Below are 134,423 nucleotides of genomic sequence, written 5' to 3'. Positions count from 1 at the left end.
TTTTTTTGAGAATGTTTACTAGCCATTTTGGACCATATCTAGTTGATGTGACATCACATCGCTTTCTGCGGGACATTTTGAAAATAGTTTCATCAGAATTTTGAAAATAAAATTTCTGCAGAATCATCTCTTATCATAAACTGTGAAAAGTGTGCCCTGAAAAAGCCACCTTAGAATATAATTGTTCCATTTCTTGATGAGAAAAAAATCAAAAAAAAAAAAAAATACTAATTCGAATTTCTGGACCCAGTTCTCCATTACATTTCATGTGAGGAACACATTACTTTTTACTTGTACACTTTAATGGCTGCCTTGGAGCACAGCTATAGTGTAATAATGCTAAATGCTGTGTTAATTCACAATCAATCATTCATTCATTCCTTAATATGAAAAAAATTCTATTAGGGGGCCCCCGTGGCTAGTGTGGCGCTATGACCCAGAAGCCTCTCTCCAATGCGGTCGATGTGAGTTGTGCTGATTTCCTCTTATACGTGGGAAAGTCTGCCAGTAACCTGTGGATGGCCTTGGGTTTTCCCAAGGCTCTGCCAGGTATCCTCCCACCAGTATGCTGGCCACTGTCATATAAGTGAAACACTCTTGAGTAGAGTGTAAAGCACCAATCAGATAAACCATTAAATAATCCTGTTTTTAAGAGATAAATTTTACATATCGTGATTTCAGTATTGATTGATTGATTATATTGTATCATGTGTTTCAGACATATTCACTGTGTGGAATCCAAGGCTTTACCATGTGATTCTTCAGACATACTCAGCAAAGCACTAGACGCAACATTTGTCGGGAAGCAGTTTTGGTTTGGCTTTAGTAAGGGAGTTGGCAGTTCCCAGGCTCCACGCCAGGTTGTTGCACCATGCCTGGCTACTTTGACTAGCAAGCTTGCATTGGCAGACGGAACCAATAAGCCAGACTCGACCATGGTTGCTTCCCAGATGATTAGAGCTGGCAATGGACCTTTTTCTACAGTTATGGACAACTTCAACTCATTGTTTGAATCAGAGAATGGTGTCAAAAACCTGGATGTTTCATTAGAGCAAGAAGTCTCCACAATGTCCTTTCATGATGGGAAGCAAGATTTCCGACTGAGTAACACTTCAGTATTTTTTAAGTGTACAGGGAATACATCAGTGTCTCTGTGCATGTCATCAAACACATGTTACAACAGCTGCCTCTTAAGCTGTGACAGAGAACAAGGTCTCACAGAACGGTTAAGTGAGGCATGTGCATCGTACAACTCATATGTTCCAGACAATAGTGTCTCAGAAAGTCAAAGTGTTCTTGGTATTATGAACCCATCAGAGAATACAGGCAATGATCCTCTGTTGAGAAAATCTCTTTATAGCACTAATGCACCCATGAGAAGTTATAGGATTGTAGATTGTGAAAAATCAGAAAAAGTTATTCTGTCAAAAGGAACTGATCATATTCTACCATTGTATATGTGTCATGGTGAAGCACTATTTCCTTGTGATGACCAAGATCAAACTTTACCCCCAACTGGTGATGAAAATGAAAGCCTATCTCCACACCTTGATCACAATCAAACTTTACCTACTACTGATGATGGGAACACAAGGTTAGCTGTAGGTGGTGATCGTGAAGAAACTTTACCTTCAGGTGAAAATGTGACAAAAGCTGCAGTCGATGTTCATTGTAAAACATCCCCCCAGTGTGGTGATGAAGATGATGCACCATCCCTCCTCCATTCACCTGACCATACCTGTTCATCTGACAATATGGCGTTGGACATTGAAATGGTTCGAAACAGATCTACAAGTACCACACGTGAGAGTAGGTCATCGACTTTTGATGACAGTTCTTTTCTTCTTGAATGTGACAGGATGGAAACGACTACGGACAGTTATCCAGTTCCCTCCCAGAAAGAGAACAAAGTCACCCAACAAAGAAAAGGAAACAAAATCAGCACCACTCAGCAATGTCCCATAACAGTAGATAAAGCTTTGTTAAAGTTGTCACATGCGAGTCTTGTACCAGAGCTTCTGGAGCTGACAGCTTGCGAATCTCCGCCACAAGGTGAAATGGCTAAAGATGTGAGGACTAGAACAAATTCGCGTTCAGACATATGTAAGTCTTCAACATTGAGTAAAGGAGCACATTTCAAAAGGGACAATGAACAGATGTGCAGGAGTGGTAACGAGCCAGTTGTTAACTGTGTTAGTGATTGTGTGGACGAACTGCCTAAAGATCTTGAACAGGTGCTCGGCTTTGAAGATGACCTTTGGGAAGATTGGTCAACAGATAGAGATGTTGACGACGTCACTACACAGAGTCAGCCTTGTGAAGTTTACCAAAAAACTGGTATATGTACAACCAGTTTTCTTGGTAAGCCGGGAGGCACAATGACAGAAGACCCTTTTGAAATATGTAAGTCAGATGGAAATATTTTTGTTGGAAGAGGCACCCACGAGAACGTCCTTGCCAATGTATGGGAAGAGTTGCCGGAATCGGAGGATTTGGCAGCCTTTCTGGGTGATTACTCCACGTCAATGAACTTTGATAACGGCTTTGCTGAAACAAATTCTGAAAGCAGTAGTGATGTACACCGCAGTCCTCAGCGTACTTCTAGCGTAGACCATAACTCTAGGAGTTCTGTCATGAAAGATCTAAACGGCTCCAGTGATTTGGAAGATGAAGGGTTGCCGGTTACCAGTGTGAGGTGCCTTTCTCATGGCAGTGTAGTATTTTGTCAAAGACAAGACGTCCAGTCTAATGCAGACAACCAGGAGTATTGGGGATCGGCTTGTAGTGAAAATAAAGCTGTGGGTACCGACAGCAAACACATATCCAAAATCTCTGTTCCAGTTTGTGAAACCAGTGTTTCCCGAACTGACTGGGAGAACTCTCCACACCATGAGTTGCACTATTTGTCAGGGGAAGAAAGCTCTTTCGATCTGTTTGATTCCTTCCAGTCATTGCCCCGTGTTATGGAATCTGACGTCCAATTTGAAGGTGAGAAATCTTCACAACATATCATTTTGGAAAGTCAAATTTCCTCCTCACCGATAAATGGAAACCAAATTAAGTCTCCTGATGCCTTGCAAGAGCACTGTAAAGACATACCAAAATCAGTGAAGTTTTCCCGGAGACTGAGTGCCGTGAGCAATGTAAGGTTGATGGACATCCGAATGAAGGTTACTCCAAACCCAGCGATTCGAGAACGCAAAATTCCACGGTCCTGTCTGAAAAGGCAAAGTGATCTTTCTATTAACAAGGAAAACTTGCACCCTAAGGGACGTAGCCTCAAACCACTTTACAATGACTTCGCTGAACTCCCAAGGCAAAGCCTCACTGTTTTACCACAGTCTGAAGACTTGTTCACTCCGAGTCCCATCACTTTTCGAGAAGCACAGCATTCACTTAAAAGACAGATAGCTGCATGCGGGTCAGTGAGGGGTGCACAGTCCGGAACCTCAGGCTTTACGCAGAGTACTCCGCTGTTGTTCTCCCAGTGCAATGGTTCTCTCAGAAAAAGTATCACCACTTACTACCTCAAAGGACAGCTGTCAAACGTTGATCTTTCCATGGACTTGTTTGCATCACCTGACTTGTTTTCCCAAACTGAAATGCATCACCCAAGGCCTAGCACTACTGCGTCCCTCCTGTCCGCAAATCTTCATGCATCACAGTTAGGCCATAAGAGTGTTCCCAGACGGAAGAATGCCACCGGCCATGAGGTTATAAAAACTAGTCACAACAAACATGATGTCCTTGAAAAAATCTGTTCGAGTCATCTCGATGACAGTGCACACTCTTCGACATCGTATGTGCGCAGCAATATTTCCACCTGCTCCACGGACTTATTTAGCCCAGATGTCCTAGGTAGTTCACTTCTGTCTCAAGAATGGAAAGAACCGTTAAGGAAAAATTTATTTTTCTGAAATCCCTTGTAATGTATAAGAATTTTAATTATTGATAATATCAAATTATGCCAGCGTATTTTTATAATTGTTTCTTAATGGTATGGAATCTGACCTGAATTCGTGCCAGTTGATGAGACAATTTGTAACTAAGTGTGGCTGGAATTATTTGTTAACTCAACACTTAAAAACTATTTTATGGAATAAATAAATGATGGTTAAGTTTCATTGTGCGCTTTCCATGTTTCTGTCATTTATTCAATCTCCTGGACCCCGTTTTGCGTACTAACCATTACAAACTTATGTCTACTTATTACAGGCTGCCATGTTGGTTACGTGTTTGTTTATTTATTTGATTGGTGTTTTACGCCGTACTCAAGAATATTTCACTTATACGACGCCGGCCAGCAGTATGATGGGAGGAAACTTAACAGAGCCAGAGGGAAACCTATGAGCATCCGCGCGTGGCTGGAAGACCTTCACACGTACGGCCGGAGAGGAAGTGGCCGGCGAGGAAACCAGCGTGAGCTGGACTTGAACTCACAGCGACCGCATTGTTGGGCGGCTCCAATTTTGCGCCGTGCTGGCGAGTTGATGATATGCCAGATGTGAGGTCCTGGTTCAGTCTCTGCCTTGTGCAGGATTCTTCTACCCACACTATTCATATAGCCCTGGCATTGGTGACAATAAGAGAATTAGCTATATTCAGCTGTCTGTAAAATCGGTCATAATCGCTTCTAAAATTGCTTTTAGACAGTGACATGTAATGGCACAATCTCTACACGTCGATGACGCCCGTGTAATTGCAAAGAAAGTGCCGTTAGATTACGTTTAGCAATTCATAATGTCAAACTCCATAAGCTCGGTTTCGACACCAAGAATTCGGGTAGTATGCTGGACAGTTGGCGTGGTGGATAATTTGTCTTACAAAACCGCTGCACCAACATCGGCTAAAACAAACTCCAGGCACTAACACAGCTACTGTCTCCACAAACAGACTACAGTTTATTTATAACCAAATTTTCCTAAGAACTCTAAAACCATACTGCCGTGAGATCGAAAACAGGGTTTAGAGTAAAGTTAAACATAATGAACTCCGACGATGCAATATCCAGACTATCACTTATTCCTGAATAATTATGACGTTATGCACTCGAGGGAATGGTGTATTGTTGCCGAGCTTATGTTTAATGTTAAGAAGTGTTCTAACTTCATTTTGCAAGGATATGAACTTTAAACATATTCATGAGCACAAGTTCTAGTTTTCTATTTTCTGTGTGTGATGTTTTATTGTAACTAGTAATGACACGCCTCAGCTTCTACAGAACATACCAATACAAATACGGAAACTTGTCAAGACGTGACCTTGACCAAGATATCACCAAGGTCAAGATTGTTACTAAGAATTTGACTAAGGTTTCTGGCAGTTTATTTATTTTTTTTTTGAGTTTCACGCCGCACTCTACAATATTTCACTTATATGACGGCGGCCAACGTTATGGTGGAAGGAAACCTTGCCCGGGGAACACTAACGAACATCTGCAGGTTGCTGACAGACCTTCCTAAGTGCGATCGTAAAAGAAAGACAGTATGGTTGGACTGGACTTGAACTAACACTGGTCAGAGGCTCCTGGGTCATTGCGCTGCATTTGCACGCTAACCACTGGGACACAGAAGCCCTCAGGAACAAAAGTGTCTGCACACTTAAGGCCATGGAGATGTATTTGATGGATAATTTTTCTCTCGAACTGCACGACAAACTGCCGCGGTAAATTTAAAAGGTTTTTAAATTGAAGGCTCATTTGTCTTCCACTGGTACGGTGTGGATATCTGTACATGTATCGTTCAGATATGTACATGCACCATACTATATTGTTCTTCGGAGTGCACAAACGGCCACAGACGCAGAGAGAACCGGAAATGTACAGATTGTGCTAAACCAGTGTTGAACCTAGTGATTAAAACTGAAGCACCTTTCGCTACAAGACCACGGCTCGTTCCCTCTGTTATACTGGAGTAATTTAAGAACAGGTGGTGATATCACATTAAATCTTCACAAGGAGATGTGGTAAACAGGGCACTAAGAGTAACAAACGTACAAAAGATACATTAAATCTTCACAATGAGATGTGGTATACAGGGCACTAAGAGTAACAAACGTACAAAAGATACCACATTAAATCTTCACAAGGAGATGTGGTATACATGGCACTAAGACTAACAAACGTACAAAAGATACCACATTAAATCTTCACAGTGAGATGTGATATACAGGGCACTAAGAGTAACAAACGTACAAAACATACATTAAATCTTCACAAGGAGATGTGGCATGCAGGGCACTAAGAGTAACAAACGTACAAAAGATACATTAAATCTTCACAATGAGATGTGGTATACAGGGCACTAAGAGTAACAAACGTACAAAAGATACCACATTAAATCTTCACAAGGAGATGTGGTATACATGGCACTAAGACTAACAAACGTACAAAAGATACCACATTAAATCTTCACAGTGAGATGTGATATACAGGGCACTAAGAGTAACAAACGTACAAAACATACATTAAATCTTCACTAGGAGATGTGGTATGCAGGACATTAAGAGTGACAAATATGTATAAAAGATACCACATTAAATCTTCACAAGGAGATGTGGTAAACAGGGCACTAAGAGTAACAAACGTACAAAAGATACCACATTAAATCTTCACAAGGAGATGTGGTATACAGGGCACTAAGAGTAACAAACGTACAAAAGATACATTAAATCTTCACAATGAGATGTGGTATACGGGGCACTAAGAGTAACAAACGTACAAAAGATACCACATTAAATCTTCACAAGGAGATTTGGCATACAGGGCACTATGAGTAACAAATATGTCGAAAAGATACAACTCTCGGCCTACCACGAAGCCTGCTGTGGAACGCTAGTTATGTAAAATGTGTTCTAAAGTCAATTAACATTTCCTATGTGATAACAACGGTCTGTTTTGTAGCTTCCAGGCAGCCAAAATTAGGTTATAGTTGATTAAATGCAACAACGATTTTTTCGTTGAACCTGTCGTTACTTGTCACCAAAGTTTCCAATATTCCGATACGAATCCAACTATTCGGCGATCAAATTATGCACACGAATATGCCTTCGCATTTTTGGAAATCCTTGAAAATTGGGACCGAATTTAATTTCTCACACAATAATTTCAGTGATCTTCAACTCATTCACAACTAAGATGACAGATGCTATCTTTGTTTGCATTAGCATGTCAATATTGATGTTACTAAAAGTGTTCAAACTGAAATCTTTATTTCTATTCAAAAACGGGTAAACCAATGATCTAGTTTGGCTCCCATGGATGTGCGCAAACATTTAGGGCACTATACATGTAGCATGTATAATAAATACCACGGCGGGACATCCTCGGTAGCCTTAACTCGCCCAGCCTTGATTCGCGCAGCCTTCATACAAAATTTGAAACAAAATAATTTCTAAATGTAGCATGATCAGTTGCGGAAGTAACCAAAACCAACATATAAATATAACCAAGTTATCTCGGACTTGGGGAGGAAACAGGCTTAAATGGCCACATCCATTTCTTTCTGACGCACTTCCTGACTCTATACAATATAGTTCGGAGTTATTGGTTATTCTTTCTGACGCACTTCCTGACTCTATACAATATAGTTCGGAGTTATTGGTTATTAATTGGATATGCCTATTAGAGGAACTGGAAACATGATGTCTCGTATCTTACGCTCTTTCAGTCTGTTTTAGTCAAATGACACAACAGGCATAGTGCGATACGACATGGCTTCTCTAACGAATTTTGGGTGGGCAAAATGAAAGGAGGCTTATGGACGGTCAGACCCGCAACTATCTCAAGTATATAGTTATTCCCAGTGAAATCCAGTGGCCTCTGTGGTCGAGTGGTTAGCGTGCTAGCGCAGCTCCATGACCCAGGAGCCTCTCATCGATGCGATCGCCGTGAATTCAAATCGAGTTCATGCTGGCTTCCTGTTCGTTAGTACGTGTGAAGGTTATGAGTTTCACCCGGACTGTGTCCGATGTCCTCCCACTATAATGGTTGCCGCCGTTGTATGGGTGAAATATTCTTGAGGACGGCGTAAATCTCGAATCAAACAAATAAATAAACATTGATGAAATCCAGTGCAACTAATTACAACTGTCCCCGATCGGCATCGTATGTGGCAGGCGCTGGTTCAAGTCCACATGAGTTTGCGATTAACACATAAACTGACCATTTTCAGTTAGTGGGATATGAAATGGCTTCTCCGCCATGCCTTGTGTCTCAGGCATGGCCTTTCAGTGAGACAGCACGATAAATATGTCTATATTGTGGCGAAATAAAAGAGCATGAGGTCAATCTACAGCGACTATTTGGACTGAATGAACAGCAAACAGTGACAGCGAGTACATGTAGTGCATGCGGACTCGTATGTAAGGTGTGTATAATTCTCCCTACGCGAGGTGTTGAGACGGCAAGATAATTCCACTGAACTGTTACCCCATCATTGTTATGTATGTACATTTACAGCCTAGTGAAGTGACTTATGGGTTTACATGCACTTGTAAGTGGGTTACGGCTCTCAAAGTACCTGAGTTATCAGCTCTGTGCAGATAAGTAATGTTCACGCCACATTACCACACAGGTGGTTGATTCTGGCGTATTAAACGGATTTTAACAATAATACATATTAGTAAACAGTATGTAATCAGTTAGGTATACATTCACACACAGCCCATTGATAAAGGTTGCTGAGCCATGGAGGTTGAATATACATGTATTGTAAGGGCGTTTCGGTCAGTTAAAACTAATCTCCCACCCAGTGTATACCTCTAAAGTTAGACTTAATCCCGTTTAATACCTACACCGGACTGACCTCACCAATGGAACCTTTAGAAATAAATGTGTATAGAACTAAATCAGGCTGAACTTATGTTAGTGTTCGAGGTGACATTTCATTGCCTTTATTGACAGCGTTAGAGAGTTGTATGGACAATGTCCTTTGTGCTTTGGTTCTAGAAAGCCGGCCCGTTATAATGTGTGACAGGAATATGGAATGTCCCCGAGAGACGACCGTTACAGCGCGGTAAGTGTTACAATGTAGCCATCTGGTGGGTTTCGGTTCTTGACCCTTGTCTATGTGGGGGAGAAGTAACCCTGCGTGAGCCATGTAGGTTTACTTTATTCAAGCCCCGCATATCACAATGTGTCAAAAGGTTTGTCTCTTCTCGGGGGTCTGGTGATCAACTGTACTTCACAACCGCACACAATACAGCCTGTTTATGATCGGCTAGAGTCGTTATCAATATACAATTATCGATTAACTGTTTTCGTGGCTGCCTCCTGTTGTATATGTACTCACTCACGTTTATGAGGTACGTGGATGGATTTCGTTTCAGGTCCGCTTGGAGGAAGTTATTTTCGACAAGAACTGAAATCCTGTGGATGTAACGATTCCAACCCATATGCTGATGCTACCAGGCCACAAGACTGCCACATTACAAGAATACCAACCATTCAGATACGGACAGGCTTAGCAGGGTAGTTTTTGGATATTAGAATTTGCATGAACGCTAAGACATTTTCGTATTCTTCTCAAAACGATCCCAGTTCACGTGTATGCTTTTTGTATGATTTCAACATGAATGACCTCAAGCTGAAAGCTTCCATCGGGGCTAGGACCATAAAGACCTGCTGGGGATGTCGAAGATTAGCGCAGGGTTTGTCCAAATCTCTCTCTCCTGAGGCCATGATAGCGATGTCGCAGGCACTAGAAGAGTGCCCCGTTAAAGCACGACCGACTTCAGCTGCAGAGGACACCACGGGACCAGCTGTACTGAGAGACGCAGGAGATGACCAAAAGGTTTTGCTTGCCAACAGGCGTTCTGCTACAAAGCGAAAGGTCACGTTTGATGAAGCCTATGAAAGGTACGAATCCAACTATTCGGCGATCAAATTATGCACACGAATATGCCTTCGCATTTTTGGAAATCCTTGAAAATTGGGACCGAATTTAATTTCTCACACAATAATTTCAGTGATCTTCAACTCATTCACAACTAAGATGACAGATGCTATCTTTGTTTGCATTAGCATGTCAATATTGATGTTACTAAAAGTGTTCAAACTGAAATCTTTATTTCTATTCAAAAACGGGTAAACCAATGATCTAGTTTGGCTCCCATGGATGTGCGCAAACATTTAGGGCACTATACATGTAGCATGTATAATAAATACCACGGCGGGACATCCTCGGTAGCCTTAACTCGCCCAGCCTTGATTCGCGCAGCCTTCATACAAAATTTGAAACAAAATAATTTCTAAATGTAGCATGATCAGTTGCGGAAGTAACCAAAACCAACATATAAATATAACCAAGTTATCTCGGACTTGGGGAGGAAACAGGCTTAAATGGCCACATCCATTTCTTTCTGACGCACTTCCTGACTCTATACAATATAGTTCGGAGTTATTGGTTATTCTTTCTGACGCACTTCCTGACTCTATACAATATAGTTCGGAGTTATTGGTTATTAATTGGATATGCCTATTAGAGGAACTGGAAACATGATGTCTCGTATCTTACGCTCTTTCAGTCTGTTTTAGTCAAATGACACAACAGGCATAGTGCGATACGACATGGCTTCTCTAACGAATTTTGGGTGGGCAAAATGAAAGGAGGCTTATGGACGGTCAGACCCGCAACTATCTCAAGTATATAGTTATTCCCAGTGAAATCCAGTGGCCTCTGTGGTCGAGTGGTTAGCGTGCTAGCGCAGCTCCATGACCCAGGAGCCTCTCATCGATGCGATCGCCGTGAATTCAAATCGAGTTCATGCTGGCTTCCTGTTCGTTAGTACGTGTGAAGGTTATGAGTTTCACCCGGACTGTGTCCGATGTCCTCCCACTATAATGGTTGCCGCCGTTGTATGGGTGAAATATTCTTGAGGACGGCGTAAATCTCGAATCAAACAAATAAATAAACATTGATGAAATCCAGTGCAACTAATTACAACTGTCCCCGATCGGCATCGTATGTGGCAGGCGCTGGTTCAAGTCCACATGAGTTTGCGATTAACACATAAACTGACCATTTTCAGTTAGTGGGATATGAAATGGCTTCTCCGCCATGCCTTGTGTCTCAGGCATGGCCTTTCAGTGAGACAGCACGATAAATATGTCTATATTGTGGCGAAATAAAAGAGCATGAGGTCAATCTACAGCGACTATTTGGACTGAATGAACAGCAAACAGTGACAGCGAGTACATGTAGTGCATGCGGACTCGTATGTAAGGTGTGTATAATTCTCCCTACGCGAGGTGTTGAGACGGCAAGATAATTCCACTGAACTGTTACCCCATCATTGTTATGTATGTACATTTACAGCCTAGTGAAGTGACTTATGGGTTTACATGCACTTGTAAGTGGGTTACGGCTCTCAAAGTACCTGAGTTATCAGCTCTGTGCAGATAAGTAATGTTCACGCCACATTACCACACAGGTGGTTGATTCTGGCGTATTAAACGGATTTTAACAATAATACATATTAGTAAACAGTATGTAATCAGTTAGGTATACATTCACACACAGCCCATTGATAAAGGTTGCTGAGCCATGGAGGTTGAATATACATGTATTGTAAGGGCGTTTCGGTCAGTTAAAACTAATCTCCCACCCAGTGTATACCTCTAAAGTTAGACTTAATCCCGTTTAATACCTACACCGGACTGACCTCACCAATGGAACCTTTAGAAATAAATGTGTATAGAACTAAATCAGGCTGAACTTATGTTAGTGTTCGAGGTGACATTTCATTGCCTTTATTGACAGCGTTAGAGAGTTGTATGGACAATGTCCTTTGTGCTTTGGTTCTAGAAAGCCGGCCCGTTATAATGTGTGACAGGAATATGGAATGTCCCCGAGAGACGACCGTTACAGCGCGGTAAGTGTTACAATGTAGCCATCTGGTGGGTTTCGGTTCTTGACCCTTGTCTATGTGGGGGAGAAGTAACCCTGCGTGAGCCATGTAGGTTTACTTTATTCAAGCCCCGCATATCACAATGTGTCAAAAGGTTTGTCTCTTCTCGGGGGTCTGGTGATCAACTGTACTTCACAACCGCACACAATACAGCCTGTTTATGATCGGCTAGAGTCGTTATCAATATACAATTATCGATTAACTGTTTTCGTGGCTGCCTCCTGTTGTATATGTACTCACTCACGTTTATGAGGTACGTGGATGGATTTCGTTTCAGGTCCGCTTGGAGGAAGTTATTTTCGACAAGAACTGAAATCCTGTGGATGTAACGATTCCAACCCATATGCTGATGCTACCAGGCCACAAGACTGCCACATTACAAGAATACCAACCATTCAGATACGGACAGGCTTAGCAGGGTAGTTTTTGGATATTAGAATTTGCATGAACGCTAAGACATTTTCGTATTCTTCTCAAAACGATCCCAGTTCACGTGTATGCTTTTTGTATGATTTCAACATGAATGACCTCAAGCTGAAAGCTTCCATCGGGGCTAGGACCATAAAGACCTGCTGGGGATGTCGAAGATTAGCGCAGGGTTTGTCCAAATCTCTCTCTCCTGAGGCCATGATAGCGATGTCGCAGGCACTAGAAGAGTGCCCCGTTAAAGCACGACCGACTTCAGCTGCAGAGGACACCACGGGACCAGCTGTACTGAGAGACGCAGGAGATGACCAAAAGGTTTTGCTTGCCAACAGGCGTTCTGCTACAAAGCGAAAGGTCACGTTTGATGAAGCCTATGAAAGGTTGGACACCCTGCGGCTTGCGGGTGACATAACCCTGCCTATGACTGACAAGTATGCGAGTGGTACCTCAAAAAGGTCCATCGACGGAGGGAAGCTGATCAACGCAATGGAGCTCATTGAAACTGTGTATTCTGGACAAGGCGGCAGTGAAACTGATATTAACGAACATGCCGAGCTCGACAGAGCCAAACTGATTTCTTTTGAAAAGTGCATGGTATGGCTTGATGTACAACAGGACTCTGTGGACGTGGAAACCCCACCTGTTTGAAAAGCATTTAGCTAATTTGGTTGATAACAACTGATTTTAACGTAAAACTTTCACTAATCTCATGTTTGATATCATTTGATTTTTGCCGAAAATGTGATATCAGATCAAAATTTCAGTGTATCCTTGTGTTTGGGTTATCTTGATTAATCTTGTCATTGATGACGTTTAATGCTTGCCGAAAATTGTTGACCAGTTGGTAGCATTAGATTCACAACAACTGTGAAAGAATTAAGGTCTTGTTGATCCGAGCTGACTATTCTTGTGTATATAATTTTTTGTTTGTTCAAGAAAAAAAGGTGCTTAACATCACACATATTCAGCATGTGAGTAAATGTCGACGGGAGATGCAGCCTGTGTGTACAGTCTAGTCAATTCACAATATTCACATAAAACATATATGCTACTACACGAAAACGTTGCATTGTTCATGATGTTTCATGTAATTGTAGTTGTGTACTTTACCCTTGCAATAAAAAGGTAAACATTGTTAGTTATGTCAAAGTTTATCAGCTTATAAATCAATGATACGTTGTTTGATACTTCTAGAACAAACATCGGCTTATGCAAACGGCATGGGTTGCTTAATGATTGGGTTCACAAGACGAAAACAGCACGCTGGCAATCTGTGTGGGATGTTTGCAGTCACATTGTATAACATACGTGAGCGTTAGTAAATCCTTAAAGACAAATTGTTTTGTGTAATTGAGGTAGCTGTTCTGCATTTCACCAATGAATCTTTCCGTGACGTTATGATCCTGATGTCTAGCCAAGATTAAGGTAAAAAGATAACAGTCATTGAACATGGTCTTGCAATGAATTACAGCTGCAATTGTAGAAAATTATCGTAACTGTATTCAGTTGTCCCAAGACAGTATTAAATGTCATTGTGTTTCAGGCTGTAAATGGTGTGTTTGTGTTTTAATTATGTTATTGTGGCAATTTCAACACTTTGATCAAGAGTATTTCAAGTATGCGACCGGTGGGTCGCATACTTGGGTGGAGAAAAGCAATCGAAAAGCTTCAGCCCAAACAACGGGATTTGAACACGTTGATCCTCTGCGGCCTGAGTGATGGGTGGGCCCATTTTATGTACGTGTAGGCCTACATAGTAAATACTGATTCTGAGATTCATTCCAACAAAGAGCAGCCAGTTTCACAGCCTCATTACATGTATTTGCTTGTATATAACCGCAGGCATGTGTTATTATTTATCAGAGACATTGTTTACTTATCACACTGTTCAGTCTAAAATTTATAACAATGTGGAGTATTTGTCTATACGTATGTGTCTTATATATAATTACTCCACTTCCATGAAAGGAATCTTACTCAACCACAAAATGAGAAGGAACCGGGACCTTAGCCCTGATCGGGGCCAGTAGACCAATAAAACACACCAGATCGCTCACATACGTGAATAAACAATAAACTCGTTTGAACTCTCTTCGTGTTTTCGGTCAGCGGTTGCCAACAATACCCAGCGCGCCGAGGTGTAAGGAAATGCACACCCGCGACCTGCCCTGATAGATTAGGTGTCTCACCCACACCGTGTCAACCTTGTCCGTGGGGCCCAATGACAGAGGAATGGGGCCATGGCATTGTAATTAAAACAGCTCTATTGACAAACACTCACCGATTAAAAAACGGCTATTTAGAGTTTTGTACTCAAGTTGTTTATAGCAAATATAACTCCCCGGATATCCAAGCGACCCGCCCCTTGTCCTGAACTACACCTGGAAAATGCACAGAACAATGTTCACGCATTTAAATGTCAACAATACTAAACTTTTGGGAGACGCCGATAAGGCGAATGTCATGATACGAGAAGTCACAAGGGTAAACGTAACGGTAGAATCAAGTTCTAGGGCAAATGCCTTGATACAGGCATGTGCTCAGACAGATGTGGTAGTACACAGAGTCGCTAAGGTCAAAGTCTCGGCACTATTCTGCCACAAGACATATGTCATGGTACACGTATGCGCTGGGACAAATGTCATGGTACACGTATGCGCTAGGACAAATGTCATTGTACACGTAGGCGCTAAAACAAATGTCGTGGTAAAGACTCTAAGAGAAATGCCGTAGTACATGTAAGTGCTATGACAAATATCGTGGTACACGCACGCGTTAAGAGAAGGGTTATGGTACATATAAATGCTAAGGCAATTACCACCATACACACAAGCGCAAAGACAAGTGTTATAGTTGACGAAGTTGCTAAGACAAGTGTCAAGGTACACACTTGCGCTAAGACAAATGTCATGCTTCACGCAGGTGCAAGGATAAATGTCATGGAACACAAGGGCAAAGACAAATTTAACGGCACAGGCAGATGCTGTAACGTAACATCAATGATGGTGTTTATTTTACTGGTATTTGCATACATTTACAGCATTTAAGCTTCGAAAAGGCGATACCGCACCTATGGAGAACCTTGCTTGTGTAAATATATAAGCAAATGACTGTAAAGTAACAGTTAGAACAGAAAGCGGTTTATTTATAGAAAATGCTTTGTAGCCTACACTGTCAACAAAATTTACTGCTTAAGTACACTATCTGACATTACACTGTAAGCCACATGCATATTCAATTCATAGTTCAACATCTACAAATTTTCATCTATTAATCGAAAGTCAAAAAAATATAGAAATGGTCAGTTTTAGGTTGATTTATTCCTAGGTAATGAATGGTTAAATAGAGTAGTACTGAAGCCATTCTTTTACTGTTCTAAATACCACCTACATCTGACCAATTTGAATTGAATTTACTATTTCTTTCGATACCTCACCTTCACCTACTTAGTGTAAACAACTTATATGTGCTGAAGAACTTTTTGCCTATATTTGATCACATCTTAATATATCATATAGCCCAGTCTCAAATAGCAAGATTTCATAATGGGCATACTGGATCTATACATTGCATATTGTGCGAGTCGCTTGTAATAAAGGTTTATTAAATCTTGTGCGTCAGTTGGCCTTGGTAACACAAATGAACAACGATCTGAAAACACACGTCGCACATTGATAACTACTGTAAAGTAAATAATATGCCCTGGAAGCATTCAGAGTCAACAGAGAGTCGTGTTTAAAGACGAGACAGCCAGTATTTAAAGAGGCGTGACGCCTAAGATCTATCCCGTATATCTGATGACAATCATGTTCAGTCGGGTAGAGAGCTCAATATCAGTCTACTAGTAAAGCTATCGACTATTTACCTAGGTGAATATACTTAGCACACTCGCCAGTTTATCATCGACGCTTAGACAGGTAAGTCCGGCGCGTTATCCATTCTACATTTTACTATATGTGTATTCATAAACGGTGGAAATTATGCAATTTCATGTGCCAAGAAACGATGTCAAAAATCATTTTGTGAGCAGAAGTAAAAATATTGATATCTGATTTGACTGAATATTTTCGGACACACGGGTAATTATAACATCTGTGATAGGATAAATTGTCAGAAAATACTTTTCGATTACGTGAAACACAGCGTTTGGCTATTTTTCATCAGTCCTATAATTTTTCTTGATTTCTTTGAATTATGTTATGATGTTTTCTATGATTATCTAAACTTCTGCTACAGCTTGTGTCACAGGACATTGTATATATTCTTATATCACTTTTTTTCAGTGGCATGCAACATGGACGTCCCTCTCTGGAATGTATTTATCGAAAGAAAAGAATTTCTCTAACATTCCATCATAGATCTTGACTATACATGGTTTGCTCTGGAACACAAATGTAGGTAAGTTCAAGGGTAAACCGTTCTTCAGATTTGTGGTTGCTATATGCAGTTACAACAATAAGCGATGCATATTAATTCGATCTTCTCTGTTCTCCGTTTATCACACAAGAAAACCGCTCCTTTCGTTCTGTAAACTCTTCAATATTAGAAACTTATTACTCCGAACAGACAACAGTACCACCAATAACAACACATTTACGCTATGATAGATTATCCTTCTTGTGCTCGAGATTGATTCGCGCGTGCCGCGAAGGCGGATTACCTTTCATTATTACCAATTTATCTAAAGGCCCAAGATCAATTTCTGCCCAGGTAGTCACTGTTGGCACCGTTACCGTACCTTTATGCTTCCAAAGTGGTCGAAGATAATTCATCGATCAGGTTTATTTCCCCACAGAATAGCATCAGACTGAAACTAGTGCGTAGATTTACTTGGCTGCAATATTTGTACCATGTTTCTGTCCATTCCTTTGTAATGTCACCAATTCGTTCATTCGTTAATTCTGTAATTCATTCGTTTTTTGATCCCTTCACTATTTCTTCCTTCCGTTTATTTTCGTCACCCATCCCTCCTTCCGTTGATACCGTGACCTCTTCTTTCTTCCGTTTATTTCGTCACCCATTCCTCCTTCCGTTGATTCCCTCACAACTTCTTCTTTACGTTGATTCCGTCATCCCTTCTTCCTTCCGTTTATTTCGTCACCCCTTCCTCCTTCCCTTTTTTCGTCTCCTCTTCCTCTTCCCGTTTATTTCGTCGCCCTTCCCTCCTTTTGCCAAGTTGGTCTCCCATTCCTGCTTCCGTTGATTCCGTCACCCGTTCCTCCTTCCGTTCATTTCGTCACCCATTCTTCCTGTCGTTGATTCCTTTAACTCATTCCTCCATCCGTTAATTTCCTCACTCATTTGCCCTTCGTTCCCATAAATGATTCGTCACTTTGTCACGCACACCTCCCTCAGATATTTCCATCACCCATTCCTCCTTCTGTAAAATTCCGTTAATAATTTGTCTCTTTGTTCCATCACCCAGTCCTCCATCGGTTGATTCTGTTACTCATTTGTCCCTTCGTTGATTTCCCCATCCCCTCGTTTCGTCACCCATTCGTCCCTTATTTGTCTACTATCGGCAATTAGTGTCTTCCGTAATTCCCTCGCAAAAAACATCCCTTAGTTTATTCCCCTACAACGTATATCCGTTCGTCCACTCCAGCATCCATTCACTAATCCCGTCACCAAATTCACCCCTCTCATTCATCCCTTCGTTGATTCCGTCATCCATTCATTCCTTCGTTGATTCCGCCACTCATTCATGCCTTCGTTGATTCCGTCACTCATTCAACCCTTCGTTGATTCCGTCACCCATTCAACCCTTGCTTGATTCCGTCACTCATTCAACCCTTCGTTGATTTTGTCACTCATTCAACCCTTGCTTGATTCTGTCACCCATTCAACCCTTGCTTGATTCCGTCACTCATTCAACCCTTCATTGATTCCGTCATCCATTCATCCCTTCGTTGATTCCGTCATCCATTCATTCCTTCGTTAATTCCGTCACTCATTCATGCCTTCGTTGATTCCGTCACCCGTTTATTCCTTCGTTGATTCCGTCGCTCATTCAACCCTTCGTTGATTCCGCCACATTCAACCTTTCGTTGATTCCGTCACCCATTCATTCCTTCATTGATTCCGTCACTCATTCAACACTTCGTTGATTCCGTCACCCATTCAATCCTTGCTTGATTCAGTCACCCATTCATCCGTTTGTAGATTCCCTCATTTATTCGTCCCTTGGTAACTTTCATCACACATGCGTTCTTTCTTTATACTTCCGTTATGCCTTTGTACTTTTATTAATTTCGTCACTCGTACTCCTCTTCGAGTACGGTTGGCCGGGTGTCAGTATAATCTGACTGGGTTGTGTGTCATGTCTGAGATCTTCGGCATGATGCATCAATGGCGGTATGGACTTCCCCTGTCGCAAGGAGACATGGTATAAGTACACACACTTAATGACTCTTTTGTCCTCCCAAGAGAGGGGATTGTTAAGAGCGACTTAAAACCCCAAGCATATATGCATGTACATAGTTTAGCCTGGTGTCCAATTTGCATATTTACCCATTCCGTATATTGGTTACAATGGAAAACCAGTTTAGCACAATATATATCTACATAGTAAATAGCATAAAATGACACTTGCGATGACTATTGCCAGTAACTAGGAAAACTGTATTTTCTCACCGCATGCTTTGTATGTTTCAGATATGTCCTCCTTCACAGACTGAGCCAAGGCATCCACAATCTCTATAGTGATTTGACATTACCTCAATAAAGGCATACGATTTAGAAATGTGGACGGAAAAGCATTTTGAGCTGACTGATGACGAAATGGAGGAGATCCGGCGAAAGCGGGAGATGAAGAGAGCGCGGAGGAAATTTTCTGAAATGTTGTCGACAGAAGGTCAGGCGGCCATGAAGCTAGCTCGAGAAGACACGGTAGCTATGATTCAGAAACCCGCTGTTCAAGGGACAGCTAGTTTGGGAGGCGACAGTAAAGAGAATGATAAACAATCTGAGCGACGAAATCCCAAACTGAAAAAGAGGATATCGTTTGCCGACGCTTACCAAAGAACGACTGGGTTCCTGATGGAAGGGGACATAACTCATGTTGAATCGCAATTGTTGGAACCTAATATCGCGGGGCTTGGTGTTGTCAAAAAGGAAAGTGCTTTAGATATAGTGGAAATCCTTGACTCGGAAACTGATAATAACGGTGGTTTAGACGAAGTTGCTATTGAAGAGACCGCACAACGAAACTCAGTGCAAAAATGTTTAGTATGGATGGAGGTCACTGAAAATGAGACTGTTAGCAATAAAGGTGGGAGAACTTCCCAAGCTTAATAGATAATAAACCTGCATACATAAATACGTCATCTTACACAGACTTGTTGCTTACGTGTCCATGTACATAGTTTCAGTGGTGATTTCAGTCTTCCAACCTTATAGAATCACATCCATTATCTTGTGGTTTAGAATCAGCTGAAGGCGACCGTCTTCTTCAATATGACAATGGTTACACATAGTGTGATCCTCCATACTTTACAGGTGTATCGGTCAGCATGTCAGTCAGGTGGCTTTGTAAATATATACATACCTACGACGTTTCTACTTTGTGATGAGGGCGACCGTAAAAGTTTTCACGGTTATCTATTTTTTCCTGAAAAAGCCATGTTTCATGTTTGGCTGATCCACTGTGATTTAAAGATCATAACGAAACCAAAGAAATGGACAATTCTCAAATAAGGTTTTTGTACATTGCACCTTCTGCTTTTAATTCATTTTAAGGGACTTCATTTTCCTTCTTTGTTTGAAGAGATCTGATTCATATTACGTCTATTCATATTTCAGCGTGGGGTATAGTACCGTAAAATGTTCACATGCGTTCTTCTTTGATATTTTGATGTTTGTTTGAATGTTTGTTTGCTTACATTTTAGCGTCGTTCTGGACATTACTTCTGCATATTACGACAGAATAGGTTGATAGCAGGCCACTTCCATTGCACATATATTTATAACTTCATAACTTGACAGTATGATGACTCCAGTATAAGCCTTAGATAAGGCGCTGCTCGGGATTAAACCCAGGTTCCCCGGGAGCGAAACAAAAGCCAACTAGCTAAAGTTCTCATAGAGCCTCGCTCTGTACAAAAAGACCCCCCAAAAGCCCGCCCCCCACCCCACCCCAAAAAATCCCCCCAAAATAAAACAAAAAACCAACAACAACGACAACAACAATCAATTATTAAGCGACATAATCGTACGAGATAGAATTACTTTATTTCACCTTCCATTAAGCCTCAACCGTTCTCGGAGCCTTGGTGCCAATGGGAGACAATGATGAACCATTTAGGTGATGGTCTGCAATGTAATTCTGATCCCTTGCAGATCTCTTGCAGGTGGATGAAAATCAGTGCATCATATGTGGGTAAGTTCACCGTGTAATTGTCAAAGTCAGGCTGCTTAGTCTGGGCACTCCAGTTTCCTCTACCCGGTGGTTTGACCACCATCACATAATTAGGTGAGGTAGCCTTTAGTGTGATATGGCGCTAATCCCACAAGAAGACACAGAATATTTCCACACACCTAATGACACCTCGTCGTCATATGACTGGAAATTTGTTAAGAACGACGTAAAAACCCGAACATAAACACATAATACTGCATTTCACCTTATATTAGCCTCACTGTTCTCGGAGCCTTAACTAGTGACAATGAATGACAACGATGAACAATTTAGGGGATTTTCAGTGTAGGTCTACTTTCCTACAGATCACCAGCAATCCATCAATATGTGACGTATATAACGAGCATCCGCTCTATACAGATGAAAATCGGTGAGTTAAATGAGCGTAAGTTCGCCAGGTAATTGCCAACTTGCTTAGTCTGGGCACTCCCATTTCCTCTCACTATACTGTTAACCGCCGTCTTATAAGTGAAATATTCTTAAGTACGGCGTAAAACACCAATCAAATAAATGAAGGCACATAAACAAAATTTGCAAAACTCATGGCTCATTGACTTGGCAGAAGCTTGGACGTCCAGAAGCTTTTAGCGCATGTAAGAGAGTGTAAGCTGAAAGTAACATGCAGAATTATAAAAGCGAACTGGAACATTCGAAGCCTGTAAAGGAGTTTAGAACCTTAGTTGAGAGTTTTATACAAATATAACTAGTGTTTAAACACGTGTGGTTACTTTAGACAATGAAGGAAAAAGCATACATTGTATATACGTAATGGAATACATTTTCCGGCGACATGGCGAGTCAAGTGCGAGCTCTTTGGACCATTGTTCTCTCACAATGCAGGAGCAATATGTCAACAGTTTGCTCGCAAACCGCCGGAGCAATATGTCACCAGTTTGCTAACAAAACGTCATGGCAAAGGAAGTAAATGAACAACAGATTAGAGATTCATTAGAGTGACTCACTTTAGGCCGGCAAGGTTACTGATTGTCAGATGTGTCATTGGCTAAGTAGTTACCAAATAACAAAAATTAGCAGAGAAGTGTGTTTCCATGTGGTGTAGCCTTGTATTCTAATACAAGGTGAACAATTGACAGGAAGATGATAAAGAGACGTATCTGAAATGCGGACGTGCCTTGAAGAACAGCGCCGAAGACAGATTTGTGTTTTCCGTCTAAAAGCTACGGATGAACGATGTATAAAATCAAATGCATTCATAGATGAGCCTCATAAACCTAATAAATACAACCTCCACAGGTTTTATGTAGCCGCTTACAAGAAAGTTATGGTGATAACCCCGAACTAATATAACTGACGTAAAAACCTTTATAAGCGTAACTTTAAGTTGTTTAAATAACAACTCAAAGTTACGCTTATAAAGGTTAACAACCTGGCCCTCTGATCTACAGTCTGTATATCAACGTTGCCTGTCAACAGAAACCGTTATATTTAAGGCGTTAAATTTAACACAACACGAAATCAAATTCCAAGAGTCTCTGTTACTTGAACATAACGTTGTCACATTAATCGGAGCATTAAGTTACACATGCCACTGTCTGTTTAACAGACGAAAATGAGCTGTCCAAAAGCCATACGATGAAATAAATAAAAATAATTTACCGTTTTAATAGAATACCTACACTTTGAGTTAGACTTGCACGCGAAAAGAAATCACACCAAAGCCAAACTTACTGAAACTATACCTTAGTGTACATGTATTTACCAAATGCTAGACGAAATATTTGGGCTTGAACGGCTTATAGCCGGTAATTTTGAGGCCCTGTTCTGATCCTTGATGTATAAGTCGTGTCCCACAATTACACAAAGTTCGTCCCATTTTAAATTATTTTAATTTCCTTTTTAGAACTTTTTTTTACTCTACCATGCTAATGATTGAAAATGGGGTAAAATACCATGTGTTGTTCGGACCACATCTAATTGATGTGATGTTACATCACTTTCTTAATAACAATTTCCGATATTCGTGTATGTGTCTACAGGCTGTGTTGAAATGGAGTAAACCTTTCTGTGAAACCATCTCTGATGAACTACCTTAGGATAATTCTGTACTTAGTTTTAATTATTCTTGTGTCATTTCTCTCTGAGAAAAAAATGTAAAAAATAGTTGTTCTGGACAATGCTTTCTGTTGCTTTTCTTTGGAGGCACAAATTGTTTTCTTTTCACTTATGTACACTTTAAAATTGCCCCGCAAGACGACCTGACATAACTATATATTGAGATAGGTCGAATATAAATCTCGGTATAGAGATAGAAGTGTCTACGTTATGACCTGATGTCTCATCACCTTCTCTTACTCAACATCACTTGGAATAAAATGGTATATAACCGGATCTCCTCTGCACTTGAATCGTTGTAAACATGTTAGCTGTGTAAATTTATTTTTGCTGGTGGCCAAGTTTAGGAGTGACTCACCATAGCTGATAATTCTCTACATTCTACATGAAAGGTTCGGTGTGTAAAATAATCAATGTGTCCTCAAGCTCTCGCATGTAGCGGATTAGGACCAGAATTCGGTCATCGATGTTGCATTCACTCCTATATATATCTTAATACAAAACTCTAACACTGTGTTTTTAACGATTAAATTTATTATACATGTTAATTATACGTTATACTGATTCCGTAATGCAAAATTCATCTTTGATAACTTTAACCTTTGAGGCTGAGTTCAATGATGGTATAATTTCAACACACTCCAAATTTGACAGCAACAATTTCGTAACGGTCTGTAAAGCAACGCGAGCTTTTAGTTTACATAAAGGGGAAGGAACAGTCTTTCTCATCTGCATAAATGTGTGACATAACATTAATTAATGGTTAATTAATTCTTATCTAAGGTAAAATGAATATATCAGCTTTCGGGTTAGGCAGTCCGCTCGCTGTCATGGGACTCGGCCTTACAGCGGGAATATGCAGCCAGCACTGGTCTATATATAGTCTCGTCATTCTTACAATTAGCATTATAATGCAGTGAACAAGTCACAAGTGTCAAATACCAGCATTATAACAGTGTGTGATTTGTAGGTCAGGAGTAACATCAGAAAGTTTCTATACGGGTAATAACTTTTGATATGCCCCTCAAAGAACGTAGGTCAGGAGGTGAATACTGCCACATTAAGTGAGACGGACATGGCGGCTAAGAACGGTAAGCTAAGTTATCGGCATCTCCTTTACATCAACGTTTTTTTTAAATATTATGGAATAAGCTATATCTGAACATTATAACTGTGTAGAAATTATCATTAAAATTAATGGGGGAAAACCAGTTACACGGGTCACTAACTTACAGATTCGTCCACCACCCACCTTGTTTGATCGATACACTTGAAAACATAAGTCTTTGAGTTTTCCACTGCTATGACTATTATTACACTTGGGATTTCTTACAATTATTACATTACATTTGATTCGTCCAGACTTACTTAGGCCTAAACATTAGCCAAACATTCTTGTCCTTTTAAAGGTTTTACCTCTTCAATGCACAGTCTTTCATATAGAAAACTTGGAACGGAGATATTGTGTTATTTACAACACTATCTGATCAAATACAGCAATATACCACAGTGTGATCTGAATATTTTCCGTCTCTATCGTCTTGGTTATCTGAACCCTTCATAAATGTCTGGCGGTTAGTTCTGGTCGAAGGTATTTGATTGGAGAAAACTGAATCAGTATGTGCACAGGATTCTGATCCTCTCAGTCTCGCACTATTCGTTATAGCGACAGAGATCTGTAACCGGGTAGATGAGAACCAACATTTTATTACACATCGGAATGGGTGAATCCTTTATGGCGAGTTTAACAGGCGCCATTATGATAACTGGCAACTGTAAACGTTGTAGAGGTAATACGCCTACGATATAGTTGAGATTGTGACATAATACGTAACCTTAAAGCGTATACGGCATCAGTGGCCTAATGGTTAGAGCAACCCTCTCGAAGTCGGTTTATATATATATATATATAATGAAAAAATATATATATATATTATACATTATATATATATATATATATATATATATATATATATATATATATATATATATATATATATATATATATATATATATATATATATATATGATACAATAAGAAGTAAAAGAGCCTTAAAGCGTAATTCAAAAATAGCCGGTGTCGTTGTTTAGTTGATTTTGCAATAATAATAATTAAAAAAACCCTATATAGCTTAATGAAAAAATTTTGGAATATGGTGACAAGCTTACTGGCGATGACGTGTTTTACTTTACAATTTATAATAACGTTTAAATTGTAAATGTGTTATACACTATGACTTTAATGGAACTACCTGGGTTAAGATGCTGAGTTCATGCTCTTCAAAAGTCTTAAAACTTAATACAATGCAGATTTAAGTTTAAGTCAAGTCTTCAGTTTTGTACTTGGTCCAAAAATAACTGTGTAAAAGTATATTAATATGAACTAAATCTGCTGCTGTTCCATCGAGTCTCTGGAGTAGTATATTGGTTGCTGGGTTTTGTTAAAATCGTAAATATATAATCTGACTGAATAGCCTCGATTGTTCAAAAGTGTAATAAAAGTTAAAAGTTAAATACATATCGGTAAATTCATCTTGTTCATGATCACTAGCGACAGACATTGGCGACATAAAAATGTACACATCTCACTGTACAATACAGTTTGTATATTTTTCACATGATGTCTTATTTTAGGTCACAGAACACGACCACATTTACTCTCCCGCCTCCTTCTTGTCAAATACATCTTCGCAATCATCCTTGTTCTCGGAACATCTACGTGTGTCCTTCTAATCAACTATCAACACTCTACGGGAGCGGAGCGCATCTGGGATTGTGACGCATCACCTAGCAACAAGAGCAATTTTCGACCAGTGGGCTACGGCAATGACACCCACGTGTTTTCCGCCTACCACGACACAATAGATGGCCGCGGTTACATCAGAGTTATCGGCCTTTCGTTGACGGACCAGACAGCCGTACCTCCCATGTACTGTTTAATCGGAGACAAACTTAATAATAAGTGTTATAAAGCAAATTCCTCCGTCTCAGTTATACCAGAGACCCACGGATACAGGTTGGTATAAAGACTAAATACAGCTGCCGTATATATCAGCATATATTAAGGATTAACTCCCTTTGAAGGAACACCGCCTGATTTCATCACTGACCGTGGCGTGCATCATTCATTAGAATGGAAACGCCATTAAACAAACTACCACCACCACCATCCCTTTGAAGGCACCCCTACTTCATTATTATCCTGCTCAAGTAACTGCCATCAGGTATATTACTTTAAGACACAGGCATTTTCTTGGAGAGTACCTTTTAGCAATTTAAATAGCAAAGATTCCCGAGAAAATAATTACCAAGCGTAATCTAGGAGAGTTGTCAGAAAACTACATTAATCATAACTAATCGATGGTAATCTAGGAGAGTTGTAAGAAAGCCACAATCAGTCATAAACAAGCGATCGTAATCTAGTAAAATTATCATAAAATCACATTAGTCATGACCAAGCGATCGTAATCTAGGAGCCACAAAGCCACCATGGGCATGTACACGAAGAAGTGTGTTCTGTGTTCTTTATGTTATGTTTACTTCATTTTTGATGTAAATTAGAATTATAAAGAGATTCAGTTTGGCAGAGTCCGGATATCATATTAAACGGAGAGTTCTTCAAGGGTAATATGGTGAAACGCAATCCAGAGCCCGGTTGTTTAAAACTGGTTTAAAACTTAATACTAGTTTTAACTTTAAGCCAAGCCTTCAATTTTGTCTAAAAAAATTTCAGATATTCCGGTGCATTTATTCTGTGCCCAGTACCACCAGGTGGACATCCAGCGAGCGTTACCATCATAGCAGACAACGTCCCTACGGATTTCCCAGGGGATCGAGCAGATTCCAGGGGCATCACCATCTCTGCGGAGTTACCGGCTGAAGAGTTTCGTATTGTGGCTTGTGTACCGCCGTTACATAGGCGTTATGACAAAGTCAGTCAGCTGATAGAGTTTGTGGAGGTTCAGCGAATGCTTGGTGTTGATCTAATCGTGGTTTACAACCATTCTGTATCTGCCAGGGTAGGTAAAGTGCTGGACAGCATGTCACATCACGGTGTTGTCCACGTTATTCCCTGGGAGTTACCGTTCGATGCTTACCTAGGTGGAGGTTACACCAATATTCATTATTTCGGCCAGCTGGCCGCGGTGAACGACTGTCTGTATAGGTACCGCTCCAGAACTCAGTATATCATCAATGTCGACATGGACGAGTACATTGTGCCTTCACTTGAAGGGAACTTGTGGTTGTGGGTGAACAAGCAGCTTACACTAAACCCGGCAGCATCGGCTTTCATTCTAAAATCGTACCTCCTTTACTCCTACCTCCCGGATCACAAGGATTATTTCCCCACACAAGAGGCCGCCAAGAAGTACCAGCTGGTCACTTTATTGAAAACCAACAGGACAGAAGAAACGCTACCGTTCAGGATACGACCGAAGTATATTTACGATCCGAAGCGTGTGGTTTCAGCTGGAATTCATAACATATGGGGCCATCGCCGGAACTTCAAATCGCAGTACATCCCCTCGGACGACTGTACGGTCTATCATTACAGGAATGCAAAGGTAACCCCTAACCCTAACGGATCTGTAACAGATACGTATTTCCACAGTTTTCAATATGACATTGTGCAAAGGATAGAGTCACGTTGGCGAACGATACGGCGTGAAATGAACCTGACGTTTTCAGATCTTAATCATTGAGAAAAGGCTAAAACGAACAATTGTGCAAGTTTTCAAAGCAAGTGAAAAAAACAGTAATATCAGATTAAACACTGATGGTGGAAGGTTTGAACTGAAAAATTGTTTAATGCTGAAAATAACAACTTAAAAAGCTTTCAATGGAGCCAGTAAATCACTGATTACACACGAAAGCAGACATTGTTCAAGTGTTCCAAAAGCTGATAAAGGACGCAAATGACCACTGAGCAAGCTTTCAGGTGACAAAGGGAATCGCTGGAGAAGAAAACATATAAATGATGCCAAAATCAGATGAAAGAGCATGAAAACTTATTTACAATATGGTCTGTAATATATCGGACTAAAACACTGATGTTGCAAGCTTTGAATTGAATGAGTGAAAAACTATTTAATAATGAAAATAAAAGCAGGAATTGCAAAAGCTTACAATGGAGCCCATGAAATCACTGATTACACACTAAAGCAGTCAGTGTGCAAGTTTTCCAAAAGTTGAAAAAGGATGAAAATGACCATGCATTGGGCAGGCTCTCAAGTGAGAAACTGAATCACTGTTATTAAACATCACTATGCAAAATTATTCATATGAATCTGAGAAAGGATGGAAACAACCACCGTGCGAGTTTTCAAGTAAGTCAATGAATCATGAATAACAGATTTGAACATTGTTCGAGCTTTCAGTTTTGCCCGTGATCAGATTACGACAATAACTGGCCAATGAAAGCTCTCAAGGTTGACAAGGAATCACTGATGACAGATTAAAACAGCCATGGCGCCTACCTAGAGCCTGGCCATTGCTTGTAAATGGTAAAAACAACCAGCTTAGAATGAAATCAAATTCAAATTTTGTCCAAAAACATTCATTGTAAAAATAATATTGTCACTCTAAAAGGTGCTTGCCGGAAGGCGTAAATGTCATTGATCAAATGACAGAAGTGCCTCCAAACGATTAGGCCTCTCCCGTTAACCATCGGTACAGTAAAATATGGAAAGTCTGCCATAATGACTCCTGTTTCATATACGATGATTACGTCGATGTTGTCGCTTTTCTAATAGGAAAACAAAAATCTAATTTCTTAATTCAGCCATGTTTCCTGAAGAGAGGCCTTTTAGCTTGAATGTCTCTATACATTGTATGGACTGAAGGTAAAACAAGCTGCGTGGTCAGGGGAGATAATTTGGAAAGTGAGCTGACGTGTTTGGTAAAATAGATTGATTCGCCCTTTGACTATGAAACACACTATACCATTCTGCGGCTCTGTGGACCGTGCAAAAAGATGCATCTTGGTAGGGGAAATTTAAACATTCCACATTGATACAATCCAAGCTCCTTTAGAGTATTACCCTTTTCAAATGTAGTCATCTGTGACAAACTACATTTGAAAAGGGACAGTCCTATCCTCCACTCTGTTACCTGTGGTATCTAGATGGAATGCTCACGTTTACCTAACGCCAAGCGAGACCGTTCTACACAGCGAGTGGAACTTTAACTGCGGCTGTTACAGTTGTTATGGCATCTCATCCCTTCAGTATGCGTTACCACGACAATTACTCTTGCGAACATTTGGCACGTTTTGTAGAACGGGCCCCGGAATGTTGTTTTTTTTCAAAGGCGAATTCTATCCACCTCATTGTGTCTACATAACCTTGCCTTTATGATTTCAAACAGAACCCCGTTACACTAATCTTTTGTAGCTATTTAAACCTATTAAAATAAATATTATTAAAGTTGAGTATAACTGTCTGCCCTGTACGTCCGACTTCAGGTGAAGTCTATAAAAGATCCCCGCACAGATCATTGTAAAAATAATATTGTCACTCTAATAGGTGCTTGCCGGAAGGCGTAAATGCACCTTTTGCAAGACAGTTCTGTCTGTCTGTCCGTCCATATCCTGGCCCGGTCTAGAAGATGTTTTGCATGTGAAGTTTCAAATTTTTCCTGAACATAGATACATAGGTAACGATGTTTCGCGCCTTTCGGGTGTTTCCATGGTATCCAGAGTACCTACATTTTCGTTAGCGTTACCGTCTACTAGATCTACTATATAAAAACATTAGTAAGTTTGTTCAGGGGTGTACTGAGTTCACCTGAACTCCAGTTTATGTATGCCGCTTTTAGCTCTTCACAGCTATTCAAACTGAAGTTCTTTTAGCTTTGTACACCCGTTTAAAGACCTGAATGAAGCAAATTTTAAAAATTTTATCGCATATTGGAGGATTTAAAATTGACACTTATCCATGCTCTGTGAATTAAATCGGTGAAATTGTTGAAACCAATCTGAGGACATCTGGGGCATAGCTTACGTGTGACATTGGTTCATCACAAGGACATATACTACGTCACCATTAGACAATCTGGTCTAGTTAGATAACCCGATGCCCTGACGCCTTCTCGTGTTATTCCTGACCCCCTGTTGTTCCCTGCTTGGTCGTCAGGCCCGGTACCAGATAGATACCATCAGCGAGACCTACGGGCGAGCACCTTGTTCTGTCAACCAGAAAATCGTCCCTGTCCGTGCATGTGCAATTAACTTGAGCGAAACATATACTCACAGATGTTGTACCAGAAATACTTGGTAAGCTCGACAGGCTCACGGAACTCAACGATCCGCCAAAACACAATTATACATGCCACAGAGTATATATAAGACTGAACATAGGTGAATTAAAGTATTAATACTGCTAAATATATGTATAGTTAGGCCCCACTATTAATAAACGTTTCCTTATGGTGAAGATTTGATTGGACTGTTGTTTTAACAGAGTGCTAAAGAATATTCCACTACTATATGGCGGACGTAAAACTACCGGACTGACAAGCAATTTTTGACGGCTGTAAAACTACCGAACTGACAAGCAATATATGACGGCTGTAAAACTATCGGACTGACAAGCAACAGACGAACTTTTTGACAATCACATGTGACAGTGGGGAGGGCGAGAAGGTGGGGGGGGGGGGGGGGTATACCACAAATGTGGGAAGCAAGCCATCTCTCAATTTTTATTCATTTAACTTTGGAAGAAAAACGTATATATGGACGGGACACCAACACGCCGCGGCTGAGCCAGCTGGGCCTGAATTCTAACCTTTGACATCATTATTCAAGGGAAAATGAACTTGATATGTGAGCCACTGGTCTTTGAATAGTTAAAATATTGTTAACTCATACTTTATTCTTCAAAACCGTAAGTCGTGATTTTGTGAATTTGCCTTAATGCACTAAAGAAGTCTGCAACAAAAACGATATTTTGCCAAGGCATCCACGAGTTGGACTTGTAAAAACAAAAAAAAACAAAAAAAATACTGTACCGGTACCGATCTACGCTAAGATTATGTACATATTGGTTTAAATATATATCATATTTGATAAGACAAATGAAATATAGTAGAAAAGCAACGAACTGTTTTCAACTGTGTGTAAATTTCGAACATAAAAATGATTTAAATTAACAAATCGTATTTCGGAAGTAATGCTAAGCTTCTCCACCCTCTGGTTAAGCAATACCCTGGACGGCCAACTCCAAACTCCTCCATAAGTTTGCCATTCTTTATTTGCCTTGGGTGCAAATTTCAAAAAAAAAATCAAAACGCATCATAAATGTACCCCAGACAGGATATATGCTGGACAGAGTGCACAGTGCGGAATGTTGGAGCATAAGAGGAAACAATACAGAACCAAGAATAGCTTTGAACGAACGTGTCTGTTTGCCCACGCTCAAATACGGTATAAAGTGAATATCATGTAGTGGTTTATGATAAAACTTTTCTCCTTTATGTATACTCCGAAGTATTACTATACATAACCTTCGTGCGGTAAAAAACTTGAAACTGATTGAGCAATTCATCAGAATATATGCATTTTAAAGCCAGCAAGGTTAATATATAATGTAGCGAAGTATAAATGCAAAATAAGAACAAAGACTTTCTGAACGTAAATGGGTTTTTATTTTCAGTTTGTCAGAGATTGCGTCAGAGTTAGATGTTTATGGTGTAGGTAGCTAGATATATAGACAAAAACCCTATCAAAAATGTTTAATTTATATGATTGGTGTTGTACGCCATAATTAAGAATCACTTCACCAGTACGATGGTGCCCAGCATTAAGATGGGAGGAAAATGGGCAGAGCCCTGGGAAAACCATCGACAATTCCCAGGTTACTGACAGATCGAAGTAGTTGGTCCCACGACAGGAAACCGCCGACATGAAATATTGTTAAGAAGATTCAAGATTTGAACAATGTGATTTGCATAAGATATGAAGACAATGTCGTCCATATACGACTCTTGTGTATACATAGGCAGGGTTGTCATTTCCAGATCCTGACTTATTACTTATTCGACAAGGAGCCCCAAAAATGTTGTTTTTATAAACAGTATACAGGCGAGTGTTTTTTTAGTTCTCTTTTCTTCGACAACTGAGTTCACCAGTCACGTGACACATTATTTTAACCAACAAAACGATGGAATGACATACAACAAAACAATGAATCTGTCTTCTATAGGAATGTACATTAATCCAGTGTTAAATACGCCGGCAAATGGGAACTTAATTGGTTATTGTTTTTAATGACATACTGAAGATTTTATCAATTATTTCATGACGGTAATTTTTTCATGGCTGGAGAAAACCAAAGTACCCAGGCTAATCCACCAACACTTGGTAAGTTACTGACGAACTTTCTCAAACGTGACGTACAGACATTCTGGTGAAAGACAAGTGGTATTTAACGAACATAAGACAGCGCAAACGGCCTCACGAGCGTCGCCCACCACTTATTTTCACTCAGGCCCCACGGACAATGGGAGTAAATATACAAACTATGCAAGTCGGGTTTTGAACACGCACGTCGTGTGTCCTAGCGATTTACTCTTTACTAACATAGCCATGTTAAGCGCACGTAGTGCTAATGAGCCCAGCCTACGGAGTGTCCCAGTTCACCACAAGTCACTTGCCTTGGAATTTTACACCCAGAAGCTCATTCTGACCCGATAAATTATCCCTGCGCTAAAATATAACTCGTGGTATGTACATCTCCTCTCGATTGGTCGGTGTAATTTTCTAAACAAAGACCGCCACTGCTACCATAAATAATTTCTAACCCTCCCCGATGTTTAAATGTGAGTAAAGTACACACTATTATTAACGTTAAGGCTTTAAGTATAGCAATGTTGTTTAGTTATTCTGGCCATGTGTCAAGATATATAAACCCTGGTAAACCGAGAACCTTCTGATATACAGCCGATTTGTCAGCAAGGGGAGTTTGCTGGAACAGCCTCCCAGTGAGCTGACCAATCAGTAAGGGGTAATAAGGGCATAGACATGCCATAGCGGATGGCCACTTTCTTATTTACCTGACCCGTTCAGGTATGGGGCAGTCAGGCCCCCGGCGAAGTGACACGTAGAAGGATTTACGACCAGAACGTGTGGCTGCCAATAAGATTTGGAGCCCGTGTAAACAAGCAGAAGTCAGATCGTTATGTTTGTTATTGGCCCTTTACACGGCTCAAGTTTCACTTATCACTTCCACTAATCCGGTTATAGCATAACCCAGGACGGATCCTAGCTAGCTGGTGCGCACCTGTGGGGGCTTCAGGCTGATCAGTAGGTATACACGATATACCAAGGACTAGTCATACGGAAAACTTTATACTTTGTATGCTGGACCAGACAGTTCATTCCAGGATTCAAAGATAGACATTTATTCTGAAAGCTCTAGGAAAAATTTATACTGGAATAGAGCAAGCAGAAATATGTATGAATCTTGGAAATCCTAACAGTGTATTTCTAAACATGGGCATTGACAAAAACAGGTCGCTAATCTTCGAACTACTGACGGTGTAGTTTTAACTGAGGAAAAAAACCCCAACTTCCCGACTTCCATTGACCAACGGAGTTGAACTCTGAAAACGACATTTTTCAGCCAGCTCCTTCTGCAAATCAACATGTCCACTCGTCCTGTTGTTGAGAGTTCTACTGGCCACATCTTACCGAGGAAACCGTTACGCTTATCTTCTCGTCAACTTCCTCCAACACTTCGGTCACCACGCCATCGGTTTGACAGGCAGGATGACCGACGTCCCAACTACCATGGCCCCCGCCAAGCCACCCCTAAAAATGGCCGTCGTGTTGCCAGCGCTTGGACCATCTGCCCTCAGTCGGATTCTACCATTGACAAAACGTCGGAGGACACTGCTGGAGCATCAACAAAACTTAAAACCGCTGGACTTTTTGTGTTTTCCGTGAAGCACGAGGAGAGCTTGGAAATGAGACAGGCCATAGAAAAGTGTATGCGGTGGGTAGAAGGTTTACCAGACAAATTTTCGGGACTAAATGACTTATTACCGCCAGTGAATTACGATGTGAAGGCGGAGCATCAGAACTGAGAACAGATAATGTGTGTGGATGTGTGTCGTGGGAGTGGAGGCAATTCTAGTCACAGCAGCATAAAAAAAACAATTTTGAACGTAATTTTTGGATTGTTGGATTGTTGCCATTGGATTGTTGGTAGATGAGTTGTCGCTGACACGTGTTTATGGAGGAACCGCTGAAAAAGGCCTTTCCAATTTTATCGGATCGAGAAACTAAGAAAGCTATGATAGGATTTTTTTTGCAAAGACTGACAACTTGCTATCCGAAAATATTGTGAAGATAATTTGTGCGAATTTATACATTTCGTCAACTTCATCTGGTGTGAGTACCAATTAAAGATGAAACCCATATCCTCCGGAAGTCGTGCCTTTCCGAGTCGTAAATATTCTGAAACAGACTTGATATCTTGACAATTCCATATATACTGCAGGTAAATTGATGCATTTTATGCAGATAGTAAATATCAGTTGTTCCGGGGATAGAAGTGTAGTTTAATATGTGTCGAGCTCTCTAGTAATTTATGTATGTTATGTATTGTTAATCATTTTTACAACAAACATTATATTCTGTTCACAAAGTCAAGAGATGACAAGAGATGCCTATAAAACTTGCTAATATTGAATTTTTTTTCAATAAATATAGAAGGGAGTTTTTAATGGATTCTGATATAAAATGAGTATATATGAGTAGTTTGAGATTAGCATGATTGATTGGTGTTGGATTTCTCTCTGTTTAAAGTCGCTTTCAAACAATATTTCAACTCCAATCCGGCGGTGCTTTTTTTTTTTGTTGTTAAAGGGAAGAGCTAAGGGTAGCGATACCAACAACATAAGGGCACTGAAGCACAGCTGTGTGGTTGCATGTATGAAACAATGGCAATCCAACCGAACGCTCTATATCACTATGCCATCGCTCATGTCTGCTGAATATCCTATAAGCCTTACAGAGTTTACATACAAACTGGAGAATTGGTGGTAAGTTACACGCAAGTTTACACTGGATTAATATCGGGCTCTCCAGAAAACATGGTAAAAGGCGTAGCTCACGATAGGGTGTGGTTACACAGCAGCCTCCAGTACTTTTCATCTCAAACATCTGACACTGCCATTCGTTTGGTAATATGTTGACCTACTGCATTGTATTTATATGCACAACAACTTCACAATATTTTACCCCTCCACAGGAAGAACATTTGATACGTGTGCCTTGAATTGTTAACATTTAAGATTTTATAAAAAAAATTAGTGATCGAAATTTTTACTATAGGTGATTTAAATAACAGTGATTTATAACAGCACACATATTCACCGGGTTCATTTATTGTACGTGTATAAACCTGTATGTATTCTTGAAGATAACCTCATGAAACAAAACAGAAAATGTTTTTTATTTCTTCCGGTTTCTTTTGGCTAACAGTGCTGTTAGAGTTCAGTGTACCTGTAGCTGGCAGACTTCAACAGTTAGGCTTGTGGACAGCGCCATTCCGCCGATCAAAAAACGCGGTCAGCCCGTTGCGTGGTATTGCGCCCGGTCCCACAAATATTCCATGCTGAAAGTGTTAGGTCGCATTGTAACATGACAAGTTCCGTTTCTGTTGACACTTTTCTCTGTTCTATAGCATGTTCGGAATCAAAAGGCCTGTGTACAACACTCTGTCACCGTGCTGTTGGTAATCGAGCGTGGAAGCTTTGTTCGTGGGCGATAGGTTTAACTCGTTGCCTGATATTAACCATCATTTTATCAGCTTGGACAAAGAAAATGTTGGCCCCTCCAACGTATCAGAACAATGGTCCCAATGGCTATCAGTTGGCATTTTACAGAGTACACATGGACACGCTTCGTCTCATTATAACAACTAGATCGCTTCACAGCTTGAGTGGAATAATGACACGGCACTGCGAGACGTTTCTTGCTTGACTCTGTTTAATCTCTATCCATGGCATGACAAAGTATCTTCGACATGCCTACAGTCTGAAGACAACCGAATCAGCAAATCCCGATTGTTCACAAAGCCACAAAAAACATTCATTATAAGAAGAGCCGGTCAAAACTGTCCCGGAAACTCCATCCATTATTACTTTTCCCATTTAGATGTCTCGCCTGGTATCTTTCTTTTCTGAAAATAGTCAAACGTCTTCATATTGGAATGAGTAGACTATTACTAAAATCTTACCGGTCCAGTGCATAGCGTGGTAACTAAGATGACTCAAACGCCTGTCTAACGTCGTGGCTTTCCCCAAGCCCGGTTTCTTCCCGCCATAATGCTAGCAACCGTCGCATAAGTGAAATATTCTTGAGAAGGTAAAATACAAATCAAATAAACAAATTCATTGTCAGACTCAGTGAATATTCCTACAGAAAGAAACCATCTCTTGAGATTCTTGAGGATCAGAATAATAAATGATATCAGTAATTAATAGACTGATTGATGTTTAATGACATGGTTAAGACTTTGCCATTTATATGATGACTGCCAGTTTTATGAGTGAAGAAAACAGGAGTGCCTTCGGTCCAACGAAAACAACTAAGGTGAAAAAGGTGATTATGTATACAAGTAAATAGGATGAAAACATACGATAAAATTACGATATTTCCTTACAGTACACACGATTATTGCAATGGGCGTGTATTTGTCTCGTGCTTTAACATGCTTAACTCTGTCTACTGAAACTCCAGAGAAAGTATTAACAATACATATACTATGCATAGGCGGGATGTACACAGGGCTAAGCTTAAAAAATCGACTGTTTCAATTATTCAGATCAATGAATGTGTGGCTCACATTTAGTTTTAAGTAGGAATGACATCATTACACCTAGAATAATCTTATATGAACATGTGCCAACTATTGAAAAGAGGGCTATCTAGCTGCAAATATAACACGCCAAGCCTGTCTAGTAAAGGTTCTGTTTGACCCGACAGTAAACACAGATAACACTACGCTGATATGGAAGACGAACAGCGCTAATTTCTACTGGCATGGAACTCAACGGCCAACAGAGCTAACGTTTTGTTGACATGGAACCCGACAGTCACCACAGCTAACGTTTTGCTGACATGGAACCCGACAGTCACCACAGCTAACGTTCTGCTGAGATGGAACTCAACGGCCAACAGCGCTAATTTCTACTGGCATGGAACTCAACGGCCAAAAGAGCTAACGTTTTGTTGACTTGGAACCAGACACTTAACACAGCTAACGTTCTCATGACTTGAAACCCGACACTCAACACAGCTAACGTTCTCTTGACTTGGAACCCGACAGTCAACACAGCTAACGTTCTGCTGACATCGAACCCGACCGTCACCACAGCTAACGTTCTGATGACATGGAACTCAACAGCCAACACAGCTAACGTTCTGTTGATATGGAACCCCACAGTCACCACAGCTAACGTTCTGCTGACATGGAACTCAACAGCCAACACAGCTAACGTTCTGTTGATATGGAACCCGACAGTCACCACAGCTAACGTTCTGTGGACATGGAACCCAACAGTCACCACAGCTAACGTTCTGCTGAGATGGAACTCAACAGCCAACACAGCTAACGTTCTGTTGACATGGAACCCAACAGTCAACACAGCTAACGTTCTGCTGACATGGAACCCGACAATCAACGCAGCTGACGTTCTCTTAACTTTAAACCCGACAGTCAACACAGCTAACGTTCTGTGGACATGGAACCCGACACTCAACACAGCTAACGTTCTGCTGACATGGAACCCGACACTCAACACAGCTAACGTCCTGCTGACATGGAACTCGACACTCAACTCAGCTAACCGTCTCTTGACGTGCAACCCGACAGTCGACGCAGCTAATGTTCTCTTGACTTGAAACCCGACAGTCAACACAGCTAACGTTCTGCTGACAGGGAGCCTGACACTCAACACAGCCAACGTTCGGCCGTCATGGAATTTGACAGTCCTCACACCTAACGTTCTGCTGACATCGAACCCGGTATAGACACTAACATGGACCTTAACATGTAGGCTACATAAATATGATACATCTAATCTGTCGAACAGCTCACGTTCTGATGACATGGAACTCAACAGCCAACACAGCTAACGTTCTGTTGATATGGAACCCGACAGTCACCACAGCTAACGTTCTGATGACATGGAACTCAACAGCCAACACAGCTAACGTTCTGTTGATATGGAACCCCACAGTCACCACAGCTAACGTTCTGCTGACATGGAACTCAACAGCCAACACAGCTAACGTTCTGCTGACATGGAGCCCCACACTAACCACAGCTAATGTTCTGCTGAAGTGCAACCCGACAGTCAACGCAGCTAACGTTCTCTTGACTTGAAACCCGACAGTCAACACAGCTAACGTCCTGCTGAAATGGAACTCGACACTCAACTCAGCTAACGTTCTCTTGACGTGCAACCTGACAGTCAACGCAGCTAACGTTCTCTTGACTTGAAACCCGGCAGTCAACACAGCCAACGCTTGGCTGTCATGGAATTTGACAGTCCTCACACCTAACGTTCTGCTGACATGGAACCCGGTATAGACACTAACATGGCCCTTAACATGTACATAAGTATGATACATCTAATCTGTCGAACAGCTCATCTAGTCCCACACAGAACCAGCTCCTAAAAGGCCAGAGGGACCAACTGGCCATACTGTTAAATGTTTGTCAAGAAAAATGTTGTAGCAAAGAAACTATGCTGAGCAGGAACATCATGGACCACTACTCAGATGACAACAAAAATTGCCCACAAAAATCTTAAGATGTACGGAAATATTTGAAACTTACTAAGTAACGGCTGGTGAAAATCTGCCCGTGTTACATGCTGGGTGGGGCATACTTAGCATATTTGTGATTGATTCTACACCTAGAATGCTCTGTTCAGTTTTATGACTATGTAGTATATTTAAAATGATCCTTCATAAACCTTACGTGTGTCAAAATGCCAAAACACATTTAATTATTTGGGTATGCCTTTGGGGAAATGATTGCCTTTCACTAGGATGTATGAAGAGACTTATCAATAAACCATCATTCAGATCACAACTTTGAAACCAGATTAAATTTCAGAAATAACCCCTATACTCCATATGTAGGCCTATATCTATCGATGCAATGCTCTTCCTGTGAGCCTCGATCTGTACCTGTAACATGAAGAAAGTACAGTCTGTGGCAAGATGTTTGGGTGTATGAAGCATATTTATTTATCTATTTATTTATTTGATTGATGTTTTACGTCCTACTCATGAGTATTTCACTTATACCACGGCGGCCAGCATTATGGTGGAAGGAAACCGGGCCGAGCCCGGGTGAAACCCACGACCAGGTTGCTGGAAGACCTTCTCATTTACGGCAGGAGAGGAAGCCAGCATGAGCTGGACTTGAACTCACAGCGACCGCATCGGTGATATGCTCCTGGGTCAATACGCTGGCGTCTATAGTTTACTTACGTATATCTACATACACGTATAGTGTGCGCTGGTCATGACTGTACACGAAACGTTTGCAATATTGTTACCAGTATTACCATGTTACAAAGTATATAAATACTATTGCGCAAGTTCAAAAGCACACTCGTGCCAGAAAAACAACGGTGTCACCACTGCACATACCTGTAACGTACCTGTAGTGCCATCTCTTTGATGTTCTGCCTGGTTTCCAGAGACCGCTCACCCCAGTGACACGATTTGTCTCAGCTACCGAGCACAGTGTTTGGATTCCCAGCGTCAAGTCTCGTAACAAATTAATTTTAGTTTATTTTTAACGATAACTCGAGTGCGTGTACTTCTTTATATATAGTCAAATAGTTTGGTTGTCAGCAGTTGACTAAAAATGTATAAGAGCTGTGTGAAACACGGTTAATCCGTTCAGGGTACGACTACATGTGTACCCTGTGCACTGGCTTCTATAAAGTTCATAAAAAAGCTATGTATACAGCTACACGTATATATCTGAAAAGTATTGTATCAAAAGGCCTTTTAATATTAATTGTTAAAATTGAACTAAGATTGGACTGTAAAGTGTGAATATTGTGAAACAAATATATACCTAAAAACATACGAGAGAGGAACATTTCTGAGTACAGTAGAAACACTAATCAAATAAATCAGGTAAATAAGCGAATGATATATAACTCAGATCTTTACATGAGAACATATTTAGCAAATGGAACTCCTTGCGAAGGAGAGAAAGTCATAAAACAAAAATACTTAGTCATTAAATAAAAATACTTATTTCTCAACCAACAGGTATATGCATTGCGGCTCTACTACACTGCGATACTGATTTTCTACATAGGGTAGAACATGTATGGTTCGTGGCAGTATGTTCTGAAGAGTTTTTCCACCGTTAGGCTTACATTAACAAATCTTTGTCATTAAGTACCGCACCCACCAGATCTGACCTCCTTAAGAGCCTTATTAGTGTTGTTACATGATGAATTTCGTTAACAACATAATTAATCTCTGAAGATCAGACATATCGATCTTATATGTATGAATGCCTACGTACGAAACATCTACTTCATCGTTTCTTGGTAGCTTTGCTTCAAACTTCTAGATAAAGCTGATGTCCATTATTGTAAACTCAGGCCTAACCGTAACGTTTAGAATCTGAGTGAATAAATTTCACTTCACTTCATTAGCCATTTTTGTGCTCGTTGGGAGGAGATCTGTACAGTATCACATTCTCCTCCAGCCAATATCAAAGCTATGCTCTTAGAGAGTCAACAAATGATTAAATAATATGTCATTCATGACAAGCTTATTTTACCTTCTGAATTTTTTTATCTTCTTCAAGGTTATGCCACAAGCCCACATATAGATAACGTTTTATTATAGGGCCGTGTATCAATAAATGTATACACTTCCTTGTCGATATATAACTGGCCTGCCGGCGTATAACCATATATAACATATGTCACTGCATGACGCACTGTGCACAACTGCTTAGATTTCTGTTTCACGACAGGGTGCATGGGTCCGCATCATTACGTGTATGGATGAATGAATGATTATGGTTTAACGCCCCATCGGCAATATTCCGCCATATCGTGGCGATAATCATGTAATATATCATTATATTACGTCTGTACTTTTATGCCTGATGTTTTATCCTGTACTCAAGAATATTTCACTTGTACGATGACGGCCAACATCATGGTGGGAGGAAACCGGTCAGAACCCAGAGGAAACCCACGACCATCCGCAGGTTGCTGCAGACCTTCCCATGTACTGCCGGAGAGGAAGTCAGCATGAGCTGGACTTGAACTCACAGCGACCACATTAGTGAGAGGCTCTCGGATCACTAGCGTGCTAACCACCACGGCCACGGAGTCACTCCCCTCCCCCCCCTCCCGCCCCTCACCTCCTAAGTGGATTTATACACTCATGATTTCGGTTGGTGTGGGTACACGCGTACCGATGTACACTTACCGAAGCGGGATCAACAATCTTGATATCACATGAATCTATATGCTACGTACATTTCATGTCATGCGCTTTCGGAGTACCGGTATCTTTTTTGTTATGGTCTTCGATACATCATGGATAATATTCTGTACAACACACTGTGTATGTACTGGAGTAGGATCTAATAGGCCTACGGCTATAAAATTACACCAATGCTTAGGATTCCTATAGGGACCAAGAGACGCGAACAATGGTTGAATTGTCATATCTGAGTTACACACTTGACCGTATCCCCCATGTATATCGACTCCCTCTTATAGCCCAGACAGGTAGGCTGTGGTGAAGCATTTAGCATGTAAATTTATTAGCAAGCGCCTAGTTGTATATTTGTTATTCTGGGCTTCGGTAACCATGCAACAAAATTACTTTAATGCCATTGTTAATGTGTATGTTATGTATTCTGCATGTTGAAAAAAACACACAAAAAAGCACTATAAGAAGAGTATATCACAATTCCTGTAAATTTTTATCTTCTAATTTATATTTAGCTATTTATTGGCAATATACATAATGCAATGTAGCAACTTTAAATAGCACAAAACCATAAGTTAATGATTTTGATTTTTATTGAATGCCTTATCCACGAATGTTTTTATTTATTTACACATTGGCATTTGTACGGGCGAGTCCATACCGCCAAAGTGCTGCCGTCTACGATCATTGAAGTATCATGGCGGAAATATCATGTATGACACCGCACCCCGTCACATTATGCTGACACCGGGTGAACCAATCACGTTTCCTTGCTCTAATCTCTCTGTCCTGAGCGCCGAAAAAAAAGTACAATTTTTAAAGTCTTTGGTATGACCAAATCCGGGTTTGATCCCGTGCTGATCCCGGGGTTTCTCGACTTCGAGGCGGAGAAGTCCATTAGGACACGGAAGCGGTCAGGTCTTCAATGAACGCAAGACAGTGCAGGTGGTCCCAGGACAATTACAGTGGAGAAATACAAGGCATCGAACTGAGCCCACGCCTCGTACCTGTGCCAGCGGTTGGACACCGCGTACCTTAATTACGAGACCTATACGGTCACCGTATCCGATCTTAAAGTATGTTATACATGCAGTGCTGATGTGCCCACCCAACAATTTGAACAAAAATCGTCAGAAATCTGCAGATGTATTTTTATATGTATTTACCGGTATACAGTTTTCCAGGGTCCTGCATGATTTTACCTTTACTTTATTATTTTTTTTAGATCTCTGCTCTTTCAAAGCACCCTTGGATGCAAACGCAGACATTTATGTCCCCGTTAACACTGTGAAACATTGTTGTAGATGTGTATGTCAGATATTCAGATTTTTAATTTCTTTACTGTCTCTTCCCAAGTTCGGGTGATTGGGTGCACGTTTCATTTATAACACATGCACGTGCCTGGCAGCGAGTATACTTAACAGGCCTACTGACAAATTTAATATGTGCGTTAAATTTTTTTTCTAAACATAGGTCTGTGCTTGGAAGTCACAAATCCGCTTCAACGCTGTAAGTTTAAATTGGTAACATTTGTAATTGAGAGCTTACACAAATTGCAATAAACTTACTGTTGATATAGTAACATGAATGCCTCGTTTCACCTGGCGCTTATTTCTAAGCTGATGTTGGATGAGTTATGTCCCCTGTTAAGTTTTCCCTTTTTTCCCAGAATCCTCTATTTGGCCTTTTCCCTTCCGCCATTCTGCCAAGGTGGGACGTATGAGCATGGAGTTGTTAATCCACCATCATCTCAGTCTTTATCTTTGTGTTCCGGAGTTGTAAACGACAACCCGCAATACTTAAATAAATTGAAGCCATCATAGCTTTTAAATTTTATGTGTTCGAGGTACACGTCACAATATTATGGAGATATTATAACAACAACAACATCACACTGTAAATGTAACTGTTTGTCGTGTATCTTAGTTTCTCTAACTTACATAGACATTGTAGCTGCCTGCGTGTGGTATCCCAGATTCTGGTTATCATAACGATGAAATAACATCGGCAAAGTTAACGTGGATGCGTACTTTTTACGTTTACAGTAGGCCTACTTAGAGCTCAAAGTAGACAACCACACAGCTATACGTGGGAAGGTCTGCCTGCATCCTGCGGATGGTCGTGGGTTTTCACAGGGCTCTGCCCGGTTTCCTCCCACCATAATGCAGGTCGCCATCGTATAAGTGAAATATTTTTAAGTACGGCGTAAAACTCCAATCAATACGTAAACAACAACCACACAGCTCACTCTCATTTTAGTGCAGACATCGTTAAAATTGCACTTCGTATCAAGCAGAATCATTATGGAAGTATGTTCCTAAGTTACATTTTTCAACATTGCCGCTGTTACCGGCTAGAAATGAAATATCCCCCAACCAGAACATCAAGGGCATGTCACTTGTACACAACGTCTTCTTCTGAGGGTCTGAAATGAACCTATGACAAATGAGACAAGGTACTTTGACTATCACCTGGAAATTGATGTTTTGAAGGTAACATGGTATTTTGAGAAAACATGGTGAGGGAGCTTGCTTTCCGAGTGTTTTGTGCTTTACTTGGAGTGCAGTTGTAGCGCCAGGTACCTCTAGGTAAATAGAGGATTTTTTGGGTTTGAATTTTTATTGCTGAAGGTAAAAAATGTCCTACTGTAACACTTGACCTGTCAGAACTGTAAGGCAACTATTGTTGATAACATTTACAGTAACATGGATGCCTGAAAAACGGTTCCCAAAAAAATTATTTAAAGTAAACAAAAAATGGAGAAAATTGAGGACTTTTGTGAACTTGAGAAGCTCCTAAAGCAAAGTGGTGTCAGTGGTCTCTCCTAATACAGCGAGACAAGTCATCGGTAAATTGCCAATTGCCAAGAAGAGTTTGAACTCAAAACTCCTCAATTGAAATGTGAGTGGATCAACTTCAAGCATTGAACTGGGGGACATTTGGCAGAATGGTACATGCATTAGTTCAGTAGCCATCGGAATAGTGGAATATCTCAATGGAAAAAATTGTAATGGAGTGGTATGTAGTTGTATATGTCATGGCCTACATGTGCTGCTGTTATTTACAGATGGCCCCCACACGTAAAGGTGATAAGAAGAAGTCCCCTATGAATGAAGTTATCACCAAGGAAGTGACTATACATCTCCACAAACGCATCCATGGAATGTAAGTGTGCCAGTGCTTTAAAATGCCATTACTGAACAAGCTGTGAGATAATTATCAACCAGATTTCATTACCATATCAGTTTTGTTATTTTTTCAAATATCTGACAAAACAATGATAATGTTTCATCAAGCATTACCCTAAACTTGTGATATTTTACAAATGTGTCTTGTTCCGTGTATATTTGTCAATAAACTCTACATGAGATGAAAAATTTTTATCCGGGTGTGTAAATTAATTAATAATGCCCCGTATGATGACATGCTCCTGATAAGTAGGAACTTGAAAAACTAACTGTCCCAGACACCTTCATGAAATGTCAAAGAAGGTATGTCAGGAGTATCAACAGAATATTTGTATGGCATAGGCCATGATGTCTGAACATTACATTAACAGGACAAATTTATTTTAAAGAAGTTCACCCTAGATTTTTTCAAACTGGTGATTTTTGTCCTAATGTTATTTAGTGATTAATACATGGTAACTTTTGAATTGTGTATTTTCAGTGGGTTTAAGAGGAGGGCACCCCGTGCCATTAAGGAGATCCGTAAGTTTGCAGAGAAGATGATGGGAACTCCAGATGTCCGCGTAGACACACGACTCAACAAACATGTGTGGTCTCAGGGAGTCAGGTAAGCTAAATCCTCTGGTCTTACCACAAGTCAGAGGCACTATGATAAACCACTAGCTCTCTGTGAGTGTCCGTCTCATGACTTTTGAGGCTAGTTCTCTGAGAGCGTCCGTCCCATGGCTTATGAGGCTAGTTCTCTGTGAGTGTCCATCCCATGACTTATGGTCATCTGTTTTAATCCCTCTCTGCTTCTACTGTGGCTTTCCATCAGGAGGTTTGTCCTGGTACCTGGTGAAGGCTTTACTCCAAGCACCTTGGTTTCCTCCACATGGGTTTCTGACTACTATCAAATAAATGAAGCCCTTTTTTTTTCGTACAGCATTTCAGCACCAATCAGATACATAAATGAATAACAATATAACCTGCCTGTCAATGCCCCAAGCATTGCGCACTTGATACAGGCTTTCTCTGGAAGTTTTGTACTATAGAAAATTCTGTGAACCTTTGTTTGTTCTATAAGACAGGACTGTGAAACTGGATAGAGAGTGACATAATGGTTAAACATTTTTGCTGAATTCTTTAGTGTCATCTAGTACACATGATTAAAAAGGGGCAGGATATTATTTTCCATTATGTATTTCGCATAGATGCCCATCACTTAAAATGGTTAGAAAATATAAAAGTGAAGACAAAGTGTCTAATTACAAGGGTAATGGTGCTGTATGCATCTGCTGGGGGATGTAAGAAATGGCCAGTTTATGTATACATAATGAAATAAGTAAATCTCATTTTGGTGTAAAGTTACTGCAGTAATAAGGTTATACAGACTGTAGGTGGGTATGTTTAATTCTAATATGTAATTACTTATTTATACATAGATTCAGCACAAATTCTCCATCAGTTGTAATGAATAATCCATAACACCGATATCTCTCCTCATCGTTAGTTACTTACGTTTGTTCTAAGCATTTGTCTGGTCTCTTCTCTCAGGAATGTCCCCTACAGGGTGAGAGTGAGGTTAGCAAGGAAGCGTAATGAAGACGAGGATTCCCCCCACAAACTCTACACACTAGTGACCTATGTGCCCTGCACTGACTTCAAAAGTAAGCAGGTTCAGTACCCGAGTATATGGGAAATGTCTGGTGTGACGGTGGCTACTTGGTGTAGAGTAGGGTGGGATGGGGTGGGGTGGGGTTAATGATTAATGGTGATTAAACACTGTCAACAATTGACTCAGATTTCATTGTGTGCGGAAAGGTTATAGTTTTCAGCAGTCATGTTGGAAACACTTCCTTTTATTAGAGTGTATTGACTGCCTGGAGGCCTCTGTGGCCGAGGGGGTTAGCACACCAGCATGACGCAATGACCCTGGAGCCTCCCACCGATGCGGTCGCTACAAAATCAAGTCAAGCTCATGCTTTCTTCCACTTTGGCTGTCAGCAACCTGTGGATGGTTGTGGGTTTCCTGTGGGTTCTGTAAGGTATCCTCCCCCCATAATGCTTGCTGCTTTTGTATGACTTAAATGTTCAATATGGCCTAAAACACCAGTCAAATAAGTCAATAAATACTGACTGCCTGAAAGGTAGACCATTATTGTGTGGCTATCCTTTACAATTATAGCATATCTGATCTATGATGTGTCTGAAGTATACTTGGAGTGTATGTGAGGTGTATTGAAAGTGTAGCTGAGGTACTGCCAATTATGCAGATTAACACCTCAATTACACCTCTAGTACAGCATTGAGGTGTACCCTGGAAAGAGTAGGAAAACAAGATGCCTGGAGTGTATCTGAGGTATAGATGGGGTGTGTCTGAGGCATGGAAGAGATATATCTGAGGTATAGATGAGGTATATGCTTATGGGCAAGGCATATGTACCTATAGTTTAGCTTACAATTAACACACTTTTTTCCCCTTTTATTTTCATAGAAAACAATCTCAAAAGACTTGAACACTGTAAAATTATAGATACATTTAAGTTGTAAGTGCATGCAGTTCTGTACAACAACATGAGTGATATACATTTACATTAGGCTTTCTAGCTGCTTGACCAAAATTTACTGCTACTCCTTTTCTATGCCCTTTAGAACTGTTCATGTGCCCACACTTTTTACAAATTCTGCACCAGGAAGCACCACTCAGTGGATAATTGGAAGTAAAATGTCTCAATCTGCTCTCTTATTTTAAAATTTTAAAAAAGTGGCTGATGTACATAATCAATTAATTATATAAAAAAACTCACAAAGTTTGTAAGGTACCTGAGGTACATCATTCATTTTTGTTGACTTTCAAAGTTTCTGATGTGTACCTGAGGTACATCATCTCCCATTCCAAAACTGCTCTCCCATTCCAAAAAAGTTCCTGAGGTATATGTGAGGTATATGTGTATACCTGGGGTGTACTTGAGGTACAGTACACCTCAGATAATATAGATGGAATAGTCTATACCTCTCCCTAAGGTGTACATGAGGTGTACACCCCATATAGATCTCATTTATACATCATACTGAGGTGACTGCAGTGAAAATAAAGGTATAATCACTAAATTTAAGGATTCACGTGTGTGACATAGTTAAGGGCAGCCCACAGTAGGGCAAAGTTGTTTGCTTCATACCTCTGTCACGTAGCTAAAGTGCAGTGTTGCAGGAAGACCATTTGGTGGTTTCTTTTTGCATTTTTCCCAGTTTTACCTGAGAATAAGCCGGACTATCAGTGCATAAGATGAATGATCATGTGAGGTGTGAGATATAAATGAGATACATCTCAATTAAGTTGTTGTAGCCCTTTGTGACACCATTTGATCAGAAGTTGGCGAGGCTGATCGTCATACTCCTTACAGTGCATGCCTCGCTCTCTACCTTTCACTTAAATGACCGCCACCAACGGGTGATACGTACGTCGCACAGGCTGCAAAGGTCAACCTTGTCTAAGGTGGCGGTGATGTAAAGCGAAAGGTAGGGAGTGACGAATGCGCTGTAGGGAGTATGGCTGATCATGCGTTGGCTCTTTATATTGACGCCTTGAATAAATCAAGGGAGATAACCCTTGGGCTACAGTTAAAAATGTTTACCAAGCGAGAGTAGTACTTAGTTTTAAGATCATCAGGCAGTTGAATATAGTATTGGTGCAACTGTCATGATGTTAAAATCTAATTTTTTTTATACCCAGGATTACAGAACTGTGTTTCATAGATTTCAGTCATAATGTTCATGATAATGAAAGGTTATTCTAAGTTTTTTGTAACTGTGGTGTTTTCTGATTCTGATCAAAATTCAAAACTTGTGCTTACAGAATTGATGGACAGAGACAATTTGCTAAAAATTATAGTACAATTTAAAGATAAGGAAGATGGTATTTACTTTAGTCTGGAGTTATTATAAGTGTCATTGATTTTGTATTCAAATGAGACTGGAATTAATGTTTAAGCCGGAGTTAAGTCTGAATACATTTGACAATCTGAAAGTTACCTAATCTGCATACGGTCATGGTTCCCCCTCTATCCGTCCTGCAACAAGGAGGCACATTACACGTACATTCACCCTAAGGATTCCTTCGTCGTCATATGACTGAAAAATTGTTGAGTACGACGTTAAACCCCAAGCACTCATTCACTCCTAGCCTTACTCTTGAGTAAGCCTTAAAACACCAGTGAAATAAATAATGAAATATCTTTCACTTGTTATTTATAATATATTTTCTTTTACTTTCAGATACCCAAACCATCAATGTAGAAAATGAATAAAGTATTTGGGGACAATAAAGAAACTTCACAGTAATTTACCAGTGATTTGTGTGTGTCTGCAGTTTGGGTTTGATAGAATACTTCGTTTTTTATGTATGCCCATAGTACAGCTTATTAAAGGTGAACTGCAAGAACTTCTGATGTGAGACACAGAGTTTAAGAGTAAATACACGGTGATTATGATATTGTATGATGCAATGTTGTATACGTGTGTACATTTTTTTTGGACTTATTTTTACCATGAGAAATAAGTCTCGACAGTATGCAAATTTGAACAGTGTGTTCTACTAAAGTATGTAGTTGGTATCACCAGTGATTTTGTGATTTTCCAAAGTTCCAGGTAAGTGATGGGCATTTCCCATACATTGTTATCGTGGACAGTTGTAAATATTCATATATAAAAATTAAATACTTCTGCAGCCCTGCACAATAACAGGAGAAGTCTAACCCAAATTTTGGTGAAATCGAAAGTATTTGCAGTTCACCTTTAAGGCTAATCTTAGATAGGACTTATTGAAACAAACACTGTAGAGTCCGGTGTTCGAATCGAGATGGGCTTGTCCTTGATATGCAGAAGATGTGGTTGGATGCTGTAATTTGGGTACGTGAAAGTTCTGGTGGATACTGGCATGGAGAACGTTAGCTAGGACCTTGATTCTAAATTAATAAGGTGTTGAGCTGAATAGCTTACTCAAGAGGTCATGGATCAGCAAGCTGATGCATTCTGTCAGAGGAGCAGCAAGTAGTGGATCAGATCGGAATAGGCGTAATGGTGTACTGAAGCAAATGTCTTTCTTCAGTTCGACAAACAAACGTATTCTGAACAAAAAAATGAATGAATCTTGCATGCATTTGAGTTTATTTACCATACGATATTGAAGAATGTTTCACTTACACCGCGGTGGGCAGGTTCATGGCTGGAGGACCGTTGTTCTTCGTTGGTTCCCGGACAAACCACCTGGGTTGTCGCAATGAACCAGCAGGGACTAAATTCGAACGCGAGGACTCGTTGGCCAAGGGCCTAACCTGAAGGAATATAAAGTGTACTGAAGATCGGAGGTCGAAGAAGGTAGCTCTAATTATGCCGTTAATGACGTGATTTGATCCAAGTAGCACCCTCCGCGCCCACCGACAACAATGAATTGGAATCTGAAGGTAGGATAAGCCCCAAATGAATTCTTACGTATTTAATTCTTAAAATGAAAATGTTAAAAAAAATATTATAGCAGATACACCACGCTCTACAATGGATTCTGTGGCCATGTGAAACTTCACCTGTTAAACACACCAATGTGGGACCTGACCCCGAAAACATGCGTGTGTGTGTTGTCTCCAGTGTTCTGGGAACAGCCGTGTGAAGTCTAATACGTACAACAGTATTATTCAAAAATTAAATTCATAAATTACACACTTAAATTTCATGATTTATCGCCAATGTGCCCGTTTTTCGAAGCACAATATTTCCGCGAATTAACAGTAGTTCTATGCACGATACATCTTTACCAAATTCAAGTTATTTGATTTTGTTCAACCCTCGAATAAGGATCTACAAATGCCTTGTTGGTGGACTTGTTCGAATGGCCACCTCGTGTGTCAGTCCTAGCGATGGAAGGGCATGTAACGATCCGCTCCGAGGGATTAATTACATGTGCGTTCATCATTAATTATTTGTCTCCAGTGTAGGCCTATACCTGTAGCCTACCAATTTGTCGACCCACATTACTGTCTTCAACAATGCGATAGGCCTGCATAACTGTAGGATCTAACAGCATTTGTGTTGAATGTGCTCAAATGATTGAAAGTTTCACGGAAGCATTAACTCTTGACTATACTGAAATTTTAGGGATATAAGTTGTAATAATACGATTATAATAATAATGGCGGTATATTTGAATATGCTGACAGCATTAGCCGGTCTGGCAATCTATAACACGGGTTAGTTGCGTGTCCCGAGAGTGACAGAAATCTACAAATGCATTTCATCTATCAGCTAAATAAATTAATGTCACTTCTCGAATATTTCTTGTTAAAGAGCTTCTATGAGTTGCTCAGCGGGAGAAAACAAAGAATCAAACGCAGATATATGATCAAAATGTAAATGCATTTCTTATTTAATTATTTGAATGCATATCGCTTCTCAAACATGGAAGTTTTCAGAAAATAAACTGAGGAAGTGCCAAGTGCTGGCTGCCATTCGTTTTAGCATGCACAGAAACGGTTGACCTGTTGAAGGTTGTACGAGTTGTGACTTTATTTCCACATGACAGACTGAAGACGTGTACCCCCAGTAACCACCACGTGCACATATAATTTATTTACTTATTTATTTGACTGGTGTTTTACGCTGTAATCAAGAACAATTCACTTATAGGACAACGGCCTACACTATGGTGGGAGGAAACTGAGTAGAGCCCCGGGGAAACCCACGACCATCCACAGGTTGCTGGCAGATTTTCCCATGTACGCCACGTATAATCTTCCCCGAACATTGAAGTTTGGACTCGAGTGAAAGAAATGGCGTGCACGTGGGTGGAGGATACGACGGCATGAGATGGAATAGGATAAATAATGTTCAGTTTTGTACTGTACTACATCTTCATAGTAACCAGGGCCATGCCGTTCCTAATTGTAAGAGATTGGTGATTCCACACACCGGTACGTAAATTAAGTGGCCTTAAATCTAGGTCAAGTTTAAATCTAGGTCATATCAGTTAAATATGCTCGCCCATATTTCGCCGGCAGCCTAAAGCACACGGACAACATTTGTTGCTGGAAATCGGATTTTCATATCCTGGTTTCATATAATCCGGAGTATCGGACACGAGCAACATTGTAGTCCATTTTTGAAGACTCAAGCGACGAAAGGCTGTTACATGATACGTTAAAGGTCATGCGACCTTTTATGACAAAAGGTCAAAAAGTTATGTCGCAGCTTCCATTTTGTATGTACTCATCTGACATTTCAATATAAACGTTGATTGATTGATGTAGGCGAGAATAATCTCACAAGAGCCAGAGTTCCGGCAGGAAAGCGAAATGTGCCCGACTCATTTGTTTCTGTATTTTTTGCTGCCCAAAATTACCGGTATACAAGCTGAATGTTTGGATCAAGTGTTCCAGACTCAGGAATTCTTGCTGTGACACGAATAAAAATGCTGTCCGTGTGCGCTGGACTTTAAAGTTTAATCTTTTCCCCGGGCCTGACATCATGGTTTTCTCCCACCAGAATGCTGACCACCGTGATTAAGTGAAAAATTGTCAAATACGGCGTAAGACTGAATGCAGTCAAGAAAGAAAAAATAATAATAAAATAAATAAATAATGTTACATCGCTTTTTTCGCTATTGAGGGAACACTTGCAAATGTAGTAAATGCTAACCCTTCAACGTTTGTGATTGCTCATCCCGTAAATATGTATCCTCACGTGAGGCACGGGTCTACCGAATTTTTCATTATGTATTCAATATTGACGATAGCTTTGGAAATGGATTAAAAAGCGGTCTCATGAGACGGGTACATGTGTATCTCTTCGCATTCAGTATATAGGGAATCAAATAAAGCAGTGCTGACTCAGCACTTCGCTTGCCCCCGGACCTGAGAGGAGGTGTAAGTTACACCAGTATTACATGCGCCCGCTTCTGATTAATCCATGAAATATTTATTAATGGAGCCTGATTGTTTGATTTCGATCCCAAGGTGATGCCGGTATTTACATGTAACTCCCGTGGAGAGTAAACGGGGATAAGCAATAGCGTAAATTTATGCCCGCGGTACCTTCACAATGTGGCAACATCCCCATCTCAGGAGAGGCAACCATTAGCGAAAGGTCAACGTGGATTGCAGGGTGAGTTAAAATGGAAGGATTATAGAGCGGTAAATGTTGCCTTGGTTGTTCACTGATCTTCCATGGTGGATACTTGCGCAAATGTGTAACTTACAAGTGTGGTAGATCCAAGTCACAGTTTTGTTCGCATCAGATTGGTATAGATGTCACAGAGAAAGCATCCGTGTATACACAGGTTAATTTTTATCAGATTTGTAAATTGGACATAAAAAGATGTTTTCGTAAAATTTTTGCCGGATGAATTTCTAGCCGTCATTAATTTAGCCCACAAAAAAGCACAGGTAGATGAAATGTTAGCATCCAGATTGTATGAATGTGGTCATCACGAACAGACACTCTTAGTTTAAATAAGGAGCGCGGGGCTTCCGGGGCCAGGGGGGTTAGCGTCCACATCTAGCACATCTAGCAACTATAATCCAAAATTCTTCACCAACTTGCCCAGCCTGTCAAGAGCATGATGAAACCATAGAGCACTATTTGCTACAATGTATTAAACACAGTAAAGAACGAAGACGATTGGCAGAATGCCTGCAAATCTACAAATGTGAACTTGACCTTCAGACTATCCTTAACCCCAAACCACACCTGAGAGCACAAATATTCTCCTTACTAAAAGAATACATCAAATCGACGGGTTACGAAAGCCGAATCTGATAAAACACAATTGACCAACAACGGCGATACCTTGATTCTGAGGGCCGTTTCTGCTCTAGTCAACAATACGTCACCTTCTCTGATTAAAAACGGTGCATTCTCCGTAATTACCAAACACATATACTAACAACGGCGATACCTTGATTTTGAGGGCCGTTTATTCCACAGATACATAATTCCTCCCTACAACTTTATCCCCAACTATATCGGCGATACCTTGATCTTGAGGGCCGATAAAACGTCCATGAAACCAATCTGCAAAAACATAGCACACGAAAACAATGTAACCACAAAAGTTGATAACTGTAGTAATTAATAATATTTCTCCATTAACTAATCTGCCCTCTTATTTGTTGTTATTTATCTATTCTTATTAGTTGATATTTATTATCTATTTATTTACAAATGTGTATATATCATACGAGGGCAGACCCTCTATCAATTTCTGATTGGTAGGTATACCACTAATTTGCTCCTAAATATCTGTTTTATCAAATATCTTCTTGCTTAAGATATACATTATCTCATAAACAAAACACCTTCGCAAATCAAAAATACAACTATCTTGTATATTTGTTTTCTCTATTTGTTTTCACAGGGAAAAAAGGATGAAAATCTTTATTATCGGCAGCAGTTACGTTCATAGACTGGAGAATAGTATCCTTCGAAATTCGATCCCAAACTCTAGAATCGACTTTGGAACAGGCCAAGACATTCGGTTTTTTGGCATTGGGGGAGCTAGAGTTGGGACACTTAGATGCTCTGGAAGATTGGAAAGTCTCCTTCAGGAGACAAAACCTGACCTAGTTATCCTTCACATTGGGGGAAACGATGCGGACTCTCACAAATCAGCAGCAGCAATTTGCGCTGATGTTTTAGACTATGTTGGTGCACTTAAAACGAAATTCCAAATTCCAAGGATCTACATCAGCCAGCTTCTTTACCGTCAGGTAACTCGGCGAATTTCGGTCCACATTTATAATACAAAAATCCATGAAATTAACAAGAAGCTGACAAACAACCAATTGGCCACCTTCTGGAGACACCGGGGACTGATCCGACCACAAAAACAAATTCTAACCAACGACGGAGTGCACCTAAACACTCTAGGCCAGGAACTGTTCTACCGGTCTATGAAACGTGCTGTCTGCGCCGCCATGGGAGGCAGAAAATAAAAATTGGAAATAGAGAAGGAAATCAATTAAAGAAGAAGACAGGGAAAACAATAAGAAGACCCATGGGACCAAAGAAACTTAACAACCAGGAAACGAAGACCAGAAACATGAAAGACATCATGACAATAGGACTATCTCTTGCTTCAACTAAGTGGATGAGGCCTGACATCCTTGCTCCTCATTTATACTTGTCGCACCTGTTACAGGCACAGGTTTCCAGTACGCTGGTTTTTCCTGGACGGCGTCCGGTATAAGTGGCGGGAGCTCCTTAACTCCACGCCACAGAGGAGGAAGCAAGAGAACAAAACTGTTAACCAATAAATAAAGGCACTACTGTTGTTTTCTCTCTGTGTAAATTTCTGTATAGGCAACTCATTGTAATCTTTTAATGCAGATCTATGTATTTCTAATGTAAAGATAACGTTAATCCCTGTAAATAGCTTACTATTTATCCCCTTTCTGTTAAATGACCATGGCAGCATTTGAACCTATAGAATAAGCTGTAACATGCTACCACAAAGAGGTTAATCCCACTAATTGACTCATGTACATATGTAAATAGTATACAAACGCACTGCTGTTATGTAATCAAAATATTCATGTGTTAAAAAAAAAATAAATAAAACACTGATTTGATGGGCCACGATATCCGCCAGGAAAGTGGCCCTAAAACCAGTAAATAAACGAAACAGAGTGGAGGTATTTTTGCTGCATCCACTGGGAGCCAGGAGAGTGTGCGACGCTCTCGTATCGAGTCCATTATATTTATATGAGCTGGTGATGCCAGTTTCTTTTGGGAGGACAGATTTTTATGCCGGCACCGTTTGTGTACCACAGTAGTACTGATGTCTGGTTTATGTGAATTTCTGCGGAAGTCACGTTTATTGGTGTTCGGATCTTTATTATGATTATACAGTGTGGACTGTGTAATTTGTTTAACACGCTGACCTCACCTGACCGACAAGGTCGTCAAGGACTCTAAACTGAAGTTTTCAGTTTTGCAAAGGACGTTCGTTCTGCCACAAGGTGACATTACTCTACGTCTCTGAACGGCTCGTTTGTGAGCTTCTGCGGGAGCTGTGACTGATCTGAAGTGGATTATACCTCCATGCCTGTATTTACCCTGTGTTGTGCTCTGCGGGTGTGACGTCATTCAAAGGCTTGACTGTTCCAGTTCTGTGTAACCTGTGTACTGTGTTCGTGTTTGCTAACCTAGCGAAGTACCTGTCTAGGACAATTTGTGACTTGTGTGAATTGTGTGTTTATCCCATGGTCTTTACGTTGGATTTCCTGGAATACATTCCTTGGGATGCAAAGGTGAACTGGAAACTTGTAAAGACCGGTAATACTGATGTGTATGTTGTTGTTGTTGTTGTTGTTTGACTGTCTGAAAAACTGTACGTCACATTCTATATATAAAGCATTGTTTACATTGTAATATTGGGTCACTGAGTCTGTTTTCTGTTGCTGCTTTCAATACCGTAACAGAAATTGGGGGCTTGTCCGGGAACTGATTGTTTCCCTTTTGTTTTGCACCGGATATTTGAAGTTAAACACATGTGAGAAGCGATTGCTTAATTTTAACGGTGAATGATTCAGTGGCTGAATATTTACAATGGGAGATTTTGATCCTAAACAGTTTGTTAATGCGCCCGATCAGGATGTTTTTGAGAGTTTAAAGAAGGAAGACTTGGTTAAGTTAGGGACATTTTTAGGTTTGTCCATAAAGTCTTCATGGAGGAAAAGAGATATGCAGCATACTTTGTTGAAACATTTAATGGAGATAGGGAAGTTCTGCATTATCTGATTATGAGTTCGAGGGTCAGTCTGATGCCGAGCTTAAGTTTAAGCAGTTTGAGTTAAAGTTGAGATTGGAGAAAGAGGAGAAAGGGAAAGAGAGGGAATATGAGGAAAAAGAGAAAGAGAGGGAACATGAGATAGAGTTAGAAAAGTTGAAAATGCAGAGAGAGAGAGAGGAAAGAGAGAGGGAAGTGCAGAGAGAGGAAAGAGAGAGGGAAGTGCAGAGAGAGGAGAGGGAAGTACAGAGAGAGGAAAGAGAGAGGGAAAGAGAATTGGAGTTCCAAATGAAAAAGTTAGAGGTAGAGAGAGATGAGAAACTGGGTCCTTCCGGTAGACAGGGTACAGGATTTGATGTGACCAAATACATTCGGTTAGTTCCATCCTTTCAGGAAAAAGAGGTGGATAAGTATTTTCTGCATTTTGAGAAAATTGCAAATAGTTTGAAGTGGCCTAAAGAGTTCTGGACTATGTTATTACAGAGTGTGCTAATTGGAAAGGCCAGGGAAATTTACACTCAGTTAAGTGTAGAGAATGCTTCCAATTATGACTATGTGAAAGAGGTAATTTTGAAGGGTTATGAATTGGTGCCTGAAGCTTACCGCCAGAAATTTCGTAACTGTGAAAAAGGTAGAGATCAGACATACGTCGAGTTTGGTCGAGCTAAGGAGCAGTTGTTTGATCGCTGGTGTATAGCCAAGAAAATAGGCAAGGATTTTGAAAGTTTGCGTCAGCTTGTGCTGGTAGAAGAGTTCAAGCGTTGTATTCATAATGATGTAAAGGTGTTCGTTGATGAGCAGAAGGCGAGTACACTTGAAGAGGCAGCCAGTTTAGCTGATGATTATTCCTTGACACATAAGGTTACATATACGGGTAAGCCATTTAATTCATTTATACGTAGAAATACCCAGTCACATGCAACAGGTAGAGGTAGCTCTATACAGAAGAGTTCTACACCAGGCTCCAGTGGTTCTACAGCTCATGGTTCACGTAGTTCAGGTTGGAATGGTAGTCCTCGAAATAGGGTCACTTGTAATTTTTGCAAGCGGGAAGGTCACGTGATGAGTGAATGTTACAAGTTGAAAAGGAGACGGGAAGCTGAGAATGAGTCTAAGCCCACAGGTCTTTGTGTTGCAATGCACAAAACATTGCCGGAAGTTACATCAGCAGTTAAAAACAGATCTGAGTTAGCTGATATGGGAGTGGATAAGATTCCCAAATGCTCTATGGATAGCTTCGCTCCGTTTATCAATTCTGGTTCAGTGTCGCTTAGGAGCGACATGTCTTGTGCTACCCCTATAAAGATATTAAGGGATACTGGGGCATCTCAGTCTCTGTTGTTGATGAATACTCTGCCCTTTTCTGAAGAGTCATACTCTGGGGTTCGTGCCCTTATTAGAGGTGTAGAGTCTAGTGACTTTGTCAGTGTTCCCCTTCATGATATTTATTTGTCATCAGATTTGATATCTGGACCTGTCAGGGTAGGCATTAAGCCTTCATTACCTTTTGAGGGTATTCATTTGTTGTTGGGAAATGACTTGGCACATGATAAAGTTACTGTTGATCCCTTAATGGTTGATAAGCCTTCTCTGAATTCAGTCACAGAGCCAGCTGAAAGCGAGATAGCGGGTTTATATCCTTCCTGTGTTGTTACAAGAGCTATGTCTAGAAAAGTCAGTACGGACCAGGGTAGTACTGTTGATTTGAGTGAGACTTTTCTCAACAACATGTTGGATGGAGATTCTTCCAAATTAGACAGCCAGCAGGAAGTAGATACTAATTTTGTTAGTGGTGATCAGCCATTTTGTAGGACCGAGTTGATTGCTGAACAACACAGTGATCCAAATATTTCTTGCTTGTTTAATGATGCAGCTAAAGATGGTGAATCTTTACCTGACCCATGCTACTACTATGTCAAGTCTGGCATATTGATGCGGCAGTGGAGGCCTCCCGATGTTTCGTTGGAGGATGAATGGGCAATTAAGCATCAGGTAGTTGTGCCCAAGTCTTATCGTAAAGACATACTGACCATAGCGCATGAAACGCCGTTAGCAGGTCATTTAGGTGTTAATAAGACCTATCATAAGATTCTCAGTCATTTTTATTGGCCAGGAATAAGGAAAGATGTTACTGAATTTTGCAGGTCTTGTCATGCATGTCAGTTAGTGGGGAAACCTAACCAGACAATCCCCAAGGCAGCCTTGAGGCCTATTCCTGCAATTGGTGAGCCATTCAGTAGAATCTTAATAGATTGTGTTGGTCCGCTACCTAAGACAAAGTCTGGAAATCAGTATATGTTAACCATAATGTGTACTTCAACTCGTTTCCCTGAGGCAATTCCACTAAGGAATATTACTGCCAAGACTGTAATTAAGGCTTTAGTTAAGTTCTTCACCATGTTTGGTCTGCCTAAGTCAGTACAGTCAGACCAGGGTTCAAATTTCATGTCTGGTGTGTTCCAACAAGTTATGCATGAGCTAGGTATTAGCCAGTATAAGTCCTCAGCTTATCACAAACAAAGTCAAGGAGCACTAGAGAGATTCCATCAGACACTGAAAAGTATGATAAGAACTTACTGCTTTGAGACAGGGAAAGATTGGGACGAGGGTGTACCTTTGTTAATGTTTGCTGTAAGAGAGTCTGTACAAGAGTCACTTGGATTTAGTCCATTTGAGCTTGTGTTTGGCCATACTGTGCGTGGTCCACTACAGTTGTTCAAGGAAAAGTTTGTGTCTGGTGATAGTGACAATGTTAACCTATTACAGTATGTGTCAAGTTTTCGTACTAAGCTCAACAGAGTATGTGAGTTAGCCAGAGAGAATCTTACAGCTTCTCAGAAGAGTATGAAAACTAAGTATGACAAAGAAACTGTAAGACGCAGATTTGAAGTTGGTCAGAAGGTATTGGCCTTACTTCCAGTTAGTGGTAAGCCACTTGAGGCTCGTTATTTTGGACCTTATGTAGTAGACAAGAGGCTAAGTGATCTTAATTATATTATTTTCACTCCTGATCGGCGCAAATCTAGACAACTTTGTCACATTAACATGTTAAAGCCATATAAAGCCAGAGATAGCACTGATCTCAATGTTGTACATCCTAGTGGAGTTGCTATCTCTTGTTTTCCAGTGCCCAATTGTAAGAGAGAATTAAAGCGTTTTTTTGGGCATGGCAAGTTATTATCGTAAGTTCTGTAGGAACTTTTCATTTGTTAGTGAGCCACTAACTCAGCTGTTAAAGAAAGGTGCTAAATTCTTGTGGTGCATTGAGTGTCAGAGATCTTTTGATAGATTAAAGGCCATGCTAAGCAGCGGCCCCATACTTGTAGCACCTGATTTTAATTTACCATTTAAGCTAGCTGTTGATGCTAGTGATATATCTGCTGGGGCAGTTTTGTTACACGAAAATGAAACAGATCACGTTGATCACCCTGTATGTTTTTTCTCTCGCAAATTTGACAAGTGCCAGAGAAATTATTCGATAATAGAAAAGGAGTGTCTCTCCTTGATTCTAGCATTACAGCATTTTGAAGTATATGTGACTTCGTCAAGTTACCCCATTGTTGTGTATACAGATCACAATCCCTTAACCTTCTTGCACAAACTAAAAGGTAAAAACCGAAGATTGTTACGGTGGAGTTTGCTTTTGCAAGAATTTAATCTAGAGATTAGACACATAAAAGGGAAAGATAATGTGATTGCTGATTGTTTGTCACGTGTCTAGTTGGTTTTCTGCAGCTTTGTTTTTAAAGACTGTGGTAAACGTTATTATTATTCATAATTATGAATATGTTAAAGAAAGTTTTATGCAAAACTTTCTTTCCCTGAAGGGTGGGGGTGTTATGTATGACTATTTAATGTTTTCATGTACTGTTAGTCTGCGGACCTTGGTGTTATATGTTATAAGCATAACAGGCCCTGTTATATATGTACAGCGCGAACCTGGCCGAAAGCACCGTGTTCAATGCTCTGTTTATTTAACTGGCTGTTCATTGGCTGTTAATTCTGTGTGTCTAAGAATAGTTGAATCCACCTGGACCGTATATAAGCCGTGTTTTCTGTGCAGAGTGGAGGTATTTTTGCTGCATCCACTGGGAGCCAGGAGAGTGTGCGACGCTCTCGTATCGAGTCCATTATATTTATATGAGCTGGTGATGCCAGTTTCTTTTGGGAGGACAGATTTTTATGCCGGCACCGTTTGTGTACCACAGTAGTACTGATGTCTGGTTTATGTGAATTTCTGCGGAAGTCACGTTTATTGGTGTTCGGATCTTTATTATGATTATACAGTGTGGACTGTGTAATTTGTTTAACACGCTGACCTCACCTGACCGACAAGGTCGTCAAGGACTCTAAACTGAAGTTTTCAGTTTTGCAAAGGACGTTCGTTCTGCCACAAGGTGACATTACTCTACGTCTCTGAACGGCTCGTTTGTGAGCTTCTGCGGGAGCTGTGACTGATCTGAAGTGGATTATACCTCCATGCCTGTATTTACCCTGTGTTGTGCTCTGCGGGTGTGACGTCATTCAAAGGCTTGACTGTTCCAGTTCTGTGTAACCTGTGTACTGTGTTCGTGTTCGCTAACCTAGCGAAGTACCTGTCTAGGACAATTTGTGACTTGTGTGAATTGTGTGTTTATCCCATGGTCTTTACGTTGGATTTCCTGGAATACATTCCTTGGGATGCAAAGGTGAACTGGAAACTTGTAAAGACCGGTAATACTGATGTGTATGTTGTTGTTGTTGTTTAACTGTCTGAAAAACTGTACGTCTCATTCTATATATAAAGCATTGTTTACATTGTAATATTGGGTCACTGAGTCTGTTTTCTGTTGCTGCTTTCAATACCGTAACACATGTGAAACGTATTAATGGAGGAATTGGAGGAATTGATCTACACCTTTTACGAACACACTTAGCCCGTGCTCCCGATTCTCATCTTATTAACTTCATCTACATTTAACCCCAAGAATGACAACGTATATACTGCCATTCAAACCAACCAAATTTTCTTTTTCTTTTCTTTTTCTTACATTCCAGTCAACAACCTGCGGATGGTCGTGGGTTTCCCCCGGGCTCTGCCCGGTTTCCTCCCACCATAATGCTGGCCGCCGTCGTATAAGTGAAATGTTCTTGAGTACGGCGTAAACACCAATCAAATAAATATAAATATATATAAATAATAATAAATATAATAAAATAAATAAATAAATAAATACATTCCAGTGAACGACTTCGTAGTGCATTTGAGAGAACAAAGTTTCTAAAAGCAAACCGACGAGCTATGAACTTGAAACAACTATTAACTAAGGCCAAATCCATGATTAAGGAGGTTCGAACTTTACAGAGACTTTTTCTGTCAGTAAAACGCCATGATAAACAAAGTAAATGTTGTAATCATGTGATAGTTGAGTCCAAATTTCAGTTCAGAAATGCTGAAAAGCCCTTTATTATAAATGCAGGTAAGAATTGTAACTCCAAGAACTTGATTTACGCCCCAGTCTGTAATGGATGTCAAAAATATTATACAGGACAAATTGGAGATAGTCTGCGCATCAGCACCAGGGTTCATCGGCAACAAATCAACACTGATTCTTTACGACATACTAAAGTCAGTAAACACATTTGGGCATGTACCCAAAATATTATGATTAAATTTTCATTATTACCCTGTTTAACATTTTTTTCCGGAGGATAATACAAAATGTCTTCATATGGAACAGCACTTCATTTGGAAATTTATGCCCGAACATAACGAGGTTTCATTGTGAGGGTATTACTAATGTTTGTTTTGTTGAATTAAGCTCTATTGGTATACAGGCCTAAATCCCTGGTAAAAACCAGACAAAAACTAAGAGTTGCTAAACCACCTAACTGTATACATGTCTATATGTATATTCTTAGTGACTATTAACCGTACCATTTTGAAAAGTGTGAAAAAAGAAGAAACGCGTTAAACGGGTTTAAATACATGATGTTATTGTAGTCACCCCAAGTTTTCGTTCATAGCACACTTCACTAGCTTTAGCTAGCAAGTCATTCTCCTGAAATGGCTGGATGTACGCAAAACGGGTCATAAACTGACAGATTCAGAAATACGCTACAAGTTGAAGTGTTTGCATTGTCTTTTAAATTTACACAATGGAGTGAAAATATAAATTACGCCGACTTGAATGTTGTTAAAAATGTCTGTCGTGTGACAAAAATCTGCTGCAGTGAATACTGACACGACTTGACTAAGGATAAAACAGCTAGTTTTGTGATTGTCTATCGGCAATACAAAAAGAGCATGATACATTAGACAACTGGTGTAATCCTAATATGAACTCACAAAAGCACCATATCGAAGTATTTTCTCTTCTCTCCAAATATGAACTTGAATGCTGTTAAAAAGTGCCTGTGTTCTCATTCAAACTCAAATGCTCTTTGGCGAGTACTGAAACGATTTGATGAAAGATGAAATATATGGTTTAGGAGTTCTTGAATGTCCCCAGATGTGCTGAGAGTCTGTTAATCAACATACATATCCATATCTGACACTGTTCTGTGACAGTCATTTAATGTTGAAGCAGTAAATGGCTCATTTCTGAGGCTAAACGCCTTCATTTTGCATATTTAGGCTATTCTCCCTGGATTACAAAAGGCGTCCTGGTTTGACCGACTATTCTTGCTTATCTCTGAGGAATTCGGCGTATTTAGGCTTGATCTGGTTAGACATGGACATTTTCCAACCGTTGAGAGTCATTGGAAGAGATGAAATGTTGTCAAGTTTATTTAGAACAAACCGATAAATATGCGCTTTGACACGGGCTTGTGTGAATCCGTGATTGAAAGCCTAGACGCGTGCTATTGAATTATTCAACGAATGATGCAGTATTTAACTGATAACAGTCGCCATATTCGTCACCTTACTGTAACTACAAATTTGTTAATTGGCACAGTCACGTCTTAGGAATTGGCAGAGAGGCCAAGAGGCCAAAGTTATGGGTACTAAGTGTTCACGCACTAGATCATTTCTCATGTCTGCATATACGTCGGTATGAAATTAACATGTGATGTACATAGTGATATATATATCCATGTAATCGGCGTTTTACACCAAGTTACAGATGTATTTATTTGCTCGGAGTAAAGCAGGTCGGGAGCCCCAGTGTGTGTGCGAACGCCCCCAATTGGTCATCGAGGATCCGAACGCTCCAATGGACAAGCGAGCACCCCAACTGGCCATCCGTCAATGATTGGAAATATTCGGAAATGACGTCATCGATAAACATATACACGGGACCACACGGGCCTCCAAGGCAGGCTCTATCCTCAACAAGTTGTTTTCACAGCTCTAATCGTTGGAGTTATCACAGCATGCAGGCTACTTAATTTCCTGACTGACCACTGGGACCTTAGAAAAACTAGTTCGAAAGCAATTTTTACGACCCAAGAAGAAAACAGCGAACATACTCCGATATGTTAGACCATAACACATACTCCGTATTAAGAAATAAAAAGCAAGCGTTTCATGTATCCCTTAAAGCAATTGCTTCGGGTGTTATCCTCCTATTTTGAGTGACAATACATGATTGGTTTATTAGCGTCCGTTTGTCATCTACCATCGGCAACAGTAGTTTGTGTTGTTTAAAATAGCACATGTGCAGTACGTGTATCTATGAACAGCACTGGACGTACACAGAGCAAAACATCTGATGCACACACAGCCAAACACTAGTTCAAACGTGTATTAGCAGTTAAGCCCGGTATTAACATATCATAATGTGGAATAAAATCACATTAGTTTTGTATTAGGCCAAGATTTAAGCCTGACTTAACTTTTAATTCACTTTTGAACAACCGACCCCTGATGTACATATGGCAACATTAGGCATACATACAGCGAGATCTGACATCTGACATACACCCAGCAACAGATAATTTACGTACAGTGAAATGTGACGCACATTCATATGTAGAGTGTTTCAACATATATACATGTACTGTATATACACCAGCTGGTATACAGCAATATCTTATGACCGGTCCTACAACATCTATCTGACACACGCACGCCAACACATGCCATACATCTGAGGACCAGTCCTACAACATCTACATGGTACACACACGACAACATCTGTCACACAACAACATCTGAAGATCGGTCCTACAACGTTTAAATGACACATACACGACAACATCTACCACACAACATCTAAAGATCGGTCCTACAAAATTTAAATGATATACCCACGACAACATCTGCCTTACAGCAACATCTGGGAACCGATCATACAACAACTTCTTAACACACACACTCGACAACATCTGCCACACAGCAACACCTAAGGATCGTTCCTACAACAACTACCTGACACACACACTGCAACATCTGCTACACAACAACACCTAAGGATCGTTCCTACAACAACTACCTGACATACACACTGCAACATCTGCCACACAGCAATATCTGAGGATCGTTCCTACAACAACTGCCTGACACACACACTGCAACATCTGCTACACAACAACACCTAAGGATCGTTCCTACAACAACTACCTGACATACACACTGCAACATCTGCCACACAGCAATATCTGAGGATCGTTCCTACAACAACTACCTGACACACACACTGCAACATCTGCCACACAGAAATATCTGAGAATCGTTCCTACAACAACTACCTGACACACACACTGCAACATCTGCCACACAGCAATATCTGAGGATCGTTCCTATAGCAACTACCTGACACACACACTGCAACATCTGCCACACAGCAATATCTGAGGATCGTTCCTATAACAACTATCTGACACAAAAACTGCAACATCTGCCACACAGCAATATCTGAGAATCGTTCCTACAACAACTACCTAACACACACACTGCAACATCTGCCACACAGCAACACCTAAGGATCGTTCCTACAACAACTACCTGACACACACACTGCAACATCTGCCACACAGCAATATCTGATTATCGTTCCTATAACAACTACCTGAACACACACTGCAACATCTGCCACACAGCAACATCTGAGGATCGTTCCTACAACAACTACCTGACACACACACGGCAATATCTGCCACACAGCAATATCTGAGAATCGTTCCTACAACAACTACCTAACACACACACGACAACATCTGCCACACAGCAACACCTAAGGATCGTTCCTACAACAACTACCTGACACACACACTGCAACATCTGCCACACAGCAATATCTGAGGATCGTTCCTACAACAACTACCTGACACACACACTGCAACATCTGCCACACAGCAATATCTGAGAATCGTTCCTACAACAACTACCTGACACACACACGGCAATATCTGCCACACAGCAATATCTGAGAATCGTTCCTACAACAACTACCTGACACACACACGGCAATATCTGCCACACAGCAATATCTGAGGATCGTTCCTACAACAACTACCTGACACACACACTGCAACATCTGCCACACAGCAATATCTGAGGATCGTTCCTACAACAACTACCTGACACACACACTGCAACATCTGCCACACAGCAATATCTGAGGATCGTTCCTATAACAACTATCTGACACAAAAACTGCAACATCTGCCACACAGCAATATCTGAGAATCGTTCCTACAACAACTACCTGACACACACACTGCAACATCTGCCACACAGCAATATCTGATTATCGTTCCTATAACAACTACCTGAACACACACTGCAACATCTGCCACACAGCAACATCTGAGGATCGTTCCTACAACAACTACCTGACACACACACGGCAATATCTGCCACACAGCAATATCTGAGAATCGTTCCTACAACAACTACCTAACACACACACGACAACATCTGCCACACAGCAACACCTAAGGATCGTTCCTACAACAACTACCTGACACACACACTGCAACATCTGCCACACAGCAATATCTGAGGATCGTTCCTACAACAACTACCTGACACACACACTGCAACATCTGCCACACAGCAATATCTGAGGATCGTTCCTATAGCAACTACCTAACACACACACTGCAACATCTGCCACACAGCAATATCTGATTATCGTTCCTACAACAACTACCTGACACACACACGGCAATATCTGCCACACAGCAATATCTGAGAATCGTTCCTACAACAACTACCTGACACACACACGGCAATATCTGCCACACAGCAATATCTGAGAATCGTTCCTACAACAACTACCTAACACACACACTGCAACATCTGCCACACAGCAACACCTAAGGATCGTTCCTACAACCACTACTTGACACACACACTGCAACATCTGCCACACAGCAATGTCTGAGGATCGTTCCTACAACAACTACCTGATACACACACTGAAACATTAGCCACACAGCAACATCTGCTTGTCTTATTTTCCAATCCACAAGTCGAATTCGACGAATCGCACCGAGTGAACGCGGCTGTAAATGCTTAAAATCATTAGCTATACGGATGAAGACGCCTTATTATTTCTTTTTATTCATTTACTGGACAAATATATACAGGTTTTTGTGTGGCATATAACTGATTTATGCGCGCTGCCCTAAGCAGTTCTCCAGCTCTCAAAGCAGGTAAATAGACGCCGACTTTCCACTCAGTTCCACTCTAGAAGCCCGCGCTCGTCGAGCCCTCTGCCATTTCTAAGTGACAGTCAGCCAAACAATAAATACAGCCGTGTGTAAATCAGTGTTCTACGGACTGGCCACTTCATTATAACCCGGTGGATGACTGGGCTCATTGTATGCCGCACGAACTCACTTACCAAACACACAACAGCTATGACCGTATCTATGCTCTACTATATACCAGTGCACATCAAATACGGGTGATATGATATGGTTTCATACACGTACCTGCTATAGGCTGTATGATGACTTGTGCTCGATATGAACTGCTGAGAAGTTATGTAGTGGGCATATATTCCGACTAAGATTACCTGGCATCTCTTATGTAGAGGACATCAAGACTGATAAAGGCCCCGAACATCATTGGATACAACGCCACTCTCAACAGATCAGGTAAAGGGGGAATATATTTTATGGCCCAGTTGCTGATTTTGTGTAATAGCACCAGTAATTTCCCCTATCTTAGCCACTGATAAACTTTCCTCTTTCCTTTGCTCTGGAGATGTCTCTTAGTAGACTCCCTATAACCGATGTGACCTTGCAGACTTTCACAGTACTCAGGTTTCCCTAGTTAGACTTACCTATACTCACGATCCTTACATAGTTTCCCGATGTTCAAGGTGAGCTTGCAGACTTTCCCTACGTTAGTAAGGTTTCCCTATGCCCGAGGTAACTTTGCACACTTGTCCTACAACAGTACAGTTTCCTTATAGCACAGATGACCCTGCATACTTCCCTACAGGAGTAGAGTTTCCTTATACCAGAGATAACCTTGCACACTTTCTCTACAGCAGTACAGTTTTCTTATACCAGAGTTGTCTTTGCATACTTTCCCTACAGCAGTAGCGTTTCCGTATACCAGAGTTGTCTTTGCATACTTTCCCTACAGCAGTAGAGTTTCCGTATACCAGAGATAACCTTGCATACTTTCCCTACAGCAGTAGAGTTTCCGTATACCAGAGTTGACCTTGCATACTTTCCCTACAGCAGTAGCGTTTCCGTATACCAGAGTTGACCTTGCATACTTTCCCTGCAGCAGTAGAGTTTCCGTATACCAGAGTTGTCTTTGCATACTTTCCCTACAGCAGTAGAGTTTCCGTATACCAGAGTTGACCTTGCATACTTTCCCTACAGCAGTAGCGTTTCCGTATACCAGAGTTGTCTTTGCATACTTTCCCTACAGCAGTAGAGTTTCCGTATACCAGAGTTGTCTTTGCATACTTTCCCTACAGCAGTAGCGTTTCCGTATACCAGAGTTGACCTTGCATACTTTCCCTACAGCAGTAGAGTTTCCATATACCAGAGATATCTTTGCATACTTTCCCTACAGCAGTAGAGTTTCCGTATACCAGAGTTGACCTTGCATACTTTCCCTGCAGCAGTAGATTTTCCGTATACCAGAGATAACCTTGTAGAGTTCACCACTACCCGAGGTAACCTTGTAGACCCCTATAATATAGCTGATTTTTCCTATACCGGAGACAATCTTGTAGAGTTCATCACTACCCGAGGTAACCTGGTAGACTTCCCTATAATATAGTAGATTTTCCCTATACCAGAGATAACTTTTTAGAGTTCACCACTACCCGAGATAGACTTGTAGGCTTACCCATAATATAGAAGATTTTCCTTATACCAGAGATAACTTTGCATACTTTCCCTACTGTAGTAGAGTTTCCCTATACCTGAGGTAACCTTGCAGACTTTTCCTATAGTATAGCAGATTTTCCCTTTACCGGAGATAACCTTGTAGACTTCACCCTACAGTAGTAGAGTTTCCCTATACCAGAGATAACCTTGTAGACTTCCCCTACAGTAGTAGAGTTTCCCTATACCTGAGGTAACCTTGCAGACTTTCCCTATAGTATAGCAGATTTTCACTTTACCAGAAATAACCTTGTAGACTTCACCCTGCAGTAGTAGAGTTTCCCTATACCAGAGATAACCTTGTAGACTTCCCCTACAGTAGCAGAGTTTCCCTATACCAGAGATAACCTTGTAGACTTCCCCTACAGTAGTAGAGTTTCCCTATATCGGAGGTAACCTTTCAGACTTTCCCTATAGTATAGCAGATTTTCCCTTTTCCAGAGATAACCTTGTAAACTTCCCTACATTATTAGAGTTTCCTTTTACCACCTTGTAGAGTTCCCCACTACCCGAAGTAACATTGCAGACTTCAGCTACACCCGATAATTCCACTAGCCTATACCTGGACATACAAAGACGTAGCAATCCGCCTATACCCAAGATAACTTTTTGTATAATCACTTCTATATTTCGTTCTCTATTGTACATGAGATATATACTGCGTTGCGTGACATTCTACTTTGTGTGAATGCTTTTGCCTCTCTCAGTACCTGCTATGTAAATGCCTAGTTCCAATGTATAAATTTAACCTGCTGCTAAACACTTATAGCAGCCCCAACTACCCTGTGAATGTCTACGCCTTTGCTCAGTTTGTCACTCATACCTGTATGCATTGCATATATTATATTACAAACCGTAAATATTTATTTATCCCATAATTTTCCCGTGTCAATGATATAACAACAGTGATGTAAATTATCAATATACAACATATATTGTGTCTTGTGTCCCACCACATTGCTAGCCGCCGTCGTGTAAGTGAAATATTCTTGAATACGGCGTAAAACACCAATCAAATATATAAATAATGAAATAAACGAATAGATCGTCTGGTGTACTTATAATATCCATGTTTATGTCAGCTAGCCTAGCCAAGCAACTACTACTTTTTTCTAACAAATCAAAATCTGTTCTCCAGGCGTAAATCGTCCGCTTTGGAAGTGTGCGCGCCATTACAAATTTAACTCCCCACCACCAAGACAACCCAGCAGTTTTCCTCCCTTACATACCCTCTTTGCAAGCTTTCCGTAAAACCGAGATAGCCTAAGGCACATATATCCGAGTAAAGCTAGCGGAATTCCTCCTATACCGGGGTAAACACGTAAGAAACGTTGAAGATATAAGCTTAGTGAATTGCTTGCTTTATTACTCTGATCGAGGGAAGGGAATTGTTGTCAGATAAATAGAGGATAGTGACCTGCACAAGTTAGGCCGACAAAATTTTATCTACATCTGGCCTAATACCTAACAGATAACATGATGTCCCTGGACATAATTTTAGACCGACCTTCTCAAAGTAAAGCCCGAAATCTAAGAAAGTATTTGATCGACCCACGAATAGTAACTTATCGACCCCAGGCATATAAATCCAGGAGCAGGCTTGTGAGCTGTAATATCGTTCTATGCATACAGCAATCAGCGGGCAGGAACAGACTACCGTGACAATACAGGGCCCATTTTCACCAAAATTCGTAAATCAATTTGTCGTAACTGTTCTTATAAATCACGTCGCCTTATGTCGGCATAACCCGGACATCGTCTGCTTAACCCAAAAAGTTACGAGAAATATGAATTACATAGTATTGTAAAAGGGCTTTCTAAAACTTCCAGAACTGAGGAGTAAGCACTGGTAAAAGCCTGTTAATTTTCACATACATACAGTGCCAGGCAAAACGGGATATCTTTCACGACAGACGCGTCCAGCTTCCTAGTTACGCCATTGCCTTCTAACAGCGCTCCTGTTGAACGTAAAGTCATAAATGCATACATATTATATACCTTCCATTATCAGTTGCATTGCCCATGTAAATCAGATACAAACAGTTGATAAATCAGCCAGTACATGACTTAATCAATCAATCAGCTAAGTAAGTCGAATATTTATCAACGTCGATCACATCTATTGTTTTTTTTTCATCAGAGAAAAGTTTCTAATCCTGGTTACAGACAGATTTGAACAGCAATCATGACGTCATCTAAGGCTTACCAGAAACTTCGGCAAATTCAACGAGACCATTGTTTGGAAGAAGGTGAGACAATACATGAACTGTAATGAAGCATTTTTTGAGCAAAGTCTATCTTACATAATCTCCAGGGGAAAGATGGGAATACTGTGCAGTTTTGTCAAAACTGTAGTATAAGTTGTACCGTATGTCACATTTTTATGTACCATTTTCTCGAAGAAAACGTGACCATGAGGCAGTCTTATCAAAGTTATGAAAAATTTTACGTACCGGTGACATTGCCACGAGGAAATAGTGAACATGAGACAGTTAGGGCTATAATAAAGTTGCACCGCATGTTCTATTGTCTAGTGATAAACATGATTATGAGACAGCCTTTTGGAAGCGGTGATGAAGGTATACCGTATGTAACATTTGTATGTTTTATTGTCTCGAGATAAACGTGACCATGTGACAGCTTTTTTGAAACGGTGATGAAGGTATACCTTATGTAACATTTGTTTGTACTATTGTCTCGAGATAAACATGACCATTAGACAGCCTTTTTGAAGCCGTGATGAAGGTATACCGTATGTATCATTTGTTTGTACCATTGTCTCGAGATAAACGTGATCATGAGACAGCTTTTTGAAGCGGTGATGAAGGTACACCGTATGTAAAATTTGTTTGTACTATTGTCTCGAGATAAACGAGACCATGAGACAGCCTGTTTGAAGCGGTGATGACAGTATACCGTATGTAACATTTGCTTGTACAATTGTCTCGAGATAAACGTGACGATGAAACAGCCTTTTTGAAGCGGTGATGACGGTATACCGTATGTAACATTTGTCTGTACTATTGTCTCGAGAAAAACGTGACGATGAGACAACCTGTTTGAAGCGGTGATGAAGGAATACCGTATGTAACATTTGTTTGTACCATTGTCTCGAGATAAACGTGACGATGAGACAGCCTTTTTGAAGCGGTGATGAAGGTATACCGTATGTAACATTTATTTGTACCATTAGCGTGACCATTAGACAGCCTTTTCAGAGCAACTTGATGAGAACCAATAATAAAATGGGATTGCTGTTTACATAGCATATTTTAACAACATGATTACACCTCAAGAGGAAAACTGAGAAGCATTTCGCATTTTCATATGTTAGAACACAACCTAAAACGCAAGAAATAAAAAACAAGCCTTTCATGCTTGCGTTAAGATTCTTTCCGGTCTCGCTTGAGGACACATTATATTCATGTGGAGCTCCAATATTCAGTGCAGCCCAGGTTTTTCCTGTCCAACCAATCTGCTGACCGGCGAAATCTCATTTCATTTGACTCTCAGGTGACATTTAATACTGAACAATGCAAAAACAAGGCATGGTGTATCATTTATCTTGACTGGAATTACAAATTCATTCGCTGTTTTTTCACAGCTGGAGTTTTGCCTCGCTTTTAACCGTTGTAGCGCTTAGTGTTACTGAACCCTTTCTGGTGCGATGTCGCCATATGTGAGGTGTTTCGACAGGAAGGGGATATACTCCCAGAGCAAACAGAGTAGCAATCAATCATACTTAAGGCTTACACCGCTGTGTATATTAAATAGACAATGATGGCGCACTGACGGTATTTCCAATCCATCAAACGTTAAAACACCTAAGGAAGACGGGTTAAGATTTGTGCAAATGCCCTTGGAGGTATATACATGTACTTCATGGTCACAGCATCATTGACTGCAGAGTTGTTGACGTGACCACACACATACGTACAGACAGGGCTACAAATGATCATGTTCTCGCCACGATATGAATGCAATATTGTCGAAGTTGTGTCAGAAGTGGTACCAGATCATTCATTCATTTATTCTGCAAAGTCCTCCTTGTCTAAGCCCAGCTTATATCCTGCTTATCAGTTACCTATACCATTTAATGAATGATTGTGTATTTCACTTAATTTTCTTCTACGCTGTGTGCTAATGATATCAGTTTGCTGATGTACTTCGCTTCATGAAGTACTTCACGTACTTTCCTCTACAGTGTATGCTAATGATATCAGTTGTATGATGTATTTCGCTTCATATGTTCATGGCTTATCACTATGGTATGGTGCATCAAGTAGCCTTCTGCCAAACTTATGTCTTCACATACATTTATAAACTTCAACATGCTGTCTCAGTGGGGATATTTGTAATAATGTCGAAAACTACATTAGACCCAACTGAAAACAAAAAATAATTAAGAACTGAGAAACAAAACAACTGTTCATTCAATAAATTAATTTGTTATTCAGTTACTGTGTGTTGCCCTTGGGAAATAAGTGACGATAATACAGATCATCAAAGTACGAAGAACATTCCCGTTTATGAAATCTGCAGGAAGACGATGACATTAACCAATGTACATATGTTTTCATTAAATGAGATATCAAAACTATGGCTCTATTTCAAATTAGAAAACAACTCTTTGGAACAAGCCTTTACCAGAAATAACTATAAATTCATATAATCATGTGGAGCGGAGCGATTCTCAAGTCTGAACATCTTACAAAAATAAAGAATTTAACAACCAGTGAACTACACCATGGACTGGATTTTCCTCATTTCTGTCCAGTTATCACTCATCAAATTTATACTGTTCTTCAAAACTCTTTTAACTTGGATTTTAAACAACTTGAAAGCTACTATACAGACTACTGCAATAGTCGTGCTGTCCTGTCACAAATTTGTCCACACAAGCGAACTGGTTTTAACAGGCTCATGAGCATCATCAGGTTTAAATCTAAGCCTACACACATGGTGTTCTTATAAGCAATTGGTATCAAAACATGGTCATCGAAATCGGGAAAACTGGAGTAAAACCCGGTTCATACCAAAAATTTTCAAAATGGTACTTGTCGCTGCCTCGCTTGGTACTGGCCACAGACCCCCATTAGTTTTCCATAAGCGACAATGTTAACGTTTAGCGCTGTAGCTCAGTCCCAAACATTCCGAGGCCAATAAGCTTTGGTGCATACCTGGCCCAGCCTGTGAGAAAGAAGCTGTAAAAATCTTGACATAGGTTGACCGTCAAAATCTGGACCTTTCCATGCCGGCAGCTGGGAGGGGTGCCTAGCAACGCCAAGGGGACGTCACTCGCAGCCTCATCACCACCTGTCTCCTTGTGTCCTCTCGCCCAGAATTTCAAACTTTCACCATTAAAACTCATACCTGCCCAAAGCTTAGACAATTTCCATCATTTTGATACCAAGCATGCACCTGTACACCAAAAACGGCAGGCTGGCAGCAAAAAAAGACTTCACACCCTAAAATACACAGAACTACAATCGTCCCTACTGAAAAACGGAAGTTGTAATGGGGGCCTGTGTCCTACTAAGCACTAAGAGGTTAGAGCAGGAAACACGAATGTTTGGCCCATTGTGAGTATAATGTGACTTGGTGAAGAGCCATGCGTGGTGTCTTTGGCATGATATATCATGGCGGCGGCACTTTAGCGGCATGGACTCCACAACCATAAGTATATGTATACACAGTATCGGTGTGATTAGCATTGGTGTCTGCAGTGAAGGTCAGGTGAGCCCACACATACGCACAGCCAGGCGACGGGGATCATTTGGATCAGTTTCTCGCCACAATATGATTGCAATGCTGCCGAAATGGCATCAAACAATAGTCACTCATTCATTTATTCCGCAAAAATCCACAGTGATTAGTAATATCGGTTTGCTGATGTATTTCACTTCATTTCAGGTTCATGTGCTCAGCATAAGGGAGTGGGCTGCTGTGAGTTCAAGTCAAGTTCATACTGGCTTCCTCTCCGGCCGTACGTGGGAAGTCCTCCAGCAACCTGTGGATGGTCGTGGGTTTCCGCCGGGCTCTGCCCTTTTTCCTCCCACCATCATGCTGGCCGCCGTGGTATAAGTGAAATATTCTTGAGTGCGGCGTACCATCAATCAAATAAATAAATAAATAAATAAATGAATAGGAGTGGGCCAAGTGACCTTCACTGAATCAATGCCAGTGTTTCCCTCGAGAAATAAATGACGACAAATACAGATCATCGAAGTACAAGCGAAATTCACATTTATGATACGTGCAGGATATCAAACATGTGTGTTCATAAGATGAGATGTCAAAACTACAGCTACCTCATATCAGATGTTACCATAACTTCATCCATTTGGAGCAGCGCGATTCTCGATCAGACTTATTTATCGAGCATTTAGCAATTGATGAGACGTTGAAACCAAATGTGCTAGACTTCTTCAATAGTCGCGCTTCCTGTCTCAAGTATCTCCACACAAACAGTACTTCCGGTTAACTCGTACAAAGAGGTTTTAAAAGTCTCTCTAGGTTTAAAACTGAGCTTACATACACTGTACTCATGCAAACAATTGGTATCAAAACACAATCGTAAAGAAAATACATCTATCCTGTGTTTGACATAGACTTGACAATTAGATACTTCATTGGTTTCTTTAAGAAGTAGAGTTTTTTTTTCTGTAAAATGCCTGACATATATTCCAGAAAAGCGCACATGCCCACTGATTCAACCGACGTTCTCAGACAGTGGGTACTTTAATTTTTCAGGTATATATCTCAGGCAATTTACTGCAAAAACAAGCCTTTATTTCCATTCTAAATCTTGGTCAACTGGTAGTACAGAGTAATAGTAGATGGAAAACTTTCTCTTACAGTCATGAAATAAACCATCGGTAGCTGTTTTAAAGCGATTGTTAAATCCAATAGTTTGAAAGTAAAACCTTCAACAACAGCCAAATAAATAAATAAATAGATAAATAAATAGATAAAATAAAAACTTTCGTGGAAAACAAACATATATAGCGACGTATTGGTGATATGTTGTGAGATTATAATCGTTTATTTTTAATCCGACAAGTCCGCGTAGAGGTTTATTTTGCATGTTACACAGGTGGTACCCCCTCCCCCCCCCCGCCTCCAACCCCACCCACCACAAAATCTCTTTCACCGTTGGCCTGTAATCTCGGGGATCTAATGTCGTAATGGTAGCCACGATTTAATCTTACTGGTCAGCACGTAAACACGCAGGAGCTATACAGCCTCGAAGTGTCGCCAGCCTTGACACCCACTCGAGCTTTTATCCGGTAGTGGAACAGAACAATTAATAAGGGATAATCGACTTAATTTCAACGAATATTTTGGCACTGTCGCAATGTAACTACCCTAGCTTGTCCTACCATGTCTCGGTCTGCTGGCTTGTTTCAGTATGGTAGAGGTCTGTAGTGCTGTTTGCTAAGGCTCTTGCATTAGAGAACCGTACACAGCGCAGGTAGGGCAGACTTCTAGAGAAAGTCTTTATAAAACGGACAGAAACTTGTCAAGGAAAAAGAAACCAATGTCTCTTACCAGTCCCGAGATTCGTCTACATGGCGCGGACTGTGGAATACATACTCTGTGATTCGACAGCAAAAACTGACAATTAAGACAAAAACTCACTTTGAGTGTTTTGTTGTCCACTCAGGAAAGTGTGACACCAGAATTACAAACAGTATTGTGTACTTCAAAAAAGTTCTACCTCAGACGAAACTAGTGACACAACCTGTGGAGAAGGAGAGGAAATTTTCCACGGAGCCCACTTATCGAAGCTTCTAAACTATTTACCTCCCTCCACAGGTCCAGGTAAAGAAAACTGGTCAAGTGTTAAGGAATGGAATTACAAACTTGAACTATTTCTGGAATAACGGAACAGTTTTTATAGTTTTTTGCTAATTTTGGTTATTCATCGCAGTTCTCGGAATATTGGATTGCGATTAAGTTCTTCAAATTGCTTGTCATCTACGAAACAGAGGGTACTAACAGTAGACCTGAATTTGTCTAAAAATGGAATTACTAGATAATCTCGAAAGACACTTCTTTATCGGCGTGCACGCAAATCCTGAGCACAGAAGTAAAGAAAGTTTGTATACGGACCCCGAAAATGTGACCGAGGACACGGCAGGTGGGAATGACACAAGTGCCACTGAAAAGCGACGAGATCTTCTGCGAAAGATGACCAAGGAACGAGTCAGCGCGTCAAACCATGGTCATCTAAAGGCCCTGAATGCTTCAGCGAGATCAGGTTATCTCCGAACATCCCATGATTCCTTTCCAACAGCGAATTCATCAACATTGTACCCACGTTTCAGTCATTCTAACAAAGCTATCTCGAAAAGTTTCCGTGAAAGACTGTCTATGAGTGACCAAAATTTAACCAACTTTCCGCATACATACTCAAGAAGTGGTCTGGAGCGTAATTCCGCTTCCTGTGCAAACCTCCATTTCCAGCTGACAAATCGAAGCTCCACAGAGGACTTGAGGTTCAGCAGATCGTCGTCCAAAGTGTCTCTGAGCGGCAGAGCTTCAGTCACCTTTCCCCTTTTGAGCACAAGGTCAAAAGACATCGAGGGAGAAAAACCGACTTTAATGGCGAGGCAGAGAACAGAGATCAAACTGCCGACAGTATATACCAGTCGGCTTTCCACAGTGGAGGATGAACCAAGCCCAAGCCCAGAAAAGCAGCAACTCAAAGATTGGGGACAAGCTGGAAAATTAGTCAGCCCTCTTGATATTCGAGATTGTGTTACTCCTACAAGGACGGCCATTTTTAATGTGGAACACAACTGGATTCTGTCTCAAGATTATGATAAAGCCATGAGAAAGGTTAATCATCTCTGTAAAACTTTGATTATCCCTCTTCCAGACAAAGACGCTGATGTAGCCATAAGTCAGAGGCTAAAGGAAGTACAGGCAATGGTGACTAGACGTGCGGAACTCTGGCAAGTCTGGGAGCTGATGAGTGAGGAACAGAAAAACAAGATATTGGTAAGTGGTTCCACAATATGTGATCGCTCAAAATTTCTCTCCTATATATAGAGTCGGTTCCTCGCTGTTTATAATCACACCATTCTCTGCTGATACGCTGCAGCGTTTGTAACTTACCTTTTTGCTTTCACAATTATACAGATACTGTTACGTATTACATAAGGGAACAAAAGAACACATTGCCTCGAAGGACTTGTTTTAAGCGGGCAATAGTCCTCATTATGGAATGGAAAATTTTGAATTCCGTGAAAGTCAGGTCTGTATCGAAAGGCCTCAACAACAGCAGATCCATACAGTTTGGCTCGCAATGACCCAGGAACCTCCCACCAATGCGATCGCTATGAGTCCAAATCCACCTTATGCTGACTTACTCTCCGGCGGTACGTGGGAAGGTCTGCCAGCAACCTGCGGATGATCATGGGCTCGCCCGGACTCTGCCCGATTTCCTCCACCATAATGCTGGCCGCCGTCGTATAAGTTAAATATTCTTCAGCACGGCGTAAAACACCAGTCAAATAAACATGTTTGGCTACTTTTGGTGTAAGCTTTTGGCGCAGAAAATTAACCATACTTTTCTGTTTCTTACCACTGTGCTTAGATATTCTACGATTCCTGTGATTACTATGACCACGTGATGATGTTTTTCCTATGTAATTGTATAGCACGTTACAGTGGATAATAATTATAACCCATAATAATTATATTGCTTGCAGCAAATAGCGGAAATTCCTACTGAAAACTTGAAAAAAGAAAGAAGAAAGAAATGGAAGGTAAGTTACATTTCTCGATATAGTATTCTACACAGCCGGAGTATTCATAGAAGGCCATCGTGTCAGTTAAAATCTATTCGAATTTTTTGTAATGATTTTGATATGTTAGTGAGTACTGGGCGATGAAATATAATATAAATACTGCCTACCTGTATATCATTTCTACAACTTTAAATGAAAAATGAATTTTAAATAATAAAAAAATAAGAAAAAAAAATCCAGCCGCCAGTTTTGTTAATTAATATGATCTCTAATATTTCAGAGTATAGACCTCCTCAGAAATGCCGCTCATATGTGTTATATGCTTGTCAAAGCTTTCGTCAATCGGAGGGCGTAAGTACCCCACCATCCCGCTAGTCACGAGAAGTTTCCAGTAAAACTCTTGTAGACCAATTCTGAAAAAGTCTCTGATTTGCCTTTGAGAACATTAAGCGAGTCTGTAGGCTATGCTGAACAATTACATGAATACTGTAGAAACAAATGTAAAAAAAAATATATCTCAAACTCTGGATTACCGTTCTTTCTGCCATATGCTAATGGTATATATCAGTTACCACATCGTATGCAATGCAAGGAGTCATTTACTTATTTTGTATGTGCTAAACGACAGTTACCATACGAGTTAATCCCATGATCACTGTGTCAGACTTGATACACTTTATCCATTCAGATACAACCCTTGGCACGATGAACACACATTTCTTTCGCGGACGTGCTGATGAGTAAACCGTTCAGGAATAATGATGGATCATGCAATCTTTTCAATTATACAACAACAACAACAACAACAACAATGTTGAAATGGTTGCCTGCATTCCCCAAAAAGATCACTTAAGTCTGATAGACTTGCCCGCGCTGAATTGATCGGGTGTGTAAACAATGCCCAATTCTAATGGACGGAGGCGCGTCAGCCTTAATTGGTGTCTCCTGAATTCCAGCCTACATCCATTTTTTTGTATTTCCAAATTGTGTAATGGCTTTTTCTAATGAAATAAGGTAACCCAGCACCAAATTACTTTCCACTCGCATGCATATAGACGCCCAAACACGGTTTGCCGTGGTACAGCAGTAAAGGCATGCGTAGACTGTAGAGAGTATGTATAACAGATGAGAAAGCCCTGGTCCCTTTTTTTAGCACCAATTTCTTCAACAACAAAAAATCACATTTATATAGCCAACTTCATATCCACATAGTTTTTGTATTTAATTACTTTGTTAGTTGAAATTAGCTTCAAAACGGTTATGTCTATGGAGTAGCGTTGAGTACCTTGATTAAACTCCAGGAACTAATATGTGGGTGGCCTTTGTCAGTTTAATTAAATGCATTTACTTCAGAACATAGCTGAGAATTACTTAAATTATTTATACTACCGCTGTCCCTGGGTCTATGTAGGTACGCTGAGCCGGATCACGTGCCTGTCGCTCCAGCAGCCATGAGGAGACAACAGAATGTCTTTGTCGAAGATCAACCGGAACCGGTGACAAAATCCACGGTATGGTATTACATCATATATATACTACGCTTTAAATCTGCGTCTGTTTGTAAACTTATAATCCATATTTAATAACTCTACATGTACATACTTTTTGCCTAGATTATTACAGTTAATTTCTCTGGATTACAGAAACACTGAAGACGCACTGACCACAGATATTTACAATTTTTGCTCTACACCTAAACGTGATAATGAACTTGTATAATAGGAAAGTCAGTTACATTTAATTTCTACTCACATGAAGGAGCACAACGTGCCTGTTCCTGTAGACTATTTTTGAACTCTCTGTTAACTCAGTTATACTTGCTACCAAAATTGCCTTTCGTTAGTGACAAGTAACAAGCTCTGCACATTGATATATTGTAGGTCTAGATTATTGCAAGGAAAATGCAGTTAGATGACTTATTTAATACGTCATAACAATGAGTTTTAATAATTATGACGTTACACAATGAGTTCTTGTCGTAGAAACTGAGGTTATGCTGTTTAACATTATGAATTAGAAAATATGAACTTCCAACAAATTGATGTGTAGAGCCTGTTTCACTGACTAAAGGCAATTTTGGTAGCGAGTATGATTGACTTTACAAGACAGCTGAATATAGGCGAATGGCTAAGAGAAATAGACTAACACGGCTATCCCTAAATACCAACTGGCTGGTAAACTCTATCTACAGACGGAAGAAGGAATGAAAGTTGCGTGACAGTTCTTTTTAAACACTTAACATGTAGAGGACATTCATATAAAAAACTGAGCTTGTTTAATCTACTGCTTAATATGTTTTATTATTCTTTCCAACAGAGGCGCCATCAAATGCGAACAAGTGTAAGATAAAAAGGGCTTTATGTATTATTAGCTGAGCTCTCCAATCATTCCTTATGCTTTTTCCGTTGAACTTTTACGTTCATGCTGCTCTATTTCTGGAAATCAGTTAACAGAAAGATGTTTGGCTTTAAAACAACAGCTGCCTTGTTTGTGACTTTTCCTTCCACACGGTTCTTTTTGAAATTTGTGTCAAGTGATGATGTTCAGGCCTACTTTTTGAACGTTGTAGTTGCTGTGCTTCTGCAAATCACATTCATTTTTTTCAACAAGTGCGTAGATTTTCTGCTTATTTTTGGCTACTGGTCTTTGCCTCTTCTAAAAAATTCATTTTGCTTATTTCTGTATAACCAAACAAAGCGGTAAAACCATATTGTTACACAATATAAATCAACGCACCGTCTTTGTCTGAAAATGTCCCAATAGTTATTTATAGCTTAGAATTTCACCGCCGGTTTTTAGGCAGTACAAGTTTGTGATATACCTGGGAGAAGATTGGGTGGCAGGCATTGATACAAATATATACACATTTATCCTTATCAATGGGGAAATGGGATACCGTCTAGTAATAATATACCGTCTGTGTCTTAAAGCCTTCCAATGGTTATTCGTGATTTCGATTTCCAGGGCAGGGTTTTAGGCTTTGACCGCCGCCATATAAGTGAAACGTATTTCGTACGGCGTTAAAACGTAATCAGCTAAATGAATTCATTCGAACAATCATTTAAACATATTCTTTCATCAAGCGCATTAGTTCCTAGGGTTTTATTTTGTTATCACCATGATAACACTCTCACTGGATCATTTTAGTATCTCTGTTTCAAGGCCCACTTCTTCTTATACTAGGAAGCAGGATTGCTTTTTTTTTTAAAAAAAACAACTTTGTACCCGTTATTTTTACAGATTGCCCGTGATCTAATTCAAAATCTGGTGATTTTTCGTTACATTCCGTACCAGTTTTACCATGCATCATGTTTTTTTTAATAATAAATTCATGTTCCGCGGTCGTGTTGGCAATGCGACGTGAGATAATCGGTTCCATATGTAGTGCGCTGTTTGGTTTAAATTGCAGTTTCAACAAGGTTTAAAGACAGTTAGTAATTAATCTGCATTTTCTGGGGTTTGCAATTCAATTTACATTTCTCGTTCTTTGAACTATTTTCACCAAACACCTGCAAACTACTAGTTACATTTGTTTTACACTATTACCAGAGCCTTATCCCATCCTCTTAACACTGAATGCGAACCCAGACAATGTTTTATTCAACTACTTAATCTCTTTAATGTATCACCCAAAGCTGGCTTTTAGGGTTAAAGGTTCTAGATTAGTTTGCCAAACATTACTTTGTTAACTTTTCATCTCTTTTCTTCTTCATAAAAAAGGATTGATTCACTAACATTCCATTAATATATGATATTTGCTAAAATGTAGTTAACGCTGAGAGACAGGATCTAGCAAGAGAGCCCGAGAATCCACGATAACTGGTGACCAAACAGTTCCAAAGTGTCGTTCACAAGCTAATTTTTAAGTTAATCCAGGACATGGCTGACAAATGTTCCGGCTACCCATTTTATTAAAAATGTTAAAATGTTATTTAGTTGGCGTTTTTGCCCTGTATCAAAAAGGTCGCCGCTGTCAAAGCGCTATTTGGGGCAGGTCATTTTGTTCTTTGTCATTGTCCTGCTGCTTTCGTACATCAACATCGGTCAGGTGAAGTCGTTGTTCTTTTGGACCCTTTGGGCTGTATGACGTCGCAATAAATCGTCGCTCCGTATTGGCATCTTGCCAGGGATGGCTCAGTTTGTCATTACTTTTTTGGTGGCGGTAAAGAGCTGGTATAATCAACTAAACTGACACATTGTGTGGTTTGAATGACCGAATGAATGATTATTGCTTAACTCCACATTGGCATTAATTCAGCCACATCGTGATGAGAACTTATTTAATGTTCTAGATAAGAAGATTCATCAGAAAGTCAACAGCAATAGCTCAACGTGTTACCCAGAAGAAAGGTGTCATCTTGGTTTATCTGGTGGCATTCAGTTCACTGGTTGCCCAGTTTCGTGCTGTGTAGACTTTTCATTATGCACAGTGGATTTCGTTCTTTTTTCTCCTATCTGTTTAATTCGTTTCATGTTTTTGTTTGCCTTTACATGCCAGAAAATGCAGCAGCTGGTAAACAAGAATGGAATTTTATGAAATGGGAACGGTTATTTCTAAGGCTACGCCTTTTTGTTACGCTTAAGCGATGCTTTCACTGATATTTTACTGAAGTTTAATCCTCTAACACAGCTGTTAAATATCTCACACGCAGTCATTTGTGCTTTATAGCTTCGGTTTAACACACAGTTATCCATGTCAATTGCCCCACAACTGAGACGCGAAGAGGACATCAAACAGGTAATTATAGAATGTTGAAATTTGAAGCATGGACGCAAAAAGTAGCATCAAAACCAATATTATATGTCAGTTCGTCGAAGTAGTAATTCATGAGCAAATATCATATGTCGTTCGTTATCTAAACGTGAGAAATACAAAAACATAAGGTAAACATTACATGAAATGTTGTGACAAGTTATGTGTAAATACGGTCATGGATCCGTCCTAATATCTTACATTGTATACTTTCTTAATTCTTGGATTGTTTTTGTTGAACATTGTTTTGGAAATTGGTGTTGCAATTATTGACTCGGAATGTCCATTTTGGTTGAAGTCTGCTATACGAATGTCTGTTTTAACGCCTAGTTTTAATAGTTTTTGAAAATAATGTTTATTTGGTAAGTGCTTGGGACAACTTCTGAGCTTGAATTTGATCTTCGTTGTCTGAGGTGTTGGTGATGGTGAGCTGGGGTGGGTATTAGCCGCCAAGATGGTCTTATATATAGAAATCGCTTAAGATGTAAAAAGATTACAAAGAGTAGAATAACATCCTGGCAACGACGACAGTGTGATATCTGTCAAATGGCTACACGTAACCGGTGAAATTCGGTCTCTGGTCAGTTTACCTCATTTAGGGTTTGATATCTATTAGTGTATAAGTGCTACTCTGGTATTGTCACTGATGCGTGAAACTATAATAATTCATTCAATCGCTCCATTAACATGGTATATATATTTAGCTGTCTCTGTAGGTAAAATCTATGTTTCACAAACGATAAAGTTTGTCTGTTAGAATGCCAAGGTCAGTGGTTTATTCCGGACAGCCCCGTGAGCATCACTTTTATACGCACACTACCACAACAGCCATGTCACTGTTATTTTTACAGATACTGTCCGTTTTGAGAGCCACCAAGGCGTTTAACCATTTGTTCCCTGCTGAAATGGAGACGGAATTGGCAAAGGTGGTGGCTTACGAAAAGTAAGTTAAACAAGGTCAAGTCAGTAGTGTCTTTTTGCTTAAGACATTAACTTAATGAATGTTGTATATATTCACATGACTGTGTAAGATGATCAAATGATATTTGACAGCCATACCGTATGTCCATATCTTGAGTACAATGTATTTTTCCTCTATGAAAGTTAATTAAGGAGGGGGCAATGCAACTTTCAGTATTTTCGGAGTTATTATTTTTTATTTATTTATTTGATTGGTGTTTTACGCCGTACTTAAAAATATTTCACTTATACGATGGTGACCAGCATTATGGTAGGAGGAAACCGGACAGAATACGGTGGAAAACACGACCATCCCCAGGTTCTTGGCAGATCTATTCACGCGTTAGTTTTTTCTGTTCTCGACTACAGAAGACTTATAATGCCAAGTAAATGACGTGTTGTGTGTTCAGGTATGATGACGGTCGGATAATTGCTAAACAAGGGCGGACACCTGATCGATTCTACTACGTCATGACTGGCAAAGGTGAGTAAAACTCAGGTGAGACATTCACTCTTCCCACACCTATGAATTCGATCGAGGTCATATAACTGCGAAACATATAACTGCGAAAAGCAACATTCGACAAATTAAGATGCTTTATTCTAAAGTGAACATTTCCTTACAAATTATAATAATATTTGTCTCCAGTGTTCAGTTAACATTTCTGTGTTTGTTTGTGTTAATCCGCGTTCACACAGTGCAATAGTCGAGCCGCCCGATTTTAGCATTCGACAAATCACATCGTCTGAACGCGATTTATGAAACAGACTTGCTCTATTGTCATCTCACTCGTCGGATATGAAGAGTCGATAAGACAAATCGCATCGTGGGAAAGCGGCTTTAGTTACATATACAAACATCGAAAAGTACATGATAATTTGATAAGTAATAGCACTAGCATTGTTTCCATATTAAATCCCTTTAATGATAGCCCTCACATTCGTCTTCCCATTAAAACTTTAGCATGACTTGTAGCTTTTCCGGGAAATTGACAACCTTTGCATGTTTCTTTCAGTTCACCTAATACAAGAGTTTGTTCTGAATGCTGGGACCGTTCGAAAATCTATGGGCTATCTTACAAAAGGGATGACTACGGACGTAAGTTCATTACCATCATCATTCCATCGATCTACTGTGTTTTAGAACGTCATTGTTTCAGATGTCTTATTTGTCAATGTTGGATTTCGCATGTCTATTCGAATCTTGCGTGACGCCTTTATCTCCGTCTTCGGAAGACTGCCTTCCGTAGCAGCACGATATATCACCTTGCTATACTGAGTATCTGCCATAGCTTTCTACAATATCAGAGATAAAATATTTACCGTGTCCATCCTAATATTATCTTTAGTTATGCATCAAACACTACGGGTAATTTGTTAGGCATGTGGTGGGTCATAATCAAACATGTGCAGCAATCTATCCCAGCCTACCACCGTTGCAACATCGCTCAATTAGGATTCGATTTCATTGTTCAAACAAATGTGGTTGCGTTTAAGATAGAGCTTTTCTGGCCTTTGGATAAAATGTATTAATCCCATGAAGTATATTGCATATTTGCCTTAAAGCTATTAGGCCAAGCCGATAATTTCCTTTTTATAGCGGATTCGTGTACCAATGCGATGCTAGCAGCTGTTTGGCTAGCACGAATAGATGGCTTTTATTTAGAAGACATTGAAATATAAGCATTTCGCTTAAAACCAATAACAGTTGGTTTCTTTAATTTTTAAAGTTTTAAGGTTGAATTTTCAGATTTTTCTGGAGGAGAGGTGGTATTTTTTCCATGTATAGAATCGAGAATGCGATCGGTTTTGTATTAACACGTCTTCAGTGTTGGCTGTCACTAAATTACTGGTGAGGTCAAGAGAAAAGAATCTCATGCCTTGGGCAAGCTTGGAATTAATAACGACTAACCCAGAGCTCTCCTGACTTGACCCGGTAAACAGATCCAGCCCAGATGGTTTCAAGCTAACTTTATTGTTGATGGGTACTATGCCCAAATGTGTTCCATGCGGCAATTGACTCTCACTGTATTTCAGTTCTTTGACTGAGTTTCTGGCAATGCTGTTGTTATATATTTGCAAAATGTTTTAAACATATGTGGGTGTTGTGTAAGAATTATGATTTTTGTATTTTAACTGTTATTTGTTTATCTTAGGTTTTATACATGTAAGTGTCTGTTTACTATTTGTTCTGATTTTGGATGTGATTTTCATGTCGAGAGTCAACTGTTTCCTCTTGCTAGCATGTTCTCATTACGATGTGGCAATGTGGCGTTAAATCATAATCATTCATTCATTCATTCATTCGGCACTTGGATACTACAGCCCAACGAACTAGACAACAAATGGTTACGGGACATGAATATGGTGGCCAAAGGACAAGTAGAGGTCCTGCTCATTGAAAAATCGGTTAGTACAAGTGGTAAATAAAAGTTACATTTACATGGTTTAGGGATCTTTATAATTGATGCCAATACTACTGTTCACTCTCAAAGTCATAGTATAAGAAATATACAGATAAAAACGTCACCAATGCTGAAGACTTTCCTTACATGTATTATTTATTAACTCGGACTTCAACCCTATATTCCGGAATTTTTTCTCTGTATGGCGACGATCAGGTTTATGGGTGGATCAATCCAGAGTGTCCATTATAAACTACATCCTTACACCAGATACCTGACAAACCTACTGGCCTAAAGGTGTAGCTGAACTATGCAGCAAAGAGCTGGATTCAAACTTCTGACCTCACCGGTCTAGGGCTGACCGGCGATGGCGAATCCAGTGTCTTGTTAATTTTGCCAGCGAGGGCCCTCCATTGTTGTAAAAATCTTATTAGCAATGCCATTTGTCAAACACTTCTATACATTTCTCCACTTGCTGGCCGAGGATACAGACAGTGGGTCAACTCTTGTGGAGCGAAGTTATATGTTCCAACGCCACTACTGCTTGATCGACCGCAAATCTGTCTTGAAATGTGGGAGGTTCTTACAGCTGGCGCTGGATGAGATCTACCATGTTTCCTCTATCATAATATCTTTTCTAGTCTATACTACCGCCTTTCTAGTTACACAATGCTGAAACATTAAAAAATAAATGAAACAAATTCATACTGGCATGTTTTACAAGCTTGTTTTAATTCTATATTCGTTCGTCTCAGGATTTTGCCCGACTTCAGCATACGACGGCCGGGCCACCAATAGAATTCCTCAGGTAAAAAAAAGCGGCTAATTGGCATTACCCTTTGTGTTTGCATTGCTGGCTCTGTTTTCTAACTACAAGATATTATTTATTATATGTGGGGAATTTCGAATGTGGAAATTCAGAGCGCTATTAGATCTCATTCATTATTCATGTACTTGAACCGATTTAGGAAAACTCACTAAGGCACTGACATGCAATCTGTTACAAAGAGCTTTACATAAAAATTCACATTGTAGGAGTTTATGCCAAAATAGAGTGCCAGAATATCATTACGGAATGGATTTGATTTAGTTTCCAATATCTCTGGGCTTCCTCTTTTTTCTTCTATTTCATCTGCATTGCTTATTGTACAGTGAATAAATCTGAAAATCTCGCTCTTCACTTTTCTGACATTGTGATGAAGGATTGGATGAGTTGTATAAATTTATTGTGTTATTCTGGTATCAAGGGAAACACATTGCCAAAAGATGATGAAAAATTGTTAAAAAAAATGACATTATGTTTGTTAGTAATTGACAAGGTTCAGCAGAACATCTGAGATAATCTATCATTCACGTTTTTGCAATTCAATGAATGCCAATGAATTAGGAAGCTATGAAGCAAAACATATTAGAAGAACTCCTATGATGCAGCTCGTCAAACTGTTGTTAAATTGGGGAGTAATATTCCGAATTCATATCAGCTCAGTATAGTTCAAAGTAGTTATATTACACACATAATAATATAATGTACACATACGTGTTTAGAATGGCTGTCCTATCTCCTGATATTACGTTGTAAGTCTGCTTAAAGATTACATATTTTTGCTTCGATTTCAGAAATATTGATGTTTTTCATGAATTCCCGTGTGAGAAATTCTTGGATTGTGGAGATGCTTTGGAATACAGATATTACTGGTAGGTAGAGGCTATACAGAGTGGTTGCAGTCAGGATTAACACACTCAGGACACTGAAATAATGAAAATGTTTTTCAGAAAAAAATGCCAGAACATTCACTGCAGCGCAGGATGTAAAGATCGGTGTTGTGACGTCATGTTGACATTAAGAACAGAATTTCCAATGCTAACAGTTGGTTTTCCCACTTTATCCGAGAATATCTTAAAACACGATGATCACTTTCGGCTGCCATTCTTTCATACATCAAGAAGTTATGCGTGAATTCATATGAATTTAGAGTCACGTGCTTTCTGGACTTTTAAACAGTTTTTCATAACCTATGAGTGAACATAACTAAACACGATGGTACCTCTAGCCTTCCATACTTTCATTCATTTAGGAAACTGTTCGTAACTAAACACGATGGTAACTCTAGCCTTCCATACATTTATACATTTAGGAAACTGCTCATGATAAAACCATCGAAGTTACGTGTTTACCGACTATTTAACAGTCTCGTAGCATACATGTATGTAACTCGGTCCCAGTAAGAACAACAACTATAATTGTACCATAATCGGCACAGATAAAACTATGGGATTTTGTTATACGTACCTCTACGTTACGATGACATCTCGGCATCCACGTGGCCGGTTGTGGCTATACACACTTCTCACGACTACTATGTAATATCGTGCAATAACCATGCTATAAAACTTCTACCGACATACACCGGAATAAGTTATGAAATAATCAGTTTAGTGACAAATATATGTACGTTACCTGAAAAGATGATAAAAAGGGAAAGTGTATTTTGCAGAGCATTCACTGCATCGCAGGATGTAAAGATCGGTGTTGTGACGTCATCTAAGGAAAATAATACAATTTATCACACAATCATTTTTACATAGTATTTCTCAAACTGTTTAATTTATCATGATTTATCATGATTCCGGTGGTTTCGAATGGCTTTCCCATAAATCTAGTAAATATTAAAAACTTTGGGATCTTTTTTTACACATTGCACAATTGTCCATTACACAACCGTCCATTACACAACTTTCCATTACACACCTGTCCAATACATGTCTACTCATCACGCCTCTGTCCACCACAGACCTGTTCATCAAACTCATGTTTATCAAACCCCTGCTCATCACACACCTGTCCATCACACACCTATCCATCACACACTTTTCATCACACACCTGTCCATCACACATCTGACCATCACACATCTGTACATCACAAACCTGTCATTACCCATTTGTCCATCACACATCTGTCCATCACACGTCTGTCCATTATCCACCAGTCTATTACACATCTGCCCATCACACCTGTGATCTCCACATACTTGCTCATCACACACCTATTCATCACACACTTGTCCATTACAAACCTGACGGTCACTCACCTGTCCTTCACACATCTATCTATCAAACATCTGGTTATAACACACCTATTCATCACACACTTGTCCATCACAAACCTGCCGGTCATACACCTGTCTATCAAACATCTGGTTATGACACACCTGACCATCAAACATCTGGTTATAACACACCTGACCATCACACACTTGTCCAACACACACCTGTTCACCACAAATCTGCCCATCGCAACGTCATGTAAAACCAAATACTAGAATTACTAAGATAGAATAAATTTAATCTTTAATTTCTATAATGGGCTTTCTCCTTTTCTTCCTTTGTTTTCACCGTCTAAAGACAGGTAGTAATTCTCTCAACAGTAAACTGACCACCGCCATTTGCCAAAAGGTAAAAAACCAAGCAGATTATCAATCATACTAGTATTTATAGTTGTTTTCTGACTGAGGCTTAGAGCAGTACTTTCAATATAGGCCCTAAAACATTGATAAAAAAGATACTTTCAATGAATATGTTTCATTCTTTTAGTGAGAATCGGACGGTAGTACAGGACTCGAATCGGACACCATGGCTACACGTGATCAAGTCCGTAAGTTCGTTCTTCTTGCGTGCGTTTGCTACACTTCGTGTCGGCCCACACGGAGTAGGAGGACTCTGCAAACAACATGTCGCTTGAAGTAATGTAACATGAAACCAATGAACATTTATCAGATATATTCATAGAGTCCATCACTGTGGCAATAACGACTTGTAATGGCGGCATTGCGAGGAAAATTATAACCCACTATACTTTTAAATCGTTATTTGTGCCATCCACAGTAATCCTTTGTTTACTCAGCTTGAAAATGTGTGCATGCAATAACTATGTACAAGTTGTTTTTGCGGGCACTAACAACACAATCACGGGTTAAACAGAAATACACAATACTCTGTATGCTTTATTTAGCGGTGACACAAATATTGGTCCATTGGCGAAACGATTCCCTACTGTGGCTGATGGCTATCATTCATTCTTTATCAAGTGTACTTAAATTAAGAGGTCATATGATTCTGCGACAAATGGCTTTGTTTCGTGTCTGACCGTATAAACTGCATATGTCCTTACTGTACAGCCTTCACACTCGCTGTGTGCAATTCGCGCATTCTGTTTCTGTCCTTATAATTTATTCATGTAGCCTGTATGCTTTGGGCTACCTCTGAGGTCGTACGTGGGAAGGCCTGCAGCAGCCTGCGGATGGCCGTGAGTTTCCCCTGGGCTTTACCCGATTTCCTCCCGCCATAACGCTGGCCGCCGTCGTATAAGTGAAATATTCTTGAGTATGGGGTAAAACACAAATGAAATTAGTAAATAAATACATGCATTGTGTGTTGTGTGAGGGCAGTGATTTTCTATTCTGCGTGTATATATAACTACAAGTAGCGCATTTCGCTGTGAAAATGATCTATTCTTACCCTTTTCCTGTGTCCTTGAAACTCCGCTTTGGATGATTGCCAGTTAATTTGTGTGGTTACCATTCTGCTCTGCCACTGACCGTAATTATCTCTTTCCTGTAACCGGTTATGTGTGGGCAAGATCCTGGCCCCTGGATCTTAAATCAAAAATTCGAATCACTTTAAAATTGGTATTTCTTACGTAACAGGGGGGAAACAGGCTTCACAAATTCTGGGTAAGGTATTGTGAAACAAATTTCAGCTAAAAGTACAGCAACGAACATGTTCCATTTAATGATTGAAACGTTGGCTTAAGTATATATACGATCGCTTCGTGAGGCCGAGGTTCGAGTGCGGCGTAAAACACCAATCAAATAAATCTGATTAAAAGCTTTTAATCAAAGAAATTCTTTGCTGTTAACAGGGTTGCGTAAAGGTGATTCGAGAACAGAACGTCATCGACACGAGTAATGACAAACTCTTCTCCGGTAGAAGTGTGGAGGAACTTGGATGCGCCAGACCATTCAGTCATGCTGACGGTAATCAATCAATCAACCAACCAATCAATCAGCTGTTCTTGCCAGTCGTTCATAATTCAAATTAAAAAATCATCCAATCGACTACATATTTAATAAATGAATTCACAGGTGAATGAATTCATACTATAAATTGATGACTAATGACCGATTTGTCTCTAATATTACCCAGACGGATTTGCTCAAAGGGCACGAACAAAACTCACGAACAACATGCTTCATCTGCTATCCCCTAACGTTTTGCTTTGAATATCACACAAAGCGGAACAGGAACATATGTATACATGTTCCGGGGACCGTTGTCTCAGGAACCTGTCCAGTTTCCAGCCATAAACGCGACCACCGTCATATGACTGAAATATTCTTGAATACGGCGTTAATAAAAATAAAAATAACTAAACACACTGATGACACTGAATGACAATGGATGTAATTTAACGTGTTTTTGACGTCTTTACATTCAACCATGTTTCTACAGTGTGTTTATAGTCTAACGTCTTACTCATCAGTGATTTGTTGACCTAATTTTTACGCGATGCCGCTGTTTCTAGTTTGCGGCATTCAAGTATAAAAACAGACAAAATGTGATTTGCACTTTGCGTCGTAGACTAGCAGACAAATGTTCCAATTAAATCTTAAATCATAATGAAGACAAGCAGTCAAACAATCCCAGAGAGATCTAAAAGGCCTAGTCTATCTCCGATGCCAAGTATCGAAGACGTGTATTTTCATTTGGCTTTAAAGTAGATGTACGAGGTCTGTGACCGGGTACAGCTATACCAGGCAGAGAGAGGATGTGAAATGCTGATCAGAGACCGAAAAAAAGGTTAGCAGGAATCAACAATCGATACAACGTGTTTTTCCGTCCGAAACACCTGACGCCTCCTTCATGTAAAATGACGCGACGGTCAATTCTTATTGTACTGTTAAATACCTCTGTAATAAAAGTGTTTGACTGAATCATCTTGGGCGTATGAGTCATGTAAGTCGAAATCAGGCTTTCGAGCGAGATTTGCACGTCATCGGATAGACTATGGGCACACTAGTGAATCTTGAAAAAAACTATGCTTATTGACCGGGAATGTCCATTTTGATTGAAGGCTGGTATACAAATGTCTGTTTTGTAACACAGACCCAGACGAGAAGGGTGTAGTTTTGTGAATGATACGATGTATGTACGCTAATACGCCCCCGCCGACGCGGCGTTAAGCCATAATCATCTATTCTGCTGCACTATCAAACACAGCGTAATTTCAAATATCATATTTCCAATTAATCATCAGATATCGATTTCGGCATGAGATCAGATATTTGACTTATTAGCGTTTATCAGCCACTCTTGAGGTAATCTTCTTGGCAGGAAACTGTCCGTACATAGAGTCTCCATCTAACCGAACATCCCACAGGCGTCTATTTCTTTTACTGCAAGATCCCTCACTAGCTCAGATGGTATGATACTGGCTCACTGTGAGGTCGCATGCTCTCTCCTGGTTGACTGGTTCGGATGCGGCTTTAAGTCAGGAGGTTATCAAGTACCAGAAGGGTACTCCACGCGTAAACCTGACCGCAGTCATATAGGTGAACATTTTTTGAGCACGATGTTAAACAGCAAGTAAATAAATAAATGTGCTGCATACTGAACATTAAACAATCTCATGAGTGATAAGAACTTGAATGCTTAATCTAAAGGCGAACTGATGTGTACAAGGTGTTAATATTATGTAATATTATATAAATTGTACTTGCTTGTTTTATGGCTTTAGGAATGTGCACAGGTAACTTTGCCTTTTTTGGCTTCTGCAGTGTTGAATATCTTTTTCAGTCTTTTGGCTTCTCCAATGTTGAATATCCTGACAGTCTTTGACGTCTGCAATGTTGGCTATCTCGTCTGTCTACTCATTTCAGCAATGTTAGGTATCTTGGCTCAACAGCGGAAGATGAAGAACCGACTGACCCTTCCAGAGGTAAGAGTTTTACGTGAAATGGCAATGGAGAAAATATGGTGTATTATGTATGTCTGGTTCGTAGAATACAGACGGACAGCATTAGATGCACGCACATAATGGACTGTTCATTTATGTCTTTATCCCAATGGTATTTAAGTCCATAATCATGAATTTTCTCGTCTATGGAAATGGCCAGTATATGGACGGGGGAATTATCGGACATACATCAAGGGATAGCTGTCAAAGAGCGGTTTGATATATATCTATAGCGCTAAAACGAAAAGCCTACAACTGTCCTTCTACAGCTTTCAGATATCTATGTCTTTCAGAATTAATGCAAAAGAGGTAGCCATGGAGATATAGATATGCATGCGTAGATATTTACGTTGCTGAGAGATAGCAATCATGATTTAGCCTTAAAATGCTCTGTGAAGAAAAATGTACTGTTTATTTATTCATTTGATTGACTGAGCATTATGATGAAAGAAAACCGGGCAGAGCCCGTGGGAAACAAGTTGCTGGCAAACTTTTCCATGTGCGACCGGGGAGGAAGCCAGGATGAGCTGGACTTAACCCACTCCTACCGCGCTGGTGAGAGACTCATTAATCAATGTGCTGCGCTAGCACGCTAAACACTAGGTTACGAAAGCCCCGGAAAAGCATACTACGACGAGGTTCTGTTACTCATTGAAAGAAAAACTATTTTTACCCGGGAAATATTTTTTGTATAAAACAATCTTCCAATAGTCAACGCCATCGATTCATCCTGTATACTTAAACCTTATTTCAGATATCGAAGTCAAGAAGATCCCCTTTGAATTCCCAAACATCAATGACGGAAACAGTTGAATCTGACAAAAGATCTCCAGGTATGTGGTTTTCTATCGATGGTTTATTGGAAGCGACAGCTAGACCTACCTGATGCGCAAGACCAATATTATGCCGTTTGAGTGAAAAATTCTTTAGTACCTCGTCAAAAAGCAATGAAGTAAATAAATTTATCCCGTAATTTGCCGGTCTCAGTGAAGTAAATTTTGATATCCTACACGTTATATAAATAATCAGAATTTATGATTGGCCACCTGAACTTCTATTGATCAGGCTACAGGTCACTTAATGCACCGTGACTATGATTTATTGGTACCGGGAACCCTTTTGGTAGGCTTAAGTTTTTCGACTACTGGCATAGATTTCATTTTCATAAAAACGGGAAAATGGCAAAGGTTATTTGCCGGGAATGAAGTGCTTAACACCATAAAAGCCAGTGCGTATCGTCATTTGTCATAGAGATGTGACTTAGAGTTAGGTCACCATTTTGGAGCCAAGTTTTTTGATAAATCAGTGGATTCGAATGCTGATAGTTTCGAAACAAAAATTAAACTTGATCATCTGACCCCACTCTAATGGATTATGCCGTGTTTTCTGTATACAGATATCACATATTCGCTTCATGCTTTTTTCTCTTCAGATCCTGGCAGCGTTGGAGCTCTGGAGACCGAGGTCAAAGCACCCGTTACACCAGGGCCTACCTCACAGCAGCGCACAACTCTGAAGGTAACTGTTCTAAGGCACGGCCCATGTCACACTGGTCTGGTAGATAATACTGGAACGTACATAAACTTCAGACATGTCTGCAAACACTCTTTTCCTGACATTATTAGTTTTGCCAACCTTGCCTAATAACGACAGACAGCCCACGCTGTTTTTGACAGCTCCATCAATGAGTGTTTGCAAATGTACAGCACAACTCCAGTATTGTGGTTGGATTAACTTCCCTAGGTCCTGTATATTAACCAGCGTAGACCAGCTGTATTGTTGTCGCTATTTCTTATAGCTAACGAAAATCAACAGCTAGATTTGACGCATTCTAAATTCCTTGAGTTCTATACCATAGCTTTATTTCGTCTTGTTTTTAAGTTTGACCTCATTCTATCTATGAACTATTTATTTAGTGATAATGAACTACAAATCAGGCTTTCTACACAGAATTAGAAAAAGCATGCAGTATTACCTGAGCCATTTATTGGTGAGCGAGTCTAAATTACTTTGATTCAATGCTAAGTATTATTTTTTGCCATTTTCACAGTCCACATTAGTCCTCTGTTTGCTGACCTTCCTTGTTCACATCAGTGTTCTATTTCATGATCTCTGTTCACATCATTGCTCTGTTTTGTAACCATCCCTGCTCATATCTGTACTGTACTTCGTGACCACCCCTGTCCATATCTGTGCTCTGTTTTGTGACTATCCCTGTCCATATCTGTGCTCTGCTTGGTGACATTTCCTATTTACTTTAGTGGTCTGTTTGGTGAACATCCCTGTCCATATCTGTGCTCTGTTTCGTGACTTTTCTTATTCACTTTAGTGCTTTGTTTGGTGACCATGCCTGTCCATATCTGTGCTCTGTTGCGTGACCTTTCTTGTTCACTTTAGTACTCTGTTGGGTAAACATCCCTGTCCATTTCTGTGCTCTGTTTCGTGACCCTTCTTCTTGACTTTAGTGCTCTGTTTGGTCACCATCCCTATCTGTATCTGTGCTCTGTTGCGTGACCTTTGTCATTCATTTTAGTGCTCTGTTTGGTAAACATCCCTGTCCGTGTCTGTGCTCTGTTTTGTGGCCTTTCTTGTTCACTTTAGTACTCTGTTTGGTGACCATCCCTGCCAATATCTGTGCTCTGTTGCGTGACCTTTCTTATTAACTTTAGTGCTCTGTTTTGTAACATCCCTGTCCACACTTTGGTGCTCTGCTTTTTGACCTTTCCATGTTTTGTCTGGAAAATACGTAAGCTCATGTTCCTTTTGACGAAAACAACCCTCCGTGCATAATAATAGCCTTATTCCATTCAGCAACAAAAGAAGTTAGTCCCGACCGATCCCTTGTTAGCGTCCATGGTGAGCATCCCCATCCAGTCCGCAGACGTGGCACTACCCCTGGGGGCGAGTCTTCAGCGAGATAAGACGAATTTATCAAAGCCTAAACCGGCAGTGGAGGCCGTTCACAGGAAAGCCTACCTACAGTTGGATCTTCTCAAAACAGGAGACGTGTTCGTAAGTTGTTCACCATAATTGAATTGTTCTGTTTGATGTATTGATGTCTGCACCAAAAAAAAGGCGTCTTTGCGTTTACACCGGATTTTGAAGGCTGAGATTCATCTTGTATCAGTGGAAGTAACGAAATCATCGGTGAACCGGGCAGAAATCTCCATACAGTAATTCAGTTCGAAAATGCTTGAAACATTTGTCAATGATCGTAATTTGCTATGTGATTTGTTACCGTTGCTGTTTATGACCATAGTGCCAACGTTTAACACAGTAGATCGTAGGGGAAAATCATAAGGACGTCTATCAGAAAAATGGTTTCCTGGTTTACCGGATGCAACGACGCGATTAGTTTCAAAGTAAAATCAGCGTAAAATCAGAAAAGCTCTTACAACTTATAGATTGGTTCACTAGCACGACGCATTGTGACATAAATGAATGATCCAATAGCAAGTTTTTTTGCTCGTTACATTATGACTTGGCTGTTTAATTTGCCTTCAAATGGATTGCCATTGGCACACATAACTGTATTAGCAAGGACTTTGAAAATGGTACTTGTTGCTGCCTCACTTGGCGCGCAAGCTGAGAGGTTAGAGCAAGGAAACCGGACTGATTGGCCCGGTGTTAACATAATGTGACTGGATGGGGAGTCATGTCTGGTGTCTTTGGCTTGATACTTCAGTTGCGGCTGCACTTTGGCCGCATAGACTCGCCCTGTCACAGAAAGATTCAGTGTATGTGCACACACCTAATGACTTTTCGTCTTACGACGAAAAATATTAAATACGACGTAAAAACTCAAGTATACATTCATATACACTGTACGTATCTCTAGTTTTACTCCCGGTTTTTTTTTTTACAAAGATCTTCCTTTTAACTTTTCCTCACCTTCAGTTTGTCGTTGTTTGTCTTGCTATACACAGTTGACTTCATAAAACGCTTTTTACACCGGATGTTTGGTTTTGCATGGAAATATTTTCAGTTTTGCTCTAATAGCATGTCACTCATATGTCTTGGTTTCGTTTTTTCTGTAGCATGGATTGTTTCTTTTCTCAAAATGGTGTGTTGTCCTCACATTTAATATACAGTTACATTAAAGCATGTGTTCCGTGGCAATAGTCATTAATGAAATCACAAATGTTCTTCAGCTGTAATTGTATATCTGCTTCGCTGTGTTGATGTGGTCGCTCTGTCTGTCATGTTTTCTTGTTTGCATGTTTGTGCTGAACACTTTTTACCCATGTTCTCCGCCTTCACTCCGTTGCCCACTAAGGGATTGTCCGAAATGGCTGCTAAACTAAGACGAACTGCTAGTGATGCGAATAAGGTAAATGTAGAAAATCCGGACAGAAAACCGAATCTCAGTGGAAGCAACTCAGCACGTCTTTAATTATTTCTGAGAGTGCATGTGACACTGCTATAAAAGCTGGATTTCCATTCTCAATTATTGAGAAAATTGGCCTGTGCCATAAACGATTCTTATGTGGTCTCTCTAACGATTGCATGCTGTACACAGTAGACTCACCCAAGGGTAAAGTTTCTAGAATGAGGCCTAGAACTAACCGAAATGATTTTCTGTTGCTTAGACAGATCAATGTAACGTCTTAAACAGCCTTCGGTTATAGGTTTACATGAACAACTAATGGTCTGCCGAATTTGTAAGCAGCGTGCAAAACTGACAAATGCATGCCAACAGAGCAAATAAAAGTATAAAGCTTTTATTTCGATACGGCTTTCTCAGAACAAGTATGGGTCAAAGTGGGCAGAGTAATCTCGTGATAAATCATGAAATCAATCTCACTTCTGTTCGTTTGACAGGGACTGGAGCACATGGAGAGTCCACTGGCGTCAGAGGGCCCTGGGGTAATCTTGGTAAGTGAGTTAGCCATGGGGGCAGGGGGTATCCTTGTAAGATAATATGTGAGGGCCAGGGGTGATCCTTGCGAGTCGCTATCTGTGGCCACAGAGTGATCTTTGTAAGTCAATATCTGGGTGATTCATGTAAGTCAACATCTGAGGGTCTGGGGTTATCCTTGGAAGCCAGTATCTTGGAAGTTCGCCCAGGGGCGGGGGTTGGGAGGGATCCTTGTAAGTCAGTGTCTAAGAACCCTGAGTGATCCTTTTGAGTCTGTATTTTAAGTTCCAAAGTGATCTTTGTAATGGATGAACAACCGTGGCTTGCTCTGTTGAGCTGATAGTGATAATACAAATATTACGTTGGAATCGTTATGTCTTGGCACTACATTGGTGATAAACCCATGACCAAGCACAGGACGGTCTCGATGCAGTTATTTCGGTTATTGGGGCGTCATGCATGATGTTTTCGACATGATGTTTAAGTAAGGCAGCATTTCAAACATCATATATATAATATATATATATTAGCAAAGGAATATATCTGCTACGAAGGAACTCCACTGTGATATGACCGAACTGGTGTTGAAAGCGACTTATAAGCCAATAAGACGAGCAAATCTGCAACAAATCATTACGGAAAATGGCGTTCGTGGATGCCAAAATTCCATTCCTATTATGCTTATTCACCTGTGGAGTTGCTACTATGACGAACAACGTGAAGGTGACCTAATGACATTTATCCTGACGACAGGTGCAGTCTTATAATGCCAGACGCCAACGTAATTAGTCAGTACACTAAGTCGCTCAGTATGACACGATGCTTACACACACTGGCGCTCTCTCGCGTTCCGTGGTGAATGACCGCATTTAAAGACTTGGGACAGATTCTGCTTTTCTCTTGATGAAAATCCAACTGTGTCATATGCGGCATGAGAAGCGCGCTCCATCAAATACTAAACTTTATTGGCTGTGTGGATTTTTGTTCGTAGCTTGCCAGACGTTTTCATTAGCCATCTTCTTTGCTGTTATTCTAAATACTCTAAATACGCGAAATAAGCGGATGGTAATCAATGAACTTAGGAAGACTAAGATCTCCTCTCTGTGAAATTCCTGTCACCAAGATCAATGAAAGCTGTCCAGTTATCTTGTTCACTGTTACAAAGATTTGAATGTAGTGTCGTCTTTGTTCGCAATTACGCAGATGGTAACCAACCATAGAGTTACGTTATTGCCAATGGCGTAGATGGCTCTAGACGTGTTTATCAATGGTCTTAATGACATTGTCTGAGACGTCTCCCAGGACCCAGTTTCACGAAGCACGACATCAGTGGAACTTGGCCTTAATGTCTGGTTCTATTTCTGTAGGCTAATTTTCAGTTTTGTGATGGAAGTTTAAGGAAACTGTAAGAATTTAAGCAAAATTCCTAAGGTAAGTCACAATTTAGCGCAGCATAATCAGTTCTGAAGTTAGTACTAAGTCTAACTTCAGTATAAGAAAGTTTCGGGATCGTGGGGTTTGGTTACAACTCACAAAGGCCATGTACTCTAGAATATTTGACGGACTCATAAAAATGTTAATATTCGTGAGGAAAAATGTGCCAAAAATTCTGGGAAACTAAGAGATATAGTATTCCCCAAAAATGAAAAAGAAAAATTTAGATAATTCTACTTTTTTTCGCACAATTTTTTTTTATTTCACACATAATTATGTTCTTTCGTCTTAAAGTTACTTTTTATGATTGCTTTCTCGTTTTGTGCATTTCCAGGTCAGTGAGGGAGCGGAGGTCATTAGAATCAGCAAGAGGTTTTTTCTTCAACATGCAAGGAACAACACAATGTTAAAAATAGAGACGATGGTAAGTGACTCGTGTTGGTGTAATTTCCACTAAATCTCATGTTGCATACGGTACCTCAAAAGTTATTATGTTTGATATACCCTAAAGTCTGTGGAGTGCAAAAGCAAGAGTTAAGGGAGATTGCCAGTGTAAACTTTGTACATGTACTGTTTATCAGTGATGAAGGAAGCTGAATGTGACACCATTGTTATTTCCATTCTCGTCGTTTTCCTTGAGAAAGGTGAGATAGGTGTAAAGAATAGGCCATACAGAAAAAAATGACGGTGTGTCAAGATGTCTGGCATGTATCAGTACATTGTCCTTTGCAGTGATGTCTAATGGAAAATGGAAAGTTTTTTTGCTGCTAGGAGAAAAGAGTTCTCTTGCTTGCGTGACCTGACCAGGTATGAGCGTTGTCGTCACAATGGTCAAGGACTGTCACTACTTAAGCTGACCTGACCAAGAAGTTGTTAAATATGACTCCAAAGCCTAGGATAAAGAACCCTGCATTGTTATCACTTAGGCCAATGACCCACGTAAGATAACGTTACCTGGGTCTGATCATGGCGTTGGAATGAAAATGGTTGATTATAGTTGTAAAAGTAGTGCAGTTGTTCGACATGATTACATGTAGATCCAGTGCTACACTAAAAAACCAATCCGCTAATTTTAACTAGAATGTATTCTGTTATTGTAGCCGACTGTTCTGTTGAATATAACGCATATATTCTATTAATTCAACATAAATTTATTTATTTTGATTGTTTTACGCCGTGCTCAATTCAACATAAAGATTCTATTACAGGATATTATGTTGAATATGACAGGCTATTGTGTTATAATAACAGAATACATTCTAACATCACTCAGACAACAGACTTTTTGTTAACATTAACTGAATAACTTTTTATGTGTATTTGTCGGAATTTGCATGGAAGGAATGTGCTTACTATAGTATTCTTCTTATTTTAATTGATTTTGTGTTATTTTTGTTTTTTTCCAGCAAAGAGAGTATATGAGTGAGGAGGAGGCCATAGATCAGCTGTACAGCACGGAAACATGGCATCGCTATAAGTCTGCTCTGATGTCGCGAACAATACACGAACTAACCAAACCTTGAACAACCCTCAACAGCGTTCTCTCCAAGTAAACTGAAGTGCAGACCACGACATAGATGTTTAATCCTTTGGAAGGAAAACAGACGTTCGTGGCGTCATCGTGACCCGCAAGTTTAAACAATTTAACCATTGAACCCTGAATAAGGGAGTGAAATGTAAAGTGCATGCCTCAAGGAAATACGAGCAAACCAAGCGGGCGTAAAAATTGGCTTACAAAATTGGACAAGGGAGGTGTCCAGCTCACACCTTTCCTCCCTTGTGAATGAGAGGAACGTCTACGTTCTGGTGGCAATTTCGTAACATGCACCTGTGCCCCATATTAGCTTTTCTGTAGATATGTGAAGAGAGAAGAAGAGAATAAGATAACGAGAGAGAAAGACTTACGTGCACACAGTCGATGGTGAAATATGGCAATTCTCAAATATTTCGTTATATAGTATGCAATCAATTATTGTACTTGATTGTTCGTGACCAGCTTGGCAACTTTTGCAGTGACACATTCCTCTGCATGTAATCCGTCCACATGTTAAATATTTAATAGTATACCAGCCATCATGGCGAATGGTTGACACTAGTGGATTATTTGTCTCATGTTTATGTAGACAAAGTGTCAGACCCAAAGACCCGCTGGACTGTTCCGTAAGCGACTCCGCACCTACCCCTCGCTTAACGCATGTGATGGTTTCAAACAGCATTTCAGATCGTGCCCTGGGAACAGGCCGGACAGCTTTTTCGTCACCTGATGTAGCTTTACAAATGTTCCACAGACAAATCCTTGTATCCGGTATCAATATACGTTATTTGCACAATGTATTTATTTGTCTCCAGTTGTGTTTAAGCACAGTCACGCTAATGTGCAAGGCATCACTGTACTTTAATATTACGTGGCATTGTGAGTGAAGTATAATCGATGGTGATATACCGATATAGTGTGCAATGCCATTTAATATAGTCTAGTAGGCACATACTTGTTAATGCCTTACCACTTGGGGCCACTTGCGTGGTCGAGTGATTAGCGCCCTGGCGCAGCACGATACTTCAGGAGCCTCTCATTAATGCGGTCGCCTTGAGTACAGCTTATCCTGGCTGTAGTCGTACGTGGGAAGGTCTTCACGTGACTTCCTCCAACCATAATGTGAGCGAAATATTTTTGGGTTCGCGGCGTTAAACAACAGTCAAATAAATAAATAAATACTCAACTCAAACAAATGTCAAAATAAGGCTCCTGCAAACATATAATGAGATATTTGGTAGGTCCCTTATGTTACATGGTGACAAGTGTTAATTCACTTGGCGGTGTGGGAGAGGAATGGGAGGGGAGAACTGGTCCTCGATGGCGTAGTAGTCGAAGGCCTTGAGACGACTACATCTCGACCGACAGGATCTGCTCTTTAAATCTACCTCCCACTCACTCAGATGGTGTTTTAGATCAGGAGATTTTTTATGTACATGGGTAGGTGCGACGGTTCCTGACACGAAATGCCCGGTTTCTCCTCTTTACAATCCCGGCAGCTGTTATAAATATGGAATATTCCTTAGTACGGAGTAATATACCCATCAAATAAATATTTCTCAAATGTATTTCAAAGACAAACTGCAAACATTTTAGTCAGAATCTTACGCACACAGAGACCAAGAATCAGTCCCTGTCTGAATTCACACGATACCGTGTTTCTAAAGTTTAATATGCATGGTCTCTCAGCGGCTGTCCGTCCGTTTTGTAAGTGGTCTCGAATTTCATTATAGTGTCGCACTCACATTCTTTATAATTGTTCACAGATGATGATGTAGAGTACGCTCTAATGCACCATTGCTATATTTCCTTAAAACAGCAGGACATGTCAGTTTTCCTGATTCTTGTTCGACATCAGCGCAAATGGAAAATGCAGCCACAAAAATGAAAGTTCCACCCTAAGCTACAGAAGTGAATGCTCCACAACGGAGAAGAAGATTATCAGTATTCTGTTGTTGTGTTTTACTCGGGCGGCTAAGAATTAAACCCCTGCACATCTCATTTGTCCGCAAAACAACCAACATAAAGGCGTTGTCAACCTTTGGGATCCTGCCGTCATTTCTCGTCGCGTCACATCAAGCATTTCGTCTTCATCGGTTCAAAACGCAACGATTATGCCTGCTCTCTCCCACAGCTACACAGCAAGTACATTCCAATAATTTTACACCATCTGGTTTAATTTCTAATTCAATTTTAAATAAATGTATCTTACAATTTTCTACACCATACGATGTCGCCGACGAGAAACCATTGTTTTGTCTTATTTTGTTTACGCTTTTCGTTGATAAAATTGAGAAACGCGCCCTCGTGACATCATGATTGGTTGGTTGTACGGCATGTTTCCTTGCAAATAGTTTGCATTTTTGATGTCATTTATGTATAAGGATTGATCGTAACGTGCTTCTGTTTATTGGGTTATGAACAAAGAATAAATTCAAATGGCGGATGAAGGACACGGTCGAAAATTGTCCGGTAAGCGAGTAGGATGATACAAACTTTTCAGTTAGCGAGTAGGGCAATACGGAAAAGAAAAATCCAGTGTGTATCACCTTCCCGGCATGCATAGGGACATCATGTATAGGGATGTGATAAAATTATTTATCAAGGATTATCCATCAAACGTCTTGATTTGAAGATCGTTAAATCCGCTACACGAGCATTGGGGACTATGTTTAGGTTTAATTCCGCGTATATGAAAGTCAGAATCATTCTAAATGATGCTTATATCAACTTCTGGAATATAATTGCTAAATGTAAGGAGTTGGAAATATAATTTGGGCTTTTTGCCTGGAGGATGCACTAGTTCGTTTTTGACACTATTGAAAATTGGCTATTTCTGATGAGCATATAACCAGCTGTATTTAATACATATGTTGTTTTTTTTTGTGTCGGAGAAGGAGATGCTAATGGGAATGATGTACGCTGTCAGTTACAAATAAAAGCTTCATGAATAAAAGAACAATATCCGATCTGACGGTGAGATAAAAAAAAGTCTATAATCGGGCGTGAATTCTTGTTCCAGTGTTTTTTTCGGTAAAGCATGAGCGACAGCGCCTGTCTTTATGTATGTAATGACAATAATACCCCTCGGCCTTATAAAATTATAACACTAATAAATTGTAAACTATTCCACTTTGGTATAATGCAAGTACAAATACATATCCAGTCATTATCCAAGGTGTGATTGTTAAAATAACTGGATAGGTTATGGTGTACATGGCCTTTATGATTTCATTCTACACGTAAAGCAGAATAAGACACAATTATGAAGCACAGACTGTCGATATTTACTTACAAGAAAACTATTCGCATTATAAAATGCCAGCAACTTATAATGAAGGCGTTTAATGTAATGTCCTTGACAGATTAGGTTTTGCAGATTTTGCTGTAGTTTATTTATTTATTTGGTTGGTGTTTTACGCCGTACTCAACAATATTTCACTTATACGACCACGGCAAGCTTTATGGCGGGGGAGGGGGAACCCAGGCAGAGCCCATGAAAACCCACGATCAAGTCCAGGTTGCTGGAAGACCTCTCCACGTACGGCCGGCCCGAAAGCCAGCTAAATTATATCATTTGGAGAATTGTAATTTTCGCCGGTAGCAATGACAGAATAATATTTTGGAAAATATCAGTGTTCTGCGGATTATACTGATCATACATAATAACTAATAGAAATCGACAAGCCGACAGATGGTCCTTGGTGAATTGCCACACACGCATATACAAACTTATCAATGAAACACTGGCACGAAGTATAAGTTATGGATGTTCCCAATATAATCATGAATGCTCGGGTTGGTTCAACTTGGCTAAGGAAGGCAGTACAGCTGTCTCTGTTGTGTTGATCCAAGTGAGGATTAAGTTTCCTTATGGCTGGGTTAAATGCCATGGTTTACTAGTCACTCTTCCGAGTTTCAAAATCTTCCTGTGTGAAACGTAAATGTAAATAAGTTCAACAGATGTGTATATTTCTCTAAATTATGACCAGCTAAAAAAACAAAAAAATAAACATGTATATTTTCTGAAATGGACACGAAAGAATGGCATGAACAAACATGAACAGCTCTACTCAGGTGACAAAAGGGTATCGTGATACAAATCCTCAAAAATGAATAGCTCCACCACTGATCTAAGAGGATCGCGATGCAGGTCATCAAACACGAGGAGCTAGACAATGATCAAGTAAGATCGAGGTTCAAGTAACCAAACAAGAACGGCTGCACCATACACCGAATAAGGAAGAAGGCGATGAAAGGTACCAAACACAAATTGCTACACCACTGACCAACTAAGGTCGCGATGCAATCTATCAAACATGAACAGTTTGACAACTGACCCTAGACTATTACGATCGAATCCTGCACAGTGTGGCTAAACTTGAAAACACAGTACACGATTTATCAAAAACGTGAATTGACCTTGTGGAATACAAAGGTCAAACATTAACAGCAATCAGAATCATGTTTGCATAAATACGTTGAATGAAATGAAGTGAAAAGGAAACTTCAGGGGAATTCGATTGGATGAATGTAGCACGCTATGAGAAAAGTGTTCTTCTAAATCAAATGTAGCAATTTATAAAGGGAGCTCTTACTTGGGTTCATGTGCACGGGTTCCATTATCAACTGGAGATCACCGTTGATTAAGATACAGATTCCTTCGAGTCTGCAAACGCTTTGTACTTTCAGCAGATACCATATCTGTTATCAGATGTACCAATTTTTTCTGCAGATTTCTAATTCTTAAAGGCAATTTACTGCAATACTGCCTACTGTTGTAAAAATGGAGATTAAGTAACTTAACCGTCAATTTGTTTGTTGTGAAACATTAAGCCTATCTTTTCGTGGGTGGAAAAGTTTCACATTTGTCATGTAACATGCAGTGAAGAGGATGTGATAGATGGATGTATAATGAAGATTTAAGCGCTAAGCCAACATTCTCAGAGGAGCACTCGTAATTGAAAAGATCGTCCTGAATCAATCTGGAAAGACTGTTGAAAGAGCTGAATATATGATACACCGGATCGAGAAGAACACACCACAGTGATTTTATATCAAAGAAACATTGTAAACGCGAAATAATTAGGGATACACTCTGCAAATGAGAATAATAATCTGAGAAACTAGCAGAATAAAAGAAGCAGCGTGGAATGATGCGAGAATGACCAGGTTCACAGAATTAATCTCCGATGGCCTTTGTTGGCGGGCCTTGGCCTCAGCTGGCAGTCCTGACTCTGAAGCATGCCGTGGATAGTCTGTAATTTCAGTACAGTCGTCTGTACGGTAAAATCGTGTGCCAATGACTCTTGCCACTAGTCGCGAGCATGTTATCAGCCTTTCACAAGCCAATGTTTCATGCCGGAATTTGAAACACCCCAAGAGAATACTGGCGGAGATCGACAGTCGCCAGTGGATTTCCAGGCAAGTGAACGCATAAAACAAACGGTTCCATGATCTGACCTCCATGTGGACTCGTGATAGCGGTATATGTACATTCACGCAAGGTTCAGGGTAGGACGATCGCCTATTTCCTCACCATGCTGCACAGCTCAGGTGCATCAAGGTAAGTTTCATGATATTGATTAACAAGGGCTGTGTTCCTTATGCAAGGTCTTGACAGTTACTTCCACACCTGCAATGCCAAATGGGACCTTGCATCGTTATGGCATTTAACAATTGCTTATTGTGTCTGTATGTAACTAGCAGTAAACATGACTTAATAATCCTTTTTGGCTCAAAGATGAGAAGGCAATCTTACGTACTTTCACCTGCAGAAATATTTGTCTTAAATATCACCAGTCCCTGACATCACGGAAAAGACTATAATATCATATTAGCTCTTCTGTAGAATTCCGAACGTCCTCCATTCATTAGATATTGAGTTCAATGAATTTTTTTATTTCACTTTAAATGATTTTATTTTTCTCATGCCGTTTACCGACTAGTCGACTAGGGCAAAACAGAGTTGTCAAGTTTTGGGGGTTTAATGTTAAAGCACACCATATTACACTGTCACCATCGCCCTGTCTTGATTCAGATTGCAGAATCAATTGCAAAATTATGCACAGACTTGAGCCTTGCCCATTAGTATATAATTATCGCCAGTGGCAACGAAGCATTAACCCTTTGAGACGCATGACGGTTTCATCACAGGCAATGCCATTGCGATGTCTTCTTATGTTTGATGAAATTTCCTTGGAAGTCAAATTCATTATTTTATTGAGGGAGGGGCCTCCGGGGCTATGTTGGTTAGCGCTCTAGTGCAACGTTATGACCAAGGAGTCTCTCAATGCGGTCGCGGTGAGTTCAAGTCCAGGTCATGCTGGCTTCCTCTCCGACCGTACGTGAGAAGGTCTTCAAGCAACCTGCGGATGGTCGTGGGTTTCCGCCGGGTTGTGCCCGGTTTCCACCCACCATAAAGCTGGCCGCCGTCGTATAAGTGAGATATTCTTGAGTACGGTGTAAAACACCAATCAAATAAATAAATAAATTTTTGTGGGATATCGATGGACACTTTTAGCATTGTAAGTCGTTTGTTTAATTGTGTTAACTGTTGCAAAATTATCGATTTGCAGTTAATGCGGTATCGACTCGCTACCACAATCAAGGCAGATTTAACACACTGTTGTACGTAACATACAATTAATGTTGTTATTATTAGTAACGAACATTCTATGAACATTTGCCGCGACAGACTATCCATCACCATAATGCCAAACGTAATTATGTATTCTTTCTATGAATATTTTATAAGCATTAAACCAGAACTGACATGGTATATACGACGGGTGGCCTTGGGATTTGTACTGTATCGGCCCAAAGATATAAACTATTCTATAAATTGAGGGTACAGACATAGAATGAAATCGCAGATATTTCAATATTTTATAATAAAGCTTTAAGTTGTTTAACGAGTCTGACGCGTCTAACAGAAAACGCGAGAGTTGGAAACAAAAGTTAATCTGGGCTTTGGTGTCTTCGCTAAAGAGTTGTCCAAGTTATCACACCACGCAGGCTAGCAAGCGAGAATGAGATGTCCTCATACGGATTCTATAGCATCCAATGCATACATCGGGAATGTAACTCTGTAGCTCTGGATTCACCCCTATATACGTGACACAACACGTCCATTACCTTGTAGAATTCTGCGCAACTTCGCACCGAATCCTGCTAATAACAATTATAATAAGAGTACTTTGGGGTTTACTGTTGTTCCTCCCATTACTATCCATGATATTTAGTCGTCTATTAATATATAATTATAGCGCTACATTAAAACAATGCAAGGAAATTTACAGTCAGTATGTAGTTATGTAGGCCTACCAGGCGTGAGATGTCATTTCTACATGGCATAATTGCCTTGACATTAGCTCACGAACCGTGTCATGTATGGCAGGACGTTTTGAACTTCCGCAGACACGTGGTGCAGTGGGAATTAACCGCATCGTCCCGATTCATCATCCGAGGAACAGGCCTATTGTTTTACTTACCGGACGACCTGAAACCCCTCGTTCGTGGCAGGTTCGAAACTGAAACACATATCTGGTAGATATTAAAAAAAAAATCGTCATTTTCAGGAAGGATTCCAAGCAAGGTGATAACCAGTAAACAAACAACTAGAGCTCACCAGTTCAAATGGCTTATCTTTGTCTTCTGTGTATTCCTTTGGTTTTGTCGAGCCCACAAGTGATGGCGGTGCCAGACAAAATCACTCCGTAAGTTACTGTCACTATTCTCATCAAATTCACATAGTTTATCTGTGTGTCATGGGTTTAATGATAATTTAATCCCAGTACCAGACATGATCAGTGTTTTAAAATATTATTAATGTCCAGTTATGTTTATCATATCAAAATTGTATGTTCCCAAATTTTCAATTTAAATGCACATCTAATAATTTTATAAGAAACATAAAATGTGTGCACCTATAAATGTTTAATTTTATTACAGTACTTGTATATCAGCGATACACAGCCGTTTGTAGAAAGAAACAGGTTATTTGATTGGTGTTTTATATTACTCTTTAATATACGAAGGCGGCCAGCAATACGGTGCAATATCCGCAGGTTGTTGGCAGACCTTTCCACGTGCGACTGGAGAGGTAGCCAATAGACAAACATTTACAAGAAGCTCCTGTGTCCTTATGCTGCGCTTGCACGCTAACTACTCGGAAACGGAGGCACCCCGTGGGGTTTTGTGACGGAGATTAATATTTGTTCTCCATATCGCCTAACCGCAGTAGGCTAGACCTTTGTAGGCTTATACCTGTTATAAACTGATCATGGTAACGACATATCGGCAACATGTCGTAATTAATTATTAATATAATTATTAAACTTGCATGGAACCTGTTTGAACAAGAATGGCGTACCTCAGAGGAATGCCTCCTCATTATTAAACATTTCCCAGATCGTACATAAAAGGAGCTCTTTCCATTTTCCTTTTGTAAAGACAGCATGTTGATCCACGAATTAACATGCCTCTGTCACGAATATGGAAATGGATAGCGCTGTGTAAAGTGGTGAATTGTGTTACCTAAACTCTCATTACATTTCAACGAAAAGACATTAGACTATATGTATATATGCAGTGATAAAATATTCCACATAAAATTTTAAAAGCATACCTTTCTATTTTCGGAAGGGGCCTCCGTGGCTCAGTCGGTTATAGCGCTAGCGCAGCGTAATGACCCAGGAGTCTCTCACCAATGTGGTCGCTGTGAGTTCAGCTCCAGCTCATGCTGGCTTCCTCTCCGCCCGTAAGTGAGAAGATCTGTCAGCAGCCTGCGGATGGTCGTGGGTTTCCCCTGGGCTCTGCCCGGTTTCCACCCACCATAATGCTGGCCGCCGTCGTATTCTTGAGTACGGCGTGAAACACCAATCAAATAAATAAATAAATAAATTCTATTTTCGTGATTTTATACATAACCTAGATATCGCATTTCAAAGAGCGAAAAATCATGCAAATTGAAATAAAAGCGCTGCCATGTTATCAATTTTTACCAATCAGCCCAGAATGATTACTGTAACCCGAGAACCACAGCTGTTCCCGTTGTCGTCGCCCAAATCCTATTTCCCGTTTAACCATATGAGCGTATGATACGAATGAGGATGTATCATATTTCCGGTTTCTCTATTTCATGGTCTCGTAAGAATATCGGATTCAAAGCTGATTTTTGGAGTTGCCAAGAGCGTGAGAACAAAATATTGTGACCGTTTAGATTTTTCCTACCCCTTTTTCGAAATAACTAAGGTTATGCGCTGTCTTTTCTATAAACTGTAATTCCAGTTATGTATTACTGCAAATTAAAGAGCGTAATGTTTCTACTTTAATCGAGTCATCAGTAAGAAAAATCGACTGAATAATGCAGTGAAAAATTGAGTTATATTTTTTGATTGACATTCCTTATTAGCAATATTCACTCGTTAATCCAGCTTGCTGCAGGAAAGGCATTTAGGGTATATATTCACTCAGCGTTGTAATGGTGTGCTTTCCTACACAGAATAAAAAAATTACGAGAGACCATACAACAAAAATAAATTATTCGAGTAACAGAGACATTTTTTTTGGGGCCTGAACAATGACCACTAAGACCACTAAGAGTTTTCGATACAGCGACCTCACGGACATACACGCTGGTTGAATTGTCCAGACTATTGACATGTGTAGCCGGCGATTTGCCGCTTGATCTTGAGGCTCTGATACCTGGAGAAAGTACATGGATCTCACAAAGTGCGTGATAAATTTTGCAACACAAAGATTCGACCGTTAAAAGCATCATTCGCTTAAGTATTCAGGTCAATTGTGTCATTCGATGGTTAGACAGAAGCGTCTGCTGTGCTTAAAGGCAGATGTCGACGGTAAATTAGGAGATAAACTATCTGTGGGCTATAACTTCAGGACGATGTTCATCCAGGGTGTTCTTAACACGACAGATGAGCAGGACCATCGAGTGCAGCCACTCTTCGATCATGGTGAGTCTACTGTGAACACTTATCCTCCTGACCTATCACTCTGTGGGATATTCTGTTCTAGCATGTGCGTTGATTCACGCTTAAAGATAAGGAAGAATGTTCACACCCAATGTTTAATGGTGAAACAGTTCCATAGAGCGCTGGTATTTGGGGACTCACAAGTGGCAATCTTACATAACACCAAACACCTAACGGTTACAGGTGAAATGACCTTATCTAGGCTGCATGTACACATGGACGACAGTTATTCGCAAAATTTTTTTTTATTTGATTGGGGTTTTACGCCGAACTCAAGAATATATCACGGATACGATTGTCGGAGGAGGAAACTGGGCACGCTATACACGGGGGAAACCCAAGGCCATCTCCATGTTGCTGACAGACCTTCGAATGCAAGTACAATCGGAGACGCCCCAGGACACTCCAGTATACGCCAAAGTAATATTGCATGCTACCATTCCAATACGATCAAAAATGAAGCCAGAATAAATCAGAATATAATAACTGAAATCAGCCCTGAACGTTTCAAGCCGTTCTCAAGAGGATCATTCAGAGGATCATGTTATGTAGGCCTACATAAAAAAGGAAAAAATATTTCAACTACACGACTGCGGCCAGCATTATGCTGAGAGAAAAACGGGTAGAATCCGGGGAGGGGGGTTGGTCAGGACCATCAGCAGGTTTCTGGCAGACCTTTACATTGTATTAAGTTATATACAGTATGACTTACACTGTTAAACATTATTGGCTGGATTGATTATTGAATAAGGCGACAAACATCAGTATAATAAATTGATAAATATTCACAGAGAAATGATTTTATTGTTCTTGATTTTTGTCATATTTGTCGCTTTTTTTTCTTTTCTTCTCTTGCCTGACAGAGAAAGCTATCAGGATTGTCACTCAGGCTCGAGTCCTCAAAGTAGATTCCATCTCGGAAAATGATATGGTTAGTACCATTCATATTTGAAAATCTCTTGGTATCACATGAAATTTGTTATGTACCAAAATTGCTCATTGTAATGTTGTCATTGTTGTTGTGGTTTAAGAGAGAACACTGTGCTTTGGGAACGTAAGTTTTTTCTTTTTGGCAGACTTTGTGAGGCTTGTATTACAAAATGGCTCGTAACTTCAATACGTGAACGACCAGGCGACCAGTACTACTCATTACGTATTAATTCGTTGGTGCACCAAACGCTGTTAAACCTCGTGTACTATCTATCATTCTACCTAATTTGGCGTTGTAAGTCACAGCATTATACTTGACAGAGTGATACGAAACTGCGTGATATGTAAGATTGTCACATGTGACCGCGTGACATTTGACAGTGTGGTATGTGATAGTTTGAAATGTGACAGCGTGAGAATGTGACATGTGAGGGTGTGACATGTGCCTGTAGGACACGTGACAGCTTGACATGTGAAAGTTTGAGGCCTTACGTCTGAAAGTGTGATAATGCGATAGCTTTATACATTGCATCGTAAGACAGTCGGTTCCATACTTTCCAATTTTTAGCACAAATGCACGGGAAAAAAAAAACATTTGAAGGATTAAAACGATTAATGACATAATTGACCATTTCCTGGTGACAGGAATACTCCATGGACATGGTGCTCACGATGAAGTGGAAGGACAGGCGGCTGAAGTTCCACAAGCTCATCAACCTCACTCGCATCGAGCTACACGGGGAAATGATGAGTCGTATCTGGACACCCGATGTTTATTTCGTCAACGCCAAAGTCGGCAACAAAGACAAAGAGACCAGCGAAATTCGGCGGCTATTTCTTAGATACGATGGCTGGGTTTTGTACTCCAAAAAGTAAGAGCTTTGTCTAACTACAAACATGCTTTAGACATTGTATGTTTGCGTCAAGTCTGACATTCGTATACCATTTGTAAACCATCAAAGGGCGATCCAAGTCAATGACCTCAAGACCCATTTCCAAAGGAACATAAAACACCAATTCCCAAAGGAATATTTAAAAAATAATTTATATTTAGTAAATAAAACATGTACAAGAGAAGCAGTCAATAGTTTTTAGTGATGCAGAGAGGACAGCTGATAGTCTAAGCATGATATTCAATTCAAATTAGAAATTTAGTTGTGAATAATTTCAAAGTCGAATGCAAAAAAGACTTTGTTGGCATAAAACTACATGTCTGAGAAAATATCGAAAGACATATCAAGCAGGTTTTGATTTTATGGGAGCTTAGCTTACCACTCCAGTGCATTTGTTAATGTTATGTTCTTGCCGTGTTGAAAGGCCAGTAGATATGTAGAACCGTTAAATATGACAAATACGATGTATTATAATCCTTACGATTTGCTAGTCACTTCCTGAATTAGAAGGAAAGGAGAAACTATATTAAATATAGCATACCTACAAAAGCCATTCTGTTTTATATATATATATATATATATATATATATATATATATATATATATATATATATATATATATATATATATATATATATATATATATATATATATATATATATATATATATATATATATATATATATATATATATATATAAAACACGAGATACATTTGATATTCTGGAACAAAGAAGTTAACCAGGCAAAGTATTGTTTATTAGACATGATTATACCTGATATTTCCAGATCTTCCCTGAGACTCAGCTGTGATATGGACTTGTTATGGTATCCACACGACGCTCAGCTTTGCGAAGTAAGGATTTCTAGCTGTGAGTATCAACATCTAACACACCAAATTAACATTCCTTGCGCCATTCCACCATCATTAAAAACTACTGACTGCTTCCCTTTGTACAACTTTGTACTTTATATACTTTCTTTCTTTCTTTGATGGTTTATATTAAACGTTGTTTTAAGAATTGGCCTTGCGAACGTCCATTTCGGTTGACGGCTGATGTACCTATCTCTGTTTCCACGCATACATGCATTTTTTTTTCGTGCGATCAACAGTTAGAATCAACATGTTATCCAGAAAAACAGACTTGCTAGTAATTGCTTAGTACGACCAACAGAATAGGTATTAACATCTTACCCAGTTCAGCTTACTCGAATTGCTTAGTACGACCAAACAGTATAGATATTAAGATCTTACCCAGTTCAGCAGACTTGAATTACTTAGTACGACCAACAGTATAGATATTAACATCTTACCCAGTTCAACTGACTTGAATTGCTTAGTACGACCGACAGTATAAGTATTAACATCTGACCCAGTTCAGCAGACTTGAATTGCTTAGTACGACCAACGGTATAAGTATTAACATCTGACCCAGTTCAGCTGACTGGAATTACTTAGTACGACCAACAGTATAAGTATTAACATCTGACCCAGTTCAGCTGACTGGAATTGCTTAGTGCGACCAAGGGTATAAATATTAACATCTGACCCAGTTCAGCTGACTTGAATTGCTTAGTACGACCAACAGTGTAAATATTAAAATCTTACCCAGTTCAAAAGTCCTCCACTGCGTTATACAATCATCTGTAAGTATTACCACCCTGTCAAATTTAGTGGTACGCTTTCACTGCTTGATGGTGCCTTCGGTAAAGCTTTGGCCTCGCTCCAGTCCTCTTAATATATCAGACGTCAATATATTAGTCTGCCTCTCAGCTGTCCGACGCCATACCTGCCAAGCGGGAACTTAACAACAACTGACAAAGTGCGGAATTCTCTGATCGACCAGAGTATTCGACTTTCAGCTTACACATTCCTGAAGTCTAATCTGTTTAAATACATCCAATAAAATGTTTCCCAGGCTATTCAGTTGATGTGTGCCACTTAAGTTCAGCCGAGACCGGAATCAGACATCCTTTAAGGCAGTCTATACATGTAGCTGAGATACACGAGCCTACTATTCTTTGTGGTCTATCGGCTCTAGGCTTATGGAGCTCCAACCACACGTTTTGAATTCAGTAGAGGAGCCGCCATAATAGAAATCGTCCCACATTCTGCGTACAAAAACAACACAGCAGATCAGGCACAAACAGAGCGATGGATTTGCAATAGGAGAGTACTACTAAAGCTCCTTGCTGCCTAAGTCAAATAGTCCAAGTGCAAAACCACTTTACTTTGAGTGCATCGAGTTGTAAGCCTACTAAACACCGTCTAATAAACACAAATCATATCACCAATAAGGATTACATACGATATGACCACATGTCTTGGACAACATGACCACATGGCTTGGACAATATGACCACATGTCTTGGACAATATGGCCACATGTTTTGGACAATATGACCACATGTCTTAGACAATATGACCACATGTCTTGGACAATATGACCACATATCTTGGACAATATGGCCACATGTCTTGGACAATATGACCATATGTCTTGGAAAATATGACCATATGTCTTGGACAATATGACCACATGTCTTGGACAATATGACCACATGTCTTGGACAATATGGCCACATATCTTAGACAATATGACCATATGTCTTAGACAATATAGCCACATGTCTTGGACAATATAGCCACATGTCTTGGACAATATGGCCATGTGTCTTAGACAATATGACCATATGTCTTAGACAATATAGGACCCTACATCTGAGACGATTTGACCAGTTTTCTTGCACGACTTTGGTCTTTGACCATACACCCTGCTTCATTCTCTCATTTTTTTGGAATATCTGTCAAGTAATAAAACCGCCTATGCATTTATTATGCGATTTACAGTTTACAATAACCATTAATATTTATTTATTTATTTACTTGATTGGTGTTTCACGCCGTGCTCAAGAATATTTCACTTATACGACAGTGGCCAGCATTATGATGGGAGGAAACCGGGCAGAGCCCGAGGTCCCCCACGAACATCTTTAGGTTGCTGGCAGACCTTCCCACTTACGATCGGAGATGAAGCCATCATGAGCTGGACTCACAGCGACCGCATCGGTGAGAGGCTCCAAGGCCATTACGCTGCGCTAACGCGTTAACCAACAAAGCCACGAAGGCTCCTCCATTCATATTGTAATTTATATGTCTACTCGTTATCAACTATTACAAGCTCAGTGAAAGTGCTCTGTGCAACCGAATGCTTGACTCTGCATTACTTCAAATCCGTTAAAAAAATTTATGCCGTGTGAGAATATTTTACACACAGTCAACCGTCAACCGACTTTGTACACAGCCACGTATGTACACATAACCCATTTCAGAGTCGCTTCCACCCCAAACTTACTCTGGTATAGTTAACATTTTCGGGATAGGATATAAACTATCCGCAAGCAGTTAACCGCGCATGAGGCATTCGCGTTAACACATGGAGTTGTTACGTAACCCGCTCTTCCATCCACCAAGGCCTCTTTTAAGTAGAATGAATCGATCCCGTCTGAAGTATTCCCGAAAACGGAAGGAAAACGGTTGAATTTGGTGATCAAACACCAGAAAATCTACTCCAAGACGATCACGCCACCGTTGAGCTTGTGAGGTCACCACGGTATATTCCCTGTAGGTATGTCAAGCGTCTCTGTGTACAACAGACCACGGGAGAGATCGCTATACTTTTACAACTAATTTCGAGATTAGTCCATGCTCAAGTGTGACTGCGACTGCAGTAACTCCACTGTACTGTAATGTTACATACATGGTCTAAAAATGCAACAGATTGAGAAAACAGGGCTTTTCAATACATAATCCAGACAAATCTTCATGGCGTGATGTCACCTGACCAGGGCTCCGCGGCCGACAAGATAGGCAGATGGTCCAACTTTAATGTTTTTTTTAAAAGTGAAACTAGTTGAAATAATATTTTCTTTAAATGTAGTGTACATAATAACATTGTAAAAGTATTGTGTCTAGGAAACATTTGGTATGAAAATAAAGGCGTTGGGGTTTTCCGTTAATGCTGCGTCAAACGCATTTACCATGGTGACAAATATCTTCACTATATGTTGTCATGGAAGTTACGCCAGACCGAATTTGCGACTGCTTCGTAAAAAGGATTCCAGGGTCTCCTTTTACTCAGTAGTTGCAACGCTGCGCCGAAATAGACGAATTTCAAGTTCGAACTCTTTTACCCTTGAATTATTACTCGAAAGGCACACGGTAATTCTAGATCTGTTTCTGATTGCTATAGTTCTGGTTGCTGAACAATGGCATGCTCGTTACGACTTCTTGTACCCCAGTAGTCAGATTCATTCAAAAGGCACTCGTAACGGCATGCATACATAACTGCAAGGGCAGCGTATCCCCTTTCTTACTGTTGTTGTGGTACATGTAGTTCCGCGCATAGTACACTGTGATGCCAGTGAGACGATTGACGCATACATTGCCCCTCTGAGAAAACTGACAAAAACGTGCAATTTTGGCCAGATGGAAGATAGAATGCTACGTGGTCGTATAGTTGTTGGTGTGATAGATGACGCTGTTCGTGAAAAGCTTCTAAAAGACAGAAAACTCAACTGGCACGATGCATAGAAATCTGCAGAGCGTACGAGGAGTCAGGCTAAGACAATGTTGGAAGCGACACCGAAGCCGTCGCCGATGTTAGCCGACTGAATAGTAATCAGCCGAAAGGAGAGGGACAAACCAGGAAACAAAATTACAAAACCTCGTCATCGATGTGGAAGGCAAACACATAGTTACGACAAATGCCCAACAAAGGACGCCTAACGAGGACATTTCGCAGTCCGTTGCCTTACTTCCCGTTCAGTCAGTGCAGTTCAGGATGACGAGGATTTATCATTCCTGGGGCCTGTAAGTGACCGGAGCACTTATCCGTGGAACGTTGAACTGAAAGTTCATGTAGGTGACTGAGTCGATCCGGTTGATTTCAAAGTCGACACTTGTGCAGACGTGACGGTTATTCCGTCAAACCTTGCTCCCTTTCTGAAAGTGAAACTTAACAATTCGCAGGAGAAGTTGTTTGGTCCTGGTGGAAAAGAGGTTTCCCTGCAAAACTACACACGTCAAAACATTCAACCACGCATACTTTGTATGTAGTAAAGGTCTAAGGGAGGCTTTTTTTAGGCCAGCCTGTAATTACCGAGCTTGAATATACTTCAGCGTGTGAATGCGGTGGACGGTGACAAATACAGAGAACGTTACCCAAAGTTATTTTCTGGGCTTGGGAAACTGAAAGAAACTTCCAAGATTCGGCTTGCGAAAGACGCGGTTCCTTTCAAAATAACGTCACCGAGACGCCTTGCGTTACCATTAATGGCAAAGATCAAGGAAGAGTTTCAGGAGATGGAACAGTTAGGTGTCATTAGACCCATTAAGGAGCCGACATATTGATGTGCACCGATGGTGGTCGTACCAAAGCCAGCGGACAAGTGTCAATACAGGTGGATCTCAGCAAGTTGAAAGAAAGTGTTCTTCGGGAGAACTTTCCACTTCCATCGACAGACCAGTTACTGGCACAGCTGTCAGGAGCAACAGTTTTCTTCAAATTGGGCTGTAAGAGTGGATTTTATCAAATTCCTCTTGATGAATCGTCACAGATTTTGACGACATTCATAACTCCATTTGGGAGATATTGTTTTCAACGCCTTTGCTTTGGCATTTCAAGACGCCCGGAAGTAATCACAGGATCATGTCCCTGCTCCTAGATGGTATTCCTGGACTCTTTTGTGACATTGACGATGTTCTCATATCAGGGAACGCAATGAAGAACATGGCGACAGGCTTCATACAATACTACAGAAACCATAAGATGCATGATTCACCCTCATTGACAAGTATGTCTTTTCACAACCGCAGATAGCTTCTCTAGGACAGAATTTCTGCGGATGGTGTCGCTGTGGACCCTAAACAAGTAGCAGCGATCGAGAACTTTCCGAGACCAACAACGGTGACGGCTCTTTTGCCCCCAACTTAGCGGAGAAAACAAAGCCTTTGCTGTAGATACTCGTGAAAGAGAACTAGTGGACTTGGAGTGAACCAGAGAAGAAAGCTTTCACCCAAATCAAAAGGATCTCACCTCAGCGCCAGTGCTTGCACATTACTGTGCAGACAAACCAACAAAGGTGTTTTGTGACGCGTCATCGTACGGATTGGGTGCTGTAGGATAAAAGTGACTGGAGACCTGTGTTCTACGCATCCAGATCTATGACGGCCACAGAGCAAAGATACGCCCAAGTGAAAAAAGAAGCTTAAGCAGCGACGTAGGCGTGTGAGTTGCTGACTTTCTTGTTGGACTAAAAAGTTTTGTGATAGAAACTGAGCCCAAGCCATTGCTGGCATTGTTGAAAATCAAGCTGTTGGATACTCTGCCGCCCAGAATACAATGCTTAAAGATGAGGTTGATGAGATATATCCATAAAGATAACATAAAAAACCATGCAGTATTATACTGGCGCATGGCCGACTACAGCGAAGACTGACTCAGAACTTCGACCTTATTGGTGTGTAAGAGACGGAATTTCAATACAGCAAGGACTGTTGCTATTCAGGAATAGATTTGTTATCCCAGAAACTTTGAGAAGGGACATTCTTGTTCGTCTACACGGTAGTCATCAAGGAATGTTAAAGTGACCTGCTCTGGCCCAAATTTCAGTATGGCGACCAAGTCTCTCGTTGAGTTGAAAATAAAGTCGACAAGTGTCCTATATGTGTACAAGTGAGAAGACAGCGACCGGAACCACTACTTCCTTTGATGATGCCGGATTATCCTTGGCAGAAAGTCGAGATGAACCTGTTCGAATGGAAGAGTAACACCTACCTTATAACTGTGGATTATTATTCGAAGTTCATTGAGATTGCTCATCTCAGGAGCACCACATCAGAGCCCCACAGAGTAATAGAACGTGTGAAGCCCATCTTTTCGAGACACGGTATACCAGAGACTGTTATATGGGATAACGGTCCACAGTTTGCCTCATATGAGTTTGCCGACTCTTACAGATTTCGGTACATAACCAGTAGTCCGTATTAGCCTGAAGGTAATGGAGAAGCAGAGAGTGCAGACAGTCTGCAGTGCAGACAATGAAATGACGTCTTAAGTAAGCAGGCGATCCTTACCTCGCTTTGTTACCCCACCACTCCGTTGCAGAATACATAAACCTCTTCTGAGTTATTAATGGGACGGAGGCTCAGAAACGGGATACCCGTGTTGCCGTCTAGTCTCATTCCACAGTGGACTGATTTTAACAACATAAAGTCTGAAAACCAAAAGCAAAGGGAGATACAGAAACGTAACTTTTTGATCAGTTACATAAAGTGAAACAGCTTCTGCCCGGCGTCATTGAAAACTGATGACCACTTCTCTTGTGTGTTACCGGCTTTATTTCCTATTTGTATAATTTCCTACATGCCTTTGTCTTTGGGAGCTAGTGTTAAATGACGCTTACATCAAATACTTTTACCAGAACAGACGGAAGCTACTGTGTTGCACAGCAAGAAAACGGTCTTACACAGTAAAGACTTCAAAAGGCATCAAACCACGCAATCGTGCACAACTTGTTGTTAGAGAGCCAACCGTAACAGTAAAGGCAAGTCACCATAAGGAAATGTGTACGTTACTTGAGTGTGAAACCACTAGAGTGGAATTTCATTATTCAGTGAATAATCTGTGATCCATCGTGCAGTAGCCTACCAAGTGACTGCAAAACGATACGTTGAGGTCGTCGAGTGAGAAGGCCAGTTCGCCATGATTTTTGAACTGTAACGGTAAATACATAACAAGTTTTGTGAAAAGGAAGACAGTTCTTTCTAAGTTAAAAAGAGTTTACTTTTAGACCCAGAGAAACTGCTAATTTTTGTTAGAAAACGATTGGAAGAAACCAAATCAGCTGTTTGAACTTGAATACTTAATTGGAAAAGGTTCTTTTAACATTATGTTTAAGAATTGTTCTTTGCAGTTGAATCCGTCATGAAAGTCTGATGTTGCCGTAGAGATTGATTTTCACAAATTCGTGGTCTTAGAGGCTTCGTTGAAACCTAAGAAAGGGAGATGCAGTGTTTAGTGCATGTGTACATGTAATATGTAAGTGCAAGTATACGTATGATATGTGACGCATTGCATGATGGGTCATTATCTGAGCCAAACGACATGGCATGGCAGTAAACGCACATCTTACAAAAGTCAACTGTACTGTGTTATCTTTATGTGCTACGTGAACACATGGTAACGCGACAGCCAGTTTGTACGTTGAACTTTCATCTTTACACATGAATATGGATGTCGTTCCTGGGGCCCGTATCACAACGCGCACGTAACGTTACGTTACGGCGACCAGTACTGTAGTTATTACGTCGCCATGGTAGTTACGAGGACGTAGCGCTACGTCTGCTTTGTGATACGCGCGCCTGCACTGTAACCATTTTGTCTTCACAGTTACTCACACTACCTCCCAGTTACAGTTTGAATGGAAGAAGGACAACCCAATAGAGATCAGCAAGGCCATCAAACTGCCACAGTTCCGGATCAACAGGACGTTTATAAAGGAATGTGTAGAAACATCGATAACAGGAGGTAAGCTTTACCACTGACCAAATGTCCAGTTAACGGCCACTAAATAAGAGTGGAGCCAACGACCAGTGATCAACTGTAGAATTACCAGCCGCCGATCAAGCGTCAAATTAACCACCGCTGACAAAGTGTGAAATTAACGATCAGTGATTAAGTGGGGAATTACCGACGTGGGCCCGGTTTCTCGAAGCACTTTTAACGTTACAATCACTTAACTACCACGGCAACCAGTACTGTAGACATTAGGTCGTCATGCTAGTGGCGAGCTCGTAAGAGAGCTTCGTGAAACTGGACCCATGTCTAGAATATCGAAAACTGACCAAACGTCGTATTAATGTCTGCTTCTCAGAGTATATTTATTTATCTATTTCATTGGTGTTTTACACCGTACTCAAGAATATTTCACTTATACGACGGCGGCCAGCATTATGGTGGGAGGAAACAGGGCAGAGCCCGGGGGAAACCCACGACCATCCGCAGGTTGATGGCAGACCTTCCCACATACGGCCGGAGAGGACATACAGCATGAGCTGGACTTGACTGAAGAGTATAGAACTAATGACCAATAACCAAACGTGAAATCGACCAAGTTCCGAGTTAAAGATCACTGACCAAGTGCCTAATAAACGACCGCTGATAAAGTGTCTAAATAAGGGTTTAACACCGCCGTAGCTGTGTTGGTATAACCCGACACCGCTGAAGCTAAGTGCACTTCACTTCAAGTGTCTAATAAACGTTCTACCCCGCTGTTCGTTGCGGTCCGTGGGCAAATGTACATATTAAACGTAGATGATCTGACAAAAACATCGAGCGTGTCACGCGACACTTCGGCCGGTACCTTTGTTTCGTACCTCATCAAATCCATCGAAAGGATTTGACTCGATCGGTACGAAACATGGTTCAGCGGTATCGTGTTACACAACAAACACCGCTCCGACGGTGTTAAACCCTTAAACAACTCACTCAATGTGAAATTACCGATCACTGCCTTAATTTGTGTATAATTAACAATAGTTGGCACGGTGTCGAAATAACGACCACTGAGTTAATGCGACATTACCGACCGTTGGCCAATTTCAGGTATAAGTAACGACCACTGACCGATATAGTGTATAAGTAACGACCACTGACCTTTAGGCCTATATAGTGTACAAGCAACGACAACTGACCTATATAGTGTACAAGTATTGACAACTGACTTATATAGTGAACAAGTAACAACTGACCTATAGGTTTATATAGTGTACAAGTAACGACAGCTGACTGATGTAGTGTACAAGTAACGATGACTGATCTATAAAATGTACAACTAACGACATTTGACCTATATATTGTACAAGTAACGACAACTGACCTATATAGAATATAAGTAAGGGCAAATGACCACTATATAGTGTGTAATTAACGACTACTGACATATATTGTGTATAAGTAACGACTACTGACCTACACAGTGTATAAGTAACGATCACTGACCTACACAGTGTATAAGTAACGATCACTGACCTATATAGTGTATAAGTAACGCTTACTAACAACCTCTGACCAAGTGTGGAATTAACGGCCAGTGACTGCATGACTATTGTCATTATTAAAACTGCGTTAGCAACCCATATCAATCCGTGGTACACGTGTGTTGATACCGTGAATAAGGTCAGAAATTACTGACTGTTTAAAGGTCATTTGAGAGGAGGCCATTAGGGTCATTCCTTGGAACCTTAGGAACTTGGTCATTCCACTTGTTACAGGTGTCAGCTGTGGTCGTGCATATCACATTGTCAAATACATTTTCTTAGGCCTGATTTACAAACACACGATGTCCAAGAATCGAATCGTCTTTACAGAACAAGCTTGATTTTTAAACGGCAATATAAAATCGGGGGCCAAAATTTTGTATATTTGGATTACAATTTTAGGCCAAATGGCTTTGTGAAAAGGTTACCTGAGTTCGGAATTGGTAGCTTGAGTGGAACGGAAGGAAGGAAATAACTGACAGTTTCGTCACTGGAATATTACTAAGTTTTTTTATGGCATTCTCACAATAAATGTGTCTGTTGTCTTCTCGCAGTGATAATTGGTGTTACCATTTTACTATTATGCATTTTGAACATCTTGTTTTTCTGGTATGCGAAAGTTGATTAAGACAATATGACATATCTCTTCTGTGGGGTTCCATGAGGTTGCGTGTTCGAATCCTGGGCCTACCGATATGGCTGTGGCTTTTTAACAGGAGAATTTTGAAGTAACCGGCGAAGGGGAATGGCGTCCTCCGCCATAAACTTGACTGCGGTTATAAACGGGGTACAAAGTTGAGTTTTTTGTGAAACACCATTCAAAGGGATACACTGTCGACGCCTGTTGGCTTTCCTGGGTTAAATCTTGCAGCCTTGATCACGCTTGAAAAAATATACCATACATAAAATTCAGCTTAGGCAAGGCATAACCTGGACTTGCCTGTTTCTCACAGCAGCCAATCAGAATCGTTTCTGTATCCATTTTAGAGAAGAAACAATGGTATATGGTTTTTTTTTGCAGAGAATTTCACCTGTCTACTTATCTGTGTGGAGTTTGTTCGCTGGAGTGGTTACTACACTCTACAGATTTACATCCCGAGCATCATGATCGTCACCGTCTCCTGGGTTTCCTTTTGGCTAAACGTGGAGGCCACGCCTGCTAGAGTCTCGTTGGGTGTTCTCACACTTCTCACCATGACGACACAAACGTCGAAAGCACGCGACTCATTACCACGGATCTCCTACGTCACAGCGATTGATGTGTGGGTGATAAACTGCTTGACCTTTACTTTCCTAGCCCTTGTGGAATATGCCCTGGTGAGCGTCTTAATGAGAACTAAACTACCAAAAAGAGGCCGCAAACATAAGATTGCTAAGACAGTCGACGCCCTCGGAGAAAAGCAGCTGTTTGTATATGGGGTAAGTTAAATAGCAACGATTACAAAAAATAACAAAGTAGTAAAGCACTGTCTTATATTATATATAAAATATATCAGTAAGAATATAAATAAACAATAAATCAAACGATTTATCGAAAAAGTGGTAAACTCCCCAGTCTAGGGGAATGGGTAATCGATCAATCGAAAAGTTTTTAACTAAATATTTCATTTGCAAGCGGGCTGTGGCTTGATGGTGGTTAAGGTTCTTGCTTTCCAATCGCTATAAGACAAAGTATGGGTTCAAAACTGGCCTGGGACAGTGAATTTGTAGATTCTTTGACAGTTTGTGAAGCCTTGGTGACAATAAGCGGTCGACGACGCCTTCGAGCCGTTTGTGCAGTCTAACGTTCGTTGAAGATCACTTGCCCTCTAGTATGATGTGCATAGGCCCATATCTGTACTATACTCCTTACAGCGCACGTGCCGATCTCTACGCTCGCTAGACATCACTGCCACCACTGGATAAACTTGGCCTTGGAGCCTGTGTGACCCACGTTGTCTTTGTTTAGGCTTGGCCTCGCCACTGGCGTCCTCGTGCGGAACTATTCAATCAGGATCCATGGATAAAAATGGTTCAGAAACCTCTTGTACATAGCTGTCGTAGCCAAGGTTGGCTTGTAACTACCATGGCAAAGTATGTTTCTAACACTTGTGGTCATGGTAATTACAATGACCTTAGTCCACGATCGCCTTGTGCAAGCGGCCCCAGGTGTTGAGAGCGACGCATGCGCTGAAAGGAGTATGTATCTCAACGCCATACGTGGAAGAGTTCATTAGTAAAGTCGGTGGTTTGGTTCATGAACTCTGGTTTCTTCCACCCATAAAACTGACCGCCATACTTTAACTGAAAACAATTTTTAACCAAGTGTTTAACGACGATCAATTAAATTATCGAATAATTATTTCACCATCGTGGAGCGTCCATTATGTCCATTATTTCTTAGGTTTAAGAAAAGAAGGTTCGCTTTTTGCGGCAAACTGCCAGCCGCAAAAACGGACTTGGCCTCAAATAGTGGGTATGTCCATTTTTCCGGCATATATTTGAGGCAGTTTACTCCAAGAAGCAAAACCTTATCTCTGTTCTAACTCACTTGGATATTACTAAATCTTATTAATTTATTACATTTTTACTCTCACAAGCATACTCCAGTTGGCTGTGTAGAAGTGAGCGATTTTAATGTAAAGACGACAGGCGAAGCCAGGTTTTCGACATACATACACACATTAGTTTACATGGCGACTCCATTCCATGGAATGATTTGCACCAAGGCAGTAAGATGTGTTTCAGGGATTTAGGCTGCTCTAATTAACCGTAGTCAATCCATAGAGAGCTATTGCCATAATGCTGTAGCCTAGCATCTGTGGGCCAGGTTTTCGACTAAAGAGAATGTTTTATTTAAATATCAGAACTGTACTTTTCCATTAAACTTGACATGATCTTTACCCATTTAATACATGATCCATTTGAGATCTGGGTGTGAGTTCTTTATTGTTTGAGTGAAACGGGCAACAGTTACTTGTAAGAGTGTAACCTATTCACTCTTCATTTGGAAGAGTCCATCTTGGCTGAAAATCTTGGCAAGTTGCCAACATGGACATTACGACATGTTATATGGTGCATGTCTTTTTCCAATGTTTTCTAGGCTAAAGAATCAACAGGTGTGCTAGAATCCATTCTTGTGACAGGGTAAAAGAAACAAAATAAAAAACTGAGCATGAATCGATAATCATACTGTTCTCTTCGTTTCTTTCAAGCTAAAGCCGCTGATGGAAAAGGACAAGGACAAGTTAGTGAAGGAAGACGAGGAGGAGTTTGAGGACGGGCGGAAAATCGCTGTGAAAGTGGACAGAACTGCTAGAGTTGTCTTCCCTAGCATGTTCGTGGTGTTCACAGCGTTGTACTGGATAACTGTAGGGTACTCTGCATGACTAGAAAACTATGGGGGGTCTCCATGTTCTCATATATATATGCAAAACAGATCGAAGATGATCCGGTTTGAAACTGGAATGAATGGGCAAAATCACAAATACTAAGAAATATTTCAAGAAAACTTAGATGAATTTTCTGTTCGTACATGACGTCGCTTTGCGAAACTACAACCAGTACCCATTTTGTCTATACGGGAGACGTACGGCATAGAATCTGTCTGTAATCGTGCCTTATATTGACAGTGTAGCCCACAAGAGTTGTGATAATACGGTCGATCAATATTATCTTAGAGTAGATGCACCTTGTAACGAGGCTGCTGTGTGGTCGAAAGCGTAAACTCTAAGACATAAATACGTAAGTGTAAAGCTAAAGAATTGCGCCAAGACTCAAGATTATCCTATACCGAATGCGCATGTAACTATGCTACCGCGAGTGAAAAGTTATAAACACATATATAGCACTAGACATGCAGTTGGGATGAGATTGGACATTACCATAGCCTGCCAGGCAAATGCCACTGTATAATGAAGTGTTTATCAGATGAAAGGCCATTTAAAAACTGTCCAGGAAAATAGTTGGATTTATTTTTTGCAGGGATTTTTTCTAACTCCGTTAAAATTGTGTTAAAGATCAGATACTACGCTGGTATATTGTGACCTAGAGGGTATCGGTTACGTCACATCTATACTTTTTGCCTGAAATAATTTGCTTCAAGGTCAAATCGGCGAATGCATACATATATCTATAGGGCCTATGTATATGCACTTTGAATGATGAAATGTTGCGGTCTAATTTGTGTTAAGTCACAAAAACCTAAAGTGACTTAACTGGATCTAACTATTTTCCTGCACAGTTTTTAATGGTCTTTTACACACTTCATTTTCGAGTGATCTTTGCCTTTAATTCACACAACACACACGAGACTTCACGAGAAATGGTGGGACTTCATTATACTATCCTATAGCGAAGATGCGTGTTGTGATTAGCCATCATCAGTACAAGAACTGTGATCTTCCATTTTGCGTCTTTTGTAAAGTAACGGAGCATTGTCATTATATTTGGCGCGTAACTTTTGTCTCAATGCAGCGTATAGTATAACACAACACTGTTTTGACATCTCGCATAACACTGAACCCAGCACCCTGTTTTCATCTTACAACATGGAAGTGTTTGAAGTGTACAATATGTTTTCGTATAAGACTATGGAGGTGTGCAAAGTGGACAAACTGTTTTCATCTCACTGTATGGAAGATTGGACTAACTGTTGTTTGTCAATACGGCTGTGTTTGAAATGTGCAAAGTGTTTTCTTCTTACAACATGGAAATGTTTGAAGTGTACAAAATCTATTTTCTCACAACATGGAAGTACCGCAGATGAAAAATTGTTTCATCTCACAGCGTGGTTGTTTGACGGGTACATGTTGTTTTCTCAAAATACAAAAGTACAGGAAGTGTAAAAATAGCAGCAACGACAATGTGATAGCTGGCAAATGGTCACACGTAACCGGTGAAATACGCCCTCTTGACAATTTACCCCATTCTGTTTTTTTTTTCTAACTGTTCTAAATGCATAAATAGTAGCGATTTATAGGCCTCCTAGCGCCATGACTTAAGCAGAATTAGGTTAAAAAAATGCATTGATATTAAGGGACAAGACAGCACTTGGCTAAAACATATTTCAATCGATTTCAGGATTCTCAAGCCCTATAAGAAGTGTCATACTTTATTATTTTAATGAGATTTCACCGAATAACATGTAGAACAAAATGTCAATATTGCATAAATGGCTGGTATGAATCGGGAAAGACATCTTGAGATTTTATCCAATCAAACATGTTGCTATCAGATTATGCGGCCTAAGCTGTGACGTAGCCTTTACCCATTCACTCCATGAAGTGACATATGATAAAACAGAAATGCTGCATAAGACATCATTTTGACATCGTTTACAACGATTTAGTTACGTATAGCCGAGGGACCATTTCACAGTGTTGTGGGACAGGTCTGTGTCATTTACGGGCCACCACAGACGTAAAATTAGTTGATTTACAAGCCATGTAATATTCAACGACGGTGTCAGAGAGTAGCATACCGTCTCGGCCCAAACCACATTCATCTCCTCAGTAAACCCTAGACCTACTTAGACACGCTTTTCAAACTATACAAATACAATTTTTATCGTTCATTTTGGCGTTTCTAAATAACAAATATCAGAGTCCGTCAAAAATTCATGAGGAGTGCCGAAGGTTGATGGGAATGACAAGACGGCTTCACACCGAAAAATTCTTAAAATTAATTAAATCTTATGATATAAATTTTGTCTTTAAGTTTATGAACATTGAGGGATTTCATTTGTGCTCCTTTGTCTTTCTTGCACACAAAGGATGATTTTTTTCTATTTTCTTTTGTAAAATACAGTTATATTATTGGAACGCCGTGTATAAGCCGAGGTGTTCTCTGGAGTCCGCTATAACTAGGTCAGCAGTGCTCTCATCTTTGAAACACCACCACAAAACTGAGGCATAAAATTCAGCGACAGACGAATATATAGATGAGGCTCAGCAGTGCTGAGATTTATTTCCATTTGTTTCAGAAATGAACATTTACAGCTGTAATTTTGTAAATATTTAATAGGGGTCAAAATCACCAACACAACACCTCCGGAGGCTACGACCTGAACTAGGAATACCCTGGCCGTGCATCTGCAGGCAACTTAAACTGTAAATGATATAGCAGACTTACTGTATCAACAGTTCAAATAGTGGAAGAAATATCCTTCCAGTATGCCCATCTGCCACGTTTATCTGTCATAGGCTACTGCTGTGACGTCACTTTGCTGCCCATAATGGAGATGCGTTGAAGCTGTGTCAAGACGAAGTTTCACTAAACCTTTTCTGGGTTGAAAAAATCTAAAAAAAAGTATTTAACACCGGTTTAAGATATTTGAATGGTAGTCTTTCAGTGGAAATGAACATTAGTCAGGTGCTGTCTTTCACTTTAATTGCAATATATCACACGTCACTGGTCTGGAATTACTCAAAATGCTGTGTTGTATTCACATTTAACATACAATCACATTAAAAGACCGAGAAAGGTTATATACTATACGTACTTCCATGCATGTACTACAACAGAAAACCTTTGGCATAATATCGTCGTAAAACCGGAAGTGTTGAAATTGCACTAAACGCCGTGACAAACGATGCAGTTAAACACCAGGCAAGTCAAACTTGCATCATAGAGTAACGAGAATAACTAAGGTGAGAAATTCAAATGAAGCACGATTTCCCATACAGCTAAATTCAGTCAAACGTTTGAATGATGTTATAAACGTTTGAATTATCTTTTAAACGTTTGGTCCTACCATGTCTGCAAGGGTATGGCATACGCCTGCACCTTTTCGTACTTATGCTTTGGAGTAACTTCAATGACTGCCAATATACTTCATAAATCAGTGGTATGAAAAAAAAACATTTGATCATGATTGATTCTTTGGAAAAGCTCTGAAAAAACTTGAGGTAGACGTTGCCAATCATCATACTGATGTAAGTGCAGTATGATTTGAACAGAACAGACGGGGTGGGGAGTATTTATAGCGAGGATTTGGAGCCAGCTCTGCCTTTTTCGAAGGAAGGGACACAACTCTTCTGGTACTTCAACATGAATCTTCATGTGTCAATGCTGGCATTAGTCATTGTTCAAAAAGCAAAACAAAAGCAAATCGACCCATTTGAACCTTATCACTGGCATTAAACATGTTGTCTTTCATATTGATGGCATTTAGTTCAGTTAAGCATCAGAAGATAGAAAAAAGCAGCAATGTTGACATTAAACATTTTGTGGTGAACAGCCTATTTGTCATCTTCATTAAGTCAAACCAGACATTACCCTTATAGCTAGGTCTCTATATAAAGTCAGAGGCTGCGTATATTGCTACACGTAAAACACCCATAAAATAAATAGATATACTGCTATGCTTTTATATCAAACTAGACACTATGTATGTCGCAACTCTATAATTCATCGTTGTCATTTGACTGAAAAATTGTTAAGTACGACATAGAACCCCAAGCACTCACTCACTCACTCTATAATTTATACTTTCGAACAACTGGATTTCTCGCAAGGAGCGGGGGGTGACAAATAAACCGGAGCTACATGGGCAAAAATGCTCATTTTTACCGATTCCTAGAGTTTAAAGTACTACAGGGCACTGACACTATTATATCTGAGAACTAGACACATTCTGATTACTTTGACAGAAAGAATTTCTTGCCTAAAACCTATATTTTTCATTTTTTATGCTAAAATCTTCTCCAATGCCTCTATCACCTGGGTTGAATTTGCATTGTTTTCACCCCAAGTACTCTAACCACTCGACATAAAAGTGTACTGATGATTGGCTGAGGGCACTATGACATCGCTGCAATACATATGAATATCACTCCGTTTGCTACCTCCATCTGACTGCTGAGCGGAAGTGTTCCAGCAGGAACTTAACAAAACTGTCATCGTTATCCAAGCCGATTAATTTTGACCTTTAACTATGGGGTTTATGACAGGAAACCAGTGACTAGACTATATTTTTCTAACTTTTTTGTTCCATGTAATCGTATAGATGGAGTGAGTGCTTTGGTTACAAGTCAAACTTTACGTAACATCGGTCGTGAAAGTTTACAACTTATGCATGTTGTTGTTGTTTCACCTTTACTGTCTCTCATTAAGGACATTACCATCTGATTGGATACTTGGATACTAATCAATATTCATCAACTATCGAGTCGTGCGAATCGGTTGATTCTGGCTGTTGGGTCAAGAAAGTAAATGTAAACTAGATGAAATGAAGAAGTCTTCGTGTAGGATGAAACTCGCAGAACCCGTTATATCTCACGATATGTTACGAAGCATAGCATCAAGCTCAGTCACAAAGAATATTCTGACGTCGAAGATAATAAATCACTCCTAACATCGTGAAGGTAATTAAACTTTAGCCAGAAACTGAAAGTTGGACAACTGACCCTACCATAAGCAACACTTATAGCGTTGATAGGGTTTTTACTCTTTTACTATCATGCTTATTGCCTTAGCATTTCCTTGTACACATTCAAACCATTGTACAGTTTTGTAAAATAAACTACTGTTGGATTTAATATTTACTTTCAGTTGAAATTCCATCGGTTTTGTTGTTAATGTCTTCCTTTTGTTATTGTCGAAAACGTTTCTTTTTAGTGGTCTCATGTGACTTATATATGGCGAATATTTATTTATTTAGTAATTTATAGGCATTTAATGTACTCTTTAAGAATTTTTCACTCATAGTGCGGGCAGGTGAATAGGTGGAAGGAACCAGAATAGCCGCGTAGCAAACCACCGCCTTTCATCAGCCTTTCATTAGGAATCGTTCCGGTACAAACTCCTGACTTACTTCTTTCAGTTGTATTTAGAAGCTGGGTTGGATAACATAAGATATATATATGGATCAGATCTGGAATACAAAGAAGTTGTGATCCATATATATCTTATGTTCTGACTTACGTCTGCAGTCGAGATAGCGGGAGCTAAGTCTGAGTATCTGCTTGATCGGTGTAGTCATACGTGCTGTAGCGGTTGCGGCTTGCGATACGCCTTTTTGGGGGTTCCATACATGCGGCCCTACAGCTGTAGATTGTCCTGTTACTCTGTTCTGCGGTTTATTTCTTCAGATCAACATGCAGCAATGGTCATTGCAGGAATATATTTACGTCAGTGTAAAAATTAAAATACCAGGACTAGTTTTCTGTACTTTTTCTATTTTTGCCGCATAAGCAACACGCCTTATCGTCACCAAGGACCCACAAGAATAGAGATCTACAAATCTTCTCTGTCCCAGGCCGAGTTTGACCCAGCACATAGGATGTTCTGTAGTAATCGAAAGACCACACCCTCTGATTGTTAAAACATGGCCTCTTCCCGCCTGTGTTATATATGAGAAAACGCCATAAGGCTAGTTAATATCTCTGCGAGTTTTCAAACCCAAGGCCTTTGTGCATCAAGTTCTATGCCACCCCCAGAACGGCTGACGCTGGAGAAGTGGATGGCCACATACACACGTAACAGTGCCATCCTGGAGAAGTGGGTTGCCATATAGACAGGTAGTAGTGACATTGTGCAGAAGTGGATGGCCACACAAACAGGTAGTCGTGACATTGTGGAGAAGTGAATCGTCACATAAACAGGCAGTAGTGACATTGTGGAGAAGTGGATAGTCTCACAGATAGGCAGTAGTGACATTGTGGAGATGTGGGTGGCCACATAGACAGGTAGTAGTGACATTGTGGAGAAGTGGGTAGCCTCACAGACAGGTTTTAGTGACATTGTGGAGAAGTGGATGGCCACACAGACAGAAAGTGGTGATACTATGGAGAAGTGGATGGCCACACAGACAAGGAGTAGTGATATTCTGGAGAAGTGGATGGCCACATAAACAGGGAGTAGTGATATTATGGAGAAGTGGTTGGCCAAACAGACACGGAGTAGTGATATTCTGGAGAAGTGGTTGGCCACATAAACGGGGAGTAGTGATATTATGGAGAAGTGGTTGGCCAAACAGACACGGAGTAGTGATATTATGGAGAAGTGGTTGGCCAAACAGACACGGAGTGGCGATACTATGGAGAAGTGGATGGCCTCACAGACAGGCAGTAGTGATATTTATGGAGAAGTGGATGGCAACACAGACAGGGAGTAGTGATATTTGTGGAGAAGTGGATGGCCACAAAGACAGGGAGTGGTGATACTATGGAGAAGTGGATGGCCACACAGACAGGGAGTAGTGATATTTATGGAGAAGTGGATGGCTACACAGACAGGGAATGGTGATATTTTGGAGAAGTGGATGGCCACACAGACAAGGAGTAGTGATATTCTGGAGAAGTGGATGGCTACACAGACAGGGAGCAGTGATATTTTGGAGAAGTGGATGGCAACACAGACAGGGAGTAGTGATATTTATGGAGAAGTGGTTGGCCAAACAGACACGGAGTGGCGATACTATGGAGAAGTGGTTGGCCAAACAGACACGGAGTGGCGATACTATGGAGAAGTGGATGGCTACACAGACAGGGAGTAGTGATATTATGGAGAAGTGGATGGCTACACAGACAGGGAGTAGTGATATTATGGAGAAGTGGGTGGCCACAAACAGGGAATAGAGATATTCTGGAGAAGTGGATGGCAACATTTAAATATATCATTTATGAAACAGTTTTCTTGTTGACATAGAAAAGCATGTTTATTTGGTTCCGAAAGAATACAAATTCATAAGCACCTTTTCTCTTAACTTAACTTACTAACCGGGGTAGATCTGAAATCATACCTATTCACTCTAAACTCGAGCAATGACTAACTAGGACAGTTGTAGACCTATATGATTGATAACATGAGAAATGTGTGAGTGCAGAAGATAAAAATGAAGCTGTATGAACATATTGCACAAATAAATGAGATATCAATATCAAAACATATCGGGGCCTCCGTGGCTCAGTTGGTTAGCGCGCTAGCGCAGCGTAATGACCCAGGAGTCTCTCACCAATGCGGTCACTGTGAGTTCAAGTCCAGCTCATGCTGGCTTCCTCTCCGGCCGTAAGTGGGAAGGTCTGCCAACAACCTGTGGATGGTCGTGGGTTTCCCTCGGGCTGTGCCCAGTTTCCACCCACCATAATGCTGGCCGCCGTCGTATAAGTGAAATATTCTTGAGTACGGCGTAAAACACCAATCACATAAATAAATAAATCAAAACATATCAACAATAGCCTATGGGGGTAAGTTGATCCATGGCTCTTCACACCCGACCTAGCGGCACAACTACTTTTTTCTTGGCAGCTA

The 134,423-nt window shown here is 40.3% G+C and overlaps 4 protein-coding genes and 1 long non-coding RNA gene across 5 annotated transcripts; all 5 read left to right on the top strand.

Moving 5' to 3' along the window:
- Window positions 1-16,134: 16,134 nt before the first annotated feature.
- On the top strand, window positions 16,135-19,020 carry LOC135474037 (uncharacterized). The gene is made up of 3 exons (XR_010444615.1): window positions 16,135-16,250; window positions 16,617-16,731; window positions 18,988-19,020. It is a non-coding gene; the product is annotated as an uncharacterized LOC135474037 (long non-coding RNA).
- A 7,291-nt stretch (window positions 19,021-26,311) lies between these two features.
- LOC135473571 (beta-1,4-galactosyltransferase galt-1-like) lies at window positions 26,312-27,525 on the top strand. Its single transcript, XM_064753427.1, has 2 exons — window positions 26,312-26,331; window positions 26,556-27,525. Exons 1-2 carry the CDS (start codon window positions 26,312-26,314, stop codon window positions 27,523-27,525), a joined length of 990 nt encoding a protein of 329 aa, XP_064609497.1.
- A 16,222-nt stretch (window positions 27,526-43,747) lies between these two features.
- On the top strand, window positions 43,748-48,839 carry LOC135472928 (large ribosomal subunit protein eL31-like). Its single transcript, XM_064752661.1, has 5 exons — window positions 43,748-43,816; window positions 44,392-44,489; window positions 44,994-45,119; window positions 46,049-46,161; window positions 48,770-48,839. Exons 1-5 carry the CDS (start codon window positions 43,763-43,765, stop codon window positions 48,799-48,801), a joined length of 423 nt encoding a protein of 140 aa, XP_064608731.1. The 5' UTR covers window positions 43,748-43,762; the 3' UTR covers window positions 48,802-48,839.
- Window positions 48,840-67,242: 18,403 nt separating this feature from the next.
- LOC135473570 (uncharacterized) lies at window positions 67,243-101,990 on the top strand. Its single transcript, XM_064753426.1, has 24 exons — window positions 67,243-67,301; window positions 70,696-70,804; window positions 77,440-77,561; window positions 78,275-78,331; window positions 78,594-78,664; window positions 79,725-79,824; window positions 80,630-80,653; window positions 82,983-83,051; window positions 83,918-84,009; window positions 84,437-84,510; window positions 85,043-85,125; window positions 86,352-86,435; window positions 87,187-87,239; window positions 88,049-88,126; window positions 90,026-90,086; window positions 91,353-91,467; window positions 93,370-93,428; window positions 94,201-94,279; window positions 94,879-94,964; window positions 96,258-96,458; window positions 97,723-97,776; window positions 98,268-98,321; window positions 100,073-100,162; window positions 101,145-101,990. The coding sequence occupies exons 2-24, from the start codon at window positions 70,741-70,743 to the stop codon at window positions 101,259-101,261; spliced, it is 1,887 nt and encodes a 628-aa protein (XP_064609496.1). The 5' UTR covers window positions 67,243-67,301; window positions 70,696-70,740; the 3' UTR covers window positions 101,262-101,990.
- A 9,099-nt stretch (window positions 101,991-111,089) lies between these two features.
- LOC135473569 (glycine receptor subunit alphaZ1-like) lies at window positions 111,090-133,023 on the top strand. The gene is made up of 8 exons (XM_064753425.1): window positions 111,090-111,249; window positions 112,131-112,198; window positions 112,843-113,069; window positions 113,879-113,961; window positions 121,543-121,680; window positions 124,213-124,610; window positions 126,386-126,541; window positions 132,856-133,023. The coding sequence occupies exons 1-8, from the start codon at window positions 111,090-111,092 to the stop codon at window positions 133,021-133,023; spliced, it is 1,398 nt and encodes a 465-aa protein (XP_064609495.1).
- Window positions 133,024-134,423: the final 1,400 nt, after the last annotated feature.

This window comes from Liolophura sinensis, chromosome 8 (assembly GCF_032854445.1).
Source record: "Liolophura sinensis isolate JHLJ2023 chromosome 8, CUHK_Ljap_v2, whole genome shotgun sequence".
Lineage (NCBI taxonomy): Eukaryota > Metazoa > Mollusca > Polyplacophora > Chitonida > Chitonidae > Liolophura > Liolophura sinensis.
This window is presented reverse-complemented; position numbering and strand designations above follow the sequence as displayed.

Coding starts and splice junctions, on each gene's coding strand:
- LOC135473571 (XM_064753427.1), top strand. CDS start 26,312: ATGGGCATGTACACGAAGAA. Junction 26,332..26,555: donor ATGGGCATGTACACGAAGAA/GTGTGTTCTGTG, acceptor AAAAAATTTCAG/ATATTCCGGTGCATTTATTC.
- LOC135472928 (XM_064752661.1), top strand. CDS start 43,763: ATGACAAATGAGACAAGGTACTTTGACTATCACCTGGAAATTGATGTT. Junction 43,817..44,391: donor TGGAAATTGATGTTTTGAAG/GTAACATGGTAT, acceptor TGTTATTTACAG/ATGGCCCCCACACGTAAAGG. Junction 45,120..46,048: donor GTGTGGTCTCAGGGAGTCAG/GTAAGCTAAATC, acceptor CTCTTCTCTCAG/GAATGTCCCCTACAGGGTGA.
- LOC135473570 (XM_064753426.1), top strand. CDS start 70,741: ATGACGTCATCTAAGGCTTACCAGAAACTTCGGCAAATTCAACGAGAC. Junction 83,052..83,917: donor GCGAAGAGGACATCAAACAG/GTAATTATAGAA, acceptor TTATTTTTACAG/ATACTGTCCGTTTTGAGAGC. Junction 100,163..101,144: donor TGTTAAAAATAGAGACGATG/GTAAGTGACTCG, acceptor GTTTTTTTCCAG/CAAAGAGAGTATATGAGTGA.
- LOC135473569 (XM_064753425.1), top strand. CDS start 111,090: ATGGTTAGACAGAAGCGTCTGCTGTGCTTAAAGGCAGATGTCGACGGT. Junction 113,962..121,542: donor CGAAGTAAGGATTTCTAGCT/GTGAGTATCAAC, acceptor TTGTCTTCACAG/TTACTCACACTACCTCCCAG. Junction 124,611..126,385: donor AGCAGCTGTTTGTATATGGG/GTAAGTTAAATA, acceptor GTTTCTTTCAAG/CTAAAGCCGCTGATGGAAAA.